The sequence below is a fragment of the Mauremys reevesii genome, linkage group 2 (genome assembly GCF_016161935.1).
Source record: "Mauremys reevesii isolate NIE-2019 linkage group 2, ASM1616193v1, whole genome shotgun sequence".
Classification (NCBI taxonomy): domain Eukaryota; kingdom Metazoa; phylum Chordata; order Testudines; family Geoemydidae; genus Mauremys; species Mauremys reevesii.
The window spans coordinates 219,522,790-219,643,541 of NC_052624.1; the positions used below are offsets into that span (position 1 = coordinate 219,522,790).

A 120,752-nucleotide genomic window follows, 5' to 3' on the forward strand; every position below is an offset into this window, starting at 1 on the left:
GAAATAAAACAGACACGAGAAAATTTTCTGTCTCTTGGTTGTTTGAACTCTTGCAGGGCCAGAGTCACTAAAATGAAGCCAGAAGTACCCCTGGGTCACCCTGAAAGACATTTTGAATTGACAGAGCTCTACAAACATCATTCGTAGGATTTAGATTGTACTGCATTTGTGTGTATATGTTGCTTGCTTTAACCTGTCAATAACTCTCATTTATTCTTCTTTCTGGTTAATAAACCTTTAGTTAGTTTATTACAGGATTGGCTACAGGATCAGAAAGGTCTGGATCATATTCTGGTTCTGAAAGAACTCAAATGTGAAATTGCAGAACTATTAACAATGGTTTGTAACTTGTCCTTTAAATCAGTTTCTGTACCCAATGACTGGAAGATAGCTAACGTAACACCAATATTTAAAAAGGTCTCTAGAGGTGATCCCGGCAATTACAGACCAGTAAATCTAATGTCAGTACCGAGCAAATTAGTTGAAACAATAGTAAAGAATAAAATTGCCAGACACAGAGAAAAACATAAATTGCTGGGCAAAAGTCAACATGGTTTCTCTAAGGGGAAATCATGTCTTACTAATCTATAAGTTCTTTGAGGGGGTCAATAAACATATGGACAAGGGGGATCCAGTGGACATAGTGTACTTAGATTTCCAGAACGTCTTTGACAAGGTCCCTCACCAAAGGCTCTTACATAAATTAAGTTGTCATGGGATAAGAGGGAAGGTCCTTTCATGGATTGAGAACTGGTTAAAAGACAGGGAACAAGGGGTAGGAATAAATGGTAAATTTTCAGAATGGAGAGGGGTAACTAGTGGTGTTCCCCAAGGGTCAGTCCTAGGACCAATCCTATTCAACTTATTCATAAATGATCTGGAGAAAGGGGTAAACAGTGAGGTGGCAAAGTTTGCAGATGATACTAAACTGCTCAAGATAGTTTAAGACCAAAGCGGACTGTGAAGAACTTCAAAAAGATCTCACAAAATGAAGTGATTGGGCAACAAAATGGCAAATGAAATTTAATGTGGATAAATGTAAAGTAATGCACACTGGAAAAAATAACCCCAACTATATATAAAATATGATGGGGGCTAATGTAGCTACAACTAATCAACAAAGGGATCTTGGAGTCATCATGGATAGTTCTCTGAAGACGTCCACCCAGTGTGCAGCAGCAGTCAAAAAAGCAAACAGGATGTTCGGAATCATTAAAAATGTGATAGAGAATAAGATGGAGAATATCTTATTGCACTTATATAAATCCATGGTACACCCACATCTTGAATACTGCATACAGATGTGGTCTCATCTCAAAAAAATATATACTGGCATTGGAAAAGGTTCAGAGAAGGGCAACTAAAATGATTAGGGGTTTAGAACGGGTCCCATATGAGGAGAGATTAGAGGCTATGACTTTTCAGCTTGGAAAAGAGGAGACTAAGGGGGGGGATATGATAGAGGTATATAAAATCATGAGTGGTGTGGAGAAAGTGAATAAAGAAAAGTTATTTACTTGTTCTCATAATATAAGAACTAGGGGCCACCAAATGAAATTAATGGGCAGCAGGTTTAAAACAAAAGGAAGTTCTTCACAGAGCGCATAGTCAACCTGTGGAACTCCTTGCCTAAGGAGTTTGTGAAGGCTAAGACTATAAAAGGGTTTAAAAGAGCACTAGATAACTTCCATGAATTTAAGTCCATTAATGGCTATTAGCCAGGATGGGTAAGGAATGGTGTCCCTAGCCTCTGTTTATCAGAGGGTGGACATGGATCGCAGGAGAGAGATCACTTGATCACTCCCTCTGGGGCACCTGGCATTGGCCACTGTCGGTAGACAGGATACTGGGCTGGATGGATCTTTGGTCTGACCCAGTATGGCTGTTCTTATGTTCTTATGGTAAGTGACTAAACCCTATGCTCTCTGTCCCCTAAGTCTTTGACTGCCAGATGCTGGGACTGAATGACAGGGGATGGATCACTTGATAATTGCCCTGATCTGTTCATTCCCTTTGAAGCACCTGGCACTGGGCTAGATGAACCATTGGTCTGACACAGTATGGCCATTCTTGTGTTCAATAAAGAGAGATTCTATCCGCACTTAAAATGCTATAGCGGCACAGCTGTAGCACTTAAGTGTTGACACTTGCCACAGCAGCAGAAAGGGGTTCCTCGGTCACTGCAGTTAATCCACCTCCCCGAGAGGCAGATGCTAGATCGACAGAAGAATTCCTCCATCGATCTAGCACTGTCTACACCAGTCATTAGGTCAGTTTAACTGTTTGTATTCCAGGGGTGGAATACATAAAACATTCCTTTACTTCTAGCAACACTTCTGAACTTCTATGCACTTCTGTTAATTTAGTTTTTTTGCTCATATTGTACACTGTAACGAGACTGCTCAATTTCATATTCTGGTTCTCCTTTACTAGTCCTATACCACTCAAGCTGGTATTCCTGCAACTCTGCTGGAAAATGCTTAAATTTCATTTTTAAAACTTTCATTGAAAATATGCATGAGGCTGTCAGTGATGTTGTTCCGTACCTTCACATCCTAAGGGGAATTCATCGGACCCTTATCGTATGTCCATTACTAATACAATATCAATCTATAGCTTCCTCTGGAGATAGTCATCAATATATCAAATTTTTCCATACTTGACTTATTTAATATTTCATTGCAAATGATAGAGAACAATATTGCTTAATACAAACAAGGTTTAAATCCCTCCTGCCCCCACCTTGATTCATCTTGGCAAATACAAATTAGTCAGCAAAAATTATGTTGAAATTTGTATTTACACATATTAGGGCACAAACTGCATAACTATGTCCAGTCACATTTCTGAGAGCCAAGAGAACAAATATTTTAGTGATTGATCAAGCAAAAATATTTTTAGAATCCAGATTGGTTCCAACAAATGCAACAGTTGGATAAGAATCTGCTTCTAGGAAAAGGAGACTGCAGAATCCATTTAACCAGATTTTTTTCTTAATAGTTTGGTTTTGATAAGGTTTTACATGTATTCCATCTGTGAAACTAAATGTCATAGGTTGATTGTTTTCAGGAAAGATTCTTTTTCTTTGAGTAATTTTTCTGTCATCTCTCCATGAACAGAAATATGTATGTAAAGAATTAATTTGTATACATACTGCATTTATATTCCTAGACACACAATTATGCAAAACTGAAGTTCACAATATTCTGCCAGTGGTTTTTATTTCTAATTGTCTGAAAAACAAGCATCATAAACATTGGAATTAAGGTTAGCAATCCAAACCTTTTAGGGTATGTCTACACTCAAATGAAAAACCTGCGGCTGGCCGGTGCCAACTGACTTGGGCTTGGGCTGGAGGTGGGAGGTCCCAGAGCACAGGCTGCAGCCTGAGCCAAGAAGTCTCCACTGCAGTGAAACAGCTCTGCAGCCCGAGTCTCATGAGCACGAGTCAGCTGGCATGGACCAGTTGCGGGTATCTAACTGCAGTGTAGACACCCTATCATATGTTCAAACTTGGAAATAATGGATTCTTGTTTGTGCAAAGTTACTGAAGAAGTTATTGCCAATATTCATAAATAAAGTAAAACCAGTATAGCAATGCAAAATATTGTGTTCACTTTTGCACAGGAAAGTAGGCAAAATATTAAAAGTTTACTTGGCTCTAGTTCAAACACCTGCCCTAAAAAACAAACACAAAAAACCTGACGAAGTGACTGGAAGTACAGTGCTCTGTCTATTGTGTTTTGAGCAGATGGAAAATATTTCCTCATTCAGTTCTTTCTGCAATGGGAGTTGGGTACACATTATTCATGATGGCAGCAAGGTTATAACCTAAAGTTAGTGCACTGGTTTAGCGCACTTGCAATACTGAGCGTTGTACGCAGACTTGATAAATCGTGACTGGATATCAGCTAAATAGGACAGTCTATAGTAAGGATATTCCTAAATCATAAGGCACAGGAAATAAAACATTTAAAAATCAAGCCATATCTATTGCTGTGTTGTGTAGTGTATATAAAATACTACATAAACTCTAGCTCCTGCAATATCAGCAGAGTAATATCTGAAATGTAATCAGTTAACTTGGATTTCTCTCTTTTTGAAGGGGACTTGAGGCAGTATTTGTAATATCTCAAATTAAAATCCATTTAAAATGGAGACGTCTTGTATGTAGGTAATTTATTCAAGTCAGTTCTCATTTATTCAACAGAGTCAAATATAGCTACGTGTTTGCTGCATAAATTAATGTTAAAGCCATTTTTTTTTTTGGTAAGAGATAGCTAAGCAGGTACCCTGTTTGTGATTTGATTAATATCTGTGCTTGTTTATCTTAATTAAAAACAACCCTTCAAATTCTACACTTAGCTAATACATGCAGCCTTGTGTTGCATCCAGCTGTTGACCCCGTCCCAGTTCTACACTTTCTTGTTGCATCTCCATATAGAGATTGAGAGAGCCTGGAGGTAGGGACTGTAATTTATGTTGTGTCTACAGTGTCTGTCATTACAATGCCCTGATCCTGAATCGGGCATTTGGGTGCTACAAATCATATCTTGCTTAGGGTGACTTCCAATAACTGGATTCTAGAAACATGCCCCAGAGGCATTTAACAAAGAAAGGATGAATTAAGAATGCCTCAGTTTTAGAGTCACCCATCAGTGAGGCCTTGTGTATGTTGTAAAGAAACTGTGCCTGTGGCTTCTGTTCTTTATGTAAACAGAAGATAGAGGGCCTCTCCAGCTACCTTTTTGAAAACCTCAGGGGCCCTAGTTGATCTTAGTTTAAATGGAGTTTTACTGAAATGTTTTTGTGGCAGCTGCCTTGCTATTCTACTGAATGCTACAGTACCACCCTACTTTTTAAATACAAATACTGTTGCCTGAGGTGGTGGAGGGATGACAGTTTGTTCCACTTTGTCCTGCCAAGTCCTAGTTTTTAGGCGAGGGTCGGGGAATTGGATGCCCTGCTTCCCTACTTTGTAATGACACCACTTTCCTAGTTTGTTTCCTGCTGGAGTGGTTACTGCTGCTTCATTCACTTCTCCTTTCCCATTGTTGTGGTTGCAGAAAAAATGTTCTAAGGCATAAATAGCAGCTAAGCCCTCGAGAGCGTGGGTGAGTCTGAATGGAGCTGTGGATCAGGGCCCAGCTCAGGTAATATTGTATCCTGCTGCTGAGAGATGGACAACCCCTCTCCACCCACCTACTCTAAGAGCTGGAAGTCATTTATTCCCCCACACAATAATTTCTCTTCTCCAAGCCTGTTTCTTCACCTTGATTTTTTTTTCCATATTTCATGAAATGGTTAGAAATGGCAGGTAAAATCTCCCTCCTAGGTCTGCAAAGGACAATAGAGGAAACAAGAGGTGGGCAATACCTCATCCTCCATGGCCTGAGGAGAGGATTAAACAAAATCAGACCCAAAACAAAACAGCACTTGCGGGGATTGGATGGCTCAGGGGGATGACGACAGATTCTGGGCCTTATGTCTCTAGGCTCAAGGGTAAGCTAGGTCTGCACGGAAACTGGCGTTATCACGAGTAGAGCCTTTGTGGGTATGTCTACACTGCAATTAAAAAACCACGGATGGCCTGTGCCAGCTGACTCAGGCTTGTGGGGCTTGGACTAAGAGGCTGTTTAATTGCAGTGTAGATGTTCAGGCTGGGGCTGGAGCCTGGGATCTAGGGCCCTGTAAGGTGGGAGGGTCTCAGAGCTCAGATTGTAGCCAGGGCTCAAATGTCTACAAAGCAATTAAACAGACTGAGCCCCGTAAGCCTGAGGCAGCTGGCATGGACCAGCCATGGGTGTCTAATTGCAGGGTAGACATACCCTGTGAAATGAGTCAGTTGTGTTTGAAAGTGGACAGGGGTCCCCATAACTAATACACACCCTTGCTGGCATTCTCAGCGGAGAGGTCCATGGCTGAATGGGAATGGGGCGTAAACTGCTTCCTCAGCTCCTGGGCTTGAGGTTGAGTCTCAGTGGCATGGCAGGGAAGTTTATATAGCCACTGCAGCTGCCTGTGCTTTCTGCCTGGATTTCTGTCTTCTGATCTCAGTCCATCACGTTTCATAAGCACAAAATTCACATAACACGTAGTACAAAATAGAGTCCTGGTATCATAGCAGCATGTTCAACCCTAATTAAACTGGCCTTCTGATTTTGTGTGCCTCAAACAATAGACTTGCCTTAATAACCTGCTTTGTTCCTGGAGGAGGAGCTGTTCAAAGCACTCATCAATGGCCGAAAGTCAAAGGTAAGTTTCCTCGTGCACTTTGTAATAGCAGAGTTAAGCCAATGCTGAGTGCTTTTGAAAATGCCATTCTAAATCTTTTATCCACACAGCCAGCTGCACCAGCTAATATTCCCTAGATCTGTTCTAGTGCAGTTTTGGCAATAGCATTCTGAACACAGACAGAGGCTCTTGTCCTTTTATAAGCTTTACCTTTGTCTGTTGACATGAGGAGGTGTGTGTGCATTTAATATGTCTACATAAATGTTAGAGACTTGTTTAACATGGTGCATTAACTTAAATGGCTAAACATTTATGAAAAAAAAAACTAAGCCAAACCAAGTATTCATTCTTTTTCCCAATGCTTTTCAAAGTGGCAGCATGGAAAATAGTACCTCTGATTATGTTACTGACCAAAGCACAAGAACATAAGAATGGCCATACCGAGTTAGACCAAAGGTCCATCTAGCCCAGTATCCTGTCTTCCGCCAGTGACCAATGCCAGATGCCCCAGAGGGAATGAACAGAACAGGTAATCATCAAGTGATTCATCCCGTCACCCACTTTGTTTTGTTTTTTTTTTTTACTATAGTTTCAACCAGATTGCCCGGTAGTGAAGTCAGGGTTACCAGTCTGTAATTGCCGGGATCACCTCTGGAATCCTTTTTTAAAATTAATGTCACATTAGCTATCCTCCAGTCATTTGTTACAGAAGCTGATTTAAATGATAGGTTACAGACTACAGTTAGTAATTTCACATCTGAGTTCCTTCAGAACTCCTGGGTGAATACCATCTGGTCCTGGTGACTTATTACTGTTGAGTTTATCAGTTTGTTCCAAAACCATCTCTAATGACACCTCAATCTGGGACAGTTCCTTAGATTTGTCACCTAAAAAGAATGGCTCAGGTTTGAGAAATTCGCTCACATCCTCAGCCATGAAGACCGATGCAAAGAATTCATTTAGTTTCTCCGCAATGGCCTTATCGTCCTTGAGTGCTCCTGTAGCATCGTGATCGTCCAATGGCCCCACTGGTGGTTTAGCAGACTTTCTGCTTCTGATGTACTAAAAAAATTGTAAGCAGTTTTTGAGTCTTTGAATATCGGTTCTTCAAATTCTTTTTTGGCCTTCCTAATTATATTTTTTACACTTAATTCAGTTTATGCTCCTTTCTATTTTCTTCACTAGGATTTAACGTCCACTTTTTAAAGGATGCCTTTTTGCCTCTCACTGCTTCTTTTACTTTGTTGTTTAGCCACGGTGCCACTTTTTTTGGTTCTTTTACTATGTTTTTTTAATTTGGGGTATACATTTAAGTTGAGCCTCCATTATGGTGTCTTTAAAAGTTTTCCATGCAAAGCGGAAGATGGATAGTATTTTTTCCTACACCATTAGCCGTAAAGGAGGAAAAAGCAATGGCTGCAACATAACTAGGAACTGCTACACTTATCCAACTGTAATAACTGTCTCTCTGGCACTGTGTTTAACTAGATCAGTGGCTGAAAAATAATACTCAATCATCACTGTTACAGCACAGAATGCATAAGTAGTGAGGGAGACTAAACATAACATGTTGTGAAGGCCAAGACTATAACAGAATTCAAAAAAGAATTCATGGAGGATAGGTTCATCAATGTCTATTAGCCAGGGTAGGCAGGGATGGTGCCCCTGGCCTCTGTTTGCCAAAAGCTGGGAATGGACGTCAGGGGATGGATCACTTGATGATTACCTGTTCTGTTCATTCCCTGTGGAGCACCTGGCATTGGCCTCTGTCAGAAGGCAGGATACTGGCTTAGATGGAACTTTGGTCTCACCCAGTTTGGCCATTCTTATATTCTTATGTTTTACGTTATAAGCCGTTGCATCATGGAAACAGATTTTCATCTTTTTAAACAACAAACAGAAATACTCCATCCAGAAAAGAGCAAATTCTATAGAGCCTGCCAGAGGTACTATGTCCCCTTTTCAGAGGTGCAGGATGAAGAAATGATACTTTTCACTGTATAAAAAGGTTTTTCATGAGTTGGGTTTAGTCTTCTAACAGAGTCAATGAGTAGTGCGCATCAGGTTGCTTGGTAACGCCATATCTGCTAGACCCTTATGTCAGTGTAAGCGGATTGCAGAGAGAAACCATAGTTTAGATTCACTGCAGTAATGGGCTATACGGAACACCCACTACATAAGAGAGATGAAATGAAGAACTCATACGCAACAATCCAGCAACCTGACCTCCATAGGCAGGCTCTTGTGGAGCCCATTGACTTAATGGGGGCTTTGTGTAGGCAGAAGCATTTACCCCTCACATCGATCAGATTGCTGGTGCAGGGCCTTACTTAGGAATTGTTACAGTTATAGGTAATAAAAAAAAATGGAGAATGGAGTTAATGGAGAAAAATTGCATACAGGTAGGGATATGCTTGAGGAAGGGATCTAAAGCAGAAACACAATAGGAAATTACGGCCTGATCCTCCTGGGTCGCTCTTGTGAAGGAAAGACTGAACTCCAGTGGACTTTGGGAATCTAGAGCTCTCAGATCTTTGAAGAAATGTTCAGCATTTTGTAGGGGCATAAATGAAAAGTGGAGCTGAGGTGGGTGTGAATGTTTCCAAGTTCTGGGATAGAGTAATGCTAATGGAGTCCTGGGTCCTTTAAATCGCCGCCCAAGCCCCGCTGCCAGAGTCCGGGGGTTGTGGTGGCAGCCGGGACCCCCAGGGTTCCGCTGCAGTACTGGTGGCTGAGAGCTCCTGGTCCTTTAAATTGCCACCGGAGCCCCTGGCTGCCGCTGCTACCCTGGGGCTCCAGCAGCAGGGCTCAGGCAGTGATTTAAAGGGCCTGGGGCTCCGCTGTGGTAGTGGCGGCTGGAGCACCAGGACCTTTAAATGGCTCCCGAGCCCCAGGGCTCCAAGCTGCCTCTGCGGCTGGTAGCTCTGGCAGTGATTTAAAGGGTCCTGGGCTCCTAGCCACCACTACTGCAGCTGGAGCCCAAGGCCCTAAGGCCACATCCCTTCCGGTTGAGGCCCCGCCCTCTGCTCAGGACTCCAGAGTACCGGTAAGTCCTTTATGTTACTTTCACCCCTGACTGTAACAGCCTTACCATGGAGTCACAGACAGTCCCCATTTATCTTGCTGTGGAGTCACAGACAGTTTACCATTTATCTTGCAACCTAGGCAAGGTGGACTTAGTGATAAATGGTCAATTACACAAAGAATCACAACATATTCTGGTTGCTTCCAGTCCCAAGAGACCAGTCATTTTCCCGACTCCTTTCTGGTCCAAACCTATATCACATTCTGTCTTTCATTCCTTTCCTCCACAGTCTGATCCAAAACCACATGCTGACTGGGTGGCTAATGGCTGTGCCAACCTCAGTCATCACAATTTTTGATTCATTAGAGCCCAGCTGCCGGGGCTTGTTTTGTGGGTAAATTTACCTAACACTTCCTGTGCTATTGCACTCACCATATCAACCTCTGTCATAAGCTCCGCAGTTTGTGCCAATGTAGGCAGCGAATAATATTACGCTGAACAGACCAATTGTCAAAACTGCCCAAATAAATCCATGCAATAGTTGTATTGCATTATTCCCCCTCCGTATTATAATTTAACTAATACCCCTCCCCTTCAGACCATCTTCCCTAAACTTGTAATCGCTAATTCAAACACTCCTTTGGGCTCCTTCTGTAGAGTGATAAGGAAAATCTAGACTCCATGTGCTGGCTATGTTATTTATGTAACTACAGGTCAACAGGTGTGTGGTGCGGCTTTGCCACAGTTCATCTCTCCGTGGGGCATCCCACCGCCTCGCTCTAGTCCACCGGCCGTCGGCTCTGCGGTCGGGGGGGAATAACGCACACTCGGTTAGGGGCTCAGGCCCTTGGAGCGGGGGGCTGAGTAAAATAGTCAAATGGCGGCCCAGGCCCTAGGTCAGGGCGGGGCAGCAGTCACACAGTCAGGGACCCAGGCCCTTAAGCAGGGGCTGAGTCAGCAGTTCAGTAGCAATGCGCAGCCCAGGCCCTAGGTCAGGGCGGGGCAGCAGTCACACAGTCAGGGACTCAGGCCCTCAGGCAGGGGCTGAGTCAGCAGTTACATAACAGGAGGTCCTAGCCTCTCCAGGCCAGGGAAAAGGGGAGTCTGCCAGCCAAGAAGTGGGTGGTAGGGGGGACACAGGCCCTCCCACTCCACTGCGTCCCAGCCCGGGGCCCTAGCAGCAGCAGAAACTTGCTGCTGTCAGTGGGGATCCTGGCCGCAACACACTGACATAGGCTCTGGCGTGTTGCAGCCAGACTGGGGTCGGCTGCCCCCGGGCAACTTCCGCACTCCCCCTCGTAAGGTACCTGAGTCGTCGTAGCGTCGCTGCCGGTCTCAAACACCATCGGTTCCTCTGGGTAGAGTAGCGGATGGTAGGCTCGGCTCCTCCTCAGGGTAGCTGGCGAGGAGGCAGGCTCGGCCAGTCCTCGGGGTAGCTGGCAAGCGGCAGGCTCAGCCAGTCCTCAGGGTAGCTGGAGCGGGGTAGGCTCGGCCAGTCCTCCTCTGGGTAACGAGCGAGAGGTAGGCTCGGCCAGCCCAGGGCAACCTCAGGCCGGCCGCAGCCATCTGCTGTCTCCCCCGAGGGAGCTCGGCCGCAGACATCTGGTCTCTGCGGTGGCTGGGTCTCAACTGAGCTCTGCAGGTGAGCTTTTATACTTCCGGGTCTGCGCCGTGACCTGAGGGCGGGGGCGCGCAGGACCCAGTGGCTCCGCCCATGTTGGTGTCAGGGGAGGTTCGTCTCTCAGCGGGGCTGTGGGGTATCCCACCGCCTCGCTACAAGGTGGAAGTTTGCATGAGTCCCAATCCTCCCATTTAAGTCAACTGCAAGACTGTCAATTTCCATAAGCCATTTTACAGCCCTCCGTTTGCACCTACTTTAATTCTTGTCTAGCCCAGCTTTCAGCAGGCAGACAGAATGAATGTAGTGAATATCATCAGCGCAGGAATATCCATGGTTATGTGTCTTTATATTAACATCAGTTTAACGCTACCCCCAAATTTTCAACATGCCACACAGTTCTAAATAGACAACACATAACTGCTCTGTAGAAACTGCCAATAGGCAATCTAGAGGTTTTGCAAGCTGGGTAGAGGTCAGGTACTAGTGTCCCGTCATGTAGTCTTTTTCTGATTTCCAACTGAACTGATATACCATCACATTTCTCATAGAGAACGTTGGCCTATCAGTCCTGAACCGCAACAGGCCTGATCCTTCCAAGTCACTGACAGTCACCATTTGTTCAACCAGGCATGCAAATTACACTTTTGCAATTTTCATGAGCTGTTAAGAAAGATCAACATTGCCAGACTCCAACATTGCTAAAATCTTGGCAGTAGTGACATTTCACATATTGTAACAGGGACACATTCAAATTGAAAAAGTTTAACTTCTCATTCCGTTAGATAAACCTCTTACTTTTTTGCATTTGGAACTTAAACACTCAGGTAAAAGAACTCACTACCTACAGGTCAGCAAGGTATTTTATTCTGAGACATGTTGGTTGCATTCATTCCATAATTAAAGGTAGACTTTTAAGGTACACTGATCACTCTATGAAAAGCCACACAATACACAAATGTTCAAAATAATATGATTCAGCCTCACTTGAGCTAGTGCTTTTCTGGGTTAGGCCTCAACTTAATTGTTTGAATTAAGGTAGCACTTTGAGTGTCCAGTCATGAATCAGGGCCTCTTTGTGCTAGGCAGCAAACAAAGACATTCCTACCCCTGAAGATCTTGTAATCCAAGTAGACTTCAATGAGCTAGATGGACCTTTGGTCTGAATCAGGATGGCCGTTCTTATGCACTTTGCTGGATCAGAGCTTCAGTTGCTAACATTGCACAGTTTTCTTCCTACATTCAAATGTGTCTGTTTTCAGTGTCTTCACTTCCCTTTCTACTCCCTTTAATTCTAGTTTAAACTCTCTTCATACATTCATTGTGAATTCAAAATCTGCTCAGAGGTGTTTCCATTTAATTTTCAGAGACTGGTTATTTAAGAAGTAGTATTATAAAAGCAGAAGTTATCCTCAAATGATGGGACTGTGCAGTGTGCTGATAAAGATTTTAAAAATTCATTATAGGGTAATTAAACCGCATTTATCTTGACACAAGTTTAATGAAAAACAAAATTGTGATAAACTACAAATTTTTGCCAACAGGAAATTTCTGGTGTTAATATGGATTGAGACAATTATAATTCCTTCCGTCAAACCATGTTTCAGAAGCCAGTTAGACACCCCCAATGTCAGTTTTCAGTAATCTTTAAACCCTTGCTTATCAGCATGCAAGAAGGAAGCTGCTAGCATACGCTTTCACTCATAGAAATTTCAACTTTTCCCACATCCCTCTGTCACAGTATACTGAAGTGTTCAATCTGCTTGACATTTCATCTGTCTGTTTTCTATTTACTTGATGTAACGAGAATGCAATGTGACTACCTTAGATGAGCTTCAAATACAGCTGGGTATATACTGAAAAAGCAGTAACTCAGTATCATTGTATTCAAGACCTTTTATTCGTTATAGTAAATCAGATAGCTTTTGTTGCCAAGACAACTCAAGCAACTACGTATTTGCAAGATTATTGGCACCAGAAGGTGCAAATTGATGCAGACATCTGAACGCCACCTGTGACTTGAAGCTCTTGCTCTTGTTTCTGAAAGTTCCACTCATCAAATGGGGGAAGCAAAATCAATACCATGCAACTTCAGAGAACAGAGCAGACTGAATTAAGAATAGCAGGTCCACAAGAAACAGTGGCTTGAGCACTTCAGACTAGAATTTGTTGGCATAACACATTTGAACAAAAATAAATTCATAAAAAAGTGAAGACCGCTCCAAATGCAGAAGGGGGCTAAATTCAAACAAGTTCTGTGCTGCCGACAGGTAAGTCAGTTCTAGTTTAAAATAGACTGCAGTTGTTCCTCCTATAGACAGTCACTGCCCCCCTCACCCCTTGGCTTTCACAACTAAGTCCCAATTCTGCCTCCTTCCTAACCCATCTCCAGCATATTCATTAGACAGGGAAGTATGAGGAGCAGTCACTAGCCATCTGTTTATCCCCTCAAGGTTCCATCTACAGTTCCCTCCTCTTTGGAGTGAACCTGCCAAATAGTTTCTCCCCCTACTGTGCACAGATGTGATCACAGGACCTACCTGTAGATTTTGTGGTATGTCTTAGAAGGATTCTTGGCATCCCACCAGATCTTCAGACCAGCCTCCACTGCTTCAGGAGAAGTAGAGCCCACAATGAGTCCATCTGGCTGACTTCTGCTCCTGCTCTAACTCTGCACAGGCCCAAGCATCTGCCCACATGGAGCCCGTTCAAGTGTTGGGACCTTAGTCTACATGCTAAGTGTAGCAATGCAAGATATTTACAGTAAACTCAAGCTTGGGTAACATGTCAGACTTTTTAGAGACTTTGAGAAAATTTAGAATGATTTCATCTCTCCAAGACGGAATTTTAGCACCAAATTAAAAGGAAAGAATTGAGGAAAGAAAGTTTCTCCATATCCATTTCCATTGATGGTAAATTATTCTGGGTTAAAATAGCATCTGCAGGATTTTTCAAAGTATGAGCTGATCATTGGCTGGGGCTAGGAATAATTCTGCCACTATATCTCCCATGTTTTAGTATTACATGGTGGGGCGGGGGAGAACAGGGGAAGAAAACAAGTTGTACCTAGCTCATTAGCATATAATACTGGCAACTCTCAGGAATCTTGATTCCCAGTCCCTTGTGTAGGGACTATGAATATTATTGTGTGTCAATCTTGACATTCATTGCTATCCATATTGGGCTTAAATTTTTAATAGTAATAATTATTAACATTTTAAAATGGAAATAAGGTTTTTATAGCAAGTAATTTAGTTAAACTTTGCAAGCCAAATGCAGTAGGTTACAGAATGGCATCAGAACTCTCATTAATAGAGTCAACACTCATGTCTGTAATACCAGAGAGCACATATTTTAGTTTTCAGTAACCAGGAAAAAAAGACACTGCAATGAAATTCACTTCATGGCACTTCTTGTACTTGGTAGGTCAAAATTACTTGGATGCTTTAACACAAAGCCTATGATACGCTCTTAATGCCTGGCCTTCCTATAATCAGTTAATATTGTAGTGACAGGAGGCGCTTACTGCTTTATATCTTGCCAGACCAGCCTTTTTTTTTTTTTTTTTTAAAGACTAATTTCTGAATGTTTCATCTTAGGAGAGCAAAGCCCTTTACTGAAAAAAACAAAATCATGTTTGTAAATAAAAAGTAAACATGTGTTGTCAGATGCTACCAGTGTGGTGCTCTGCTCTTGTTCAATAATGATAAGTCGGCTGCATGTGTGCGTGTTCCCTCTGTGTGCTGCCCCGGCTCTGCAGATCGCTGGCACAGCAGAACCCCGAGAGAACCCCCAGTGACCACAGACTAATAAGGTATGAAGGAACCCGGGCCAGGTTTATTGTCAAACGAAGCACAGTAATAGTTTCCTTTAAACTCTACAGGACATACTACGAATTTGTGCCCCCTGACAATGGACACAGCTCAGTCAGTGGCGGGACTTTCCACTGCCCCCTAGGCCGGATGAAGACGTCCACTCAGGGATCCATTCTTATACACTTTTGCTAACAGATTACTCATCACCCCTGACGCATTGAGGTACAGCCCCTCTATTAGGGAGTTGCCTTCTCCTGGCACAGGCTGGTTCGAACAAAACTATCCATCATACTATCCATCGTATTGTCTTTTCATATCATATTGTCTCCACCGTATTGTCCTTTCATATTGTCTATCCATCATATTGTTCTTTTATACTGTCTTTAGGCTAGGTCTACCTGTTCCTTGTTATCTGTGTGGGATATGTTCATACCCAGCTGTTCTGGTGCCGTCTTGGCACATGTTCATTTTATTAGTGACTTCTAGCAGCCCTCTTCTTGCCAACTTCTGTGAGTGGGACCTGCCTCTGGCTCACAGCCCAGCTTTGCTTAACAATGTCTTGACTATTACTCTAGTTCAGGCCTCATACCGGGCCCTGATACCAAGGGTTTGTGTCTCATGGACTCGTCTTATTACAAAATGGTAATATTGTTTTAAATAGGACTTTATTGAAACAGATCAGCAATGTTTTCCAGATTACTGAATTTCATACAGCACAATGCCTTAGAAGACAATTTTATGAATTACTCTGTACATAGAAACAGGAATTTATTCCTGTTTTCAGAAATGGACAATAACACTGAAAGAAAATATCAAGGGAGTCAAGATAGTGCCCTGGAATGAATATCCTTTAATAAGGTTCTTGTTATGAGACAACAATAAATAGATAAAATAAAGGCAGTATACATCAGCCATGTTTCTTCAGATACGTTGGTAATATAGCAGGATGTCAACTGGCAGATTCGTCAGAAGTAGTTGAACAAACACTAACTTTTACTAGGCGACAGCAGCAGAGGAAAACAGGAAAGAAATCGACACATTAGCAGGAAGCAAATATTGCAACCAAGAATGTTTGCTTATTATCAATTTAAGATATATATATACTCCAGCTATACCCAGGAAGGAAGAGTTGTAACATACAGTTTGAAATGTTTAGCTTCGTGCCGTGACTGTTGGAGGTTGTTCTGACTGTAACTGCTTCCCAAGATATTCCCTGAAAGACACAACATAAGAAAGGTTGTGAAAAATTCCCCTGCAGAATGTCTCAAGCAGAGTAAAGAGAGGGGAACAATGCTCTTATATTTAAACCTTTTCATAGAAGAACAGTGACTAGCAATGTTGGGTGCCCAGCTTAAGATACCTTGAAGGGCCAGAGCTTCATTTTCAGAGGATGGTTGCTCAGCAATTCTTGAAGCTCCAGAGAGAGGTTTCAATTGGAGCATCTCTTCCCTCTACCCCCCATCCCAAACAAGTAATCCAAAGTCACTAGTCACTTTTGAAAATCTTGACCAGTGTTCTAGCTCATCCATAACTACTGTAACTTTGCTGACTGACAACTGTCACATGTGCTGCTGGTAAAATATGTAAAGGATTATTCATCCTATAGTGTACATGTATAACTCCTGATAATGTTAGCATGCATACAGACAGTACAGACTTCTCAGTTAGCAAAACCTCATACAAAATTACAGATGGAAAAGACCTATAAGATCCAATGAGGTTCATTATATTAAGAATGCTTTCTCCAGGCCAGTGTAAAAATGTATTCACTTTTTTTTCCTTTTTAAAAACACATCAGTCCTATCTAAACCTCAAACTAAATTAATACCCAGAATCTTCAGCGTTCCCAAGATTTTTGAATCTTTGGTAGATTCCATCCTTCACACAACTAATGAAGTATTTATCTGTTACAAAATTCCTCTAGCAAATTAATCAAATTTCTAAGACGTTTTCAGGTCATCGCTGCAATGCAATGCCATGCCAATAAAAGATGAGTGTAAACTGTACAAAAATGACAACAAGGGCCTAATCCTACAAGGCGCTGCTAAGTGCTCTCATGTCCCATTGGTTTTCATGGGAAGTTGAGGGAGCTCAGTACCTCACAGGATCAGGTCAGAAAGAGTGTGGGAAGAAAGACTTTTAAAAGCAGCCTGTTGCATGCTATTGAAAATATGCCAGCACAATTCTTTCAATTCATCAGTTGGAGCAGGAAGTATCAAAAGTTGTGAAGTAGAGGAGCACCATTTCCCCGACTTATGGCACAGTTACGACGACACTGTCATCTTTGCATTTGCATTTTGACTACAAAAGCACAATAGTCTACATTAGTTGGACAAAGGCATCTAGCCACAGCAAGCCACCTTGGGAAAAGACACAAAACCAAGTTAATGTGACACATTTCAGATTACAAGTTTACCTGCAGTATTTCAGATCACCATTGACAGCTCATTTTATTACCTACCTCTCTGGCCTAACTTCACAAGTGCTGAAGAAAAATGATTTTCAAAATCTTCAAAAACGAAGTTAAAAAGGGAAAAAGTGAGAAACTTGCATTTTTTCAATATTACAAGACATCCTGTTAAATGTGAGTATGAAAACATTACGTAACTGTCTTATAGTATGGATCTCCTGTTTAACTGGCACAAAATCTCCAAAAGGAAGACCAGTGACCAATCTCCTATACCCCATGTTATGAATAAAATTCCGTTTAATTCTAGCATCTTAGAGAGAACGATATTCAGTTTCACATGCCCTCATTTTCTATAGCATAGATAAGGCTAAGCACCAATGCTGCATTCCACTCATAACCGAGTACTTTCCCACACCTAAAGTGTTACAAAATGTAATTTTAAGCCTTGCACTCCGCTAGCAGTAAAAACGTAATCTTTAATATAATTTGAATGCTTTAAAAATGTAACACCCTATATTCCTGCATATTAACTTTCCTATGTAGTGAAATGGTTACCTGTATGTGTTTTAAAAAAAAAAAAAACACCTAGAGGAACCTAGAACCTGAAGAAACAATTGTAAAATGTTGCCATAGGATCGTAGTACCTTAGTGCATACTCTAAACAGATACCAGCCCTGAGACCTGCTAACATTAGGTAGCTCCTCTCTTCAAGATACTAACTGCACTGGTCCTGGGAATGAAATTAAACAGAGCCTCTGATGGTACAGGGGTGTGTGCCACAAAGTCATGTAGGCTCTACACTGCCATGCTGCTGAACTAGGAGAAATCCCTTCTTCTGCAGGGACTTGGAATAAGACAAGCAACTTGCTGGAGTGCAGGAGCATTAATTCTCCTCTAACCTACTCCTTAGGTCTGGTTGGGATGGCACTTACAGGCTCTGGAAGGAGCTATACCAGGCTACAGGACAGCGGGCTAATGATGCTGGTAGGTTAAACTGCATAAAAGTTTATGTGGTTAAGCAAATCTTCTCTCAACATGCAAGTTTCATGTGAAAACTGTTTACTGCTGCTAAGAGGAGAGAGACCGGATTATCGGGTTATTCTGAGAGGCTTTATATATTTAATCAGTTCTTCTCACCTCCTCCCCACAAGATTATGAAAGCAGCTCTTTTAATAGACAGAGTACAGTCGGGTACTAATTCTTAATGTACACGTTAAAGGATGATGAGATGAGTAAGTTTTTATATGATGGCACTTCAGCATGTTGGAGATAAATAGCAACTGTGAACAGTTATGACGGTCTTCACAAGCACAGGAAGATATTATTGCTATGCCTTACTAACTTCTGCAAATGAGAGGTTCTTGGGTTAGGCAGCAGACTTTAGTGTGACTCTTTCAAGTCAAACATTTTAGACATGCTGCTTGCCCTACGTAATTAATGCTGTGTTGAAAAAGAAAGCAAGCACTCAACACACAGTATTGCTGGAGTTTTGGATGGAGGGAGGGGGCAGGAAGTAAGGCTAGTAAAGTGGAGAACCACCAAGCTTTTTTTGGGAGGGTGCGGGGGGAGGAGGGGCACCACACAGCTCTCTCAGCAAAGTACATTTTATTTTAAGGACAAAAAAAGCAGAGAAAACATGTGAAAACCAATAAAAAAGTTCCTATAAGCATGCGAGAACCTTGCCAGAGGAGGTCACCTAGCAGTATTATGGGGCCCTAGTAAGCCAAAATCTTTCCAACCCTTCCACAAGAGTTGGGACACCCCTTAGATGTTACTGTTCATTTGCTGGATCAAAATGAAGGCCCTGTGTCAGTTCAAGCTCAGGTTCTTATACCAAAAGCCTCTTCTCTGTTGAGGTCTCTGGAAAACCCAGTTTGGGCCCAGTATATGCAAACATCCTAAGGGATGATGCATCTCCGGAGTTGTTTACAGTCCCCCAGGGTAATATACACACACACACACACACGTATACATACACACACACATACACTTTTTAGTTCCTGGAGGAGCTGTGGTAACCCTCCACCATGGAAAACACAATCATACATAAACCATTCATAAATTTTAGACAATGATCTCCAAAGATACTGCATGGGATTACAATATCTGTCACACTATTTATGACCATATACAATAAAACCAAGTAAATCATGTCAGAGGACTATCGTGATGGAAATATTTTTTCACATAGGAAAAATACAAATAGGTGGCAAGCCAAAGTGTTTAGTGATATCACCTTCAAAAAGGATCCTGCAATGTTTCCTTTCACTATTTAAAGGGGGGTGGGGAGGATGAATTCCTGCAAGCCAGAGCTCTGATATCATGGAATGTGTCTGCATGAAGTGCTTCATTGAATAACAGAAAATGTAAGGCAGCAAGTTGTGCTAGCAAGCACACATGGTAGACTGAACTCCTGAGAGGCCTACAACCTTCCAAATATCTGCTTTAACATAGTTTTCTTAGGGTACGTCTTCACTACCCGCGCAATCGATTTCTCGGAGTTCGATATATCGCGTCTCATCTAGACGCGATATATCGAACCCCGAACGCGCTCCCGTCGACTCCGGAACTCCACTGGAGCGAGTGGCAGTAGCGGAGTCGAACCGCGGACGTCGATCCCGCGCCGTGAGGACGGGTAAGTAATTCGAGCTAAGGTACTTCGACTTCAGCTACGCTATTCACGTAGCTGAAGTTGCGTACCTTAGATCGAACCCCCCAACTAGTGTAGACCAGGTCTTAATGTTGCAATTTCAGTGCCTAGCCTATATTGGACTTGTAAAGCTAAGCACTTTATATGGTTAGTAGTCTAACTAGCTCTAAAACATCACTGGTGATAACCCTAGACGTTGACATGAGATTTACAGTACAAAGGCCCAGCTAGGGTCAAAGTGTAATTTTAGTTCTTTTGAGATTGGGAGACTGATTTAACGGTGGCAAAAATCCATCTACCTTTGAACTCTGAATTAGGAGTTGGATTCCAGAGGCTGAGGAGAAAAGATGGTAGAGAGTTTAATAGGGTAGGCTTAGGCTTTTACCCTAAAAACCCAAACCCACTTTAGTCAGTTTTGTCTCTCCACAAGGAATCAGAAAGATAATTTCAGTCCTGATGCTGTTTAAGCTTTTGGTTGGTTGGTTGGGTTCCCCCCCGTATATACTGTGTGTCTAAATGTCAATGTGTTGACTTTAAAGATTATCTATGTAGAGCTTTTTCAAATAGTATCCAAAAGACACTCAAGTATGAAAATTTTTGACACAGACATAATGGGTAATTCCTAACATTTTAGAAGACTGGGGTTTTGTTAGAGTAAAAGGCAGAGCTGTTTCCTTTGACAGAAAGCGCTATGAAATGAAGATAGATTGATGTTTTTGTACTTGACTGTGTGTCTAATGAGTAAATCCAATCCAAAAGTTTGATCTTGCTAGAGAAGTAAGAGTATGAATTTGAAAAGTTGGTTCAAACGCAACTCTTCATGTTCTGAACAAATGAAGTCTGATCCCAGGAATACACAACACAAGTAACTACAAAAGATAAGTAACCACTAGGTGACCTTTAAAAAGATAAGAAATCAGAAAGGTTAGCAGGAAGCACATTTTGAAAGTTATTACTGGATATACATCAGTTCATTTGACTCATCCTACTAATTTAAAAACTTGTTGCTAGTTACAATGCAAAATTAATTTTATTAAATGTACTCAAAAATATAACACATAGCTGTGGTTGTATCAGCAGTTTAACTACATCGAACAATCTCTAGACAGCCGATAAGGGCTGCATTGCCGAAGAACAATTGTATGGCCGTAAATGAATCTCTAGAATGTTCTGAACGACAGTCATCAACTTCAGCAAAGTAAAAGTTAGAAAAACAGTTCAGTAAAGTAGGAAAGAAAAAACATGCTCAGATCAATTACAGCTACACTAGATGTCTCAGATGCTTTTCTTGGCCATGGGAACATAATGTTTATGCTACAATATGTGCTTAGAAGCTATCCCATTGAATACACACCATATTGCATACATTGCAATTTACAAAATCAGGCAATATAACACTGCTGTTGTTAAATGGGAATAAACAGAAAAAGGAAGAGACATCTTTGCTTGAGCCCCAGGACTGAAAGGAAGAATGGTCCAGCGGTTAGGACACAAGACTGCCAGTTGAGAGAGCCAGGTTCCATTCCATGCTCTGCCACAGGCCTTCTGTATGACCCTGGGCACGTCACTCAGCATACATCTACACTGCATATATCCACACTGCAATCAGGAGGTGTGATTGCAGCATGAGTAGACATACTCAAGATAGCTTTGATCCAATAGTAATGAAGTTGCAGCAGCACAGGAAGCTGCATGAGCTAGTCCTGCCCACCCAAGACCCTGGGTACATACTCAAGTTACTGCCATCCATGCTGCCACAGCTTCACTGATATTATTACTCAAGCTAGCATCTGCAATCACACCTCCTGACTGCAGTGTAGACTTATCCTTAGTCTGTGCCTCAATTCCCCATGTCACCTCAGAGTTATTTGCAAGGAAAAACACACTGAGGCATTCATATATTACAATAAGGGGGGCCATTTGAGTACCTAAGATAGATACGACTGACAAACAAAAGTGGCAGTGAATCTTTGCAAGAGAAACAAAACTGGAATGCACTTACAATTAGATGATGTATCCTAAAAGATACAAAGCTGCAGATGAACCTGGACTGAATTATAAAAAATAAACACCAAACAAGACTGAATTGTTAATCGTAACACTACTTATACCATTTTGCACCTTTGAAGTAAGTGACAATCAAGAAACAGGACATATATCACCATACTTTATGTACATAAGAAGAAACATAGTAGTGGATGGCTGATTAAATGGGATGCATGCCAGAGCAAAGAGGACAAAACTCTAGGTCAAAAGTTACTTGTTCAAATGCACTTTAAGTATTAAATTAACATTTGTCTTTGGCTGCACCCAACAGCATTAAGCAGGCAATCTACAGATTTATAGAATCATAGAATATCAGGGTTGGAAGGGACCTCAGGAGGTCATCTAGCCAACCCCCTGCTCAAAGTAGGACCAATCCCCAGACAGATTTTTGCCCCAGACCCCTAAATGGTCCCCTCAAGGATTGAACTCACAACCCTGGGTTTAGCAGGTCAATGATCAAACCACTGCTGAGTGATTAAAAAAAAATCATTGGTGGTATGGACTGTGTTCTTTATCACTTTGTAACATGCAAGCTGCATGCTGAATCCAATAATTTGCTTTTTAGAACACTATAATACAAACTATTAAGTACATGGTGGGAAACCTCACTTTTCACTAATAATTTTCCATCAAGGACACATTGTCTAAGGTAGCCTTTTCTTCAACAGATACATTTTATGACACTTTTAAAATTAGATTTTCCACAAAAACCTCCACAAATTAGGTTTTGATCTAACCACATGACTGTTTAGTAAGAACAGAGCAATATCAGCACAAGTCATTTTTCACTTGTTTCTATAATGTATTGTGACTGCTGAAGTTTATAAATACATTAAGGATAAAGTCTCAGAGTTAGTATTCATCTAAACTGATTCATGTCTTCCCAGTAAATTAAAAATTCAACTTTAAACTTCATTAAAATCAGGCAATTTAGTTTACATTTGTGCTTTACAGATCAAGAAGCCTTTATTTACCATGCTGAATAGAACGGAAAATACTTCCAACATTTAAAAGCTTTAAGTTTATACAGATGACAGAATAATTCAGGAAGGTTGAAATAAATTAGGTCTGACTGACAATTTTAATCAGACCTCTTAACATCAAGGAAAGCTTTAATTTAAAGTGCCACTTATCAGAAGTGAAATTTCATCAGAAAAACGCTACTTTGCTGTCAGCCAGCAAATGGCTTTTTGCAATTACTGTGCATGGTGCTTTAAAATGAGACATTATTTTGAAAAATAAAAACGTAAAATTAAACATGATATGGAACACATGCTGCAAATGAGGAATGCAAACTAGACCGCCAGAAACATAAAAATGTGTTGTACAAGAGGTCTAGCTTTCAAGAAAGAAAATATGATCATGCACTGTGAAATCCTGGGCAACACATGCAGAATACAAATTCCAGTCACCCAAATATACAAAATGCAGCCTTGTAAAATACACATTTATGTCCAAACAACAAAATGGAGACCTTCAGCATTAGTTAGTGCGGAGCAAGTATCCTGGTAATCAATTATTTCTTTGCTTAATTTGTCACCTATCTAGATGTATGCTCTTTAAACAAATTTTATTAATTTTATCAAAGATAGCTATTGATCATCTTGAACTTTTCAATTAGAAACACACTGTTAACTACATATTTTATGTTTTCTATTACTGAGAAATAGGACAGCATTCAAAATGAAAATTGTGTGAAGCTGGCTAAATTAATATAGTTAAATTTTTCTTAATATGTAAGGTTGCATTATTATTCACTGAAGCAGCATTTACTAGAATTAAGCCTGGGAATATGGAGCATGTATTCCAAGCATAACATTTAGAACAGAGTCTTCATTCCATGCAAGGAACAGAATGATAGTGATAGCTCAGTAAGTTAGTTAATGGGAAGCTACTTTCACAGATTCCAAGACCAGAAGGGACCAGGGTGACCTCCCGTACAACACAGGCCATAGAACAGGCCCAAAATAATTCCTACAGCACATTTTATAAAAACTCCCAATCTTTATTTAAAAATTGCAAGGAATGGAGAATCCATCACGAATCTTGGTAAATTGTTCCAATGGTTAATTACCCTCTCAGTTAAAAATTTACACCTTATTTGAAGTCTGAATTTGTCTAGCTTCAACTTCCAGCCATTGGATCACGTTATATCTTCCTCTGCTAGATTGAAGAGCCCAAATCAAATATTTGTTCCCCATGTAGCTACTTATATACTAATCAAGTCATCCCTTAACCTTCTCTTTCTTAAGCTAAATAGATTGAGCTCCTTGAGTCTAACACTATATGGCATGTTTTCTAAAACTTTACTTATTCTCATGGCTCTTCTCTGAACCCTCTCCAATTTAGCAACATCTTCCTTGAATTATGGACACCAGAACTGGATACAATATTCCAGCACATAATGAGTGTTCTATTCCTGCTCAAGAGATTCCCTTTTTATGCGTCCAAGAATTGCATTAGTCTTTTTAGCCACAGCATTGCACTGAGAGCTCATGTTCAGCTGATTATCCACCACAAGCCCCAATTCTTTTGCAGTCATAGAGCTCCCATCCCCTAAATATGACTTAGATTCTTTATTCCCAGATGTTCACATTTAGCCATATTAAAACACATTGTTGACTTGTGCTCAGTTTACCAAGCAATCTGGATCGCTCTGAATCAGTGACTTGTATTCTTCACTATTTACCACTCCCCCAATTTTTGGGTAACCTGCAAAACTTTAACAGTGATGATTTTATGTTTTCTTTCAGGTCATTGATAAAAATGTTAAATAGCATAGGACCCCAAATAGATCCCTGGGGGACCCCACTACAAATGCTCAATGAGGATTCCCCACTTACAATTACATTGAGACCTTTTAGTTAGCCAGTTTTTAGTCCATTTAATGTGTGACATGTTTATTTTATATCATTCTAGTTTTTTTTAATCAAAATGTCATGGGATGCCAACTCAAATTGATAAAGGATAATACCTTTATAATACAATAATTGATAATACCATTGTCAAGGTTCTTTTTGTTCCTAATACATTTTAAAAAACTACTTATTGTCCTTAACTCTGATGGCCATATATTTCTCCTTGTGTCCCTTGCTTCCTTTATCAACCTTAGGCCTTGTCTACACTACAAGACTATTTCGAATCTACTTAAGTCGAATTTGTGGATTCGACCTTATGAAGTCGAATTTGTGTATCCACACTAAATACACTAATTCGAACTTCTGAGTCCAGCGGTGCACTGTGGAAGCTATCCGTCCCCGCTGCCCATTGGAATGCTGGGTAGAGCTCGCAATGCCTGCTGGGTGAAAAAATGTGTCGAGGGTGGTTTTGGGTTACTGTCGTCATTGAACCGTCAATCACGCCCTCCCTCCCTGAAAGCGCCGGCGGGAAATCTGTTCGCGCCCTTGTCTGGTCGGTTACAGCGCGGACGCCACAGCACTGCGATCATGGAGCCCGCTGCGATCATCACTGCACTTATGGCCGTTGTCAACTCCTCGCACCTTATCGTCCACCTCTTCCACAGTCAGCTGCTGAGAAACCGGGCGAGGAGGCTCCGTCAGCGCGGTGAGGAGAGTGGCACAGACCTCTCAGAAAGCAGGGTACGCCGCGCAGTGGAGATCATGGTGGCAATGGGTCACGTTCATGGTGTGGAACGGCGGTTCTGGGTCCCGGAAACAAGCACAGACTGGTGGGACCGCATAGTGCTGCAGGTCTGGGATGACACAGAGTGGCTGCGAAACTTCAGGATGCGGGGCACTGTCCTTGAACTGTGTGACTTGCTGTCCCCTGCCCTGATGCGCCAGGACACACGCATGCGAGCAGCCCTGAGTGTGCATAAGCGAGTGGCCATAGCTCTCTGGAAACTAGCAACGCCAGACAGCTACCGGTCAGTAGCGAACCACTTTGGCGTGGGCAAATCTACCGTGGGGGTTGCTGTCATTCAAGTAGCCCACGCAATCGTTGAGCAACTGCTCTCAAAGGTAGTGACTAAATGTCCAGGTCATCATAGATGGCGCGATGGGATTCCCAAACTGCGGTGGGGCTATAGATGAGACTCACATCCCTATCCTGGCACCAGCCCACCAGGCCAGCGAGTACATTAACCGAAAGGGCTACTTTTCAATGGTGCTGCAAGCTCTGGTGGACCATAGGGGACGTTTACCAACATCTTCGTCGGGTGGGCGGGCAAGGTTCATGACGCGTGTGTTCAGGAACTCTGGTCTGTTCAAACGCCTCCAGGCAGGTACTTTCTTCCCGGACCACAAAATAACGGTTGGGGATGTGCAGATGCCTACAGTGATCCTCGGGACCCGGCCTACCCGCTAATGCCCTGGCTCATGAAGCCCTATACAGGCGCCTTGGACAGTGAGAAGGAACTCTTCAACTACCGGCTGAGCAAGTGCAGAATGGTGGTGGAGATGGCAGAGCTTACTGACGACATCAGCGAAAGAATATCCCCGTAGTTATTGCTGCTTGCTGTGTGCTCCACAATCTCTGTGAGAGCAAGGGCGAGACCTTTGGCCGCTTGGGAGGTTGAGGCAAATCGCCTGGCTGCTGTTTACGATCAGCCAGACACCCGTGCCGAGAGAATATCCCAGCGGGAAGCGATGTGCATCCGGGAGGCTTTGAAAGCTAGTTTCAGAGCAGGGTAACCTGTGACTGTCCACTTGATTTTAAGAGAGCCTGATCATGGGCCTGTGTCTGTATGTGTCGAGTTAGATCTGAGCTCACAAACCCGGTTCTCCAAGTTTCACTTCCAAAGCACGTTTTAAAACTAATGAAATGTTACAGTAATTAATAATAAATCTTTCGTTGACTTTGCATTTCTGTTTCTTGGTTGAAACATGGAAGCATACTGTGCTGGTTCGGTGTGCACTGATGTACAGACCGCTTGTCCAATACAGGACGGCCAGCCTCCTGCTCCTACATACGCCTGTGGGGTGGGTGGTTGTGCATGTAGGGGTTGCAGGAATGGGTGGGTTTGCAGGAAGGGTGAGGGTGCCGTCTTTGGATAGGGGTTTGCATGACGGCTGTGGGCTGTGGGTTTGGGCGTTGGAAGGGGTGAGGTGTGGGGAAGGGTGAGTATCTGTCCCTGGATGAGGGCTCTTTGGGGCTCAGGGCACCGGGAGGATTGTGGCTACGGTCAAAGTGCATGTTAAGGGAAGCCTGCCTTTATATTCGGGATGGCAGGCACCAGGACCCTGGACAAGCATACACATCAACGAAGACCGGGGCAGCATACACCACACAGACTGACCCTGGTGCCTAGTGACTGCAGTGTGTGTGCCCTGCAGTTGACCCTGCCCCCAAGTCTGTACCATGGTACTGTGGGCTATGCACTGAAATTACAATTCCCCACACACACACACAAAGTCTTCTGACAAAACAGTGAGTAACAGCAAACCGCTTTTAATAATGTAGTACACAGTGGGGGGTTGAAACTTGGAGTTGGGACTGGGTGATGCTGTAAGGAAAGAACTTGTACAAATTTACAGCGCGAGAGGTGTCTTGAACATTAGCGCTCTGCTGCGGTGCAGTGACAGTTCTCACGGCCCCTACCGCCTCCTTCTTGTAACTTTGGGTGAGGGGGACAGGACTTCTTGGCGTTGGAGCGGTTGCAGATGCAGTGCAGGGGCTCTCTCCTCCTGCCTGCAGTCCTGCAGAACATCTACAAGGCGCCGAGCGTGTCCGTTTGCTCCTCATTAGACCAAGCAGCGTTTGAGTCGCCTGCTGGTCTTCCTGCCGCCACCTATCCTCCCGCTCGATGTGTGTGCGATGCTGCTGACACAGGGTCTCCTCCACTGTCTCTGCTCTGCCGCCTCGGCTGTGGAGCAGGCCAACAGTTCCGCGAACAGGTCGTCCCTAGTCTTTTTCTTTCGCCGCGTCATGTGAGCCAGCCTCTGCGAGGTGGATGACGGGGCAGGCCGGGACAGAGCCAAGCTGTGTGATGGGAAAAAGTAAGTGATTTCCTTGAACAGATACATGTTTGCGAACAGTGAACACAGTCTAGTCAGTTTCTGAGAACAAGACCATACAGGGCACCTAGTCTCACGAGATCTCAGGCCAAGTTCGAGATTTCGAATACGCCGTGGTTGCGGTCTTGCACAGGAGGGGAGGACAGCTGAAAGCAGCCAGTCCTGGTAAGCCTTACAGTAGAGTCTGCTTAACAGTTAATCGATAGCTGTGCCCTCCCGCTAAAGGCAATCTGGAAAGCATAAAGTCTGAGTCTTTTCCAGCCCCTCCCGGCAGTGCACGGGAAAGATCACTGTATGCTTTTCCTCTGTGGCCTCCAACACGTGGCTGTTAAGCGAGGGTCATTCTTATGCAAAGTAAAAGTCTACCATTCACAATAGTAACAGTACACTAATTCCCCTAATTAGATGCAGCACTTCCAGAACGACATTACCCTGAGGCGTGTCACTCAGAGTCAGAGAGAGCGGATGCTAAGAGAAGCCCTGCACAGACCAGGACCATATGCTGCCATGCTTGTCGAGGCGATGATTCCCCTTTACATTAGGATGGCGAAGAGTGTGCTTCCACGGAGCACCCAATAAGGCACCTCTCCCCAGGAACCTCCTGCTGAGGCTTTTTGAGCTGCTCTCTGAGAGCTTTTTTGAACTGTCCCAAGAGGATTATTGCTCTATTCCTATATGTGTTGACCTACTGTTTGTATAGTTTGAGATTTAAAATTTTTTATATAGTATTTCTATTTTTATATACCTGTTTCTTAAAAAATAAATGTTTCCCTGTTTGTAGCACTTACCGCCTGATCCTTCCCCTGATTCTGAGTCCGGGTTAACAGGCGGGGACGGTTGGTAGGGGATCTCTGTGAGGTGATGAAGAGATCCTGGCTGTCAGGAAAGCGGGAGTGGGTTCGCTGTCGCCTGCGCCGTCCTCCAAAGACCATTCCTCATCTTCCCCATTGCCGAACATCGAGGAGGAACTGTCACACTATTCCGCCTCGGAGTCCACCGTCACTGGTGGGGCAGTGGTGGCAGACCCACCTAGAATGGCATGCAGTGCCTCGTAGAAGCGGCATGTCTGGGGCTCTGACTTTTTGATACCCTTGTCTTAGGTCCTGACTTTCACGCGGCACTGCATCGCATCCCGGCTGTATCCTTTGTCTTTCATGGCTGCTTGCTGGAGCGCAGCTCGAGAGCACAGACTCCTCGCCCCACAGAGCGATCAGATCCATGACTTCCCGGTCAGTCCATGCTGGGGCCCTCTTTCTATTCTGGGATTGCCCGGACTCCTCTGCTGGAGAGCTCTGCATCGTTGCAGGTGCTGTGGAGCTCGCCCCGATGTCCAACCAGGACGTCAGATTCAAAGTGCCCAGACAGGAAAATGAATTCAAATTTTCCCGGGTCATTTCCTGTGTGGCTGGCCAGAGAATCCAAGCTCGGACTGCTGTCCAGAGCGTCAACAGAGTGGTGCAGTGTGGGATAGCTCCCGGAGCTACTAAGTTCGATTTGCATCCACACCTAGCCTAATTCGAGCTAGCCATGTCCTCCACCTGCCGGGTCTAGTTCGAATTAAATGGCTTCCTGGTGTGGACGGTTGAGCGGTTAGTTCGAATTAACGCTGCTAAATTCGAATTAAAGTCCTAGTGTAGACCAGGCCTTAGAGAAGTCTAAGTATATTACCATCAACACTATTGCCTTTATCAGCCAAACTTCTAATCTCATCCAAAAGCATAATAGGATCTATTTCCCATAAACCCTTGTTGATTAAACACCAGAATTAACAGAGGGTAATATAGTTAATGCTAATTAAGTCCCACATCAGCCGCTCCATTATCTTGCCAAGATTGATGTCAGACTGACAGGCCTATAATTACCCGGGTCATCCCATTTACCCTTTTAAATATTGAAACATTAGCTTTCTCCCAGTCTTCTGGAACTTCCCCAGTGTTCTAAGACCTACTGAAAGTCAGCATTAACAGCCCAGCAAGCTCCTCCCTCAGTGAGCTCTTTTAAAGTTATTGGATGCAAATCAGGACCTGCTGATATAAAAATGTCTAACTTCAGTAGCTGCTGTTTAATACTCTCCCAAGATACTAGAGGAATAGCAAGTGTTATTATATATGACATGACTACTTCTGTTTTTCTCCCAAATACAGAAGAGAAATATGTATTGAACTGTGACGCAGTAGGAAGCGGGGTGGATTGATCTGGGAACATCGTTTAGTTTTACTGGGGCTGTCTGCATGGGGGATGGGAGAGCAGGGGATGACTTTAGGTGAGGGACAGTACCTGAGCCAGGAAGGGGGGTGGAGCGAGTCGACACCTTTGCCTGGGAAACTGGACAAAGGGAGAGGGGGAGAGAAGAAGGGGCAGAGAGCCTGCTGGAGTGGTTTTTGGCTGTCTGGGAAGAGGCAGGGAACCCCCAAGTCTGGGGTCTATGAGCCTTGCCCCCTGAGGGACCTGGCTGAGGGGTCCTGGTCATACATACAAGCCCTGCTTGGGACTGTGTTCCTGTCATCTAATAAACCTTCTGTTTTACTGGCAGACAGAGTCACGGTGAATCGCAGGAAGTGGAGGGTGCAGGGCCCTGACTCCCCCACACTCTGTGACATGAACACTTCTACCTCTTCTGCATTATTATTGATAATTCCACTATCTCCATACAGTAATGGATAATACCATTGTCAAGGTTGTTTTTATTCCTAATACATTTTTAAAAACTACTTATTGTCCTTAACTCTGATGGCCATATATTTCTCCTGTGTCCCTTGCTTCCTTTATCAATTTTCTACATTTCCTAGCTTCTGATTACTAACAACTTCCCTTTTCTTCCATTTGTTAGGACATTCAAGATAGTTTTCTTCTGGGTATCATTACTCTTGAACAGGTAATGCCAGTGTCACTCTCACTCAATCCATCCTTATTAGGTTATAAGCAGTAATTTTAACATTCCAGTTATGCGAATCATGGTTTCAGTATACCAACTAGAGTTAATTTTTGCTCACAAATGAGCAATTTCAATTTCTCTTGTTTGTTACCCAGGCTCCTAGCACTGGTTATGGGCAATTAAAGAATTTCTTCTCTTCATGTCCTTCGGATTCTCAATTAATTTTGTTCTCAACATTTCAATTTTGAGCTAACAAGTGCTCTTATCTTCCCTCCTTTTACCCTTCCCTTTTTGTTATTAGTTTAATGCTCTCCTGACCACTGGAGCCAGCATGTTCCCAAACACATTAGTTCCCCTTCTACTGAGGTGGAGACTATCCAAACTGTACCGCCCCCTTTTCCCAGGGAAAGTGAACTAAACGTTTCACAAAACCAAAACTCTGCACCCTACACCATTTACCTGGTCAGCAGTACACTTCTATGAGTGAAAGAAGGCAGAAGAATCTGGGACAAGAGGGATCTTCAAGAAGATCCCGTGGACTTTCTTCTTCTCTCCAGCAGGCGTCCGAGTTCCCTGAAGTCATCTATTTTCTGAGATATCCCGTGATGCAGTGTCATTAATGTCGATATAAACCATCACCAATGGATCCTTGTCCATCAACTTCAGAAGCCTATCCAATTTCAGAGCAACTTCTCATGTCATGGCTCCAGACAAACAGCACGCCATCCTGTTGTCCACCTCTCCCCTGCAGAATGTTTTCAACTCTTCTGAATATTGATTCCCTAATAAGGATCATCTGTCTTCCTTGGACAGTTGGAGAACTCTTTGTGGGCAAGCTTGATTTTCTTACATGTTGGGTCAAGCTGCCATCCACAGGTTTCTTGACACACATCTTCCACAGTTTCCACATCAAGTACCTGGCATCGATTGGAAACTTCTAGCAATTCTTCCTGATCCTCTTCTCTGTCATGGCCACAGCCTGCCTATCCTCATCTGTCTCCAGCCACATAGAATGCGGCTGTAACCTCTTGCCTCTGATGGTTACAAACTACCAAGCCTCTTTTCTTACCTCCTCTCTGTCTATCAAACTCCTTGGACTTGCTTCTCTGTAGTCTCCTTATAGTTCATAGATCTTAAAGTATGGTATTATGCCTTGAGGTACGGGAAAGGCATGCTGTTGCATCAAGCAAACAAATGAACATGCTTACTGGTTCTTTTTGAGCTAGTATCTGAAAATTGCTGTAGTTTAGGAAGTTAATACTCTGAATTTTTTTAAAATACAAGTCTACATCATAAAAACACTGTTGCAACTGACAGATTCCTGGTGCTAGTCCTTGGCCTCAATAAATGGACACAGTATCCTGCCAGAACACAGGCACAGAAATAGGCAAAAAGAGATGGGTCCCTCTCTAGAGCATAGTTAAGGCATAGAGTGAAAGGGCAATATGGAAAAATATGCACTGTCACTTCCCATGCTACACTTTTTTTTCCCTGAGGATGGCAGACTTCCATCTCCAGTACTGTGAGCCTGGCACCTTTCACGAACACTAATTCACTTTAAAAAAAAAAAATCTCAGCTCATCCTTGCTTTCATCTGTCATTTTACACACATTAAATGATGCTAAGATTAGAATTCTAAAGAGATAAGTTGGGCTATCTGCTACATCACTGCACGATTCTTTTAAAATGCAAATTCAACTCAAAACTATTTCATTAACATGAATCGTCTGAAAAATGACAGCAAGTAGCCACTTCTGACCAAGACTAACTTTTGTTTTTCTTTAACTAGAACACCTGTGAGTTCCCATGCTTCCCTTAAAATCCTTTAGTAACCAAAAAATAACCAAGTTGTAAATAAGCTATTCAATTGTTTAGAAATTAACTGAATTTGAAGAGTGATTATTTAAAAGTTTTATACAGGAAATACAACCTTATTTTAAGCAGGACGTCAACTCCTACCATACCTCTTCCTCATTAAAATTCCTTCTTCAGTGATAGTAAGCTGTCCTACCAGATCACCTAAAATACAGTCAGAACCTTGTAACACTCAGGTAGGTAACTCACTTGAGTAATTCCAAAAAGCATTTCACCTACTACTCTGATTTACTAGTCTTCTGCATATTGGACATTTTGTAAGCATTAGCACCAAGCTTCAGCCCAGGGCTGCAAACCTCTTTCCTGTTGTAACATCCCAAGATTTGGAAGGGGACCAGATTGGTGCTGCCATGCAGAGATCACAAACAGATTAAATAAATTTAACAGGAGACTGTAGTCTAAATGAGGAAAGTGCATTTCCCAAGAGAAATTACTGGAATTCCATTACATAAGGGAGGGAGGGGAGGCTAAAAACATGACTGGACTGTTTTCTCAGTCAGAGCAGAACAAGAGACTAGAGGAATGAGGCCTGAAGACGATTGCTCATGTTTACTGGGTTATTTATGTGTTGGCAAAATTGAGCTTGAACCTCCAAAACAAACCAACCAACCATCAGTTATCAAACTGTACTCAACATTTGTTTTTTAAATTAAAGGTTCCAGGGGAGCACTCAGTCCTTCCTCTCATGTTCCCCTTACAAGATAAGTCAGAAGCAATAGGGATAGAATCGACACTTAATGGTCCAATCTGTGAGAGTCTCTTCTTCATGATTTGACGTCAAGAAGCTAACTGTAAATCCTACTGTTAATTGAATTGTCTCGTTAGACTGACCTCACACTAGTAAGGCAACTCCCATCTTTTCATGTGCTGTGTATTTATACCTGCTACTGTATTTTTCACTCCGTGCATCTGATGAAGTGGGTCCTAGCCCACGAAAGCTTATGCCCAAATAAATTTGTAAGTCTCTAAGGTGCCACAAGGACTCCTCGTTGTTTTTGTAAATCCTGTGCACAAACTATGGGGCACATCCTCAGCCCTAGCTAAGTCCCCTATGTGCTTCTCCACTTCTATACCATCTCTCTCCTTCCCCCTGTTTATGGGGCAATATTGGTCTAGCAATCCTGGGTTTCTAGGGTCCTATTTCAGCTAGTATAAACTAGAACAGCTTCCTTATTGCAGAAAGCAGAAAGGTAGTTTAGAGACACATTTAGCACCCCACTGTGCCCAGCATGAGCATGCTAATCCCATTCATTTAAGTGGGAGTTCTGCACACATTTAAAGGTAAAAGTAGGCCTTAAGAGTGCAATTTGGCTAAGTGGTAATATGCAATACATTCAATTTGGTTAAGTGGTAACAATTTATACAAAACACTGAGGGGGGTAAACACCAACAACAGAGGGGAAATAGCTAAAGGGGTGTTGCTGACAGAAGTGAGCTGAACTTAAAATGGGAAAAGTTAGGCTATATATCTGGGAAAACTTTTCCTGACAATGAGAGCTATTTGTCTGTGGAACAGTCTACAAAGAACAGTGATGGAAACCCCATTGTTTTGAATATTTGTAATCAGATTTGACAAGGCATCAGCAAATGTACAAAATGAAACTGTCTCCTTTTATGAGAGATGGACTGGATGACCTAATGAGTCTTTCCATCTCTAACTTGTACACAGTGATAGCCTAGTTATGAACCCCAAATAAATTTGCCATGAACCAGAATGGCACATCCCCAATTAGTATGTGAGAAGTACAGATTGACATTTACTACCATTAAACTGTGAATTGCATAGACAACATAAAAATATACTCATGACCCGAAAACCGTGAGACCACTTTTTAGTCTCCACCTACATGTGCTCAGAAATCAATGTTCCTTTACTCAAGTCCTCCTTATACGGTGAATATTCCTTCTGATTTGTACAGTATGTTGCTTACATTTATAATTTCTCTGTAGAGATAAAGAATTAGTGTGAGATGAAGGGAGGAGGAAGGAGGATTATAATAAAACAATGCTTGAGGGCTAAAAAGAATGAACTAGGGGAAAATTGCTTTGTATGGTTAATTACGCATTATTGATTTTTTAATACACGTGTTATTACCCTGTCACTACAGCAATGCACAGTTAACTTGAAAATCTCTTCCTAGTATCTCTGTATGTTGTTACTAACACCCTCCCTCCACCTCCAAACTACTATAATCATCAGTGCTTAACTTTTTAAATTGCATTACATCTGTCTCAAAACCCCATGCACAATCATAAGCAATTCCAAAGCATGGAGTGCTCAAAATAGACTGAGTTTAAATATGCAGTTTAAAGTCATAATAAAATAGGTGTGTGTTTCGCAATACTTCTTTTCTATTATACTGCTGAGCCATAGCATCCCAGATTCTACTTTTATTGCACTTTATCCAAACCACTTGTGAGTAATCTAGTCTAGTAGTCAACATTTCAGCATGCTGACATGTACTAGCCAGTCTGGAATACATTTATTCAGACACTGCTCTCTATCTGTTCTACAATACCATTTTAGATTTGAATTTTCAGGACTGCTAAGACAAAGTGAAAAAATGACGTCTTATGAAAGATCTAATTTCTTCATCATGAAAACTAGTAGTTATTTCAAATGGGAAGAATTCCATAAGAAAAATGCAGTTATATAGGAATTTAAAGTTTTTCATCCAGTTTAACAAGTTACAGATTGATTATTGTATTTGGCAAGCATAAACTGCATAAGAAAGTGAAAAATCACATTTTTCTATAAGAACATTTGATTAGAGTTTATAGTGTACGTAGCTGATTTGAATTAACATGAAAAGGTAGCAAATGTTTTTAAAATCTTGCCACTTCTAGAGGTTGTCTGAAACAGATTAAATCCTTCATCCATAGGACATACATTGCTTCTCCCGCTATAAAGAGGAAGGAAACTTCTCCCATACTTTTTCTACAGCAGCAGCAGGTTCCCAGTACTTGGGAAGGATTTTCAGGCCTTGTTCACAATCATCAGCCAGACAGAGCACAGCACTGAATGGTATTCTCTTCAAATGCCATTTCTTAAATATTTCAGGAAAAAAGGCATTAGTGAGTGACTCTGAACATTAACACCACAGAACTTTCAGCTCGTAATAGTCAGGCCTTGGAACTAAAGCCAAGTCTCTCAAATGGCAGTGCGGAGTAATACTGATTTATGGTTGAAGTTTTAGAACTTAACCGCCTATGTCCTCTCATCCCCTTGTTTACAACTCCACCTTGGAATCTTGAATCAAAAACTTACTTTAAAAAAAAAAAATCTTCCATCATTCAGACACACTTGTCAATGTAGGTTTGTTTACGAACATTACACTGCAAACCTTGACTTAGAATGAGAGAGCAATGAAGGAACATCATTCCAGAAGAAAAAACATAGTGCTTTCACTTTGTAAGACATCTAAACATTAAACAAGTGTTGGGACTATCAATTTCCAGACGATAGCTAAGTGAAATTGTAAACACCACAATATGAAACTCAATAGAGAGCCAGTGAAATCCATTCTGATTTACACAGAAGACATTTTGCAAACTGTGATTACACTGCATCAATTATAGAATATGACCATCATGAAACATTTAAATTCTAGTGTTTAAGCATAATTGAGTGATGTGTGTTCCACTGAACTCTTGAAAGTCTGATTACTTAATTCAATTAGCAGAAAAGCAGGAAGGAAATAGAAGCCAAAGTGTTCATTTTTCATGTCAGCACAATTTCTTGTAGAATTTTAAACACTGGGTTCATCAGCATTATTATTTCGTCATCACATTACAGAGAAATATTTCAGCTAAAGAGGCTCAGTTATTTTAAAAAAAAAAAAATCTGTAATCTGGATTCTATATAATTTCTCACCGATAATATTAACTAAAGTAAGTTTTCACATACCAGTTGTGAACCATCAGCTTCTGTACAGCCAGTAGGGCATTATAGCGAACTTGCTGGTCTTCGTGATGCATGTGGTTCATTACTAGCTGTTTACCACCAAGCTGCTCAATCACTCTGAAAAAAAGACACACATTTTAGAATATCTTGCAATTACTTCAACCTCTGCCTGCTAATGATCAGATAATCCTAACTGCTTAGTACAAGGGATTCCAACAGCAGGTTTATGAGTCACAAAGTGAATGGTAAATGCCATCAATTTTCTAGGGGATCCATCTTATTTCATATTCACTGCATATGTGATGATTCCCTGTATTTCTAAGCATGCATGTATACCCACTCATTGCTGCTGCTTCTTAAATAAGAAAGTACTACTACTACAAAAATCCCAAACACCAGGGGAAAAAAGCAAAACTAATCCTAAACTGACCTCGAAAGGGATACCGCTGAGTACTAGAACAAAGCTACAAGCTCTCACCACAACCCGAGTCTATAACCAATTTTATCCCAACCCCCAGCAATTACCAACCAAAAAGGAGGCTCCCAACACAAAAAAGAGTGTACAAACTCCCAGGAGCCTCTCACACACGTAAGCTCTAATTCCTTAGCATTCCCTGTTCAGACTTAATATCCTGTCCATGATACCCCATCATCAAAATGGAGATGGACACAATTCCCCCAGCCCACGTGAGGAAAATCCTGACTCCCTTCAGTTTTATGGGATTCATTCTCATACGTCTCACATGCCAACCAAAACTGAAAAACCCCTCCTTCATGAGGGATCCATCTAACTCCCCAAAGAAGGAATGCCATCCATCCTTACCCTCCCCACCGACTGCTGCTCAGTCCCAGAGAGACTCAAGCAGCGTGGCCAAGAGAATGAAATGAGGCAAACTCCTTGCTGATCTTGTGGGGCCTCACTGAAAGTCAATATCGCAATGAAATGCCATGCCAAAAATTCTCCATAAATGAATCTCAAACCCACAACCCCCACCCCTGCCCCCAGTTTCCACAAATCCAAAACCATTCCCCTCTAATCCCCACAGCAACATGCTTGTCACAAGAGTGGCCCTCTCCCTATCAACCTTCCATCTGAAAGCATGCCACTACTTCTAATCACAAGTGGGCAGGGAAGTCCCATCATAAAAAAGAAGGAGGGGAAGTCACTGCCTCTCAGACAAAATCCCTGGCTGGTGGTTCAGTTTTTCCCCCTATGCCTCCCCAAGAGGCCATTTTACATACTGCAGCAACAGCTTTAAAGATCAAAAATAAAATACACCAGTTTCAGAGGAGTACAGTTTTTTATTTGATCTTCTATTGCTTTAAAACACAAAGGTCTGAGCTACACTAGCGGGGGGGTTCGAACTAAGATACGCAACTTCAGCGACGCTATTCACGTAGCTGAAGTTGCGTATCTTAGTTCGACTTACCTGGCCGTCCTCAGGGCAGTGAGTCAACTGCCATGGCTCCCCCGTCGACTCCGCTTACTCCTCCTGCCGAGGTGGAGTACGTGTGTCGATTAGTGGATCGATTTATCGCATCCAGACAAGACGCGATAAATCGATCGCCGATACAGCAGGTAGTACAGACGTACCCAAACATACCTATTATGGTGTTAAAATTATGATTACTTTGGTACAATAGCCTATGCTGTTGTTAGGACAGCCAGCATCTGGGAACTGTGCAATAAATACCAATCTAGGTGGCCTCTTACATTGTATGAAGTATTTCTGAACTTACAGTAAATAACTGCAGCATTCCTAGCACTTTCCCTGAAGTTAATACTGCTAAAGTCTTTGGCGGTTCTTGAATATAAGAAAAGCTAGGAGGGTTTGCCAAGGGGCTGACAGAGCCTTCTACTGCAGATTCTCTGAATGATGCTAAAGACATTATGGTTTCTCATTTTGCCCTTCTTTGCTCTAGATGATGTACATGTAAAGTGATAATGCACAAGGTGGGTGAGAAAATCTCTTTTATTGAACCAACTTCTTTCTGTTGGTGAGTGACAAGCTTTCAAGCTTACACAGAGCTCTTCTTTAGGTCTTGGTTTGAAGAAGAGCTCCATGTAAGCTCAAAAACTTGTCTCTCCACCAACAGAAGTTGGTCCAATAAAAGATATTACCTCACCCAACCTTGTCTCTAATATTCTGGGACCAACCCACCTACAACAACACTGCATACAAAAGAGTCCCAGGTATTCGAGAGATCATTAGTGGACTTTGCTAGAAATCATGGCAGTGCTTTGTGCAGATAAAATATAAGAAAAAATTATATATCAAATCTGAGGGTTCAGCAATACCAATTTCTGCTGGAATGTATCAACTGTATTGCTTATTTCCACGGATTCACAGATTCAAGGCGCTTAGCCTCCAGACCATTTATTTTTGACAAGTCTTATGGGACAAATTTTGAAAATCTGTTTATCATGAAATCTCATTACTTTTCCTATATCTCTGAGAGACTAAGGGTGTGTGTATTTAAATAACAGACAAAATGGAGCAGACCCTTTAGGGTATTTTCCATTTGAAAAATGTAAATAGTGTTCTATTTCTTAATGCTGCCAGTTTTCATTTACCATGATATTTTGCTATAGCATTTTAACTCTGCACTAATCTTTGGAAACAGCAACAAAAACTTGTTCAAAAATCAGTGATCCTAAATCAACAAAATTTGTCATGTGCCATCATTTTATATGTGGATAATTAAGCTGGTATTGGTCACTGCACAAGACTTCTAGTTGAAAATGATCTCGAAAATGTTACAGCTGCATATTGTAGTTTAATATTTCTTTAATGTACTTTAAAACTGTGTAATGAACAACAAGTAATTGTATTAGCCACAGATGGTGTACTGTAATTATCTAATGTTTTAAAGTAGTCTGCATTGCTTTAGACCTCTGGCAAGAGGGATCTGACAGGGCATGGTCTTGTCCAATATTCACGGGAGCGAACTGTTTGAAGAAACAGGGTCTCTCATATGTTGATGATACCCAACTCACCGTCTCCCTTTCATCATTATTTGTATGACAACAGTAGCACTCTGTATGTCCACACTGTAATCAAACATCCACAGGTGACCTGAGTCAGCTGACTTGGGCACAGGGGCCATAAAACTGCTGTTTGGAAACTCAGGCTCGGGCTGGAGCCTGAGCTCTTGGCCTATCCGTCCTCGTGGGGTTTGAGAGCCTGGGCTCTAGCCCAAGCCCAAACATCTACACTGCAATTTTATTGGCCCATAGCACAACCCCCAGGAGCCAAGTCAGCTGACACGGGTCAGCTGCAGGTATCTGACTGCAGTGTAGACATATCAGGCCCCAATCAGAGCCCCATTGAATCACATGGTGTACAAACACATAGCAAGAGAGTCTCTTCTCCCCAGCAAATTTAAAAACCATTCAGATTTAGTAACTCTGAATGTGTGACACAGAATGGCATATAGAAAGAAAAACTGGACATGACATTTAAGTCAAATAAGATAAAAATATTTCCTGAACTTTAACATCTACTAAAGGCATGCACCTCACTTGCTCCAAAATGGTTTGTTGCACCTTCCAAGTCCTATTGGATCCATAAACTACGTGCTTGAACACAACAGAAGTAGCGAGTAGCACCCATTATCTGCAGCGCGCGGAGACTAATGTCATTCCTCTCTATTACACACTTCACAAATGTCATCCACCCCTCTGTCACTTCTATACTAATTTCTGTGCAAACATTCTAGTTTTATGCCAGTACAGCCTGGTACTTGGCAGTCCTCATGCTATTATATGCAAACACATACATCTATGTACACTTTTTCCAAGCCACATTCCAAAGCCTTGATACTATAAGCTTCTCTGTGCAGGTAATAATCACTGAAGTCAATGGGACTCCTCACAGGTGTAAGATTTGCCTATGTGGAGCAGCTAGTAGTATTGGGGCTTCAGAAAGCAAATTTCTACAGCTGCTATATATTCACAGATGTGGATTTAAGGGTGTAAATATATAAAGTCACTTAAGTATGTATATTTCATGCTCATATCTCATTCTGTCTCTCAACCAATCAGCATTTTCTTCACCAAATCCAGGAATTCAGTCTAGCTTTCCCCGGCCCAATTTCCTCTCCCAATCCTCTTGTATAATCCCAATATCTCTACCCTCCACTGAACTCCTGTGCCCCATTTCCCTTCCACACCAGCCCACAAAACCATTCCCCTAACAACCAGATTCACCGGCTTGCAAAATGATAGTAGCTACTCTCAGATAATCCACACTCCTAACAAGTGTTCCAATCAAACCAACAGGAACCTCTCTCCCTGGACATTCCAATACCTCAAAATTAAATCATGTATTCCCCTTCTCTCCCCATGCCTCATTCTCTCTGCCAAGCCTCACAAAAACAATGAAGGAACGGAAATATCTATTCATACTATACACTGGAGAGGCAGAGTCTAGATAGTTATTTAAAATTCACCACTGTTGTCTATCAATTGTTCCTCCTGAAATCTCCTCAGTAGATTAGCATAGAATGTGAATGGCCAGTTTATTAATGAGGTACATTTATATTTTTATTGCACATTGTTCTCACATGCCTTAGAAAAGCAATTAAGAGCAATATCCTGTGAAAAGATTAGTGATGCACTCATATCTTTTGCATATTAACTTGTAGCACGCTACTCTACCTCTCACAAGTACTCTGTACTACTGTGACTACCCTATTTATACTTGAATAACAATAACTGTTTACAGGTTTCAGAGTAGCAGCCGCGTTAGTCTGTATCCACAAAAAGAACAGGAGTACTTGTGGCACCTTAGAGACTAACAAATTTATTTGAGCATAAACTGTAGCCCACAAAAGCTTATGCTCACATAAATTTGTTAGTCTCTAAGGTGCCACAAGTACGCCTGTTCTTTTAATAACTGTTGAATAATTTGCAATTGATGAGCAGCACATTATTTTTAAGTTAAGCAACAACAAAATATGGCATTACTGTGGGACTTCATCACCTTCACCCACATTACACTTTCTAACTTGGCCATAACAGTACATGAAACTCCAAGGAACATTATGCAAAATGTTACACAATTTTAAGATACTTTGTACAATGTAAATGCTTTCCAAGACATACCACTGTTATATGTCAAAGTCCTCAACATGAATACTAAAAATTCTAAATAGCACAGGAGGTTCCTAAAAGCTTTATTCCTGCCTAAGGCCTCCTCCTACCTTCCCAAGAGAAAAAACAATACATAAAACAATGTTGTGAAATACAACCAATAGCTTGTTCACATTCTAGGGCTTTGACTTTTAGAATATATTGAATAACGAAAGAGTGGTGAAAAAAGGATGTTAAGCTCAAATGCAAACCCTCTCCCAGGTCAAAAAGAAAAATTAAAATTCTCTCATCGCAAGTAATGCTGAGTATTCCACGTGACAAACACTGCAGTGGAGCAACATTAGAGCTGAGAATTTGACGTCCAGAAATCCAGTATTATTGCTCCTAAATCAAGTGTTACTTGGCCTACTTGTACATATGCAATATTTTATTACTATGCCTGGTGTATGCCTTAATACAGAAGTTCAAGCTCTAAAAGCAACAGCTACAGTAGGCAACCCAACTTCAAATAGTTTCCTTTTCAAATCTATGACCACCTCACGCGCTTGTTTTAATCTCCCCTCCTCTTCTTCTGCTTCTTTCTCCCTCAAAGCCAGATAAAGGAAACCAACTAGCTGACAAGTCACAAGCACCCTGTACTGGTCGTGAATGACTTTCACTGTGAAATAAGGAGCTGAGTAGTAGCGTGAGCAAAGAGAACGAAGCCTGAATTCATGCAATCCATTGTTAGTTGAAAAGCAAGGAGTTGGCATAAGTTAAGTGGAATTCAGCAGTGGAGCAAGGAAGATTATACCAGCAGAAGGCATTAACATGTACCACACTGCATGTACAAGACCAGGCTAAGGTCAGAGAGCTGTTCCTCAAGACGTTCCCTAATCTTAGGAGTTAAAGAAGAGGGTGCTCCATGTGTTGTTCGTTCTATAATAACCACGTTGACAGATCTCAGCTGAGTCACAAGTGTATACCTTATACGATGACACTCACAGTGATTTCTTTAAACACCCAAAGGGTTGGGGACCTCTTCCCAGCTGAGACCTGCCTCTTCCTTCTCTTGCCAGAGGAAGGTGTGCAGGAGAATATGGGGTTCCCTCTGATCCCCCCTGACAGATAGACAGACACTGAAAATGCCTTTGTATTAGACTGACTATAGAAATGCTAATAAGTTGGGTTACACGCAAATACTTATAAATATATGGTCATATCCTTTGGTGGTATAAATCAGCATAGTTCCATTGATTTTAATGGAGCTACACCACTTATACCAACTGAGGAGCTGGTCCATAATTTCTAAATGGTAAATATCTTGAACTTTCCTTAAACTGACGTAGTGTTATGAAATAGCCTAACCAAAAGAATAAAAACAGATGTTTGGTCTAATGAACATTGCTCTTAGAGAAGCAAGAGAAGGGATTATCAATAGCTAGGATGGTAATTCTAGCACTCTGCTGAATGCAACTAATAACTGAAGAACTTTTAGCTTTTACATATTTAAGCTCTATCCTCTTTACAGGCTTCAAGTTCTAAGGACAAAAGTTTTAAACAACTAAAATTTTTGCAAACAATGGAATTCTTCTATTTTTCTGAACCAGTGAACAGCCTTCAATATCACAGGATTCACTGAAAATGAAAATTGCTAATATGATTCCCACATCTAGATGCAAACTTGATAACGTCATACTGAAATCCAAGTGTAACATGGAAGGAAATGGACCATTAAGTGTAATTGAAACATTGCTTTAAAGATTGTGAGACTTGGAGATAATGTACTAAAGTCATGTTGAATAAGGATTTCATTGGTGATTGCATATGTGCCTTACAAGGAACAAGCTGTTATTCCCATTTTAAAAATCTGAGCAAGGCATGACTTTGTAGTTCGTATTTTGTAGGAGAGTTGGCCTGTTTAGATTTTTGTACCTAGAAGACATGCCTGTACTTGTAGTATTCATAAGTTAACATATAAGAAAAAATATTCTATTAATGTGATTTTTTTTTTGAACTAGCTGGAATGACAGAATTATTTTCCTGCACCCTCTCACTTTAAAGTTTGAAGCTCTGCTGAAAAAGTCAAAGGACACAGATATGATAAGCAGGATGTGGTGGCAACAACGTGGAGTGCTCCTGTAATATTTCAGCAGTGGATTTGTGCACACAATTTGGTTTTGGATTATGGAAAAAGTTTAGTAATGTATTTCTGTTTTAAACCCCAGCCTAGGAGTATAAAATACTGACCACACCCTCTTGTCTATTTTCAGGCAACATTATGGAATGTTATCTCTTCCTGAACTATCTACAGAAAGTCTAAATTTCTTTCAGCTCACAAGTAAGCTAATCAACTAACTTCAGTATTGCTCAATACATATGATCTGCTGGCCACATCTGAACAACATACTTGATTTGCTCTTATACTTTAAGAACATCTGCAGTTCCAGTAGGTAAGGTAAGATTAGAGAGGCTGTCAATCTTCCATACTTCATAAGTTCCCTTCCCACAAGTACACAGTGAAATCAGTTACTAAAAGTTTTAATGAGGCTTTCTACACTGTCAGTCAGGGACAGTGCACCAATCTAACTGCGCCAGTAGTCTGTGCCAAGAATCATCTCTTACAAGACTAGAAAAAATTCCATTTTTCTCATTTAAGCCTCGTCAGGAAACCAGTAACAGCTCATCATTTCTTCACGGGGGAAATTTTTTTTAAAAAAATGACTTGTATAGCTAAGTATGACTGGAAGAGATGAGAGCTGCAAAAACCCATCAAGGTCTCTGAGACAGAGGCCACAAGCGCCTCAGATCAGGATAAGCAGAAGTGACTAAATGGTGACTAAACCAATATTACATGAACAGAGCTATAATATGGTGTGACAGGATGGACAAGGCCCAGAGGCCTCTGCTGGAGGCCTCAGGGTCCTGCCACACCCCATCCAAGAGAGAAGCAGAAGAGAAGTCCTCAAAGGAGCCTAGAGAGGCTGTGAGGAAGCAGCCAATGAGAGAGGCTGCAGGGAGCAGCCAATCAGGGTCATATAAAAGGAGCCGCAGAACACAGCAGTAGTCAGTTGCTGCCTAGAGCTAGAAGAGAGAGGACAGTTACTGGCTGGCTGAAAGAACAGCAGGACCAAGGAGAGCTCAGTGTGAGAAGGGACTGGGAGAGCAAAGAAGGAGCTCCTGGTTGGCTGCTGGGACTGATCCTAAGACAGTTGCTGGCAGGGACTAGGGGAAACAAAGAAGGAGCTCCTGGCTGGTGTCTGGGACTGAGTAAGGACTGAGCCCAAGGAGGACCACAAGACGACAATGTCTCCAGAGAAGAAGCCCTGGGGATATGGCCCACACCAGGGCTGGAACAAGTTAAAATCTGCATACCCAGGAAGGGGTTTGTTCTCTTTCACATATAGACACTGTGTGAGACTTAGCCAGAAGGCTGAGTTACTGAAAAACTGCCTGAGAAGCCACTGAAAGGGGTCACCATAAACTGAAAGATTGCAGACACACCTGACCAGAAAGCAGACCAGAAGGGTGTGCTCGCAAAAGGTGGGTGCCACAACCCCTTACATATGATCTTTTTTTAAAAGCCTCTCTGACAGTACATACTTTGTAACCCTTGGGATATCTAAATCTCACCTACCAAGAGATTGCAATATTCTGAACCCGACCCTGCAGAAATGTCTCACTTTTCAAGTGACAGGGTTGTAGCTTTCATAGAATTCGTTGCTGACAGACCATTGTAACATTTTTATTTGTTTGCCTAATATACAGAACAACAGTTTGTCTGCCTTCATACTATGTCAAGGATATTATATGTTTCAGTAAAAGCAGCAAAGAGTCTTGTGGCACCTTATAGACTAACAGATGTTTGGGAGCATGAGCTTTTGTGGGTGAATATCCACTTCGTCAGATGCATGTACATTCATCCGACGAAGTGGATATTCACCCACGAAAGCTCATGCTCATGCTCCCAAACATCTGTTAGTCTATAAGGTGCCACAAGACTCTTTGCTGCTTTTACAGACCCAGACTAACACGGCTACCCCTCTGATACTATGTGTTTCAGGTAAGTTATCTAGTATTTCTGCATATTTAAATTTCTATGTATTTTCTATTGGTACTTTTTACATGAAGTATGGTATCAGAACACAGTATTTTCATTTATCACAGAAAATCACCAGCAATATTTTATGAGAAACAAATCTTAGCTCAAAAGGAACAAAATGGTTTTATCACAAGAAGCTGCAGGATTTTTTACTAAAGATTCTCCATGACTACTGCAAGACCAATACTCTGGTGTTTATAACGAAATTCTGATAAACACTTTAAATATACAGCAAGTCTATGACTGAAGTGATTATAATAGCTACTAAATGCCTGAACAATTTTCAAGAGCCCTTCAGATATATTTTCTTCACTAATTAAAAGCCCCAGAAAGTGAATTAATTTATTGCTGACAGGATCAAACAGCTATTTAATATTCCCAATAACCTATTTGATAATTATGTTGGGGCAAGTCGCAGCACTTGTTGTACAATTATAGTGTTTATCAGGTTAAGTGGATACTCCACCATCTTGCCAGTAAACATTATGAGAGACAAAGGCAAAGAAAGCTTTTTGCTTACCGCTTCCCTCGAGGATAGTGTCGTACATATTCTCCCACATCATGAGCAGCTACAGCTAAGACTTGCGGGTCATCAGAAACCTCCAGAAGCTTCGTCAGGATTCTACAATAGTATTTAAAACAATCAGATGCTAATTACTCTACAAAGTGCTAATTTAAAGTAACTCAATTACAGAGACCATAAATGCATCATGCATCACCTGTACTGTAAAACTGGGATTATAACAGACAAAAAAATACCTCCCAAGCAACAAATTGGAATTAAATAGCAAAGACCCTATCTACTCTAGGCAAAAGGACATTGCAACCAGTGCCTTGAGCTTGCAGCATCTGTACACAACAGCTGTCTCAAGCATTTTATACAAAATGTTGCTTGCATCACTAGACTGCAGCACCTGCAGTGAGAACTTGAGCTCAAGTCCAGCTGTACCAGTCACGCTTATGAAATTCGACAGTGTGGAGAAGAAACCACAGAAGCTGCAGGTTCATAAGCGCTGCTGCTGCTAACTCCATTCCATGATGAAGTGTCTTCTGTAGGCAAGCTACCCCGAGAAACAGTTTTTGGTATTACAAGATACATGATTCAAAAGTCCCAGAATACATCATGGCTATTCCGTTTGCTGTCTGTAACATGCCAAAATGGTTCTATCAGAACTGTTGTGTGGTTGCACTTAACTGCTGTCAACCAACTTTCATGCTCTATCCCCCACAATGGTTTCCTTGTTTACTAGAGGATACCCCAGTGAAAAAAACAGGCAGAATTTTAAAACAGAACAGGATGACAATCATTACCCATTACTGCAAAGAGTTGAAGTGCATTCCAAGAGTGGAGAATTAGACATGTTAATGAAGATGGAGAGAGTTATAGCATTTTTAAAACTTTCCAATTATGATTTTCTAGTTTCAAAGACACCATTAATAGCAAAGTAATGTGCATCCTTTACTTATCTACTGTACTTCAGCAAGTAACTCTGGTTCTCTTCAAAAACCAAGATTATGAATGAGATACCACATCAGAATCTATTAGGATGCTTGTTACTTATTTCCTTAACATAACAAGAGAGAGAATTCTGTACGTTTCATAAAGAAGAAGGAGTTACTCAAACTTCAACTCAGTGTGCAAAATAAAGATAAGTAATTTGAAGGCAATTCAACAAGAAAATTGTTTACAAACCAATAATAAAAATAGAATTTGACACACACAATGATATGGAGGTCAGAGATACGGAGGTCTATGATTCAAAGGTACATATAGAAAATTTCAGATTGACCCAATATCAACTGTTTTAATCCCTAACCCTTCAGCTTCAATCTATCCTCCCTTCCTTCCCCCACTCCACCCCCCAAAAAAAATAAAAATAAAGAAGTCTGGGAAACAGACTTCGCAGTATACATTCAATGTCAGCAGACTTGAGCTCTGTTGAACCAAAGGGTGTAGCAAAAATCCAGAACCAAGGATCCATACTGAGAATTCCCTGCCCTCATGTCCCAGCACATATAAATAAGGTCAGTAAACTCACATAAGACAGACAAAATGGATGTGTCAAGAATAAATCATGCCAAACCAATCTAATTTCCTTCTTTGAAAGAATTACTGATAAACTAGTGGATGGGTGGGAAGCATATATCTCGATTTTAGTAAAGCTTTTGATAGTATCCCCACATGACATTCTCATAAGCAACCAATGGAAATGCTGTCTATATGAAATTACTGTAAGGTATGTGCATCCCTGATTGAAAAACAATACTCAAAGGAGTAGTTATCAATGGTTCAGTGTCAAACTGGGAGGGCATCTAATGGGATCCTACAAGGGTTTGTCCTGGTTCTCGTGCTATTCAATGTTTTCAATAATGACTCGGATAATGGTGTGGAGAGTATGCTTGTAAAATCTGTAGTGATACCAAGCTAAGAGGGGTTGCAAGCACTTTGGAGGACAGAAGTAGAATACAAAGTGACCCTGATAAATTGGAGAACTGGTCTGAAGTTACCAAGCTGAAATTCAATAAAGATAAGTAAGTAGGAAGGAAAAATCAAGTGCACAAATACAAAATGGGGACCCAACTGGCTAGGCAGCAGTACTACAGAAAAGGATGTGGGGGTTAGAGTGGTCATAAATTGACTGTGCGCCAGCAGCATGATACACTTGCAAAAAAGGTAAACAAACATTCTGGGGTGTAGTAACAAGAATGACATAAGTTCAGCAGCAGCTAGCTGTTCCACTCTACTCTGTCCTGGTGAACCCCCGCTGGAGTACTGTGTCCAGTTTTGGATAGCACACTTTAAGAAAGATGTGGACAAACTGGAGAGTCCGGAAAAAAAGCAAGAAAAAATGATGAAAGGTTAAAAACACAGGCATGTTAATATCCTGAGAAAAGAAGACTACTAATGGTCTTCAAATATGTTAAGTGTTGTGATAAAGGAGGGTGGGATCAATTGTTCTCCATGTCCACTGGAGGTAGGACCAGAAGTACTTGGCTTAACCTGCAGCAAGGGAGATTTAAGTTAGATATTAGGAAAAACTTTCAATTATAAAGGATAGTTAAATACTGGAATAGGTTACAAAGGGAGGTTGTGGAATCCCAGCATTGGAGGTTTTAAAGAACATGTTAGACAAATACCTGTCAGGGAGGGTCTGTCTTCTCTTGCATCAGTGCAGGGAGATTGACTAGATTACTTTAAAGTCCCTTCCAGCCCTACATTTCTATGATCCTATGAAACCCTACACCTTTAATTACACCCAGAAATGAACTGAAAATCAGTCCACCCTGTGAAGGATAGGGGCAGTGTAACCTGTATGAAGCACCACTAAAAGCAGGCTTTTGTACATCATTATGTGCCACCAACATTTCAAAGTGGTCTTCAGGTGTAGCCTACATCCAAAAGAAACAGCCACAGCTTTTTAGCCTATAGCACATTGAGTAAAATAGCCACTGCTGCTATTGGACATCCAGAAATAACACTTTAGTATCATAGTAATGAGCGTGGCATGAAAAAGCCAAATAGAGCCATGAGGACAAATTAGCGTAATTCTGGTTTGCAATCCTGAGCAACAGAAAGGTAGGCAAAAATCTCCCATCTCCTCAGTGTCCTTCTCCCATACTTCTATCATATATAGGTTCCATGTTGGCTTGCTAGCTCCTATCCAGGCCACAATCTCAAGTAGTGACCAAGACAGCAGATCAACTGGACTGTGCAGTGAATGGAAGATGTAAAGTTGGAGGTCTTCTACACAATAAAGGCACCACAGGCCACACCATCTGGCTAGCACCCCCACAACAGACTGACATGCAGATTGAACAGGGTTTTTTTGTTTGTTTGTTGAGATACTAGGGTCTTTCCTCTGGAAAAGATATGCCCTGAAAAAGCCTCCAAAAAAGAGGAACTCAAGGTTTTGCTGGCCATCATTTGAAAGAAACACTGGTTTAAATTATTGAGCATAGCCCAAGGCACTCCCTGAGCACTACCAGAACCTCAGGGAGAGATTTTTTGCAACTCCAGCAGATGATTCCTAGTTACTATTCTGCTTCCTCGAAGATTGCTCAGAATCAGACTAGAGTGTCAATCTTACCCAAAGCAGAGTGAAAATTTGCCCTGGCATGAAACACTGGTTTCTGTAAGTGAGTCAAGACACTCCAGACACCAACCTGCCTACCACTGGAAACAGTTCTGCTGATTGAGACTTTGCCTCCAGCACAGGATCTACAAAGAAATGACTGCTTGCACAGCCATTGTTAGATCTCAACTTGGCCAGGCTCACACCATGCCTTCTATTTTAGCATCATGTACTCCATTCATCTCCCTGCTTTAAATGTTGCAATCCAGATTTATACAACATTGACATAGAGGAACAAATTAGGAGAAGGGGCACTTTGACACCACTCTGTCAATGGTAAAGGACACACAATCAAAATGACTAACTAGGCAACTAACAGAGCATTCACAGCCATCTAAAAATCCAACTTTCTTGATTGGCTTCTGAAAGCCAGCCAGCCAATAAAATGATAGGCCCTTAGCTCCATCAGGAAAGGTGGGCTCCAACCTCAAAATAGTGCAAGTCCTTGTCACATACAGACAAGGACAAGTAGCTGCACTATTCAATCCCACCTCAGAAACTAGATCAAGAGTGTGGAGTGTAACATATTGAGCCAGAGGTCACACAGAATAATCCCACAGCTGTAATGATATCCTCAACCTCATCACCAAAAAAAGGCATTTAGAAGAGTGTTGGAATGCCTGACAAAATTTTAACTAAGGTAAGGTGAAGTCAGACTTTTGGACTGTATTAGCTGGGATTTCTTCAAGTGTATTTAACTGAAATAGTTTAAAAGCCACCATTTGTGACACTGCAACTGAGTTAAGATGGGTTTTGAATACTTTCTCTATTACATAATCAACATAAGTACCTCGCTCAGTTAATGAAATACAAGCAATTCAACTTCTGAGCAGATGATTCCCACTGCCAAAAAGCCACACACTTTAAACAGTAATATGTTCTGACCTTCTCTTCTCCCTAGGTAACGTTTCTACAAAATTAAATTACAGTACTTAATGCTCATGTTGAAATAAATACCATAGTACACTTGGTTTAAATTTGAACACTGAAAATATACTTTAAAGAACAGTATGAAGAGAGAATCAGAAGTTTATGAAAATTGAAGAACTTACTTCAATAGCTCGTAATTCTTTTCATTTAATCTCACAGCATTCTCTCGCCAAAATTTCTCAGATTTGTGTACAGGACTCCATTCTAATCTTCCTGACTTGAGCTCAGAACTGTACTCATCAAATGAACTAGAGTGCAAAAAACACAGGGTGAAATACTAGTTTCCCATGAATGGGCCTTTAACAGTGTATCAGAAGCTCTACTCCTTGAGAGAGAGTAGGATTTGTAAAGAAGCATAGTTCTTTACAAATCTGTATCAAAATTCTGATTTGGATAAATTGTTTAAAAATATTGGTGGAACATCCTTAAGAAACATAAAAGTGAGCACAGGTTGAGGGGAGGGGAAGAATATCTTTGTTTGAAGTCCTCTCACTTGGCCCACTTCAGAAATTTAAGATTTAGGCTTGATCTACACTAGAAAATTGGGCAGGCACAACTACATTGCTCTGAGGTGTGAAAAAAAATCCATACCCAAGTGGCATAATTAAACTGACTTAAGTCCTTGTGTAGGCAGCACTGGTCGACAAAAGAATTCTTCCATTGACCTAGCTACTGCCTCTTGGGGAGGTGGATTACCTATGCGGATGGAAGAACCCCTCCCATCAATGTAGGTAGTGTTCACACTGAAGCGCCACAGCAGTGCACTGTGCCATTGTAATGTTTTCAGTGTTCACAAGCACTTAGTTGCAGGGTTAAAAAAAAGGCACTCTCCCCATACCTCTACTTTACTTTTACACAGGACATAATCTTAAATTTACTGATATGAAATATAAAATGTTTTTACAAACTCTCTAGCAATCCCATTTTATTCATAAGTGAACTATTCTCCTAAATATGGGATTCCAGATCCCAAGAAAAAAAATCTGTTAACAGTACACGTTTAGAGAAAGCTAAACTGCTTTGTGCATTTGTTAGTGGTTACTAAAGTCTAAAAAGGAATTCCTCTGACCAGGGATCATGGACCCAATTTAGAGATACAAGTTATAATCTAAATTATACATCCAGCATAAATTGGGATAAATGACTCACTAGTGTATTCGTGTTCATTTGGCATTCTATGGGTCTACACTAAGTTTCATATTTTGAAAGTACCAAATTCGACTCCAGTGCAAGCAGATGCAACTCTTGTTGAAAATCCTGCCTATTAAACTGTCAGTTAAGAAGCACATGTGCATAAGCATAGAAGATTTTTCTAGTCAAATATATGACAGACATCCAATTAGAAACTGGATCTTTCATATACTGTTGGGAAGATATGGTATACCAGAACACCACCAGCATATCTACTATTTTCTGTTTTTCAAACATAAATTAAAATCAATAAGTTTGCCAGTATTTCAAGTGACACAGGTTTAAAATCTCATACTATAAAATATACCTAAGATCCTGGACACTCTCACCAAGTTTTTCCAGTAGAAACTTAATATCCTCACTTATGTCTTCATCATCATATTTCTGCTGATCCAAGTTCTCTAGTTGCTTCAGAATTTTGCACTGGATCATAGCGAGAGCATACTCTTGGCGAGTTTCTCTTTCAATAGATTTTTCTAAAAGATTCTGGAAAAAAAAGGTAAAAGTTGAAAATAAATCTTTTACAGTTTAATAAATAGTATTTACTACAGATTTATCTTTCTGCAAATATTCTCTAAGACTAATCTGAATTATGCAAGAAGGTCTGTAGTTTCATCAACAGTATTAATCATTTATTAAAAGGCTTGCTTGGGAGGGCAATATTATGAACTGACAAGGATTCCAACATATTTTGGCCCTAATTTTCAGTTAGGTTAGTACAATTACATGCTCAAGAGTGCCTTTCCAACAGCATGAAAGTGACCAGTTTATATTAGTTCCTATATAATTTTCTATATAAAAAGAGTAATGTAACTGGGAAACACAGTATGAGGAGGAGATGACCAGACCTCTGTGGAGAAAGAAGTGGCTCAGGACTATTTAGAAAAGCTGGACGAGCACAAGGGGCCAAATACACTGCATCTGAGGGTGCTAAAGAAGTTGGTGGATGTGATTGCAAAGTCATTGGCCATTATCTTTGAAAACTCATGTCGATTGGGGGAGGTCCCGGATGACTGGAAAAAGGCTAATGTAGTGCCCATCTTTTAAAAAGGGAAGGAGGATCCAGGGAACTACAGACCAGTCAGCCTCACCTCTGTCCCTGGAAAAATCATGGAAGAGGCCCTCAAGGAATCAATTCTGAAGCACTTAGAGGAGAGGAAAGTGATCAGGAACAGTCAGCATGAATTCATGATGGGCAAGTCAGGCCTAACCTAACGGCCTTCTATGACAAGATAACTGGCTATGTGGATGAGGGGAAAGCAGTGGATGTGTTATTCCTTGACTTTAGTAAAGCTTTTGATATGGTCTCCCACAATATTCTTGCCAGTAAGTTAAAGAAGTATGGTCTGGATGAATGGACTATAAGGTGAATAGAAAGCTGGCTCTACGGGGTAGTTATCAATGGCTCCATGTCTAGTTGGCAGCCCCCAGAAAGCAGAGTGCCCCAAAGGTAGTTCCTGGGGCCAGTTTTGTTCAATATCTTCATTAATGATCTGGAGGATGCAATGGATTGCACCCTCAGCAAGTTTGCAGATGACACTAAACTGGGAGGAGTGGTAGATACGCTGGAGGGTAGGGATAGGATACAGAGTAACCTAGACAAATTGGAGGATTGGGCCAGAAGAAATATGATGAGGTTCAACAAGGACAAGTGCAGAGTCCTGCAGTTAGGACAGAAGAATCCCATGCACTGCTACAGACTAGGGACCGAGTGGCTAGGCAGCCGTTCTGCAGGAAAGGACCTAGGGGTTATAGTGGACAAGAAGCTGGATATGAGTCGACAGTGTGCCCTTGTTGCCAAGAAGGCTAACGGCATTTTGGGCTGTATAAGTAGGAGCATTGCCAGCAGATCGAGGGATGTGATCATTCCCCTCTATTCAGCATTGAGGAGGCTTCATCTGGAGTACTGTGTCCAGTTTTGGGCCCTCCACTACAAGGATGTGGAAAAATTGGAGAGAGTCCAGCAGAGGGCAACAAAAATGATTAGGGGGCTGGGGCACATGACTTATGAGGAGAGGCTGAGGGAACTGGGATTGTTTAGTCTGCAGAAGAGAAGAATATGGGGGGGATTTGATAGCTGCTTTCAACTGCCTGAAAGGGGGTTCCAAAGAGGATGGATCTAGACTGTTCTCACTGGTACCAGATGACAGAACAAGGAGTAATGGTCTCAAGTTGCAGTGGGGGAGGTTTAGGTTGGATATTAGAAAAAACTTTTCCACTATAAAAGAGTGGTGAAGCATTGGAATGGGTTACCTAGGGAGGTGGTGGAATCTCAAGGTTTTGCTGGCCATCATTTGAAAGAAACACCGGTTTAAATTACTGAGCAGGAATCTCCTTCCTTGGAGGTTTTTAAGGTCAGGCTTGACAAAGCCCTGGCTGGGATGATTTAGTTGGGAATTGTCCTGCTTTGAGCAGGGGTTGGACTGGATGATCTCCTGAGGTCCCTTCCAACCCTGATATTCTATGATTCTATGATAACATTTTAGAAAACTAAAGACAGGCCTTGCAATGCATAATTCACATCTGAATCTAGAGGTCAACTTCCTCAAAGTCTGGGCATATTCAGATCAGGGATTTTAGTTCAAGCCCATCTCGATTAGTAAGAACAGTGCAGCAACCAGTAATTTCACTGACTCCAACTATCAGTTCATTATCTTTCACTCAATTTAATCAGGTTCAAATTATGCTATTCAATCAAAGCAAGTCCCTTTTTACTATGATAATGCACATTATCAATATAAAAAAAGCCTCAGTGAGCAAAAGCCATGTTCATATGAATAGGTCATAATATCTTTCAGGAGCAGGGAAGTAATTACCTGGGGGGGGGGGGGAGGAGGAGAAGAGAGAGAGAAAACTAATTGGACCACTAATTTAATGTATGCAGTGTTTTAGGTGTGCAGATCCCAGGGCATTAGAGAGACAAGGTGGATGAGGTAATATCTTTTATTGGACCTGAAGAAAATCTCTGTGTAAACTCAAAAACTTCTCTCTCACCAACAGATGTCAGTCCAGTAATTTAGTGACATTTCTACTATAATGTTTCTCAATACCTTGCTTAAAGATAACCATGTCAAATTTATATTTAGGGTTCTTCAAACTTCCTAGACACGTAGTACAGTAAAACATGATCAATGAGTAATATTCCCTTTAAATACAACCATCAATTTTTTTTTAATTACTCTCAGGTTCTATTGCTGCCTTCAACAGCCAAGCACAACTGAACTGGCTGAAATGGGGGAGAAGGTACTCCCACACCCTCCAATTTCACAATCTGTCATCCTTTACATACAGACAGCTGAAGGAATGTCTAGGCACAGATGGACAATGCAATTCAATATGAATTTATTTCTGATACTTTCTTCCCCTACTTCTACAAATGCCAGGCTTCAGGTTATATGTGATACTTTACTGCTCTCCAAGTTGGAAAAGCTCAATTTTGCAATCAGAAATACCTAAACTGCTAAAGACACGCAATGAATTATGGACAAGAGGTTGTATTTAATTTATGCAGCCCTAGAATTGTCAGCAGGGTCCAGGTTTGCAAGAAGACACGGTCTGTATCTCCTGAGAAGACAGTGTTTGATATATGAGGACTGAGTGACTGTATATTTCAATTATTAAAAGAGAAGATTTAGATTTAAACAACATGTTTAAAAAAGTAAAATTTTGTACCTTCTTGCTTGAGCCTGAGAAAGGATTATAGCAGCTAAAGAAGAGTTTATTTCTGCAGGTCAATAGCATGGATTAGTCTAAGAAAGTCAGAAACAAGAGCTCCTTTTCTGGTATATTAACCGTTCAAGGATAAAGAAACTCGGTGGGTCAGTGGACTGCACTGCTTCTGGAGTACCCCCTCCCCAGCCAGTACATTATTCTAAGAAAGGAGGGAGTAAATCCCACCAAAAAGGTGGGGAAAACATTTTATAGTAGTAAAAATCCAGCAAATAGCCACAACAAAAGCAGGTTGCTATGGAACTGGTGACGCAGAAGTTTTCATGTGCATAGTGGTCAACTAACATTGCCACAGGAATCTTAATGTACTCTTTTGTACTTTATATCCTAGAGCTCTTTAAGGAAGATTCACAAAAACTCCAAAAATACACTTCCTGGAGACAAAGGTATGTTATTGGACAATCCTAAAAACAAAAAGTTGTGTTACCAGACAGCTAGCATAGACTGAACATCCTTCTCCCATCCAGACCTAGAGACTGAGGTGGAGAGAATCTGAGGTGAACCCTCTCTGCAATAACAACAAAAATGGAGGATTCTGGAAATACCTAGCTGCCACAAAGCAAACTATAACCAGAAAGCAGATTCCCATATTTTGAGTTTCTCTGCCCAGTGGCCCCAGGGCATTCTGGGGTTCAAGGTCCAACAAGTTTCAATTTGGGTGTGCAACCTAGAGACCAGACATTCACACACAATTGCGGTAGGGAGAAAATAATTTGGTGGGTGGGTGGGTTTTCTGGGATGGTTACGAAGACCAGAAGGTTGCCTTTTAAAAAGTACAAAAGTGCAATAAATATCACTGCTGAAGTGCATAGCTTGCAATTTAAGTTCCATACTCCACAAGTTTTAAATTCTTATAACTTTGTTGAACCAAAAATAAATTAAAAAAAAAACACCACACATTAGGAAGGCTGAAACTCATAATGAAGATTACAACCTTGTCAGGCTTCAAGTTTCCAAATACAGTAATTACGTTGGAGCCCAGCCAAAACATGTACAACTGTAGTTCTTTCCACAAAAAGGACGTTTCCCGTGTCCCCACCATCCTCCCTCAACTAGCCATTTTAATTCCCTATACTATACACATGATCACATTTGAAAGGTGTGCACATAAAACATCCAATGCGTGGGTGCAAGAAGGGATGACACATACAAACCAGAGTATGTTTGCGCATGTGTGCATGCACACACAAAGATTCAGGAGGCCACAATGCTTTGGTATTATAAAACATCTTGATAGGATCAGCCATTTTCAGATTTACTGATATAATATTGCAGCAGAAGTCAACTACTCAGTGCTCTTATGTGGATATCTCATCCCAACATACATTACACTATCTATGCTTACGCCAGTCTTGCAAAGTTTCTCCTCAAAAAGCTTTATTTTGGACACATACATAAAATCATTTTCTGTCAATCACAATAAAAGGTTGGTGAGTAGATTTTCTGCCTGAGCTGGTACATTTTTATGAAATATCTGCAAGGCCAGTTTACCTATTTACTAAGTGTTAAAAGAGTGGTTTCAGAGTAGCAGCCGTGTTAGTCTGTATCCGCAAAAAAAAACAGGAGTACTTGTGGCACCTTAAAGACTAACAAATTTATTTAAGCATGAGCTTTGTGAGCTACAGCTCACAAAGCTCACAGCTACACAAAGCTACAGCTCACAAAGCTCATGCTTAAATAAATTTGTTAGTCTTTAAGGTGCCACAAGTACTCCTGTTTTTTTTGTTAAAAGAGTGTCATTCTTGTGTTCTAACACCAATTTCTGTATCAGCATTTTTTAATACATTCTGTAAATAGGATTTTTTAACAGAATATAGAGGAACAACGAACATTCATATTGGGATCTGCCAGTTCAAGAAGGCACAGAAAGCTGCATCCTTTTTACCCTACAAAGAATCCACATATTAACTCTGAAAGGAAAGTCAGAGTTAATGTGGACTACACATCCAACCCAGCATGCCAGGAAATAATCTATGGAAACACTTAGGTAAGAGACAAAACCATGTAAATCCACTACAATTACAGTCAACTTCACTTACCCGAAATGCTGCAAGGATAATTCTAGTTACTTTCTCTTTGACAGATTCTTGGAGAATGTCAGACAGAACTGGAACAATATTATATCGACGCAGATATTCACACATTTGAGGACTGAATGCCAAGAGCCATATGGAGAAAATCATCTGATACTGGAGCTGGAAGCCACATTTGTTACTCAGGACTCCCATGATACTGAAAGACATAATTAACATAGGTAGCAGTGCAAATGTTTCACAATGGGCAAGTGGACTGTGTATATGACCCTGAACATGTAAGATTTTCTTTAAATTAATGTTAGCCAGAGAGCTCATTGGCAAAAGCTAAGAGTTTTAGGTATAAAACTAAGGATTGGATGAAATCAGTAGTTCATGGTCCCCAGCGCTTGCACTTATGTGATCAGCCTAATCACTTTATTCAGTGAAGTTTTCATTTTTAACAGGTTACATTTCCAAGCCTTATGGTTGCAAAAAATGTTTTCCAAATATGACCTAATGCAGCACTGTCTGTTTTCAGATTAACAGCCAATATATGATTAGAGTAATCTAGTGAATGTTAATGTAATTAACATACTTCATTGTTATTTTAGGAGAAACTTGCATCTACTCTGGGATTGCATTATGGAGCTGGAGAGTGGGCAGAGAGCACAAGCAAAGACAGACCATTTTCTTCCGATGTCCCCAGTCTCATCTTGGACTGTAATAATTTAAATACAATGTATGCAAAACGCAAACTAATGAACACACCATTCATGATGAGTCTTCTAACCGCAGCCTGTAATCAGAGTCATGCCAGGTCATGAAAGTCACAAATACATATCACCAAGCATTAGACGGGACTATGACAACAGTAATATATCTGCTGAACAGAGCTTTCGTGTGTGTGTAAAACAACAGATAGAGCTGGTCAAAAGTTTTTAGATAATAGAGTTTTTTGATGGAAAACACTAATTTGATTAAAACAATTTGTTTTGTTGGAATATTTTGATTGTCAAAATTTTACAAAAAAATATCGAAGTGCTTCATTTCAGCAAAGTCAAAGCACTTTGTTTCAACTTTATTATTTTGGCTTTGAAATTTTATTATAGTTTATTACTATATACTATTTGAAAGACACATGTCCTTTTAATAAGGTAATTGTGCAGCATGTTGATATTTCCAAAACAAAGTTTTTCAGAATTTTCATTTCACTGGAAATTTTGACTTTTTGATCCCCTTCAAGGCAAAAGGGGATTTTGAAGTGTCAGAATTTCCAACCGAATGAAAATTTTGAGTTTCAATCAGCTCTAATAACAAGTCACTTACAATACAGAGGTTTACATAGTGATCTTTTCCAAGTAAGGCCAGTGATAAGTTTCTGAACTCATGCACCATTTATTCCTCTTTGAAAGAAATTGACAGGGTTTGGGTAGAAAGTGATCTACTAAAAACATTACATAATAAAATGGAGCTATAATTCCAGAAAGTATAACTCTTCACCAATACTTGCAGTAATCTTTAATGTAAGTTTCTACTGGACCTTTAATTTTTATTTAATCTGTTTTCAATAACCTGCAGTATCTCAGTCTCATATATAACAAACCCCCAGCATGGTGCTCTAACCTTTAAGACAAATAGCTATGATCACCTTTAAGTTATTAATAGAACAACACTTTATGAAGACCTAAAAATAGTCATGTGGCCTCAATTACCCACATTTTTCAGCTCATTTGTTTGCATGCAAGTGTTACTATATGAGCACAAATAAGAATTTCATGGCTACAAGTAAGAAAGTTTTTTGAAAATTAAGCCTAAAGAGTTCAATTGCAAGGAAGGTCATTTGGGGAATAGCCTATTGTGCATGTTTGAAATGTAACTAATCCTGCATAGAGTAAGAAAGATACTCACCAGTTCACCCCATCTGCTTCTACCCATGCAAAACGATATTCATTGACCCTGAGCATCAGCTGCAGGCATCCAGCAACACACTGTACATATTGGGAACTCTAAAGAGGAAACAAGACCACCGCCTTTATTTTTATGATTAAGGAACTAAATAGTCTTGAAATTTTGTAAAAATTTCAGTAGGCCAGAGATATTCCTGTTCTGGACACTAGCTTTCATAATAGCTATAAAGGCTCTGGTTTAGTCTTCATACACCAGTGTTTCCTGAACCGTTCAACACAATCTTTATAAGGGAGTACAGAAAAAAAATTACTACAAATGTGAATTTTTGGAAGAAAGCATCAAATTGAAAGCCATTTTTCTAAAAAATGGATATACCATATGTCCTGCAATGGTGTGTCCATAATTCAGTCTAAACTAGTGCAGGAGATGAATCTGTGCAACTGGCTGCTAGTAGAAGCTCTAGCAAAATATTATTAAATCTGTACTTATGACTGTGACCGGATTTGCTTTATGGAAGTGTTCAAGTACCATTAAAAAAGGGAGGCAAGTACTCAGGCACGCAGGAACATGCTTCACTGTTTCATACACCTCCAAATTTTTCTGCTAAGAAAATGCTTAGAAACCTGTGCAAGTCCTTTGAAAGGTTACTGAATTTCTGACTTTATGAATTGCAGCTTGAGAATGTTACCTTCACCACCAGCTTTTCTCACAATGAAGTGGGATGGCTCTCAAGAGGTGAAGTGCTACCTAGCCTCTTCATATTAAGAAATTAAGATTTTTGTGACCAATCATTAATACCTCTTGGGTAGTACATTAATACTACGCCTCTAGTCGATATAATGCAGTCCTTGGGAGACAAAAAAAAAAAATCTCACCGCGCTATAGGTGAGACCGTGTTATATCAAACTTGCTTTGGCTCTCCCGTTCCTTGTTCCCTGACCACCCTCTCCAGAGATCCCTGTCCTTAATCACCGCCAGGAACCCACCCCTTATCTAACCCCCCTGTCCCCTGACGGCTACAACTCCTATCCACCACCCCCTTCCTACCCCATGACAGGCCCTCACTGGCAGCGGCGGGATGCGGAGCCCCAGCCTGCTCCACTCCGCCACCTCCCAAGCGCAGCACTCCACTTCCAACCACCGGTGAGTGCGGGGAGGTTGGGGAAAGGAAGCCCTGTGGCGGGAAGCGGAGCAATATGGCCCCAGCTCACTCCGCTTTCCTTGCCCCAGCCATGTCACTGGGGGGGGGCGGGTGTTGGGGAAAGGTCTGGCAATCACCTGTGACAGGAAGTGGAGTGCAGTGGCTGGGAGCTGGCAGAGTGGAGCGGGCTGGGGACGGGAGGGATCCCTTCCCCCAAGCCCCCTCCCCCAAGCAACACAGCTGGGGCGAGGGAAGCAGAGCGGGCTGCTCCTGGGCCCCTTCCCCCCCCTGCTATTCCCTCGAACCACTCTGGGACTACAGGGCCCCCAAAACTGCCCTGCCCTTCCAGCTCCTGCCTCCCCCCAAAACCCTCTGCCCCTTATCCAACCCCTCGGCCCCGGCCCAGCCCAGGACCCTTAACACACTGCTCAGAACAGCGTGTCAGAGCTTTACCGCGTTGTATGTGAACCCGTGTTATATCAGGTTGCGTTATATCGGGGTAGAGGTGTACTTTGCTGGTATTTAGAAAAAGTTGACACTTGATTCCATGGTGGAAAATGAATATTCTGTCAATGCAAACAAGGTAGAAACGTTCATTGGAAAGATTGAAAATTGGTCTTCCAGAGCACAGAGAGGAAATATGGAGTTCCCTTTTTCTCCCCAGTATGATGGGAACTGCGGTGTCAGTCAGGAACAATTCAGCGTTTGAGCAACTTCAGATTTAGCTGCAGAACTATTATTCAAAGCTTGCATAAAAAAAAAAAAAAAGGAGGTGGATCACTAACCACCTTCCATTCAACAGACCACTGAGTCTGCAGCACCAGCAAGGCCACTGAGAGACAAAAGTCTAGAAGTTGCTCTCTAGCGAGGATCTGAGAAAACGGTCTAAAGGAATATCACCTTGCCTTTATTGAAGTTCTCATCTTCTTACCTTTGTGATTTACAAGTGTTATTAGAAGTTCCTTCATTTAATGGAGACCTAGAACATAAATCCCTATACTTCAGAAAATCTAAGCAGTAATCAAACTAAGATGGTGGAATACGGAATATTGCCACAGATTTGGCAGCTAACAGGATTTCTTACAATAGGCAGATTTCCTGGAAAAATCAAGAACTCTAACTATAATCTTAGCTCTGTCACAGAACCCCTCTATGGCATTGGATATAAATTCAGAATCCCCAGGGCAGAGATTAGAGTGAGAAAAGGACACAAGGTGATGGTTAGTCATGCATCTTGAGCAGACAGAAGAATTACCATAATGTAGTGCGAGGAACTGCTCTATACTTATATAAGCAAACAAAGGACTTTGGTTTCACATGCACAGGCATATTCAGATGTGTTTTATAAAATAGCCATAGCAGCAGCACTTCTACCTTTATATAACCAGAAGCTGAAGAAGACCACTCACTGATAATTAACAAGGACATTTATTTCAATCGATAGTATTGGCTTTCATAAATCTTGCAAGTAGAAGGTAACATAGATTCATAGAAATCACAGAATATCAGGGTTGGAAGGGACTTCAGGTTGTCATCTACCCCCTGCTCAAAGTAGGACTAATCCCCAACTAAATCATCCCAGCCAGGGCTTTGTCAAGCCTGACCTTAACATGGATGGAAGCATCTGCTGTACAAACCAAAACTACTAGCTCTTGAAACAAATTAACTGTATAAATCTCAAAAATTTTAGTCATTTATCTGCAACATAGGAAGTATCTCTATTACTGAAACTAAGAATTGCCAGATCTTTAAGACACAATCATAAAAGTTATCTCCCAATACTGCTTTCAATGAAAATAAAATAAACCCTCATTTTTCATTAGGATGAGCCATAATTTCCTCATGTCTGCATAAGAGGCTGTCATTGCATCCTAAACTCAACCTCAGTTTACATACTGAAGGATATGTGGAAGTAAGATTACTCACTGTTCTAAGGCCCTATGACAAGGGCCATCTGCATAATGGAGACTTGAAACAGCAGTATTGCAAAGGAGTGTCTGAGAATGTTTCAATCTCCACTTTTAGGCCTTGTCTTCTCTAGGAAAAAATTAAGGGGGTATTTTTAACCCACTTTAATCTAATCTGCATTAAAACTTTAGTGAAGAACAGGTAAATTGCAGTTTTAACCCACATTAGCAGGTAACAGTGACCAGTTAACATGGGTTAAAATGACAACATACTTTGTTTTCACAAACCCAAATTAACACCCTAGTGAATGCAGTTAAAAATACATCTTTTTCCTTAGTGAAGATACTGTTTTACATTTAAAGGAGATGCAGCAACTCCAGGTGTATACTTATAAATCTCCTAAAAAGCCATTCATGCCTTTAATTTTAACACATTCTTTGGACCCTAAAAATCATCAAGTGTCAAACTGTTTATCCTGCCACCACTTTTGCAAGAGTAGTGGAGTGAAATTTCTTCACTATGCCACAACAATATAGAAAATTGAAGTTATGAGGTTCACTTTCACCTGCTATGTTGCCAAATTGCATTCTGAACTGCACTGCCTATATCACACAGAGGAACTGAGTCTAACCTTCCATTATAAGCCAGTACACACTGCTGTTTCCCAGTGTCCAAGGCCGAGGAGACAAAGTGTGGAATTCCGCTCTCCTCTTCAGAACTCAGTTTACTCAAGTAAGAAGGCTTGATAATGCCTAAGAAAGCACTAAACTTTCAAGGTACGTTTTTGTAGCTGCATATTGTAGAGGTTTATCTGGGGGGATTTTATATGCAATATTTTCTGCAGTATTTACAATAGGATACCTTAAGGAGACAGAAGCAACTTACCCTCTGAATTTCCTTTGCTGCCAGTCAGAGTTTGATACAGAACAGCTAGTGTTCAGTTTTTAGTATTTAATTGCCCCTTCCTTTCCCCATCTCATAACTGGAATGATGCTACCACTGCCAGCTCAATGCAGATGTAATTGTAATATCCTGACTCAATGTGAATTGATAAGCAGAAGCACTAGTGTCCCACACATTTCATTATCAAATACCATTATGCAGCACATGTTTTAGATCAGGGGTCGGCAACCTTTCAGAAGTGGTGTGCCAACTCTTCATTTATTTACTCTAATTTAAGGTTTTGCGTGCCAATAATACATTTTAACATTTTTAGAAGGTCTCTTTCTGCAAGTCTATAATATATAACTAAACTATTGTTGTATGTAAAGTAAATAAGGTTTTAAAAATGTTTAGGAAGCTTCATTTAAAACTAAATTAAAATGCAAAGCCCCCCGGACCAGTGGCCAGGATCCTGGCAGTGTGAGTGCCACTGAAAATCACCTCACGTGCTGCCTTCAGCACCTGTGCCATAGGTTGCCCTCCCCTGTTTTAGATAAATACTTTTGTTTCTTGGTGCCATCAAGTGGCAAAATTGTGTAGTACAGCTTGAAATCAAACTTTTCTATACTTGCCATCACAAAGACTCTGCAGTCAGAACATCTTAACTGTTCATCCATATGAAATTAAACAGTTAAGCTATCTACTGCCCAAGTAGGTTGCATTTTGTTAAAAAAAAATGTAATATAGATTTTAAAGTATTTAATATATCCTTAAGTTCACACAAGCGCATTTGTTTTCTGCAGAACTATATTTTTATAATTCAAGAATTTTGATTCAACAGGTACAACATTTTGAACACAGAACAACAAACAAAAAGCTAAACTATTTCACTGTATTCTAGAAGGTCTAGAAGACATGACATGTTTCAAGCCAATACAATTTCAAAGAGTGGCTAATAAGCCCTTGGAAAAAGTCAAAGTTCAGAACTGAAATGTTGACTGTTCTTAATCAGATCACCAAAAAAAAAAGACTAACAAAGCAAAACTGGATTATTTTGCATTCAGATGTCCCTATTTGTTTTATCTAGACTTATGCTTCACTCATTAAGATTTCTGTTTTCATAGAATATCAGGGTTGGAAGGGACCTCGGGTGGTCATGTAGTCCAACCCCCTGCTCAAAGCAGGATCAATACCCAACTAAATCATCCCAGCCAGGGTTTTGTCAAGCCTGACCTTAAAAACCTCTAAGGAAGGAGATTCCACCACTTCCCAGGCAACCCTTTCTAGTGCTTCACCACCCTCCTAGTGAAAAAGTTTTTTCTAATATCCAACCCAAACCTCTCCAACTGCAACTTGAGACCATTACTCCTCCTTCTGTCATCTGGTACCACTGAGAACAGTCTAGATTAATCCTCTTTGGAACCCCCTTTCAGGTAGTTGAAAGCAGCTATCAAATCCCCTCTCGTTCTTCTCTTCTGCAGACTAAATAATCCCAGTTCCCTCAGCCTCTTCTCATAAATCATGTGTTCCAACCCCTTAATCATTTTTGTTGCCCTCCGCTGGACTCTTTCCAATTTTTCCACATCCTTCTTGTAGCATGGAGCCCAAAACTGGACACAGAACTCCAGATGAGGCCCTCACCAATGTTCAGTAGAGTGGAACGATCACGTCCCTCGATCTGCTGGCAATGCCCCTACTTATACAGCCCAAAATGCAGATAGCCTTCTTGGCAACAAGGGCACACTGTCGACTCATATCCAGCTTCTCGTCCACTGTAACCCATAGGTCTTTTTCTGCAGAACGGCTGCCTAGCCACTTGGTCCCTACTCTGTAGCAGTGCATGGGATTCCTTCTGTCTTAACTGCAGGACTCTGCACTTGTCCTTGTCGAATCTCAAGATTTCTTTTGGCCTAATCCTCCAATTTGTCTAGGTCCCTCTGTATTGTATCCCTACACTCCAGCGTATCTACCACTCTGCCCAATTTAGTGTCATCTGCACATTTGCTGAGGGTGTCGTCCACGCCATCCTCCAGATCATTAATGAAGATATTGAACAAAATGAGCCCCAGGACTGACCCTTGGGGCACTTCACTTGATACCGGCTGCCAACTAGACATGGAGCCATTGGTCACTACCCTGTTGAGCCTGACCATCTAGCCAGCTTTCTGTCCACCTTTTAGTCCATTCATCCAGCCCATATTTCTTTAACTTACTGGCAAGAATACTGTGGGAGACCGTATCAAAAGCTTTGCTAAAGTCAAGGAATAACACGTCCACTGCTTTCCCCTCATACACAGAGCCAGTTATCTCATCAAAGAGGGCAATTAGGTAAGTCAGGCATGACTTGCCCTTGGTGAATCCATGCTGACTGTTCCTGATCACTTTCCTCTCCTCTAAGTGCTTCAGAATTGACTCCTTGAGGACCTGCTCCATGATTTTTCCTGGGACTGAGGTGAGGCTGACTGGCCTGTAGTTCCCCAAATCCTCCTTCCCTTTTTTTAAAGATAGGCACTACATTAGCGTTCTTCCAGTCATCCAGGACCTCCCCCAATCGACATGAGTTTTCAAAAATAATGGTCAATGGCTCTGCAATCACATCTGCCAACTCCTTTAGCACCCTCAGATGCAGCACATCCAGCCCGATGGACTTGTGCTCGTCCAGCTTTTCTAAATAGTCCTGAACCACTTCTTTCTCCCCAGAGGGCTGGTCACCTCCTCCCCATGCTGTGCTGCCCAGTGCAGCTGACCTTGTTCGTGAAGACAGAGGCAAAAAAAGCATTGAGTACATTAGCTTTTTCCACATCCTGTGTCACTAGGTTGCCTCCCTCATTCAGTAAGAGGTCCACACTTTCCTTGATTTTCTTGTTGTTGCTAACATACCTTAAGAAACCTTGCTAGCTACAACTCCAAGTGTGATTTGGCCTTCCTGACTTCACTCCTGCATGCCTGAGCAATATTTTTATATACCTCCCTGGTCATTTGTCCAATCTTCCACTACTTGTAAGCTTCTTTTTTGTGTTTAAGATCAGCAAGCATTTCACTGTTAAGCCAAGCTGGTTGCCTGCCATATTTACTATTTTTACTACACATCGGGATGGTTTGTCCCTGCAACCTCAAAAGGATTCTTTAAAATACGTCCAGGAGAGCTGGCTTCCTTTCCCCCTCATGTTATTCTCCCAGGGGATCCTGCCCATCAGTTCCCTGAGGGGTCAAAGTCTGTTTTTCAGAAGTCCAGGGTCCATATTCTGCTGCTCTCCTTTCTTTCTTGTGTCAGGATCCTGAACTCGACCATCTCATGGTCACTGCCTCCCAGGTTCTCATCCACTTTTGCTTCCCCTACTAATTCTTCCCGATTTGTAAGCAGCAGGCCAAGAAGAGCTCTGTTCCTAGTTGGTTCCTCCAGCACTTGCATCAGGAAATTGTCCCCTACACTTTCCAAAAACTTCCTGGATTGTCTGTGTACCACTGTATTGCTCTCCCAGCAGATATCAGGGTGATTGAAGTCTCCCATGAGAACCAGGGCCTGTGATCTAGTAACTTCTGTCAGTTGCTGGAATAAAGCCTCGTCCACCTCATCTGAAGTTTCATACCGGAGCTCTGAGCAGTCATACTGCTCTCTTACATACAATGCAACTCCCCCACCTTTTCTGCCCTGCCTGGCCTTCCTGAACAGTTTATATCCATCCATGACAGTACTCCAGTCACGTGAGTTATCCCACCAAGTCTCCGTTATTCCAATCACATCATAGTTCCTTGACTGTGCCAGGACTTCCAGTTCTCCCTGCTTGTTTCCCAGGCTTCTTGCATTTGTGTATAGGCACTTAAGATAACTCGCTGATCGTCCCGCTTTCTCAGTATGAGACAGGATCAGAAGATCTAATAATCCAGTTTCCTCATCAATTAGAGAAATAAATTATGTTTACACCTATATTTAACAGGTATATACACATTTTTAAAAGCCATCACCACTAAGACTATCAATAATGGGGAAGCTGGTTGTAATTCTGCTCTCAGAAGTCAGTAGTATTCCAACAGAGTCCTTGGTCTTAGCTTCCTATGGGTTTACTTTGAGACCTCTGCCTCATGTGCACTCAAGGGAATGAGTGGGAACATGCAGAGTGGGATATTCAGACTCTGTGATGAGTGGCCTGATTTGACTCCCAGGAGTCATTAGAACCTGGCAGATTCCAAGTCAGGCCACTCATCACAGAGTCTGAATATCCCACTCTGCATGTTCCCACTCATTCCCTTGAGTGCACATGAGGCAGAGGTCTCGTAGTAAACCCATACAAGAAGAAAACAGTATAAAAATAAGCCCCAAGGGGGGAGAAAAATAAATTTAAAGGTGTAAACATAGGAACACCTTTAAAATGAATTCTCCCTTGTCCCAACTTCTCCCTTTCCCCCACCCCATGTAGCTTTTAGAATTGGTTATAGTCTGAGCCTCTTTTTAAATTGATACAGTCAGGGTTAAAGTTTGGTGAATAATAAGAACATAAGAAAGGCCGTACCAGGTCAGACCAAAGGTCCATCTAGCCCAGTATCTGTCTACCGACAGTGGCCAATGCCAGGTGCCCCAGAGGGAGTGAATCTAACAGGCAATGATCAAGTGATCTCTCTCCTGCCATCCATCTCCATCCTCTGACGAACAGAGGCTAGGGACACCATTCTTACCCATTCTGGCTAATAGCCATTTATGGACTTAGCCACCATGAATTTATCCAGTCCCCTTTTAAACATTGTTATAGTCCTAGCCTTCACAACCTCCTCAGGTAAGGAGTTCCACAAGTTGACTGTGCGCTGCGTGAAGAAGAACTTCCTTTTATTTGTTTTAAACCTGCTGCCTATTAATTTCATTTGGTGACCCCTAGTTCTTGTACTATGGGAATAAGTAAATAACTTTTCCTTATCCACTTTCTCAACATCACTCATGATTTTATATATCTCTATCATGTCCCCCCTTAGTCTTCTCTTTTCCAAGCTGAAGAGTCCTAGCCTCTTTAATCTTTCCTCGTATGGGACCCTCTCTAAACCCCTAATCATTTTAGTTGCCCTTTTCTGAACCTTTTCTAGTGCTAGAATATCTTTTTTGAGGTGAGGAGACCACATCTGTACACAGTATTTGAGATGTGGGCGTACCATGGATTTATATAAGGGCAATAATATATTCTCAGTCTTATTCTCTATCCTCTTTTTAATGATTCCTAACATCCTGTTTGCTTTTTTGACCGCCTCTGCACTCTGCAGAGACTGTTTAATGTTTTAGGAGGCCACTACATTAACAAGTTACAAAGAGATACTCACATCACTGGTTGAGACTGTTCCTGTTTCAATAACACCCATGGTACCACGAAGTTTCTAGTGCAAAAACAAAAATTGTTAGCTTTTCTTGTTAAGTCAACTATATTGCTATTACAATAAATTTATGAAAATCAGGATTGTCCCTTAGCCCTACAGTACAATTTCCACTATTTTATCCAGGCCAGTTGAGTGTCCCAAATGTCACTGTCATCCACTACTTTCATTCAGAGACTATTCTACAGCTGACCAGATCTGTTGGAAAGTCCATTCACATATGACAAAACTGTATCTAGCTAAGTCAATTTCTAATGAGGAAAAAAAAAAATCACACTGATTCTACTCTCACAAATCAAGACTACAATAACTGGCAAATAGTGAAGCATCCTCTCACAATCCAATGTTTTGGATTATCCCTGTTTACACAAAGGTGGCAACAACAACAACAGAACAATAATACCCAAGTGGTCCAGGACAGTGTAATGAGATACACTGAAGCACATTTTCTCCTTTAAGTTCTTGTACATAACACCTATTAGAGTTAGCCTCAGAATGGTGTAAGCAGAAAAAGACTATAATCCTGCCTTGGATAATATCAATAAATGACAGTGAAACTGCTTGAAACTTCAGGAAGCAAACGCAAAACTAAGTGTAACTCACACACCTTCTGGGTGTGGTGTTTTGTCCCAGCTAGTGGCACCAAAACCACTTAGAGACAGTTAACTGAGTCTGCTCTACAGCCTTAGCTAAGAGCCAGCTGGCTTTTAGCTCATGCAATAGAAGCTCATGCACTAAGCTCCAGAGGTCCCAAGCTCAATCCCGCCTCAACTGGGAAGTTTCTGAAACTCAGGATGCGCTTCCTCAGCTAGAGGAAGTATGTAACCCACACATCTCCTGGGTGTGATGTTCTGTCCCATCGGGGGGGAGGGAGAGAGAGATTAATAAATTTGCTCTACAGCCTTAGCTAACAGCCAGTTAGCTTTTGGCTCACACACTAAGCTCCAGAGGTCCCAGGTTCGATCCCACCTGCCAACGACCGGGGTCTGTTGGCATTACATAAGCAGTCCAAAAGAATCCAATGTGAAGCTATATATTGGCCAATGGCACTGAAGTATAATTTTGACATAATTCAAAGTAATTTCCCTGCCTAGAAGAGAGTCAGAATTACTTCCAGACATCACAAAATACATTTCAAAATTTTAAAAGGTGTATTTATAACAATGTTCTTTATATTTCAAACTCAACTGCAAGTGACCTAAAAACACTTGAATCAATTTGAAGATATCAAGGCACAGCTCTGAGTTTTTAAAAATAAAGTCACGCTTTTAAGATTCTTGCTTTTATAGAAACCATATGGTTGTCTTCTTCTAAAGGTCCTTAATTTCCAAAAATATTTCTGAGTAAAGTTCGGTCAGAAAGCCTACTGAACTGAATGACACAATTTATTAGAATTCAGTTTCACTCCAACACACCCTTATTAGAGAATGACAAACTGTTTGTTTTTGTAAACAACCTTACACAAAAGTAACACCACCCATATGAAACAGCAAAGAAACATGGTTTTGCTTCCGAAGAACAAGTCATTCTTACTATACTGGAGCTATTGTCACATGTCAATATTGCTCAAACATTTATGCATTTTTAGGTGGCTTCACAGTTTCAGATGTTTCAGTCTAAGGGGAACAGTTCAAAGAGGAACAACTTTTTTTTTTTAAATGGACTCTTCAATCTAGCAGAGAAAGGTATAGCACACTCCAGTGGCTGGAACCTGAAGTCAGATTAAGCCCAACTGGAAATAAGGCATAAATTTTCAACGGAGAAGGTAATTAACCATTGGAACAATTTACCAACAGTTGTGGTGGGTTTTCTATCACTGGCAATTTTTAAATCAAGATGGGCTATTTTTCTAAAAGATCTGCTCTAGGAATTATTTTTGGGAAGTTCCATGGCCTGTGTTTTACAGGAGATCAGATTAAATATTCACAATGATCCCTTCTGGCCTTGGAATCTGCCTAAGAGTGCAGTTACACTCCAGAAAGCAACAAGAAAAGGAGTTCTGTATTCATTTGCTATAGATGATTTCCAAAACTGTTCAGCATACAAGTCAAGACATGATTTTTTCGCCAAGTGCAAGCCCTCCAAAATAAAAAATATGGGATCTGAAATAAAAGGATTATGTTCTCTCTCACTCAGTCACCAGGAGTCAGCATCTTTGTTATTAAACATAAAAAGCAAAATGGAGTGCAGTTTGCTCTCTCATAGCTGTGCAGACTCTGTGGAGATGGCACTTTTCAATCAATCACGAAAATAGATATGCTGAATGAGAATGTGCTTGTTTCCCCTCCCTCCCCAAAAATCCTCCTTTTCTTACTATAGTTGGAATTGAATATACTTTCGAATACTGTACATGTGAAGTTATAATATTTCTTACTTTAGAAAGCAAGTCTAAGGATTTGAGAGTTAATTGTAACTGGTAATTACTGAAGTCTAAAGCTTTTTTTAAACAAACAACACACATTTTGTTAATATAGTTGCACATTTACACTTTATATACCTTTGCAGGGAGGTTTAAAAATGTAAGCCTTTTGAGAATGCATTCTAATTTTTTGTTTAACTTTAGTTTTTTTTTTTTTACCTGTGAACTAAGTTGAGTTTTAATCCAGTTGAAGTAATAATTCAGATCACTGCCTTCCATCAGCTCTTTTCCCCAGGCAGCCAATTTGGCAATAATTCTTGCTGCCTGAAAAAGAATTTGGTAAATAGTGATCAAAGATTGAATGGAGAAAAAAAAATACTGCTGTATGCTTTGGAAACCAATTTTGGGGAAAATATTGCTACTTACACAAATACTGCTGCTTTATTCATTTTTCAAAGCAAAGCCTTATAGTCTGATTTATTTATACCTAATATTTGTCCTTCAGCTTTTTCTGTTGGCTCGGCCCCTCATTAGTATGCAGAAGCAGTGTACACAGATCAGAGGTTATAAAATAAAAGAAAAATCTAAGACAGCATTGTTGCAGTCTAGGGCTTGGTCCTGCAACTGGCTCCTTTCGGAGGCAGGTGTCCGCCAACATAAAGCCAGTTGCAGGATCTGATCCTAATTGGGTATTTTTCATTAATGTAAATTTGCTTAATTTTAAATATTTAATGCTCATAAATATCAATACACAAAGAAACTTTAAATAAGTACATGAATCTTCTGAGGAGGAAATGGTACAACATAGAAAACAGGTTTTCATAAGTAGTTCTTCACAATGCCTATGACATGTGAGAAACATACAAACTGGATCAGTTTTCTATGCCTACAGTCTTCCCAAGACAATTTATATGCATTCAAGGAATTTTTTGAGGAAAACTGTCAAATTATGCAGCAGGACTTGTACATCCTGCAGTACTCCAATGCAGCAGACAAGAGAACCTATAATAACCTCAACTTTTACAAATAATATATGAAAGTGAATAAAAAAATTACTGTGCTTAAGGTTTGAAAAGGTGCTACAAAATTTTATACTAAAACACATAGTTACAGAGGAATCATTGGGTGGCGGCTATTTTCTAGTAACTAAACAGATTTCTTTAAAGAAAACTGTTTTTAACACAGATATTCCCTGATCAATGAGATGGGAATGATAATTCAGAACAAAGAACCATAGTTCCACATAACACTATTTTGATTCCCAGGAAAAGCAGCATGTATTTTGTAACAAATGGACATGCAAAATTTGTTTTGTGATAAAACTGGTTTGCCTGACTTGTAAAAGAAAAGCCTTTTACTACAAAAGGAACTTAAGTTTTTTTTAAGTTTTATGAATCTGCGAAGTCCAAAAGAAAATAGGTTTATATTTTCACCACAGCATCTTTGGAGACAGACGCATTTAAAGCTTACCATGTGCACAGTGAAGAGATCTTGGCGGTTCAACATAGGCAGAAAGTAGGACCATGCAGTGCTCTTACCACGTTTTGCATAGTCAAAGAAAATACTAACACGCTGATGATTTTCCTGCAAAGAGAGGGGGAGAGAAGGAGAAGCTCGTCAGTATTTCAGTCACAATTTTATGTTATTTTTTCATTACATTGTCTTAGATTCTCACGAAGTACATTATGAGAGATACATTTCCTGTGTCAATCCCTCTCATTTTAACTACTACCACATACCATTGTTGGATAGCCAAAGTGTTGAAACCCAGACTTTAACTGCTATTCCATGCTGGTTCCCCATCAACCCCTAAGAGATCGATTCCTCTCTCAGGGGTCGTCTACAATACGAGTTTATATCGAATTTAGCAGCGTTAAATCGCATTTACCCTGCACCCGTTCACACAACTAAGCTGTTTATATCAATATAAAGGGCTCGTAATATCGATATCCGTACTCCTCCCCAACGAGGGGAGTAGCGCTGAAATTGATATTGCCATTTCGGATTAGGGTTAGTGTGGCCGCAATTCGACGGTAGTGGCCTCTGGGCGCTATCCCACAGTGCACCATTATGACCGCTCTGGACAGCAATCTCAACTCGGATGCACTGGCCAGGTAGACAGGAAAAGCCCCGCAAACTTTTGAATTTCATTTCCTGTTTGCCCAGCGTGGAGCACCAATCAGCACAAGTGACTATGCAGTCCCAGAATCAAAAAAGAGCTCCAGCATGGACTGTACAGAAGATACTGAAGCTGATCTCTGTATGGGGAGATGAATCTGTTCTATCAGGACTCCGTTCCAAAAGACGAAATGCCAAAGCATTTGAAAAAATCTCCAAGGCTATGATAGACAGAGGCCACAACAGGGACTCAACACAGTGCTGCGTGAAACTTAAGGAGCTGAGACAAGCTTAACGGAAAGCCAAAGAATCAAATGGACGCTCACGGAGGAAGGGAGGGGGGACTGAGGACTCTAGCTATCCCATAGTTCCCGCACTCTCCGAAAACCATTTGCATTCTTGGCTGAGCTCCCAATGCCTGAAGAGTCAAAAACATTGTCGCAGGTGATTCAGGTTATATGTCGTTAGCTTCCCCTCCCCCCATGAAAGAAAAGGGAAAAAATCGTTTCTCAACTCTTTTCAATGTCACCATGTCTACTGGATGCTGCTGGCAGACGCGGTGCTGCAGCGCTACACAGCAGCATCCCATTGCCTTCCCTTCCTGATGGCAGACGGTACAATATGACTGGTATCTGTCATCATCCCGTGAGTGCTCCTAGCTGGCCTCGGTGAGGTCGGCCGGGGGTGCCTGGGAAAAAATGGGAATGACTCCCGGTCATTCTCTTCTTTAAGCTTTGTGTTCTGGAGATTCAGTCCTGCCTGGAATATCATAGCAGATGGAGGCTGTGCTCCCCCCACCCCTTCATGACTAATGGAAATTCAGTCTTGCCTGGAATATCATAGCAGCTGGAGGCTGCCTCCCTCCCGTTTTCATCTCTGATTGCAGACGCAATAAAGTCAGTGTTGTTTCTTATTCATGCATTCTTTAGTATTTCATCACACAAATGGGGGGATAACTGCCATGGTAGCCCAGGAGGGGTGGGGGAGGACGGAAGCAACAGGTGGCGTTATTGCAGGGGCACCCCCTAGAATGGCATGCAGCTCATCATTTCTGCAGGATGTCTGGGGCTCTGACCTGGAGCGGCTGTTTGCCTCTCTGGTTCTTTAGTAGACTTGCCTGATATTCTAGGCAGGACTGATTCTACCTTTAGACAAAACTTAAAGAAGGGAATGACCTGGGGAGTCATTTCTATTTTTGTTTATGTGCTCCCGGCCAACCTCACCGAAGCCAGCCAGGAGCACCCATGACAACAGCAGATGGTACAATATGACTGGTAACCGTCTCTGTTAAATTGCAAAGGCAAGAGGATACTGCTGTGTAGCACTGCAGTACCGCGTCTGTCAGCAACATCCAGTAGACATACGGTGACAGTGAAAAAAGGCTGAACGGGCTCCATGGTTGCCGTGCTATGGCGTCTGCCAGGGCAATCCAGGGAAAAGGGTGCAAAATGATTGTCTGCCGTTGCTTTCACGGAGGGAGGACTGACTGACAACATTTACCCAGAATCACCCGCGACACTGTTTTTGCCCCATCATGCATTGTGATCTCCACCCAGAATTCCAATGGGTGGGGGAGACTGCGGGAACTATGGGATAGCTACCCACAGTGCAATGCTCCAGAAATCGACGCTAGCCTCAGTACAGGGACGCACCCTGCCGAATTAATGTGCTTAGTGTGGCCGCGTGCACTCGACTTTATACAATCTGTTTCCAAATACCAGTTTCTGTAAAATCGGAATAAACCCATAGGGTAGATATACCCTCATACTCCCAGTTATACTGCAGTTTATGCAGTGTCTGCTTAATGGAAAAACATGTTTCTTTCTGGCTCAGACATTCAGACTGAAAGATTACATAGCTACTGTGAAGGGCCACATTTTCAGAGGGTTGCAACTCTACCTCCATTTCAGCTTAATAAACTCTGGGCATTAACTTTTTTCCACATTATTTCTTTCACACACAAATGACAATTTGTGTGTGCATATTTGCACACTGTTTTGCACTTTCAAGTGTCTGTGCATGCACAGGAATGTTCCACATGGCCTTGAAAATCTATCCTGAAGACTACAGTTGGTGCTTATCTCCAAATGCAAGCTCCCATAAGAGGAATTGGAGTCATACAACAACACTAGCCACAGTTTTGTTTTTTTCTGATTTGTTTTTAATGCTAGTTTCAAAAGGAGGATACCAGCATGATTTATATGGAACTAAAGTTTATGAGAACTGTACACCATAGTCCCCAAATAATCTCAACATTTTCATCTAACTTTCTTAAATCAAATCATTCAGATTGGGATACATTATGTACAGTATAAATACAAAATAGTATACAATGTCATGGAATTTCTACTTTCACTTCCTACCAATGTGTAGCTTAGGAACATGAAATACACAAGGTACACAAAGCAGCAAAGAATCCTGTGGCACCTTATAGACTAACTTTCAAGGTACACAAAAACATTAGCTGTTACTGCTTCTCAAGATAGCTTTCTATGAAAGAAGCTCCCCAGTTTAAAGAGATCATGAGAAGTTGTGTATTTTGTTTTCCTCCACTCCAATGAGTTAGCATCCAAAGAAATATCCTTGACAGATGCAAAGATTTCAACACCATTGTGTAAACGCTGTGCTGCCATCTTTAACAGCTAACATGAGCCTGCAATGCTCACTAATGTTTGCCTTATTCCCCTTCTCCCTCCCCCTAGACCCACTCCAGATAGTTGTCAACCAAGTCTTTTTGCATTTCTTTTCAAGTCTTCAGACTGATAGAGGCAGCACAGCTGAATCGGGTGACCAGCATTTCTTCCCTTGGCATCAATATCATGTTCTACTTCAAGAACTAGATTTCAAAGACTGTGTTTAACAACAGTTATTGACAGCAGAGGCGTAAAACAATGATAGCAAATTGTTCCCCGCTCTCTACAATAGAGCGCCAATAAGGATGCAACAGTGCTCCTTCAGGATGTGGGTAGCAAAAGAACAAAGAAAAAAAGAATCCAAAGAACATCTTACAGTCAAGGAATTAAAGGAATAAAATTGGAGCCGCTGATGGGCTGAAGAGACAAGATGAGGTATACGAAAGCTAAAATATCAGAAGAGCAGTGGAAAACCTCTCTATTTTAAAATCACAAGCCCACCAGGAAAGAGAATCACTCTTAGCACCTACAAAATGAATACTGTAAGTTATAGAATCAGACTACCATACTCCCAGAGACTATACCAAAGTTAAAAATCCTGCTCTGATGCTCTGGTAGCTTTGCACTCCCTCCAGAAATCTCTGGCCCTCCAAGTGTTCTTGCACTCTAGACCAGAAGAAGTTAACAGACAGAACTGTTTGGGCTTAAAAAAAAATAAAATAAAAAAATTACCTATACTGAGTAAAGAACTTGTCAGAAGCCAGATAGAGAAACAGGAAAAAGGGAATATAATTTGTTACAAGTTTCTTAACAGACCTTAATCCTACCACTTCAGGAAAGAGTAGAAATTTTAGTAAGCTACAGCAGTACACTTAAGCTGGAGATGGAAGCCTCAGTTTGATATCCATCAAAACGAAGAATATGTTGTGATCAAACATTTGGAGATTAAAAATAAAGACAGGCATTTACAAGCTTCAAAAATATTAAAAAGGAGAAAAACAGGACTAAACACATTTGAAATTCCATTGCACTTTTCATAAATTGTCATACTTGGGTATTTAATTTGATTTAACACAAAAACCCGTAGCCAAGATATTTTAACACCACTTTATTTCTTATCATCAACATGATGGCTCAATAATAGAACCAATTAGAAAACTGGTTTCCCTCCCATTCCAGAAAATGTTGCCCGCCCCCCCTTCAAAAAAAATCATTTTCAAAGTTTTCAATGGAAATTTTTTATTTTTTTTTTATCAAAAAGCAACATTTTTAGATGACAAAATTGAGTTTTTGATCAAAAGCCAAAATGTTCTGCGAAAAGCATAAATTTCACAAAATTCTTTATTTCATCACAAACCCAATTTTACATCAAAAAGTAATTCCAACAGAAACTTTTTGACCCACCCCACTCAACTATACAGCTTCTTAATTCTCTTAAACAATTCAAATGAACACACAGTAAAAGGGATGATTCCCAGACTGTTACACCTATATAGGCTACAGAACAGGTTTTAATGCAGAGTTACTCTACCGTATAGCTCAGAGGCCATTTAATATGTTGGAATAGTAAGTATATTGTTTCGCTTTCCTACAATGCATTTGCCTAAAAAATGCTTTGCTTTAAAAAAGAATGGATACTTTCATTCATAATGACTATGTGGAAAGCACTCGGATACTATAGCGATAGGGTTTCAGATTGGCATCTGAAATAAATACTATGATTAATATATTAGAGGTAGACTGGTACAATATGCTTATAAATAAGTTAGGTGCTTGAAAAGCAATACCAAATGACTCCCCAAGTCAGCAATACTGTACATTATTTTCTGTGGTTCTCACCCAAACCCTATCTACTGATGGACAGGCAATATCTTAGTGTTCATATGCTTGGAATATTTCTACTGCTCTGGTTAACATTCATGTTGTTATGAGGGCATTGTGGATTGAGTCTGAATTTACTTCCAGCTTGTTCATACATTTTGATCCTGGCTAGCTGTATAGGCTGAGTGCTACTGACGTTTAACTCAGAATTAACAAAACTTTTTTTTAAGCTACTATACCACATTGCCAAGACAACAAACTGTATTTTAATGACACAGTTTCATTATGCACATTGTCCTGTATGTCACTTGATATGAATTTTACTGTTCCAAAATGAAAAGTGAATAAAATTCCAAAGACCACGACATACAGTGTTTCAATGTTTATATTGTCAGCCCGACTAAGATGGATCATGCACCTGCTTGCAAACTGTGGCCAAACTTAGGCCTTGTCTAAAAACAAAACTGCACAAATGTAAACTAAATTCATTACGGGTTTGCAGGGATGGTGTACGGTAAATAAGGTTGGAGCCACTAATTGAATGAGGAGGATAAAGATATTCAACAGCTGCCTCATTCCCGGAGCAGCATCCATTCTGTGAACTAAGTGTAGCCGGGTCTAATGTGATCATGTACTTAAAGACTCAAAGTATCATAATGCATCAACACGAAGGGGCCAAGCTAAGATTGCCTGTGAAATCTTAATTCTGGCATTTCCCAACTTTTGAGTGCTTGACTTTGCAATCTAAATATACATTCTTTGAATACAGTATTACATACATACACAAAGAGATCAAAATTAGATCAAGAGACATCCAAGCATCAAAGAGGAAGACTTAAATATGAAATAGGTTATTGACCTACTTGCAGCATATCATCAATCATAGTTAGGATGTACTGAACTGTCTGCTCCTTGGAGATATGAGTCATCAAGTTTATGAATGTTTTAGCACACTACAAAATAAAATACATTAAAATTAATATTAGCAATTGTTTTATAATATGCAGTAGAATCTCAATAATTCACATTTTGGCTTTATGTAAATTTTAAGCATCCTAATGGCTTATTCATCTACAATATAATATGAATACATTTGACATTACAATGAAATATTTTTTCCATGCTGTTCATTACCTTTTACAAATTGTTCTATGGCATTCAACAGAAACAGTGAAAAGTAACTAGCAGGAGTTAGCACGGTTCCTCAAGGTCATTTGTCAAAAGATTAATGAATCAGAATTAGAATCTCACCTTCAATGTTTCTTTTAAGAAAAAAAAAATTTACAAGACATGGGCAAATTTAGTGACAGATGCTGAAGGGTTTGCAAGTTTCTCTCGATCAGTGGTGCAGGACCAGGACTTGGAAAGCTTATCTGGCCTACCCATATGTTTCTGACTGGAAGATAGATACAAGTTGGACCTTAAGAGTTATTCCAACTGCTTTCCTCCCCCTGGCACAATTTAATCATGATATGTTTTCAACAGCAGATTTCACGAACGGCTAGAGTTAGAGATTCATGCTTTATCTTACTTGAAAAGAAAATGAGAGCAAGCATCTGGAGGGTACGGGGAAAGGTGTTGAGGAGAAGCTAGAAAGAGTCACAAAAACTTACCACTATTCTTTACATTCTATGTAACTTTTAGGCTACTTTATTTCAGACTATGCTATGTCATCAGTTTAATGTACCATCTTGGATAGCTATACTATCACTATACAAACAATGCATGTTATATGTAGCTATTTAAACAGTGTATGCATTAGTTACATCTTAAAAGGCAAATTCCATTTGAGTTTAAGAAGTTGTACCAAAATTCACCCAACCATATCAGAAGAAAAAAATACCTAAAAAGTGTTATCCAAGAGAACAACAAATGTGTGTGAAGCTTCCCAGCTTCTTTTGATCTCATCCCAGCTGAACACATTTAAAAATTAAGAGGTCTGTTAAAATAATGGCCAAGTTCCACCTCACAAAAATTCATTTACAATATAACTGTCTGAAGCCCTGCTAAAACTTGCTAAATAGCATCACAGCAAAACACATACTTCCAACATTTAATTAGAGTTAGTATCACAAGAGCAACCCCCCCCCCCCCCAATAAAAATAAAAAAGGAAGCTGGGTTACCTGACTGCCTTCTGCTTGCAGCAATTCTTGTTTTCCTTCTGGGCTCCTCTTCTGCTCAAATCTTTGAATAAATTCACAGTCTTCACCTGAAATCATCTGTCCTCTGAAAAACAAAATACAAAGCCATAGGAACTTTTTGTATGTGTGTTATTTCAGTCCTTATTTCTTTCAAAGATGCTATTTGACATGAGAGGCACTCTTCCTTTAATAAAGTTATAATAAACTTAGTCCTGTCATGAGTGCGTGAGGCACTCCTATTCTGCTGAGAGCCTCGTGCAAAGGAATGAATAATTTAATAGGGAATAATTTAAACATGCAATTCTGTGTCTCTTGACTACTCAACAGCATCACCTCAATCATCCTTAGACTGCCTCCAACTCTTGGAAGCACATTAGGAATCATTAAAAGAGATGCAGTACTGACTATATATACATATCTCGACTACATGCTGAAAACAAGATCTGCAACACAACTATAATCCAGTTGAAAAAACATGTGCAAATACAAAACTTGTTAGTCTTATTTTATGAAATAAGAAGTTTTAGTGCCAAAAATGAAGTGCGAGGGAATAGGAAATTTTTTGGAACTAAAGTTCTGGTTTCTGGGTTAGATTTTTACTTTTTCAAAACTGTTAACACACACTTGTGGTTTTAATCAGTTGATCTGTGGTATTTAGAAGATGGTGACTGTACCAATCTGACTCGACTTCTAACTGGGTTTGTGGGGTTGAGAAGGAATTTCCCCTCAGATCAGATTGGCAGTTTTTCACTTTCCTCTACAGCCTGTGGATGCAGGTCACTTGCCAGGATTAGCTAAATAGATCTTACTAATCATGTCCCTGCCATTTCAGGGGCCTTGGGCACTGGTGCATCTTGTTTCCTCGTAATCTCTGCCAATGGCACATAGTAGTTAGTGTCCTCTGAGCTATAATACTTTGTCTCCTATCAGCTGGTTAACATGTGGGTGCTGGGCCACCACAGAAGGTCAGAACAGATGAACAGGTCCCTTCGAGCCTTAAACTATGACCCAATGGACAGGTAAAGGATGGAAGTTGGGGAAGGACTTGAGCTAGTGTGTTCCACAGCTACTTCCTTTATCCATCCAAATCTGTAGTTGAAAGTCTGTTGTAGCTAAACATTAGCAACTGTAAAGAACATTAAGATAATTAAAGAGCCACCATTAGTGATATTTCCATTTATCAAACTGAGCTACAGGACTGGCAGAATCGTCTACTTATTACAATGCAAAAGTTATTCCCACACCTGATAATAAGCAGGACAAGACAGCAGAAACAACACTTACTGTCTAGGTATAGTAAGGAAAATGATGTAATCAAAGGAAGATGAAAATTCACAGGATTAATACTTGTCAAATATTACAGGTTAACACACAAAGGGACCAAGTTACAGAGGCTGAAGCTCTTCAGAGAAGTGGAGAATTGAGCATAAAGCCATGCAACGTCAAAATTACACAGGCTGGAAGTATAACATATTACTATTCCATGTTTCAGTTTTTCCAGCATTTTTAACTCTTCTTACATTTCCACTGAGTCAAAGGCCTTTTCCACCTACCAAAGCCACACCGAACAAGTTCTTCTAGTCAGCCTTTTCCACAATCTGAGTCACTGCCTGCAGGTGGTCCATGATTAAAAATTGAGTAAAAACTCTGCCAGTTCTCAGGGCAGATTAAAGTTCAGTAATCCCTGTAGCATGTTCATCAGGATTAGTGAAGTTCAGAAAATGGAAGGAGATCTGTAATACAACATATTTATGTTTTTCCCTCTTCTGAATTAAATACCACTGTTACTTGGCCCATTCCAAGGTATCTCTGCCACAGGTATCTCTGTCAAAGGGGTGACTGGCCCCTTTAAGGGGAGATGGGGCCAGCCACACCTGTGCCATAATTGGATAGCTGCTTCCTGGTGTGAGAGGGTGGGACTAAGGAGGGCCAAGCTTAATGAACACCTGGGGCCTTATAAAATGATAGAGTGAGATCAGTCTGCAGTAGCACCACAGGGAATGGAGCAGGCTGCAGTGGAAGGCCCTGGCACAAGGGTCTGTAGGACATTGGGCATTTCTGGCTAATCAGTCCAAGGGTCCAGTGCTTTATACCACAGCAGGGAAGGAGTCAAGAAGCAAAGCTCAGAAGGGGCTGAGAACGATACAGGAGGGAAACTAGCCTGGGAGATGAGTGTTCTATCCCAGAGCCAGAAAGACTCACACAGATAGTGAGGGAGGGGCTGGAAACAGGGACAGAGGATGGGGCTGAAGTTAATTCACCAAAAGGCAGAAAAACCTTTGTATCTGCTGGGACTGTGGTTGGACTTTTGCTACCCCGGAAGAGGTTGTGTTTGTGACTTGGGCGGTGGGCTAAGCCACATCATGACAGACTGGCATGGGGAGAGCTGAGGAGACCCACCTCAGGACAGGAAACTCAGGAAGGGTGTGCCAGCAGCTCCACACTTGACGAACAGGGGATTCTACAGGGCAGCCAGGCCCCACAACCACCTCCCCCTTTTCACACTTATGTGAAGTTGCTACACTATATGCAGGGCATTACCAAATTCACAGTCATAGGATTTTAAAAATCCTAAATTTCATGATTTCAGCTATTTAAATCTGAAATTTCATGGTGTTGTAACTGTAGGGGTTCTGACCCAAAAGTGGGTAGCGAGGGTGTCACAAGATTATTGAAGGAGTGTCGTGGTACTGCCACCCTTACTTCTGAGCTGCTGTTGGCAGCAGTGCTGCCTTCAGAGCTGGGCAGCTGGAGAGTGGCAGCTGTTGGCCAGGAACCCAGCTCTGAAGGCAGCACCACCGCCAGCAGCAGCGCAGAAGTAAGGTTGGCATGATATGGTATTGCCACCCTTACTTCTGTGCTGTTGCCTTCAGAACTGGGCCCTCAGCCAGCAGCCACCACTCACGGTCACCCAGCTCTGAAGGCAGTGCACAAGTGTGGCAATACCACAACTACAATAACTTTGCAACCTCCTTTTGGATCAGGACCCCCAGGTCTCTCCTGTGAAATCTGTATACTATAGGGTAAAAGTACAGAAAAGGCCAGATTTCACAATCTGTGATGCGTTTTTCACGGCTGTGAATTTGGTAGGGCCCTAGCTATATGATAGTACTTAACTGTCAAAACATTATCTCAAGGACTATATCAAATCATATTTTTGACAATCTAGCCAGGCTTCCCTAATTTTAGAAAGATTTCTAAGAACTCACTAGTTGAGGAGTCTTAAGGTTTATATTCAAATTAGGTTGCTAGAGGTCTGCAATGAAATACAGCTTCTGTATTCTTAAAAAGATCACTGATCAACCAGTCATGGCTTAAAAAATAATGTTCTAAAAATATGGAGCTGCATTCCAAAGGGTCCAATGCAGCTTAGTGGTGTATGATTTTTGTCCTTCCTTCCCTCCCTCTCTAACTAATAAAGTTGGATCCAGAAGACCCAAACAGTGTTTGTATTTAGTACTAAGCATCAATGTAAACCTGTGTATATGCATGCCAAGATGGACTTTGGGGGAAAATGAAGGAGACTAAATTACCACTTCTCCCCCACAGTAGGAGGAACATCACAATGATGTTCTCCTGATGATCTCTTCTCTTTCCTAATCTGCGGGTGGGGAGCATTCCCCTACACATAAGTGTACTGCTGACATCAACAATGGAAAAAACGCCAAGATTTCATTTTTATTTCAAGAGATAATTTTGGATTTTTAATATAACCAGATTTTCCAGGAACAGGAATACAGAATGAAGCCCTTTTTGTATTTTGTATTCTATTTTTGTATGCTTTGACATGTGAAGATTGTTGTTCAACATTTTGTTCTTAACGCTGCCTCATAACAAGCCATTTCTCAGCATGCGAAGGGGCCAATTCACCGCTACCAAAAAGATTTATAAAGCCAAGTCTCATTGGTCCCTTAAGACAGTGGCTTCTAGCAAGATGGAGGTAATTTTTATAACACAGCCCATGGAGACTGTGAAGCCCCCAGGGATTAACAAACCTGTACAGTTTTAGTCAGCCAAGAAATTGGCATGAGAGAACAATAATCAATCAGCATTGGTCAAACTAGAAAATTCCATACAATGTAAAAAGTAATCAGAAAATATCTACTTCATTGTTTTTAAAACACTTCACACTAACATAGCACTTGTCATCTTCAAAGAACATTACAAACGTTAAATAAGATTTAAGAAAAGCCCTTGATTACAACTTGAGAGTTTGAGAAAGCAGTGCAAAAATAAGGCATGTGAGTTTATTTAAAAAAAAAAAAAATCGGTAGAACTTTATCAACTGTCAAAGAAAAAGCTTTCAAACAAATAAAGCTCTCTACTTTGATCTCACATTAAAGCTCAAGGAAATCAAAGGCGGAGGAAGACATTGCCTGGAACAAAGGAAGAATCGAGATTTAATATTTGTTTATTTATAAGTGCCAGTCCGAGCAGACATTTGCAGCACAGGGTTGTATAAAAAAAGTTTGACAGTTTTGTAAACAATTCATTAACATTTCATCAGGGACTTTGGGAATCTGAATAATGCCTTACCAATGTCAAAAATGCCACTTCGGAATCACTTCATTTTAAAATTAAAGTGACTAGTTATCTAATAACCCCGAGGAGTCTCATGAATACCAATGTAAAAGCCATACAATCATGGCAGACAAACCCAATCCTCCCCTTTGGTGCCAGCAGTCATGATTTTTCCCCATTACTAATATGCTGAGGTTTACCAATTCTTTACAATTAAAGGTTTACGGTAACCACAGTCTCCCCACTTCATTTCAAAACACTCCTTTTTCCTCCCCACAGAATTATTCAATTGCACTGTTACTAAGACACAGTCAATAAAGCATTGACCTGCAACCAAGAATGCAGGACAATGAGCTAGAGTGAATTTTGTTCAAGAAGTGCCAGATCTCGCATATGCCAAGTCACCATGTACCTTTTCCAGCGATAGTCAGCAAGTCAAATTCTTCACATTCAAAAAAGGAAATAGTTTCACCAAATAGATTCAGATAATTCATAGATTCTCAATTCTAAGGCCAAAAGACCATTGTGATTATCTGATGCACTTGTAAAGTTTACGTTGGTAAATCATCTGATTGTTAAATAGTTTTCCCCATGTGATGTTACAGACTAATGTTATGTTCCCTTTAAGTATGAGCCACTCACTCTGCCACTTATCCCATGGAACAAATTTATTTTTAAAAGTCTCAAAACAAAGTCAATGCGTATCCAATGCGCACCCTGGATACGAGGTAGGCATTAGTAACTGCTATTATAGGACTGAAGAAGGCAGATGATGTTGGTTAAGAATTATATGGAACAATAACCAACAAGTGCTTGTAAGAGATCATTTATAAAAAGCTCTTGGTCAGTGTAGTTGATACAGACACTTGTGATTAGTTTGGTTTTTTCATCATGCATTCCTCATGATAACTGTAGTTCCTGTTTTGTTCACATGACACAGCAAAGTGAAACCTAACTTTCTGTTTTAAAGACATCTGCCAGGTTTCACAGCTAAATATTAGACACTTCTATTAATTACTATTGGTTCCACCCCATTCTCACTTTATCAACATGTCAAGATGCAAAGTTTTCACCCAAGTGCCCTTGGCATGTGATGCTTTATGACAGTATTAGAGGACACTCATATGATCTGATTATTAAACTAGTCAAGCAATCATATTCAAGTTTATATAGAGGGAATGGCTTCTGTGCAATTGTACCAGCACAAACTGCACCAAGCAGAAAACAACCTCTCTAAAAATGATTTAAAGGCAAGAAATTATAAAAACATTGTGACATACTATTTGATTTTAGTCCATTTCACAAAATGGAAGCTTACAGTATCTCTTTACAAATAAAATCTACAACCACCAAGAACGTAAATACCTCTTTTTAACACACTTGGCGATCCTCAGAAGGCAAAGTGTGAACTATTATGCTTCACACAACTCACTCAAACATCAAGTGTTCTTATATGTTTGCATCCTACAGTACAGTACTGTAGTTTTCTAAATGCAAGAACATGGATTCTGAGAAGGGTATCTACTGTTACAGTAGAGCAGCAGTTCTCAAACTATGGGTTGAGACCCCAAATTGGGTAATGACACCATTTTAGTGGAGTCGCCAGGGCTGGCTTAAACTTGCTGGGGCCCGGGGCTGAAGCCCGAGCCCCACTGCCTGGAGCTGAAGACGAAGCCTGAGGGCTTCAGCCCTGGGCAGCGGGGCTCAGGTTACAGATCCCCTGCCTTGGGCTGAAGCCCTTGGGCTATAGCTTCCCCCCCCGCCCACAGTGGTAGAGCACAGGCTTTGGCCCTCCCACCCAGGGCAGTGAGGCTCAGGCGGGCTCAAGCTTCAGTCTCCCCTTCTGGGGCCATATTGTAATTTTTGCTGTCAGAAGGGGTAATGGTGCAATGAAGTCTGAGAACCCCTGCAGTAGGGGACTATTTCACTGTTTTTGAAAGTCCCCTTCAGGAAAGGGAAACCTGGCTTCCCTCAAGTGAAATATTCTGATTTTACAGTGCAGCAGCAGCACAAAGACAATATTTTCTACAGTCTATACACAAAATTAAGTGTAAACTACTACACAAAGGCTGTTAAGTTTTTTGTTTGGTTAAGACTACTGACCCTAGTTAGAATTACACCCAAAACTAGGTAAACAGAATTTTCGGTATTAAAATAATGAATTCTCAATTCAATTAGTTTGCAAAACTGACAATATAGCCAATGACAAATGCAGAAAATATTTTCAGTTATAATGATACTACCTATATATTTTAAGTTCTTGCAGACATGCTACACACTCTGAAATCAAACACTGCCAGTAAACACTGCTACATGTTTTGTGTAACCTGACTTTCTGTTTACACGCATAACATTCAGAGGCAGGATAAACAATACACTAGTTAGACTTAGACTAAACTGACCCTGTACTAGAGAACTCAGGACCTAGATGCTGGCATATACTAGAATTTGAGCAACTATGAGCAAGCAACTTTACTCCAGCACTGCAGTGCAGAATGGGCAGAGGTGAATTTGGGAAGACACCTCTCCTGTGTGCTTTAAAACCCGTGTTTTAATGTAATTTTAAAACAGCTCATAAAATATAACTAACAGCATATACACCACTTATAAAAATCACAAAAAAATAAAATGGCACCTTGAGAAAACTGCATATAAAGTCTTATCCCAATCTAGGGCAAAAAACCAGAAGACCTGATTTGAGACAGGCCTCCATTTTTGAGGGCACATTAAATGTGTTAACAGTTTTCTGTGGACTGTCAGCACAGCATCTCAAATAATCTTAACTCTCAGAGTGGAGCATGAAAGAGGCTCTCTAAAATAATCAGGACCAGCCCACATAGGTCAATCACCACTTTGAACTGCATCAAGAAATAAATCAAATGCAAATGTTACTGTATTATCATAGCAAACAGGAGCCCCAGTCATGAACCAGGACCTCACTGTGCAAAGCGCATTACAATCCCCAACACGTGTTGTCGACCCAGCACTAGTACACTATGCTTCATTCTAGAAACATCACTAAGTAAATGGGCAGTTGCATTCTGCGCTAGCGAACACTCCCAGATGGTCCAAAAGTATAGCTCCATCTTGACTGAACATGATGCAGTAATCTAATATGGAAATAGCGGAGGCATGGCAAGGCCCATCCACATCAGGAAAAGTCACAAATTTTCATTCCTCCAGGAGCTGCCAAGGATAACAAGGTTCGGCATCTTGAGAACAAAAGGCAGGCATATTCTCTCAATAAAGGGACCATACCACCATTCTGCCAGCTTCTCATAATGGTCTCCCATCGTTCTAGCATCACAGAAACTTAGAAATGGAAGGGACCTTGTGGTCATAGTCCCATCCCCCCAATGCTGACACAGTACCAACCATACCTAGACCTTTGCTGGAAGGCGTTCGTCTAACCTGTTCTTAAAAACCTCCAATGACAGGGATTCCACCACCTCCCTCGGAAGCCTATTCCAAAGCTTAATAGCCTTATAGTTAGAATGGTTTTCCTAACATCTAGCCTAAATCTCTCTTGTACAGATTAAGTTGATTACTTCTTGTCCTAGCTTCAATGGACATGGAGAATAATTCATCACTGTCCTCACTATACCAGCCCTTTTGAAGACTATTATTAGGTCCACCCTCAGTCTTCTTTTCTCAAGACTAAGCATGCCTAGTTTGTTCAACTTTTCCTCATATAAAAGGTTTAGAAAACCTGACCTCTTTTTTGCTGCTCTATGCTGGGTTCTCCTCAGTTTGCCCACATCTTTCCTAAAGTGTGGTGCTCACCACTGGACTCCAGTGGGGGCCTCACCAGTGCCAAGTAGAGTGGAACAATTACCTCTTGTTTCTAACAAACAACAATCAAGTTAATACACCCCAGACCCTTTTCTGCTGTACTACCGCCTAGCCAATTAGTCCCCATTTTGTAATTGTGCATTTGACCTTTTCCTTCCTAACTGCAATACTTTGCACTTGTCTTTACTGAATTTCAGACCAATTCTCCAACTTGTAAGGTCCTTCTGATTTCTAATCATGTCCTCCAAAGTGCTTGCAAGCATTCCCAGCTAAGTGTCACCTGCAAATTTTATAAGCATACTCTCCCCTCCATTATCAAAGTCTTTAAGGAAAATATTTAATTGTATTGGACGCAAAACAGACCCTATATACACCCTCCCAATTTGACAGTGAACCATTGAAAAGTACTTTGGTTGAAAAACCCAACATAAAATTATGCACCCACCTTATAGTAATTTCATCTAGACCACATTCCCCTAGTTTATTTATGAGACTATCATGTGGAAGACTGTCAAAAGCTTTACTAAAAATCAAGATAAATCACAGACTGCTTCCCTCTATCCACTGTGGCAGTAACCCTGTCAAAGAACGAAATTAGGTTGGTTTGGCATGGATTTGGCTATTGATTATCACCCTCTTATCCTCTAGTTGTTTTCAAATTGATTGTTTAATAATTTGTTCCAGTATCTTCCCAGGTATAAAAGTTTGTCTGACTGGTCTATAATTCCTTGGGTCCTCTTTTTAAAGATAGATACGTTTGCCCTTCTTCACTCCTCTGGAACATCACCCATTGTCCAGAAATTCTCAAAGATAATTGCTAATGGTTCCAACATCACGTCAGCTAAATCCCTAAGTACTCAAGGGTGAATTTTGTCAGGCCCTGCCAACTTAAATACATCTATATTATCTAAATATTCTTTAACCTGTTCTGGCTTGTGTTCCTTCCTTCTTGTTAATATTAATTGTGTTAAGCATCTGGTCACAAGTGTGTGTGTGTGTGTAAGTCTAGTATAGTTAAGCCTGATTGGAGACACTTCTTATGAAATAAGAGTGCCTTTGTTCAGTTTAGCTTACACCCCTTCCAAAGCAACGTAAGCTAAACCTAACAAAGCCATTCTTATTCCATAGTAAAAGTGTCCACACAAGCAGTTATACCAGTATAACTATACAAGTTTAAATTCACTACTTCCCCAGGTAGACAAACCCTCAGGCATAGAGAGATGAAGTGTCCACACTCTCACTTCAATTAGATTAATTAGACACTAAGGCCTAATGGGCTGGGAGCTGCCAGGGTTCCCGCAACCTCCATGACTTCAGCCCATGGCAACCAGGAGCTGCAGGGATTCCCAACAAGAGGCAGCAGGGGTACCCTGCAGCTCCCTGCCCTTGCGGGAAGCAGGAGACCCTGCAGCTCCTGACCACTGCAGGCTGAAATCATGGAGGTCGTTGGAAGTTACAGATTCCATGACTTCCAACAACCTCCGTGACTAAATCATAGCCTTAACTATAACCTAAAACTGATTCTGGAAAGGACTCTTTACAACTCTAAAGCTCACCATCTCTGCTATGAAACTGACCTAAGAACTCTATTCATGTCTGTATGTATAATGATATTTTAACCAATACTCTCTCTTTTCTTTTTTTAAATAAATTTTAGCTTAGTTAATAAGAATTGGCTGTAAGCGTGTTTTTGGATAAGATCTAAGATATTCATTAACTTGGTGGGTAATGCGTCTGATCCTTTGGGACTGGTAGAACTTTTTATATGATGAACAAGATTTTCAGTAATCTTTATCATATTTGATTTGGCTGTTTGGGTGGGTGCTCAAGGCTGGGTTCCTTTAAGGGAACGGTGTTTTGGCTTCTGGGTAACCAGTAAGGTATTGTAGAAGCTGTTTTGTTGCTGGTTTGATGAATCTAAGTATTAGAATAACTAGCAGTTTTGGGAACTGTCTGCCCCTTTCTTTAAAGTTTGCCCTAATTAAGCAACTTCAGAATACCCCCCGCCCCGGGGCCCCACACACACTGGCAAAACGCTTCAATGTCAATGCTGTTATACAGTAACTCCTCACTTAACGTTGTAGTTATGTTCCTGAAAAATGCTACTTTAAGCTAAATGATGTTAAGCGAATACAATTTCCCCATAAGATTTAATGTAAATGGGGGGGGAAGTTAGGTTCCAGGGAAATATTTTTCACCAGACAAAAGACATAAGTTTTAAACAAACAATTTAATATTTAATACTGTACACAGCAATGATGATTGTGAAGCTTGGATGAGGTGGTGGAGTCACAGGGTGGAAGAGGGTGGGCCATTTCCCAGGGAATGTTTTGCTGCTAAATGATGAACTAACACTCAGCTGAGCCCTCAAGGGTGAGCACATTGTTGTTAGTGTAACTTCACATTCTACAAGGCAGCACCAATGGGAGGAGACATAATATACACATGGCAGTGGCTGCAAACATTCTCTGCGGAAATTGAACATGATGATGAACCCACTCTATCTCACTGGAGCACACCACTCCCTACACTTTCCAAAGTGGGGGCGGGGGCGAGAGAGACGCACCCCATGCGTGTGAGTGAGTGACACACACATCCCATGTGTGAGTGAGAGATGCACGTTGCCCCTTTAAGTATGCTGACCCCACTGTAAGTACACTGCCTTTTTAAGTAGATCAGCAAATTGAGACAGCAGTTGCTGCCAGCAAGCTCCCTCCAGCTCCCTCTGTCCTGAGCTCTGTTGTGTGCACCCCCCAGCTCTGTACAGATGGGGTACAGGAGCAGGGGAAAGGGGACACCCTGACATCAGCACCCCTCTTCCCTCCCTCCCCCTGCGCAGCAAGCAGAAGGCTCCCGGGAGCAGCTCCAAAGCAGATTGCAGGAGCAGCCTATGACAGTGGGGGGAGGGACACCTGAACTGCCCAACAATTGATAGCCTGCTGGGCAGCTGCCACACAGGGAACTTAGGGGAGCTGATGGGGGCTGCCAGTCCACCCTGGTTGCAAGCCCCCACCAGCTAGCTCCAACGGGCTGCTCTTCCTGCAAGCAGTGGAAAAAGCAGGCGACTGCCAAACAACGTTATAAGAGAGCATTGTGCAACTTTAAGCGAGTATGTTCTCTAATAGATCAGGGATGTAACAATGAAACAAGGCTAAACGGGACATTAAGTGAGGAGCTACTGTACAGGCAAAACTCTGCTATTGCTAGTATACCTACTTTGTTCAGGGGGTTCAGGGGTTGGAATAAGCCATGCCAACAAAATTGCAGTTTTGTCAGTATAAGCTGCATACACAATCGGAGTGATTTGCAAGTACAGTACACCTATACTGGCAAAGCACTCCTCATGTAAACCTGGCCTCAGTCCTGTGCTTTTCCTATTCGGCCATGCTTTCTGGGAGGAAACACTGTTCTAATGGTAGGTGGAATGTAATCAATTTTAGTAAACTTGTCTTCAAAACAATGTTTCTGAGGACCACTGTATTGAATTCAAAAAACAAAGTTCCTTTTCTTGAAATAAGTCCATAGGAAATTATCCCAGCTATTTCCATTCACTAAGTTTTTTCCACTTTCATAGTGTCATGATAGAATGACATTTCTCATGTTACACATCATAATGGATATTCACAAGAATCCACAAGCTAGTAGAAAATGCAGCTGTCAATGACTCACAGTCAGTTTATACTTACTGGAGATATGACTGCCAGTTTACTTTGTTTGCCCGAACTTCAGCAGCTTTGGCAGCAATTATGTTTGTTGGGACAGCAGCATCCACAGCACCTCTGATATCCATTTTAATCTCGATTTAATATCTGTTCAGAAATACATTGTAAGTCAGATCTGAGACAAGTACAATAAATTAGGAACAGAAACATACTATGTGCCCAAGATTTCCAGCAGTTTTTTAAATGATTTTAGGTGTCTAATTTGGGACACCTTAAAGGAGCTAATTTTCACAGTGTGGGCACCAAGTATTTAAGTATCTAAAAATAAGACCTCTTTATGACATCTCAAGTCTGGCATTCCCCCCACCCCCAAAAAAAAAAACCCAGGAAATCACAGGTTGCTTTTGAAAACTTTGGCCTGTACTTTTAAATCAAACATCTTCCTCTTCCATTAATTTTAAGTCATAATGAAAAAACATTGTGCTCATGCAATGATGTGAAAATATTTCATGGGATAAGGTATATACTAAAACTAATTTAAATATTAATTGATTATCTGCGGTTTATGTTGCATAGAAATTTCTCCAAAACCCATTCACAATGGAGGATAATTATGTGAGAGGCTAAAGCATTTGTTGCTACCTCTTAAGTAGGTCTCTAGCTAAATAAAAATATGAACTCTTATAAACCATAACTTAGAGATTTCGATCAGCCTTCACAGCAGTTTCAGAGCCTGTGGTGGGGATGTATATACAGAGACTATCTAAGGAAGAAAGTTTAAAAAAGCCATAATGCAAGGAGATAAAAGGAACAGAAGTGCATGGAGAAAGGGAGATGGAGAGGAAACAGACATTAATGGCAACCGAAGTAAAACAGAAACATGACGGTCTATTTTAGGGCAAAAACAAAAACGGAGTGAAGCCAGAAAACGAAAGAAGGCAAAACGGAGTATGTTAATTAAAAAGATCGTAACAGAATTTAAATGCAGTACAAAACTGTTGTAATCCTTTATATTGCAGGAAGAGTGGCCTTAGAGGCAAGGCAGCACAGGTATTTTTCACTTATGTGAGTACACAAAGTCATTGGGTTAGGAAATGTTCAGTATGCTTTTCAAGGTGGGTAACACCAACAGGTCAGAAAGGTCAGTCAGGAACAGTAAACAATTAACCATCGGGTATGCAATATTAAGACAAGCACAGGCATGGAAAAATCATAGCAAAATAAACTAAGCAGCATTTGCAATACGAAGGAGACCAGAAGAGCCAAGCTCCTGCATTTACTCCACAACAGAAAATGGAAAGAGTTTGTGAAGTGATACAAAATTTCTCACTGTTTCATTTAGACACAATGAAAGCGATGCATGAAAAATTTCTTTAAGAGGAAAGAAAAGGAAAATAAAAATGGGTCAGACTGAACTTATCCCATCCTACTGTTATGTATTCCTTTGTGTTCTGCTCCCCATATCAGAGTCTGGCTACATCAACAATGAAGTTGCTCCAGCTTTAAATAAATGTTTCCCAAACAGATCTGAGATGTTTTAAAACAAGCTTCACTTAGACAATCAAGGAAGTTATTTGACTAAAGATTGCTTCAAAGAATTGCAATTTTGCAACTCCAGAAGTAGCCCTAAAAGTAACTTGAAAGCAGTGTGACTTGCACCCAGGAGCTCTCAATTAGAAAAGGCATGGATGTCCTATTCAGCATGTATCACATAATTTAGGCCTAATTTAATTTAATCATTTTTACAGCTAGTCATTCCCCTAGTGACATCAATTCTTGCTTCACTGGCATATCATGCTATATAAACATTTACCCTTTGACAACAACAGTAACACTAAGTATCAATATCACAGACAGCGACCTTCAGCACTTCTGCTTTCTCTTTCCTTTATGGCATAATCTCCATCTGACTCTGATTCCAAAACAAGGAGTGTGTTTGCAGCAGGTTGAAACCTGGCAGGAGCAGGAACTCCACACACCCTAAACTAGAACTACCTCACCCAACCAGCCTGGGGCTCTTTGACCACCACAAAGAAGCTCTCTTCTCTACTCCCCAATATAACCCCTCGCTTCTATTATTGAATTAAAAAAAGCAACTTTACTTCCCATTATTTCATGGGGGAAGAGAAAATAAATACACCCTTCAACACTTCACTTTTGGGAGTTTTACTGTGAACACACAAGCATGTTAGTTGTGTCCCTTAAAGGGCTCTATGACCTAGTTCTTAAGAGGAAATAGCAGGGTCCATTTTAAATGTTCATCCGATTAGTGGGACTGGAAGAGAGGGTTTAGGGAGCTCAAGGATGGGGAAGTTAGAGGCAAGTAGGAGCAGGCTAAGAGAGAACTGACTGGAGATGCAGCACTTTGCTGTACACAAGCAGCCTGCTGAAGCCCTGCAGAGCCCAGCAGACTGCGCTGGGGCTACAGACGGGCGCAGCAGTCACACTGCAGGATCCCAGCACTGATGTGCCCAGGCTGCTCACAAACCCTCAGGAGGGGCGCTGCCGCTGCCCGCACTGCTAAGGGGTGTCTAAGTAAAGCAGCTTCCGAGGAGGCCTCGGCGAGAGCCCGAGCCCATTACCCTCCTCCCGCGAGCCCACCGAGCAGCTGCGCAGCACAGGGCCCTTCCAGCAAGGCAGCGACCTCGACCCGGGCCAGGGAGCTGCTTGCGGGGGGCGCCAGCCCGAGCTCAGCCCCAGCCTGCTCCGGGCTCCCAGCACCTCGGCAGCCCGGGGGCGCTGAGGCAGCGGCCGAGCCCGCCCCGTTGTCCCCCCGCTCGCACCCGGGGAGGGGGAGCAAAGCCCCGGGGGGGCTCCCCGCCCGCCGCCACCTCCAGGCGGGGAGCCGCTCTTACCCTCTCAGTCTGCGGCCGGGCCCGCTGAGCGTCTCCGGCAGCGGCGCTGGGCTCCTCGGCTCCAGGGCAGCTGGGGGACGCGGCTGAGACAGCGGGGGCGGTCATGTGACAGCACCCACCTGACTGCACAGCCCGACGGCGGCCGGGAAGGCCCAGTTCGCGCAGTCACAGCGCGGGCGCTGAGGACGAGGGCAGGGCTGCCCCCCGTTGCTGGGGTTACTGCTCGAGCTGGCCGGGTCCTTCTTTGAAGCACGTTCCAAGCCGCCCTGGCAGTGGCAGTGGCTGTGGCTGGCAGAGCCAAGTGTGCTCGGGATAGAGCCAGAAGCCGCTAGGCTAACCAATGCCTGCTCAAGGGAGCTTCCCTGGGTCTTGGCCTCCAGCCAGCACCTGGCCACCTGTGTCCCTCTTCCTCAAGACTGGGGGTTACAGCCCCCTTGCAATTCACTATGATCATCCCAGTCGCTTTGTCCTTAGTGCAGCACCTGCTGCTCACTCTGCGTCAGGAATAGTGACGCAGCCCAGTACAGTTAGTTTAGGGCAAAAACATTACAGAGAAAACATCTACATGCAAACTGAGCTTGCCAGCTGCCACCCATCTTCCACATGGAGACCCCAGCAAGTTCCAGTCGTTCAAACCCTTCCAGCAGGATTTTGACTTCTCTCAGTTACAGTTTCATGTTAGTTTAGGGTCAAAATGAGGATCTCTGAGTCATTCAGCCTGAGACTTTGTACCAAAAGCCTTTTCTTTGTCGGCTGGGCATCCTGAACCCCATCTGAAGCAGTATATATAGTTCTTACCATTCCCAGGATTTGCAATAATTACCCCTCGCTCTTTAAATTCCTGGATTAAGTTCAGCAACCCTCCACTAGGGTGACCAGACAGCAAATGTGAAAAATCGGGTCGGGGTGGGGGGTAATAGGAGCTTATGTAAGAAAAAGACTGAACAATCGGGACATCTGGTCACCCTACTCTCCACCATGGAGCCAGAATACAATCCTTGGCTCACACAGGTACATATAATGTTTAAGTATACACAAGTGTTTTAATAATCTCTGTGTCCATAGCGTCTGGCGCACCTCAGTGTAACAGTCTTTTGAAGATTTGACTCGTCCAAGGTCTCACATCTGTCACCTACAGCCATGTAGGTTTCAAGTGATTTAACTGAAAGCTAATTTCCTTTTTTTAGAAAAAAAAATTGTTTTTAAATGAGAAATGGAATATTTAAAACTAAGGAAATTCCAAACGTTAAGGTTTCATCTGAAAAATTAATTAAGTTGTATTTTCTCTGTTTTCCTTGTGTCACTGAAACCGGAGAACTGGATCCTGGGTTGCTCACCTCCCAGCTGAGTGTTCTAACCACCAGGCAGTAGTCGGCCACCTGTGCTTTCTCTCTCCTTCTGTCTCCAGCTGAATGACTACCTCAGTGTTTATACTAGAGCTCTCAATTAATAGCAGTTAACTGAAGCAACTAATGCAAAACAAATTAACTAGATTTTAAAAAATAGTCACGATTAATCACAGTTTTAATCGCACTGTTAAACAATAATAGAATACCACTTTAAAGCTTTTATAAATATTTTTAAATATTTTCTAATTTTCAAACATTTATTTCAATTACAACACAGATTACAATGTGTACTGTGCTCACTTTATATTATTATATTTATTACAAATGTGTGCACTGTAAAAAAGATAAAATAAATAGTATTTTTCAATTCACCTTATACAAGTACTGTAGTGCAATCTCTTTATGGAGAAAGTGCAACTTACAAATATAGAATTAATTATTATTTATTTTACATAACTGCACTCAAAAACAAAACAATGTCAAACTTTACAGCCTACAAGTCCACTCAGTCCTACTTCTTCTTGTTCAGCCAATCGCTAAGACAAACAATTTGTTTACATTTACAGGAGATAATGCTGCCCATTTCTTATTCACAATGTCACCTGAAAGTGAAAAAAGGCATTCACATGGCACTGTTGCAGCTGGCGTTGCAAGGTATTTAAGTGCCAGATATGCTAAACATTTCTATGCCTCTTCATGCTTTGACCACCATTCTAAAGGACATGCTTCCATGCTGATGACTGGTTCTGTTCGATGATAATCAAAAGCAGTGCGGATTGATGCACATTCATTTTCATCATCTGAGTCAGATGCCACCAAGAGAAGGTTGATTTTCTTTTTTGGTGGTTCGGGTTCTGTAGTCTCTGCATCAGAGTGTTGCTCTTTTAAGGCTTCTGAAAGCATGCTCCACATCTCATCCCTCTCAGAGTTTGGAAGACACTTCAGATTCTTAAACCTTCGGTTGAGTGCTGTAACTATCTTTAGAAATCTCATATTGGTACCATCTTTGTGTTTTGTCAAATCTGCAGTGAAAGTGTTCTTAAATTGAACAACATGTGCTGGGTCATCATCCGAGACTGCCATAACACGAAATATATGGCAGAATGCAGGTAAAACCACAGAGTAGGAGACATACAATTTTCCCCTAAGGAATTCAGTCACAAATTTAATTAACACTTTTTTTTAATGAGGGTCATCAGCATGGAAGCATGGCTCTCCCTTCTTGTCTCATCTCAGTTCATTCTCCATCTCTCTCACACATACCTTTTGTTTTAAGTGGGGGCTTATGCTTACACTTATGCTAATGGAAAGTATCAGAGGGGTAGCCTTGTTAGTCTGGATCTGTAAAAGCAGCAGAGAATCCTGTGGCACCTTATAGACTAACAGACGTTTTGCAGCATGAGCTTTCGTGGGTGAATACCCACTTCGTCAGATGCAAGTAGTGGAAATTTCCAGGGGCAGGTAGATATATGCTTATGGAAAGGTGAGTTCATACCTATCAATCTGAACTGGGTTTTAATTCAACCTGTAATGAGGTTTCACCTAGCTCATAACAATACCTTTGTGGATATGTCTACATTGTGATTAAAGACCCAATGTCTGGCCTGGGTCAGCTGACTCAGGCTCATACGCATGCTCACAAAGCTATAAAATTGCAGTATTCAGGTTCAGGCTGGAACCCGGACTCTGAGACCCTGTCCCCTTGCACAGTCTCAGAGCCCAGGCTCCAGTCCAGACCAAGCCTGAACATCTACACTGCAATTTTTAGCCCTGCAGACTGAGCCCCATGAGTCCGAATCAGGTGAGCCCTCTCTGAGACTTGGTGCCATGGGATTTTCATCACACTGTGGGCAGCATGCTTATTTCTATGTGAACAAAGATATCATTAACAGATTCATTCATCTGATGCTGTGGATTAATCAACACATTTCAAGATTTAACTAACACATCTGTGTGCTCTTGCAAATTGCTACATATATTAATGTTTCCGCCTGTAAGCTGTTGGTCGGGGCTCAACTCTCCGGCTGGCGGGAGGGGAGCCACACCGACTCGCTTCTTGTCCCCTCTAACTGGTGGGACGGCAAGACTTCAGGGTTAGCACCGCCTCCCGTTCTCAGGCCCTCTGGATCAGGGGGCGGGGCTGAATAACAATAGTTCGAGGCAAGCCCAGGCCCTCTGGAACAGGGGGGGCTGGATAACCACAGTTCAATAGGAGCCCAGGCCCTCTGGAGCAGGGGGCTGGGTGACAGCAATCAGTCTCAATAAGCCCAGGCCCTCTGGGGCAGGGGCTTGGGTAACAGCAATCAGTCTCAATAGGCCCCGGCCCTCTGAAGCAGGGGCTGGGGTAACAGTAATCAGTCTCAATAAACCCAGGCCCTCTGGAGCAGGGGCTTGGGTAACAGCAATCAGTCTAAATAAACCCCGGCCCTCTGGAGCAGGAGCTGGGCAACAGCTATCAGTCTCAATTAGAAGGTTCACAGGTTCCGACCCTCAGGCAGGGGCTGAACACAAGGCACCCAGTCAGTTAGTGGAAGCCCAGGCCCACAGTCAGGGCGGGGCAACAGCAGTTCCAGTCTATGAGCCCAAGCCCTAGCTCAGGGCGGGCAGCAACCAACACAGGACTCAGACCCTCAGACCGGGCTGAGCAGCAGTTCGAGTCTATAAGCCCCGGCCCTAGTCCAGGGCGGGGCAGCAACAAGAGGCAAGGCTCGGACCCTTAGGCAGGGCTGAGCAGCAGTTCAGCTTATAGGCCCAGGCCCTAGTTCGGGGCGGGCAGCAACACACAGAGGGCTCAGACCCTTAGGCAGGGCTGAGCAGCAGTTCAGTTTATAGGCCCAGGCCCTCTGGAGCAGGGGCTGGGCAGGCAGCAGTACAAATAGGCCCAGGCCCTCTGGAGCAGGGGCTGGGCAGGCAGCAGTACAAATAGGCCCAGGCCCTCTGGAGCAGGGGCTGGGCAGGCAGCAGTACAGGGCTCAGGTCCTGCTGGCAGGAGCTGAGCAATAACAATCGCTCAAATTAGTGCAGGCGGCTGTCTGCGCTGGGGTGAGGGGGAGACTGCCACCCGCGAGTGGGGTGGCAGGGGGGACACAGGCCCACCCACTCCACTGTGTCCCAGCCCGGGGCCCTATTAGCGGCTAGCACGGCCGCTGGTCAGTGGGGTCCTGACCGAAACACACCGACATGGGCACCTCGGTGCCTATAGCCTGACAGGGGTCGGCTATCCCCGGGCTACAGTCCATCTCCCCCTCCATGGGTACCTGCTCCTCGGTCGCCGGGAGGTCGGGCCAGTCCATCTGCATGGGCTCCTCGGGACCAGGGCTTGGGGGCAGGTCCGGCAACTCCTGTTGGAAGTCCGGCCCGGCTGCCTCCGATGGCTCCTCCGGGTAACAGCAGGGCGGAAGCGGCGGCGGCGGCTCCTCCTCGTACCGGGCGGGAGGAAGTCCTGGCGGCTGCTCCGGGTTCCGATCCCGGGGAAGTTCCGCAGGTTCCTCTTCGTACCGGGTGCGGGGCAGTGGGGGCCAGTCCGGATCGCCGCCTCGGGTCCTGGAGGGTTCCCAGTCCGGAGCTCCCGCCGGCACGTCTGCTCGCGGCGGTGGCTGGCTCCTGACTGAGGTCTGGCATTCTCCTTTTCTACTTCCTGTCCCACCCCTTGACTTCCGGGGGGCGGGGACAGGAAGTGGTGACTCAGCCCAGCTGGGCTTCTGGGAGGGAGCGCCCTCTGCTGGGCAGGAGGGGAGCCACACCGACTCGCTACACCGCCATATAAAAGTTTCAAGGCCCTTTTCACAGTGTTTGTGTTGGGCAACCATGTCTAGTTAGTTTACACAGTTGCTGTTCTGGTTGCTAGTGGAAAAGACTCCGCTCATTCTGAATAGAAATCTGTTGCTAGGAAAACACACTTGCAGGTAGGTTTTGGTTTCTGGCATTGAGTGGTCCACTTAGATCTAGTCTCGTGCTTTTGTAAGTGTTTGTATCCTACTTTCTCATGAAATTTATGGTAATCCCTGCTTCAGCTCAGGTCTTTAGCACAGTACTTCAGTGCTTCTGTGAGGGCTCCTGGCTACAGTCATCTGTAATAAAAGATACTTGCTTTGTCTCCTCTAAGTCTCAAGTCACTTTAGAAAGGATTATAAGTATCACTAGCCCCATTTTACAAATGGGAAAACTGAGGCAAGAAGGAGTTATGTGATTTTCCCAAGGCACACAGCAAGCAAGTGGCAGAGCCAGAAGTAGGATCCATTTCCTCATGCCAAGGCTTCTGCCCTAGCTTCTGGAGCACTCACTCACTAGGAGCTGAAAACCATCTTTGTTTTGGTTTGGATTTAAGGCACAGCACTTAGGTGCTGTAAAATATACCTGCTGTCAGAACCACAGCTTTTAGGAATTCTGCCAGCATTTACTCAAATAAAATTGTAACCCACTGGCTTGCATGTGTTGTGTCCCCATCTGTGTCCAGTCCACAGACAAGGTAAGTCTGTAGCCGCTGCAGAGCCTGTCTGTTTAATTCAAGCTGCAGAGACAAGTGTCTAGTTTTTGATGACCCTGGCTTCTAGCCCAGAGGTGGCTGTCATGTAATATTAAGAAAAATGAATAGAAAGACACAAAATGCAAGTCATTTCTGGTGAAAAAAATATTCAATCTTTACAACCCAAAAGGTTAAAATGGATTATTTTCACAAACTGATCTGCCCCAACTGTCTGGTGTCACTCCCTCCACACCAGCCTGTGGAGCCAATCAGCATGAGAGTAGTGTGCATCCCACAAAGGATGTTGTGTATGAGATACACTCCTCTTGTTCCAGGGAATTCAGTCAAGGAGACTCCAAACTACCCCTTAATCTGGGATGTGTCATGATCTAGCCTGTGATGGTTTCTGTCCATGTTTCTAATCTTTCTAGGATGCTTAGTGTCATATGTCACCAATTCCCTGTTCTATTATATGTCTAAGAACAACACCTAGCAAAATGGGGCACCCATCTCCATCGCAGTCTCTAGGTGCCTCGAGTATATGTTATAACTGTGCTGTGGTAAAGTAATTTAAAAATCATCCCACCAGGTTTCAGTTATATGCTATTGTTCACCATCATTTGTTAATAGTTGTGATTTTTGATTGTCTCTCATCTGCCTTACATGTATGCATGCTCTATTCTTTCCCAACCCAATGGCTGATGTTGCTGACAAACCCATATAGTGCAAGAGAAAAATGAACAAAGACACAGCCAGACACTGTCATAGGATGCTACTTCAGCTACTCTATGAGCAGCGCAGCCTCGCCTGTTTTTATAATTTCTTATTCACAAACACACCCAGTCTGTTTCTTCTCACCAGATGTACCTTTAATCCTCACTTTCCAAACATGGCAGGACATAGGACAGGGAACACAGCAGCTGGAGCCTTTCACACAGCTTTCTTTCCTCCATCCTATTCACCCTCCGAGCTGACACCTCAGTGTCTTTCATTCCGGGCCTTGCCCACAGCTAGCTCCTCCTGGGAGCAGACTGTGCCTCTGCCCTCCCTCTCTGCTAGGTGATTCTGATCTATCACTCCTGGATCCACACTCCCTTCTTGAGTACGTCTCTCCCTCTTCCAGCCCCCGCCCTCACCCGAAGCCCTCCAGTGTATCAGTTCTCTGAGCTTGTTATGATATCATTAAACAGTGCATCTGGAGGGTTACCTGGAGGGTCTACCATCAATATTTCTTTGCACCGACCCTGGAGTTGAGGTCTCCCTCTCTGTCCTCAGTTCTTTGTGCATAAGGGAAACTGAGTCCAGTCAGTTCCTATCATCACTGCACAAGGCAACAACTTTGCCACACCCAGGCTCTGACACACATTTTCCTTACTTCCAATGGAATGACTGCTATGGGGTAAGTATGCTTTTCCTCCATGTATACAGTGGACTAGCACCCTCTCCCCCTTCTATCGTCACTGCAGTCTAACCAAGGTGCTCCATACAAGGGAACACACAACTGCCAAAACCACCACACCCCTTCTGGTTCTTCAGTCTACTTTGATGGGAATTGTCTTTATTCTAGATCTGCCTTTTACGCTCGCTCACCCACAGAACTCTGCCATCCCACAGTCTTCACAGTATTGGAGCCACTTTAGTACCCTGGTCACTACAGATGCACCCTGTCACAGACACTAGCCACAGGAAAGAGTCACAGTCAAGGTGTATGCTTCCTAAAGAGATCACTATTACTGTTAGTACCAAGTGTATAATGTTCCTTTAATAAAAAATGAGGGAAGGGGGAACAATCCCCTCTGTTAAAGACTCTACCAGCTCAAACCCCGTGAATATGCAAATCTGGGAGCCATATCCTTAAAAATATAAATGGAAGAGTTGGAGCTGCTATCAGTTCCTGAATCTCATTACATTGTACTTTCTGGAGAGTCATAATAGAATGCTTATGACAGAATCAAGACCTTAATCTTTGTGTTTTTGTTACATGGCAAAAACTATATTGATTCACGCTATTGATATAATTAGATTAGAACAAGTGGAAAGAAAGAAAGAAAGAAAGAAAGAAAGAAAGAAAGAAAGAAAGAAAGAAAGAAAGAAAGAAAGAAAGAAAGAAAGAAAGAAAGAAAGAAAGAAAGAAAGAAAGTCACTGGTTTTGTATGAGTTTCAAAACTCAGAAGGTCAACAACTTTTTCCCTTACTAGACTAAACATAAGCCAAAATTCAGCAAATATGCATCAAAATTCAATTACAACAATGGATGTCAATACTAAACATCTATTTGCAGGGTAAGGCACCACATTTCATGATCTGGGTACAGTAAAGTGCTACCAATTGTATTTACATAGATGAGAGACAGTCACGTTGTAGCCTAAGAACACTAAAAAGTTCCCTTTTGTGTCAAAAAACTAGTTGAAGGCATCACAAAAAGCTTAGCTCCTGATCCTGTAAAAGCACTTATACACATGCATAACTATCTTCCCACATTTGACTGATGAGACTTGCCTCTTGTTTTGTTGTACTTTGACCACTATTATAACTACAGTTATCCACGTGATGGGTTCCTGTAATTTCTCAATAATGTGTTGCTGTCTTAGACCCCAGTCCTGCAAAGCAGTTAAGCACATTCATAAATGTGTCTGCCATAAGACTCCTGCAAAGCACTCACTCAACTCAAAGTTATGCATGTGCTTTAACACTTTGCAAGGTGGGAGATTAAGGGCTTGTCTACACTACCAAATTAAGTCGACCTAAGTTAGGTCGACGTACGCTCATCACAGTAATTACTACTGTGGTTCATGTCCACACTATGCCCCCTCTGTCAGCCATGTACATCCTCACTAGGAGCACTTCCACCTACTTAACTGCGTGGGGCATTGTGTGGCACTGGCAACCAGAGCTTCCCCCTTCCCCTAGCTCTATGACTCACAGCTGGAGCCCGGGGGCCCCAGGGCTGACAGCCCAAGACAAGGTGATGTAAGTAACACAGCCTCTACACAGACACTGCGTCACCCTAACTACATCATCCTAAGCGCTATGCCTCTCGGGGAGGTGGAGTTATTAGGTCAGTGTAGTGGACGACTTACATCAGCAGGAGCAATGTTGTAGTTTAGACACTTACAGAGATAGGTTGACATAAGGCAGCTTACATTGACCTAACTCTATAGTATAGACCAAGCCTGAGGCCTGGTCTACACTGGGAGTGGGGGGGAATTGATCTGAGTTACGCAACTTCAGCTCCTTGAATAATGTAGCTGAAGTTGACATACTTAGACTTACTCACCACAGTGTTTTCAAAGCGGTGAGTCGATTGCTGCCGCTCCCCCGTCGACTCTGCCTGTGCCTCTCACGGCAGTGGAGTACAGGCGTACTCCATAGGAGAGTGCTCGGGGATCGATTTATCATATCTAGACTAGACATGATAAATTGACCCCTGCTGGATCAATCGCTGCCCGCCAATCTGACGGGTAGTGTAGACATACCCTGAGAAAGCAAGACTGTATTGAGTAGTTACAGGAATTTATCCCATGTGTAACTACAGCCATAGTAGCCCTCAAAGCACAAGATGGCAAAAGGCAATTCTCCTCAGCCAAAATATGGAAAATAAACAAAGCTATCATATTTCACCATCTCTGGAGGCTGTGTCACAGTGCTTTCATTGTGCTACATAACTCTCAAAAGAGTACCTTGACAAAGGTTGCCATCAGGATTAGATCCTGACTTCAGATATATCACTGCATTTTCCACTCAGGTTACCATTCAAATAATCAAGGTCAGATCATTGTTTGCCTAGTAACCACTGACAGCACAACCTGTGTGGAGTCACAATGTATAGATGACTTTGCTGCCATGAGAAAAACTAAGAAAAAGAGGAAGTACTATCAGAGAGCAAGAATAAAAGTTGCAAACTACTTGATCGTAAAGAGTAAAAATGTAAGCTAGTTTAAGCATAAGTCTAGACTAAATGAAGGAGGATGATTCATCATCTGTAATAAGAGTCTTGGCAGTCAGATCACAAGGCTTTTTTCTGTTCTCCTCCCTTTCTTATAATATCCCTGATTATATTATATAATATAGTATCCCTGTTCTCTATATATATTTGGTGAATTGCAAAAGCATACTGTAGTTGTGCCATTTGACCTTTTCAGAATTTTATAACTTGCCTAGCTTTCCATTACCTGTCTGCAGTGGTTTTTAGCCTGTGTAGAAGAAATAATTTGGAAGGCCTATCAAAATAAAGTAGACTTAAAAGGTCAGGATAATAGGGCACACCTCTACAGTTCACAAAGTGGACTTGACATTAAAATAAGAAACCAAAAACGGCAAAGCTCTAATCCATTTGTCCACTAGGAGGAATTGAGGAGCAGCGCAAAACAAACCTGCTTCCCTCCTAATGAAATCTTATCCTAACCCATCTGGGAGGTTGGATAGAACATTTTTCTTATTTCCTAGAGGAAACCATTTCCCAATATTAAAAAGGATTACACTTTCAAAGTGGTGCCTGTGCACTGGAAAATCACACACAGCATAATTTCCTTCAGGCTCTGCTGCATCTAAAACCTGTATCAAAACATCACTGCTGACCTAGGGTGATTCATTAAGGGCCTGATAATTCCCATTGACTTAAACAGCCTTTGGATCAGGCACTAAAAGAGGAGTGCTTTATTAGCATTAATGAACATACCATCAAAATATGATTTCCCCACTGCGGGGGGTGGGGGGGAATAAGGCACAGAGATATGAAGTCACTCACGGCCACGCAGGAAGCCTGTGGCGAATTGAAATTAAAATATACATCTTGGAGTTCTGTGCATCACATACAAGATCATTCTTTTCCAGAAGCACCTTCTGAAAGAGAAAAAAACCCTGTAAGAATCTGTCTCTAATGTATGCTGAAAGAAAACTCATGGGAATGTGCCTATCACAGATGTTTAAAGGCCTGAACCTGAAAAGTTTCCACTCATAAGTGCACTCAGTACGTTAGGATTGTCCCTCTAAAGACAAAATGAATGGAATTAGCTTTAAGAAAACACACACACACACACACACACATTTCAACTACAGATGAGCAAATGACCGGTTTATTTGCTTTAAGTATTTTTAGAGATTTTTGCTAAATAATCTAACATCTGAGAGTCCTTTCTGGGCTGTGTGTGTGTGTCAGTGTTATGCAATAATTTATGCAATGAGGGAGCAAGAAGGCTTTTGAAAATCCCACCAGGTGCCTATCTGCATCTTTAGGTGCCTAAATGCCTTTAAAGTCAGATCCAAGGTGACTACCCAAGGATTCAAGTAAACTCCACCAAAACTCCTCCACACACTATATTTGACCCACTGAACCATCTAGAGGTGGAGCTGCGGTGCCACATTGAGTAGTTGGGGATGCTTGAGCACCAAGCTCATCCCACTGTTCTCAATTAGTCCCTATTTTCTGCCTCTGATTTTCCCATTTAGTCTAAATGTTGGTCTTGATTTCATATTTGCCCCATTGCAGGATCTTAACATCCTAGGCAGCAAGAGCTATTCTTGTTTTCCCAGGAGTGACGGGCTGTTCATGTGGGAAGACAAGGGATGAGGTGCAGCAGTTGGCAGCTTTGTAATCCCCCATTCCTCCCACCTAGGGCTCAGCAAAGGGATCTCTTCTCAGAGGCACACAATAACTTTCATTGTGACCATATGTGGGAGGCTTCAGGGGATGCTGTCATTGCTCAGACAAAACAAGAACTGGTTCATAGTGAGCAGGTTTCTTACTGCTTGAACCACCACAGTCTATTGCACTACATATTTTGCTTTCACCTCAATGTTTATGTAGCTCTGGGAGGTCATCATTCTGTGATCATTTTTTAACCAACAGAATAAACCCTACCCTACTCTGCATCGTGCAGAAGGCCCTGGCTACAGTGAAACCACTCCAGTTCCTGTGTGCAAAGGGAAAAGATACAAGGGCTTTGTGGTGGGAACCTATAACCCCTCTGCATAATGGAATTGGGCTCCATGGTGGCTCGCTGCATCCCACTGTGTAGAGTGGTTTAGGTTTTGTGGGTGAAGAGGACCAATGGGCCAGGGAAGGTAAATCTATGACCATTCCCTCTATACCAGGGGTTCTCAAACTGGAGGTCAGGACCCCTTAGGGGGTCATGAGGTTATTATGCGGGGGGTCGCGAGCTGTCAGCCTACACCCCAAACCCCGCTTTGCCTCCAGCATTTATAATGGTGTTAAATATATTTAAAAGTGTTTTTAATTTATAAGGGGGGGTCACCCTGAGAAGCTTGCTATGTGAAAGGGGTCACCAGTACAAAAGTTTGAGAATCACTGCTCTATACTGTTCACTGGGGTATTAGGGTGTATGGAAAACTAATGGCTACAGTAGCAACCACAGAGTGTCTCCACTATTGCTCTGCTGCCTGAGAGAGAGGATTCCTTGCCCACCACCCACACAGACTCCTCAGATACTAGGACTTACCATTTGCCTCATTAACTCCTAAATAAATCAGTTCCTGGCCTGAAAAGATCTGATAAAGCCAATTTAATATATTTTGTGAATTTCATGCAAGAAAAATCTACTCATTACTCTAACTTCTTTGTAACTGAATTCTGGATTATCATTTAATGAGACCAACATAAATTACTCTGGATAAAAGAATGATGTATTGATTACAGAAAAATAAATTTGCTTTTTATTAGAATAAATCAGTCTCCCATTTTCTCCCCAGATATTCAGCAGGATCAAATCATCTTGTCCTGTAAAGTACTATACAGAAAGAACAGGGCTGTATAGAAATGAGAGCTGGAGAGAGAGATTGTGAAGTTGCAGAAGCAGAACAAAATTAATAATTCTTAAAACATTGAGAAATAAGTGGAGTTGGGGGCTAAAATAACGGGGAGTAGTGGTCTCTCTCCTCCACTGAAAGCAGGGGGAGAGGGGAGGTGTCGTGCTCTCCACCCACTCTCCCTGTCTTAGAAAAGCCCTGTTCCCCTTCTTCTGCTTCTTCACTGGCTTGTGAAGTAAGATTTCACCAGACAGGGGAATCTGAAGTGGAAGCAGTAGGAGGAGCTGGTTCTTAACTGGGGATCACTGCTTTGCTGCCAGTAGGTGGAGCAGCAGCAGCACCTGGTGGGTGAAAAAGAGACCTCCCATCTGGAAGTCCTCTATCCTCATCCTCTCTTCTATATGAAGGAGGTGTCCAGAGCTCTAGCTTCCCCTGCTGGGGGGGAAAGGGAAAAACTGCACCATCTAGCCTCACAGAGAATATGCTGGGTCCAGAGGATGCAATACAAACCTATTGGTTAAGCCTCACCGGCAGCTCACCATCTTAGTAAATAGTTTAATATACTGGACTACAGCATGTGGTAATGATTTCCAGTGTAACCGATCTCACCCAGGCAAACTCAAAAGACTGAGAAAGGCTTTTCTTTCAGCAGTCCCCGGGTGTCTCCTAACAAAGGTGAGAAGGCAAACCAAAGAGCAGTTATTTCTCACCGATAACAATATAAGAGTATTACTAACAGACTGAAGTTTAAGTCACATTTACACAATTTGAATGGAATGTTAGCAACAGTGTAATATCCTTTCCTCCCTTCTCCACTCTGCTCCCACCTTTATTTCAGAAACTTTGTTTTGGAACAAATAAATAAATCATACACTCTGAATGCCAGTTCCTACACAGCTAATAAATGAATGTGTTCTGCTCATCCGCATACACCCTGGTCGCACTGTATAAAGACAAGATCTGGGTCTATTAATAATCTGCTTGAAGTTTCAGTCTTTAAATTTAGTTTGTCTCTATCTGCAAACATAGCTTCTGCTAATATGGTATTTTCATTGAGACTGGAAGGATTAACACTAGACCATCTGTTCAGTAAATTGGGCACCATGTGATTGATAAATATCATTGACCTAAATTGAACTCTCCCATTTAATAGGGCATGCAAAGCAGAACTGTGTCACTCCATATCTAATTCCTTCTTTCTTCACAAAATCAAACCCATTACTTGTATAATGCAGTTGTATTCCAGGTTTATGAAGAAGGCCTGCATCTCCTGAAAGGTACTCTGTATGCACGTCTTCCTTTTGAATCCTGCCTCAACATACCAAGACATACATAATAAGTCTAATCTCTAAGATGGAAGGAACCATGAGTTAATACTCTATGGATAAGGCACTGGATCTTAGAGAGCAGATTAGCATGTCTGTCTGCACAACTGTCAATACTGCAGTAAGGACCCAGCAAACTGCAAGAGGTGCAGACATTTGTCCATGTCTGTAAGGGAAGAAGTTAACTCTTCTGATGCTGTTGCCATTCAGCCAATGTTTGGGATTTAGTTTGTTTCCTAGTTAAAGGATAGTGCTTTTCCAAGAGCACTCGTTGTGGAATCAGATCCAGGGACAGCCCCTTATACAGTCAATGTGGAGGCAATATTTGCTCCCCTTTCAGGCACACAGCAATAATGCAGACAGTTACAAGGCAAAGGAAACCCTACAGAATGAAAATGAAGAAGACTCCAAGGAAGCTCGGCAGCTTTTTAAGGTAAGAACAAGCCCAAAGTTATCCAAATGTCTTAGTGGAGTAGGAAAAGGGGGTGTCTGAAAAGAATAAGAAAGCACTGTTATATTCACACCAATAATTGGACTAGTCACTTAGAATTCTCTAATGTTCTATTCATTTAGCATCCCTTATTACTGAGTCTAGTCAGCTGCAATCTCATCTCCAGCATATGTTGTAATTGCAATGAAAATGGAACTGATGAGTTTTCCCCAAAACTTTCTGGGGTTGCTTTCAAACAAATTAAACAAAACGGTTTAATTCAGAAAAAGGGATTACGCTTTCAGGAGCTAATTTATAGTAATCAACTGAAGGGAATAAGATGGTTGCATGGGGGTCTAGGAGAATATATAGTAAGATGAAGAGATCCAGATTTTTACTGACATTACCCCCAGATGTGTTCTGTTCATACGTGTCAAGAATATACTCTGGAGAGAATGTACGAAGACTACCCGGTATGTGGGATGTGTTCAGATGTAGGGCAATACAGAAATCACGCAGGTGCAACATTAACCACTCTTGTAAAACTGCAGAGCAAAAGTATTTTTCTTTAGTTAAAAACCAATTCCCAGAGGTGATAACTGTCTGCCAGAGGTTTGAAAGCTGACTGAGGGTGTGAAACAACATCATCCATGCGGAGTGTGGGTGTGAGTGCAGTTGCAAAGGAAAGAGGTCAAATTCTTCTAGAGCGCTGGATTTTTCAGAATTGGTGCAGCTCCACTGTGTTGTGGGGCAGACAGCTCGATCCCTGGAACACATGCAGAGGCTCTATACCTTCTCTGTACTGCAAAGCCCAGCTCCATTGAACTCAGTAAGCACCAGTGAGGCAGGAGGGAGTGAGTCTGGAGACAAGCTGTAAGGGGGTGGAGCCAATAGAGCATGGATGAACAAGCTGGTTCTGGAACCAATATATGTCATAGAATCATAGAAGTTAGAGATGGAAATGGCTATTAGATTATCCATTCCATCTCCCTGGGGCCAGGGCAGGGTTGTTCCCTAGAGTACATTTTCCTGTTATCCAGACCATGAGCCAAGACCTACGCAGCCCCAATTCTGCTGCTGTATTTTCTTGTAAAATTGAGGCCCTTGCTATTACTGGTTATGTAAACAGATGACTTGTGCTGTCAGCAATTTCATTTACCTACAATACAAACATATAGTAACTAAACATCCCAAATGGCAGCGCTTCCACCACTTTCCTGAGGCGGCTATTCCACAGCCTATGGGAGGAAACTTTTCCTGTTACTCAGAATAAAACTTTCCTTTCATAATTTCATATCATTATTCCCAGTCAGATGCCCACATACCACAATCTACTGATTTTTATTGTAGTGCCCAGGAGCCCCAGTCATGGACCAAGACTCCCTTGTGCATTCTGGTACCATGTCACATAAGGAAAATAAAGTATGCTTGGGAGCTACTGAAGCTTGGAGGCCACCCTAGCATTCAGTGCCATTCCAAGGCATTTTATGCCCTGGAGAGAGGAGAATTCCTTCTCTGTAAGCCTACAGAGAACCCCTGTACTAAGCCAGTGTACTCTAGCAGGGCACAGAGTTTTAGGTTTAAGTCTTCATACGTGATAACAGAAGTATTACCGTTAGTTAAAATATGTTTTTCATGTTAGGCATCATTAGCCTGCAGCTAACACTGATGTCAAAAGGAGTTCTCTCTGTTCAGGAACTGCAAGGTTGGATTTCTTCAGTGATATAACTTAGGAATCCAATCTATAACTATATATGACCCCCATCACCACAGATGGGAAACTGAGGCAAAGAGACATTAAATGACTTGCCAAAGGTCACGCAGCCTGTGGCTGGGCTGGGGTGCAAACCTAGATTTTATAAGATTCAAGACCAACCCTCCCGCACTAAGGATGGGCAAAGTCAGGTTTCTTTGTTTGTTTTTTTACAGTGACACTGAAGTCTATAAGAAACTCAGAGGTTTTCTCTCTGGTAAAAAGTTGCTATATATGACACTGATCACTAACTACAAATATTTTCTTTAGTTCTATGGATCTGGTTCACTAGTGTTTGAAAAGGATGATAGGAATTTGGAGCTTTATCAGTGCAGTGCTAACTCCTGCTCTTCTTCCTCCCTTTGCCGAGACACGTATTTCAGCCTTCAATGAGTTCTCAAACTTTATTCTTCCTAATGTTAGTACTGCTTCTCAGGGGCGGTTCTAGGCATTTTGCCGCCCCAAGCACGGCAGGCAGGCTGCCTTGGGCGGCTTGCCTGCGGAGGGTCCGCTGGTCCCTTGCCTGCGGGAGGTCCACCAAAGCCGCGGGACCAGCGGACCCTCCGCAGGCAAGCCGCCGAAGGCAGCCTGCCTGCTGCCCTCGCGGCGCCGGCAGAGCGCCCCCCGCGGCTTGCCGCCCCAAGCACACGCTTGGCGTGCTGGGGCCTGGAGCCGCCCCTGCTGCTTCTAATGCTAAACTGCCATATGATACGCCAAGCCTAAGAGCACCAAGTTAAAGCATTTAAAAAATGGGACTTAACAAATCATTCTAAGTGACTCTTGAGCAAGTTAGATTTTTATATATTCTTGACCATGCTTCCAAAAATCATTTAAATGAGGGGGGAAATGTATTTGAAAAGTGCTAGGCACCATTTAAAATACTCATGGTGACACTTGAATTAACTCTGTGAGCTATTTATTTCTAGACTTTATTTGCAATTGCTTGAAATGCCAGGAGGGCAGAGGAATGTCAACACACTAGGAATGAACAAGGGTGAATCAAGCAGTGGCTGATGCAACATTAGGGGCCCAAGATTTCCTGAAAGCTGTAACACACTTGTTGGAGGCTTAATTAATTACTGTTCTAAAGTTCTTTGAGATCCTCAGATGAAAGATCTTTCTGTGAAGTGTGACGCAATATTAATTCATGACGTGACCTTTGATAGTTACAAGGACCGCATGCGGTGTAATAGCGCTCTGACATTCCATTTGGGGTCAGCTCACACATTTCAGGATTCTCAGGTGAAGTGGGAAGGTGTAAAAGTGTGTGTTTACCATGTAGCACCCCCTGCTGGGGGAACATGGCTCTGAGGTGCTCTGCCTCAATTTCTCCTTCACAAGTTCCCAGGAATAATCCACAGAGGTTTATGTCCAATATTAACTCCCATTTTGGGGAACTGGTTTGTCAACATAAAATAAACCCAAATAAAAGTTTCTTCCACCCCAGTCTCACATTGGGCACAGCCTCTCCTCCCTAAGGTCTGTCTGGCTCCCAGCCTCTCCACTAGATACAGTTATTAGCCCTTCCCAGGCTCTGCTGATTTAATCTGTCCCCTGGAGGTCAGGGGGTTGCACAGTCCCCCATTTTGGGCCTTTGCTGGATTTTCAGTCTGCTTCTCCAGCTGCTTCCTTCCTCGGCCTTTCAGCAGCAACTCTCCTCTCTCTTCCCTAGCCTCCCTGAGCTGAGAGAGGTCCACAGGTGGCAGCCCCTCCCTACTGCTGTCTCTCCCTTTGAAAGGCCCAGGTGCATCCCTTAAGCCCAACTGAGCAGCAGGTAGGTAATCAGTCACAGGTGGACTGGACACCCCTGCCCCCTCTTAAAGGGGCCAGTCTGGCCATTTGCTTAACTCTAGCCTATATACATATCACCCCTTTTCATTCTCAAAACACTTTATAAACATTGGGGCACAATGTCTTACTCAGGCCAAGCTCTCATTGACTTCAGCTGGATCCTTTTTCTGAATATATGAATGATCAGGACCTAAATTAAACATTATAAAATCCTTATGAGATAACTGTGCCTCAGGTTAGCTACATGATTTGTGCAAGGTGACATACCAGCTCAATAGCTATGCTAAAAATGAAACCCAAGCGTTCTGACCTCAGCTCTAACCATTTGGTCGCAATCCCTATACAGATAGTTTTCCAGCACACCACTTGTCTCAGTGTGCTCTGTGTCCCAATGTATTCCTGTCAAGTGAAACCGTTTAATTTTAGCTCCTTTAAGAGGGATGAGGTGCTTTGATCTTTCGTACTTCCATCTGAATGCAAGAGCTGAGGTTTCGCTTTGTACAGGAATGATTCTGTTAGGCAGAAACAAAGAGAGAGCTCATCACAACTTCTTTTTTCAAAGCTATTCTGCAATTGCAAGAACACAAAAAAAATAAACGAGACATTTTGATTCACAAAGGCTTTTACTTTAGCATCAAGGAAAACTTCTGAGAGATTTTATGACTATATGTACTGTTCAGTGTTGCCAAAGAGCCTGTAATAATTCTACAGGCTATAATTAAAGGGCAATCTCTGCATAAATAGTCACAGTAATAACTTATGCACATTAATGGCAAATTACTTGCATATTAATTAAGTGCAAGCTATCCAGTCATCAGGACCATTTTATACAAATTTGAAGTCTTGCTATTTTCACAGTTGAGTGACTGATGTACTTTATCTTTGAAATAGCCCCCAAATTCTCTCCTCTTGCCATGTACTTTGAAATGTACTTATGCTAAATCCTGAGTTAATTAGGATAATACTGTCAAAGAATGCCAAAAATATAACCCTCTTTCACACTAATTCAGACTCCTGAACATGGTTCCATAAATTGTTCAGCAAACCAATTCTAGACTGTCCTGTATCAAAGGGATTTATGTTTTCATGACTATAAGCAGACCTATTTAAGTGAAACAAAATATCATGTCAGTTACTAACGTCTTCATTCACCCTGAATTCTGAACAGACTAACCATGGGGATACGGAAAAATCTAAACACTCTTCACTCACATAAAGAGAGGGAACAGGAGCCAGCAACACTGAATTGATGGTACGGGGCCGGGGGGAGGAATCAGCAGCTCTGCTACTTCTCCCATCTTCCCCCTAGAACCATTGAAGTCCCTCCTACCTAAGTCTGCCTGGGTTGAGTCCAGGGCAAGCCAGGAGATAAGCCACACTGTGGGGCATGCGCCTCGGGTCTGGGTGGATGGCTACATGGAAGCAAGTGGCATTCAAGAACAATACTGAATTAAAATGTAGTACTTTTGTGTATCCTCAGTCCTAGAGCTACAGCCAGAGCATCTTCAGAGCTGCTCTAACTTATAGTGCCAGCATGCTGTCAGGGCTCACCAAAGCACAGTGAGCTTCAGTCATGCCCCATTCCATCCCCAGCACACCTCTCGGGACCAGGAACAGGAGGCATAAAGCTGGCCGTACACCAACCAGGAATTTCTCAGTGCCAGGGAAATTCCTATCTGCCTTGGCAGGGTAGCTTTTCAGGCCCTTTGCACTGCCAATGCTGTGCCATAGCAGAGTAGGGACCAAAAGATATGGGCCATCCTGCTTTACTTAATGAATCCTTTCAATAGCCAAAGCAAAGATACCAGGCACTACATTGCTTGTAAACAATACCCTTTGCTTGATAAGTATTTTCTGTGAGCCTTACAAATATCCTGTAGTCATGGATTGCATTTCATTGGCAGATTCTTTCCACAGCAGCTAGGGGAATATAACTGTAGAGTTCAAGCCATTATAAGCTTGATCAGCACAGCTCAGCACTGCTCACTCATTTAGTTTAATAATAGGGTGGCCCTTCCATCCCATTTATTTACAGTAGGTTAAAAAAATGCATCTCCATTTGCTTACTCAAAAGAAAAGATGCAATGAGAGACAAGAAATTCTAAAAACAAATCTTAGTTTCAAAAACTGTTAAAGGTGGTGGGGCAGCTGTCCCACACAGGTACATAAAGAGTTAAAGCAGACCTCAGGGAGGCTGCACAAAACCCAACCAATGGGAGGAGGGCTTGTAGAAAGCCAGTCAGGAGAAGGTTTGTTGGAGCAGCCAATCAGGGCCAGAGAGGGCCATATAAGAAGGGCTGCTCAGCAGAGATGGGGCAGTCTCTCCCTGAAATGAAAGGGAGGACTGGCTGCCTTAGAGGAATACCTTGGCTGGAGCAGTGCTGGATAGGGTGAGGGGAGCAATAGGGAGTTCCACCCTGAGGACTGCCAGACTGAGGGCCCTGATACAAATGGCTAGGAAGGGACTAGGGCTCCAGGGAAGTGGCCTAGGAAAATAGGTGGTGGGAGCTGGAGGAGTGGCAGCATGTGGCTGCCAGCTATGGGATGGGGCCTGGAGTAGTGGGTGAGCCTGCTCCCTGCTTCCCCCCACTTGCCACAGAGGAGGTAGCCAGTATGTATTTGGACTGCAGTTTACCCCTTGAGGTGAGGGGCTAGACCGAAGGCTGCAGCGAGCCACAGCAGCAAGTGGATGGACTAGAGATTGCCGCTTTCCCTGGAAGGGGGGAGAAAGTGAGTGGGGCACAGCTGGAGGGCCATGCCCAGAAGAGTGTGATACAGGTCTTAGAGGTGGAGCAGAAGTGATGGCGGTGAGACACCACTGGTGGAAAGTACACCGACAACCAAAAGCTAATTCCCAGCACTGCCAGCAGGAGGCGCCGAGGTAGTGAGTCCTTCCCCATTACACTTAGTGACAGCTACATATGTACCTATCACATCATGTACAAGGTCAGAGTCCTAGAAAGTCAGGACATGAAAAGTTACGGACATCATAAATCCCACCATAAGTGAAAACACGTTATTTAGATCAAGTATATGGAAATGCATATGTCTTCACAACTGAAGAACCTTAACTCCTGAGTCAAACTGAATACTATCCTTTCATCAATAACCACAAAAACAAACACAGCATGGAACGTTTCTAAACAAAGAAAAACTATTAAAGAAACATGACAATTTTCACAATGATCAGCCTCAGCTGCAAGTATAGATATCAAATTTCATTATATTATCCTAAAGAAAGAACCATTATAAGTACAGTACAACATTTCCACTGTCAATTGAGAAATATATTAACTGGCTACAACAGACAGGCAATGCTTGCCTGACAACTCTACACAGTTAACAGGTGATGATCTGGCTTGAAAATGTTGCAACAGTGAGTGAGCAGAACAAATGTAAGGGGTTCATTATCCCATCTACATCTTAGGGGTAGGACTGCCTTTCCAGAGACTGAAGATCTAGGGTGTGGGCTGACTAGTTCACATGAAGGAATGTTAGGACCAACCAAATGTAAGGGGAAGGCTTGGGTTGGATTTTTCTCCTTAGCTTTGGGCAGAGGGCCTTCCCCATCTGGATTCCCCGCTGATGGCTAGACTTCTACTGTTGCCCCATCTCTAGGAGTGGATAGGGGAGCCCAGGCCCACACTCTATACCAGCTTCAATCTAGGGCCCGATGATGGACAGCCAAGTTCTGCACCTTTGGGTGCTAAATAGCTGCCTCCCTGGATCACTCTCTAGCTGAGTCCCTTTTTCAACCCACAAAGTAAATTAAAGAACTGAATCAAAAATAAAGTTTCCCACCTTCCCTAACAGTCACCAGTCTCTCCTTTGCAAGCTTGGTCAGGTCTCAAGCAACAGGAGCACCGGAGCGATGATTTCCTCAGACCAGATTTCTGTTCCCTTCTACTGCTTCCTTTCTGACCTGCTCTGCTCCCTGTTTTAAGCTCTACCTCCAGCTTGTGCAAGCTCTGCAGGTGTGTCCAGGCAGGGTTGCCTGGGCCCAGAGCTGCTCCTTAACCCTTTGTTCTCCAGTGTGAGGTTTGTAAATCCCATCACAGACTCGCCCCCAATCCTGGCATATTTTTAGTTCCAATGATATCAGTGGTATAAGCCAGGGAAGAGGTCAATATAGATGACTCTGTCATGCTCCTCTCTCCTTTTTCTACCCACCAACTCCTGTTGTGTTAAACAGTTAAAACTAGTTGCTTAAAAGGCCTCACCTCAATAAACTGGGTTTCTGTAGCATGTGACTTGGGCCCTAAACAAGAGGGCAAAAAGTGTATCTCAGTTTATATCCAGAATCTCTGGGCATGGATTAGGCTGGCTCATTCTCCAGTTGAAAAATCACTATGTGACTCATGGCCCTGAATGCCAAAGACATTTCTTCAAACTGAAGTTTCCACCTGTTAGTTGGAATATTTGATTCTGCAAATTGTTTGTCAGCTGTTATAACTGACTACCCTTCCTGGAGGTCCTGATTAAATAAATCACATAGGCATGTACTTAATATTAAGTCCATGAGTAGCACATGCTTCAGTGCTTCACCTGATCAGCACCAGAGTTCTTATGTAGTACACTGAGCCATCAAAATCTTACAACCCCAAAACCTCAAATCATCACATTTGCTCAGTGTCTAGGGTCTCTTAATGCCTGGTTTAAATACAATACTTAGTTGTAAACAGCTACATTTAAACGAAAGCCAAATTCTACTGAGTTCTCCACTTCCTCTCCAGCCCCTTGGGGGAAGTAAGTATAAGCTACTGCAAATAGATTGATTCTAGACTCAGCCTGGCTCCTTTACACTATTCTGACAGAATATTGGGGCTAAAATGAACCACAAGGGGAGAATTCCCCTAGATCAGGAAAGCATAGGGCCAATGTAAGTGACCTTCCCCATCCCACCCCCACACAGACACATGCATACACACAAGCCCTGGTACGGGTGAGGCAGTAACCATACTTAGTGCCCAGTGTTATGGAGACTTGGGGCTCCAGTGCAGCTCAGGAAAGGAGACCAGAAGTTAGCTCATGTTGGACATATTTCAGCTCCTACCACACCCCAGAACCCAGGTGAAGTAAAGCTGCCTTTGCTCCCACTTCCTGACCGTTGGCACTTCTGTCCTGCCTCTCTCAAGAGCCACTCAGAGTTTGGCCTAGAACATGTAGTGATGTACGTTGTTTGTTCTTTCATTGTTAGGGAAATATTCAAGGGTATTCCAGTGGCAGCCATGGAGGCAGCAGCATGTTCTAGCCTGTTCAAAGATGTGTGCGTCTGAGCAGCCGTGGGGAAGCCAGGAGACCTCTTGAATCCAAAAGATTCCTTAAAATACACATGGATTTCAAAGGAGACATCAAAGACATTGCTCCTCATTGAAAACTAAGAGAACATCCTCAGCTGGTGAAACTTGTCAAAGCTCTGTTGCCATCGGTGGAGACCTGACTATTTATAACAGCTGAGGATCTCCCCCAAAGTCAATGACAAGTACAAAACTAACCTGTGCTGCCTCCAATACAAAACACTCTTTTCTACTTCTGCATAATGCAAATATGGTTTAAATGCAATGAACTCCCAGCTTCTCTGAGTGTGCATAGGGAGGGGTGGGGGAGACATGCACTGCCAACCTATCTCTAACAGAAAAAATATCAGGAAACCCTCCTAACAGAAACTCAAGGAGCTTCCCCTCTCCTAGGTAGGAGTAACCCAAAAAGGGGAGAACTTGGCCCATAATCCTCGTGTAGTTAGGTACAGTCCTACTCTTCCTACCACAGGAGACTTATCTGCAATGCTCAATTTTCCCAGTAGTATTTTAGCTGCTCTTTATCATTATCCTGATCTTTACTTCCTGCAGGAATCATTCCAACTTCTCTCTTAAACATGTTAAAGAAACATTGCAAGGCAGAGTTCAGAATCATCCTGTGCTTTGTGCGTTTGTTGTGCTTTGTGCGGCTGGAGGAAGAGTGGTATGGCCTGGCTTTGCTCTTCCTGACACACTTCACCAATTCTGAGTATTCCTGTTGGTTTGCCTTCTACATTTTATTTTCTGGTACCATTTTTTAACTTCAAATCTTTAAGCACGCCCTCATTGGCTACTGCTCATCCTGTCAATCTTCTTTTTCAAGTCAACAAGTATATTTCACTGTAGTTATGGTCTTTTACTGCTCTCCAGCCACCTCCTACATGAATGAATTATACTTCCTCCCATTGCACCCACCTTGCTAAACTGATTGATTTCAGAAATGTTGGGAAATGGGCCTGGTTTTGCTCTCATTTAAGTCATTGGCAAAACTGCCATTGACTTCTGTGGAACATCATCAGGCTGTAATACCTTTGTATTGCCAAGTTCTGCAATCGTGTCTTCAACTGATTCTCTACTGTGCTAACTTCAAGTTGCTCAAGAGCACTGGTTCCAAATTTCTCTATTATTTTCATTTTCCGAATAAGTTCCTCACGATCAGGAGTAGAGGTGGGCCAGCTTCTGCTTTGGTTGGAGTCTGTACTTTCTGGATCCATAAGTTACCATCACATTCATTTAGGAACCTTATTTAATAACATGCTTCACTGTATTTATTACTTACCAGCTCTCTGTGTAGTTAAAATAGTTTATTATGGCCTAGAGAGCCCAGAGAATTGGTCTAGAAAATTTCTCCTTCTTCTCCTCTCTTGGTGATCTTAAGCAGATACCCATTTTTTCTTTTTGTTTTTCATTCCTTGTATGCGCTACCAATGAATTTACCACCATGTTCTTTGTTCCCGTTGTCACTATAAATAGTTTTGAAATGTAGCTCCTCCTCTGAATTTCTGCCTCTACTCTCTTACCTATGTAGATTATACCCATACAAGCTGATGTTTAGTTGAGCCTAATCATTGAAGGTATGCCCAGTAGAACACGACAGGATATATCCTATGTGTCTACTTGTTCAGATTTGACTATATGAATATATTTTAATTTTTTTCCAATTAGCGATGAAAACAGAGAGTGCTCTGTTCTCCCCTCACTTAGTAGATATAACATCCATGGTATGCAGAGAAAATGAGGCCCTCTAGCAGCACAAGGAGGGATAGTACCATGGCCTGTAAGGTCATTAATCCTCAACTGATTTTTCTTTAGAATTTAAATTGTAGACCAATAGTGACACCTGCTGGAAGCTTGTAATAAGGGTAATTTAAATTAATAGCGAAATATTCCACAAGCCATTCTCTAACAGTCTTCTGTTAATTGTGGGGTTTTAAAGTAAAATAGGCATTTTATGACCATTTTTTGTCAAGTCTTTACTATAATATTTGAAGCCATATGGGCGTGCTAATAAAACTTTGCAATGATAGGAGAATGTGTTTTAAAGAATCTTGACTTAATCTACAAGGTTTTTTAAATGGTCCCCCAAAAAAATCCAAAAAGGAAAATAAAAAGGACTGGGGCCACACATGAATATAATGCTTTTTTTAAATTTAGCTGCCTTACATATTTTTAAAATATGTATTTATTGAAATGAATATGAAAATAATGCCATATAGACTCCTACTAAATCTATCAGGGCTTCTATTTTACAAATATAGGAAATCTAGTGAAAGGAATAAGTAATTTTTATGTTATTGTACCTAGTCAAAGATTCAATTTTTTAAAGTGTCTCTGGGTGCAGTTTCTCAGTAGACAATCATCTCCTGAGTAATCTAAGCTGCAGACTTCAGGATTCTTCTGTCAGTCTGACAGATGCCTGGATTCAACAATATATTAAGCACATGAGCGGTCCCATTGACCTGAGTAGGACTATTCACAGGCTTAATGTTATCTGCATGCTTAATTGCTCTGGACTGGGGCCAGAATAAGTAGCACAACAATCATCATCATAAATCGAATTAACTCTTCCATTCTTAAACCCCACATTCACTACCCATAACACTCTGAAACATTTGTCTTTTGAGATGATGTTTCTAAAGTTAGTTGTTGCTCAAAGTTTTGTTCTGTAAGTTTCATAATCCATTTGTATTATGCAGAAGTGGCAAAGACACTGTTTTGTGACTGAAGAGGTTACTTGACAAACTTCACACTTGGCATAGACTCTGGGCCAGGTCCCCAGTTGATGTAAATTGTCAGAGATACATTGAGATTTTACGCCAGCTGTGGATCCGCATTTAGCATTTAGTGAGGACTCGTGTTTTTGATATATCTTAAGAAAT

At 41.9% G+C, this 120,752-nt stretch overlaps 1 protein-coding gene across 5 annotated transcripts; it reads right to left on the bottom strand.

Moving 5' to 3' along the window:
• Positions 1-15,522: 15,522 nt before the first annotated feature.
• ATP6V1H (ATPase H+ transporting V1 subunit H) lies at positions 15,523-94,959 on the bottom strand. 5 transcript variants are annotated; one of them, XM_039526085.1, is made up of 15 exons: positions 94,699-94,854; positions 91,868-91,990; positions 79,851-79,953; positions 78,590-78,679; positions 72,625-72,738; positions 71,374-71,478; positions 68,745-68,798; positions 59,510-59,607; positions 57,626-57,818; positions 52,165-52,343; positions 50,789-50,914; positions 46,124-46,225; positions 36,431-36,544; positions 15,833-15,905; positions 15,523-15,688 (listed from the first exon to the last, which is right to left on the bottom strand). In XM_039526085.1, exons 2-14 carry the CDS (start codon positions 91,969-91,971, stop codon positions 15,845-15,847), a joined length of 1,443 nt encoding a protein of 480 aa, XP_039382019.1. In that variant the 5' UTR covers positions 91,972-91,990; positions 94,699-94,854; the 3' UTR covers positions 15,523-15,688; positions 15,833-15,844. The 5 variants fall into 5 exon arrangements, with proteins under 5 accessions (XP_039382019.1, XP_039382018.1, XP_039382017.1 ...); XM_039526084.1 differs by having other exon boundaries at positions 15,808-15,905; XM_039526083.1 differs by having other exon boundaries at positions 15,523-15,905; positions 94,818-94,959.
• Positions 94,960-120,752: the final 25,793 nt, after the last annotated feature.

Excerpts from the sequence above, each read along its gene's own strand:
- ATP6V1H (XM_039526083.1), bottom strand. The coding sequence starts at position 91,971 with ATGGATATCAGAGGTGCTGTGGATGCTGCTGTCCCAACAAACATAATT. Across the intron at positions 78,680-79,850 it reads TGCAAGCAGAAGGCAGTCAG|TGTGCTAAAACATTCATAAA; the intron begins GTAACCCAGCTT and ends TTTATTTTGTAG. Across the intron at positions 72,739-78,589 it reads TGATTGATGATATGCTGCAA|GAAAATCATCAGCGTGTTAG; the intron begins GTAGGTCAATAA and ends CTCTCTTTGCAG.